The sequence below is a fragment of the Arachis ipaensis genome, chromosome B1 (assembly GCF_059453495.1).
Source record: "Arachis ipaensis isolate K30076 ecotype BB chromosome B1, ASM5945349v1, whole genome shotgun sequence".
Lineage (NCBI taxonomy): Eukaryota > Viridiplantae > Streptophyta > Magnoliopsida > Fabales > Fabaceae > Arachis > Arachis ipaensis.
In genome coordinates this window covers 46,858,843-47,003,021 of record NC_142436.1, presented here as the reverse complement: position 1 = coordinate 47,003,021, position 144,179 = coordinate 46,858,843, and the positions used below count along the sequence as shown (strand labels likewise).

Below are 144,179 nucleotides of genomic sequence, written 5' to 3'. Positions count from 1 at the left end.
AGAGATAGTGAAAGAAGCCAGCAATTTAGTGCCTGAACTCGTGAGCCATACCTGATAGATGCTACTAATTTTCTTTACTCTTACTTTACTCTTCTTTAAGCTCTTAGTCTTTCAGTCACAGTTGGTGATAAATAGGAATATCCAATTCTTTTGTACTTCCTTATGAAAACACTTTTATTTTATATTAATAAAATAATATTTATCTTTGAAAAAAAATATTTATAATTATATATTTATTATATTTAATATTTAAGGAATTTTTAAAAAAAATTGTCTTCCAAATATGTTTCATGTAACATCAAGATCCAGTGTAGTTAATTGGTCAAATGATTAAAAATAGCATTAAATAATTCATAATAAAATTAATAAATAAAACTTATACATAAAACTCTTATAAAAAGTTCCACCCTCTTATTACCTCTAATTAACCAAACACATTACAAAAATGAAATCTTTAAGGTTATTGACGATGTATCTCTATCACATTCCATTGGTAGATGAACTTGCCTTTTAGGAGTGCAGGAAAGTACTCAATTAGCCTTAAATTTGTTATTTGATAGAATAATCATGAATATCAATGCTAAAGTACTCCGCAGAACGATGAATTTGTCTTGAGGAGAATAATTTTGACCACTGTAATATAATTACATTATTTTTTCTCTTTTCTTATTTCAAGTATCTATATCTAGAAGAGACAATTTTGTAGAAATAAAAGCATTTGGAACCACAGATCTATTCAACTTAAAATGTTTCACAAATGAATTCTTATCTTTTAGCTCAGTTATCTAACACTGTTTAATTTGCTTATCAAGGTTGCACGAACTATTTCTATAGATATGATCAACAATTTCATCCCTCTTTATCATCATTCGATCCGATCCGATTTCATATTTAAATTCAATTTCACCTTCTCCATTCCTATCATTTCATAAACCAAGAGCATATTTCACATCAGATTCAACCAATCTTTATGTAAGTACTAGTACAGGTATTCCCATTTGAAACTATGGTTCATTCCATTAGGGGATAAATATATGTTTTTGATATTGTAATATCTAAGAATGTAAATTTGCCATGTACTCAGACTTGTTGTTCTAATTATGCTCTTAATTCTACGGATGTAATCAACCTAGTGCAAGTGCTGCTATACAACATTATACTTATACACATTAGAAATCAAATTGTAATTCTCATATGCATTCCAGTGTTAGCAATAATAATAATAATGACGATGACGACAACAATGCTCTTGTTATTTTCAATTTAACTCATAATTCAGTCTCTTGTTCCGATTCTTGTTCTATTAATGGTCATTTAAATTATAACTTGCAACAAAATGTCAAAACTACTTTTTTATAGATCACTCAAAATATTCAACATTAGAATTATGACACAAATATTTTGATCATACTGAAAGAATGTTATTTGAATTTTGCATGGTTGTGATGTTAGTGTACTATCTGAATCCACATTTTTCTCTGTGTGTAAAATTTGTACAAAGGTTAAGATGCATGCTTTCCCTTCCACTAATTCAGATTCTATCTACCCTACTCCTATGAGACTTGTTTTTGTAGACATATGGGAACTAACCTGATTTTTTTTTAGGACATGCTATCTGTTTCGAGAGTTACTTAAAATTGGGTTATTTTTGGACCTAACCGTGAGGTCCAGACTTCTCTTAGGACAGCATCTGACTTCTACTAGTGTCGAGATACCGCTGTCTGAGTTTTTCGTGAAGAGGTAGAGAGTGGTATCTGCAAGAGACTCCGATACTTAAGTTAGCAAGGGTTTTAAGTAGGTTTTTAGTAGATTGAGTCCTGAATATACCTGAGGCTGTCAGTGTATTTATAGTAGAATAGATAAGCATCTTTTAGAGTGGTTTCACTTTTGATGGTGGATGACCGTTCTCTTTTTTTTAGGGAAGTTGAGATCTCCCTTCTAGATGAGTGAGAGATATCTTAAAAGTTGGTTACTTATTTAGATAAGTAGGGTCGGACTCTTGTCGCGGTGTCCGATCTCTATAAGGTCGAGTATGGGTGGATTAAGTTGGATCTCTTTAATTGGGCTTGATTTATTTTGGGCCTGGTTAGGAATCTTGGGTCAGGATATGAATAGTTCCCCTACTTGAGTCTGAGCTTCGTGAGGTCAGACTTGAACATTTGTAGGTTAGCTTGATTTCTTGTGTGTTAGCACATCACGTCAGGCACGCCGCCTTCCTAGGGGCTAGGTCGGGTACTCGACGTTGTTTTTGCGAACTTGTAACGTCACGTCTTTTTGTAGTCCTGCGCACGTTATTGAACGGTTACCTTGGTAATCGTGCGTCATAAATGAGAGGTTACAACATTACTCTTTTGCCCTTAGTACCTTATAAATACCCCAACATTTTTCTCTTTCTTCTTTTTCGCTTCTTCTAAAACGTTTTTGAGTAACCATTCTCCTTTCTTCAAGCTTTTCATCTTCTTTACTACAACCTATTCTCATTTTCAAGACTTTTCTATCTTGAATTTCTGCTTTCGTTCGCACTTTCTCAAGGGTTTAGAACGTACATGCATTTGTTGTTTTTCACGCATTCTTTCGCTTTGAATTTCATTAAGGTTGGTTTTTTGCCTATTGAATTTTATTTTTTGTATCTGTATTCTTTGGTCATATGCTTCTGGTACCACCTTTTTAATGTAAATGGTAACAATTTCTTGTGGGTATGTGGTTCGTGACTGCTTTTTCCTTTTTTTGAATATTTTATTTTGTTTACTGTTCACCTGAGTATGGGGTTTTGCCTTGTCGTGTCCTCAAATGATGTCATTTTTTCCTTTCAGAGATGGTGCCATTTCAATCTTGTAGTGTAGTTGTTTGCTGTTTTAGTTCATGAAAAGGCTTTAAGAGCTTTTGAAGTTCTTTTGTGACTGTCGAAACTAGTCCGACCTCTTGTAGCTTTATAAGTATGTTTTTATTTGCCTTGCCTGGCTTGCCGACTTGTAGTGATTATTTTATTTTGTTGTATTTGCAGGTATAGCTTTTATGTCTTGTTCAGTAATTCTCAACATATCGTCTAAAGTCCGTCTAACCTGACATGGGTAGATATATCCCTTCTTTCTGCCATTCTTGTCATTGATAACGAGTATGCCAAGACCTTTCGTAGGCATCATAGGCTGTGTGCAAGTCGGGAGGATGAGAGAAAGTATGAAATTGTAGTTGCCGATCCTGAAGAGAGGGTTTGTTTCCCTGACTTGACAAGTCGGAGCGTCATTTCATATACATGTATGAGTGCTTTTTCACAAGGTTGGGTGTTAGCCTTCCTTTTGCCGACATTGAATTTGAGGTCCTTAGGCTCTGTAAAGTTGCCCCTTCCTAACTTCACCCCAACTCTTGGGGTTTTCTGAAAATTTATCAACTCATCTACCGTAAACTCGATGTCCCTCCTGCTCTAAAAGTGTTCTTTTACCCTTTTGTACTTACCAAACCTTTTAGTTCTAAGAAGCAGGGCTGAGTCTCTTTTCGAGCTGTTCAAGGAGGAAGGTCTTTGCTATTTTTTATGATTCTTTCCATAACTTCAAAATTTACTTCTTTAAAACTTGATCTGTTAAGGGTGTCTGACCTTTCTTTCTAGATGAGAGAGATGAGCCCCTTTTTAGCTTGTATTGGGAGGAGAATCCTATAGTTATAAAATATAGATTTGGATGAGGTTGAAGAGTGTGTAACCGCTTTATTCCAAGAGTGTTGGGGCCGAGCTCCTAATCTGGACACCAAGAAATATTTAGGATACCCAAGCCAAATCCAATCTGAGTTAGGTAGCCTTATTTTTTATTTTGTAGATATAATTGTATTGATTGTTTTATTGGCTAATGTGATCCGACTTTGATGTCATGCAGAAAAGATGACTGAGAAGTCGGCCACCATGAAAACTCTTTGTACAGCGAAGAAGAATGTCGTTGCTCGAAATATACAATTGAAAGAGGTCAGCAAAATAGGCGACCTCCGTCCTCCTTCCAAGTCAGATTCATGTGCTTCGGTCTCCCTTAAGGTTACTCCTGATCCAACTCCTCCTTCTCTCACTCCTCCTTTTAACTTTAGAAATCAAGTAATTCCCCTTGTGCCTTCTTTTCCCGAGCCTAAGTCTAAAAAATGTAAGACTTATGAGTCTGGAAGTGTTTATGAATTGGGTTTTGATTAGAGTTTTGTGAGTAAAATATCCTTCCACATAGATTTATTACTATGGATGATGTTTTCGTAAAGAACCATCTTCAAGTATTTTTCCGATGTGGAATTCGGACGACTAGGGTGTGCTCTGCTTTGCTGAGGGAACTGGAGAAGAATCCCCTTGGTGCCACTTGGCACTCTTTGGCTGACGTGCAAGTTGAAATGGCATCTTTGAGGGAGTTCTGAAAGGAGTTGGAGGGGGAAAAGGAGACCCTTATTTTTGACCTTGCCAAGGCTCGGGAGAGGGTGAAGCAATCTGAAGCCACCTGTGCCATGGCGGAGGACATAAAAAAGAAGGCTGAAGAGAGCTATACCAAAGTCTTTGGGAAAAAGTTGGATTTAGTGGATAAGATTGCCAAGGCAAATGAAAGATACACCGAGTTAAAGGAGACTATTGCTCAAGGGATGGACTGTAACATCCTTACTATCATAATGTTACGCTTCTGACTGTACCACTCTGATAGCGAGGATGTTACAACGACTTTTATATGCTTACTAATAAAATAGGAGTCTTTAACTCGAAACCGTATCATTGTTTCATTTGAAAAACCGAAAGTTCTTTTTCTTTTTATAAATATGCATATATATACACACACACACACACATATATATACGTATAAACATATGAGACTTCTCATATAAGTAACTTACAAATATTATATACATACATATCATTACAATCACTACTCCTATCCCTCTCACAAGAATATAATAATAAAGGTGGGGGAAGAACTACAACTAATACATAAATATACAACACAACCAAAGGTGCAAAAGAAATTCCAAAAAAAATCCTTGTCTGTCCTGAAAAGAGAAATCTGTAGGGGGTGAGAAACTTACCACACTGTCTCACCATAGGAGTTCAGAATTGTTATAAGAGGATACGTATAAAAAAGAGTATGGATTTCAACCAGAGCGATTATCATTCATCTTATGAATCTGTTCAAACATCAACATACAAATAATCCAAAAATCCAACTTCATATATTTATTTAGAAAAAGTTTCAATCTCGACAAATCACATAACATTTCAATACATACCAAATGATCAATCAATCCAAACTTACCAATCACGGCCACCGGCCAAACATAATCAATCACGGCCTCTGTCCTAACATATAATCAAATCTTGGCCTCTGGCACAACATATAATTAAATCTCGGCCTCTGGCCTAACATATAACCAAATCTCAACCTCCAGCCCAACACAACCAACCAACACTTGGTCTCAAACAGAATCAATCACAGGCAGAAACAATGCAAGGCAAACATAATTAGGGAGCAGTTAGAACAAGTACCACAAATTAGTAGTTAGACAAAATTTACTATATAGGCAAACCAAAAACACTTAAGCACACCCAAACAATAGCAAACAAATGCAGTATGATGCATTCTTGTCTTACTGGCCATGAGCTCATGCATCGATTAAACTGGCGAAACCCGACACATCCAGTAGCTAATTCGGATAACCTCTCTCAACACAAAGGGAATCCTCAACCTTCCAGAAGGAAATCCTTAACTTTCTAATCAGCGAGAGACTGTGATATAACGATAGAGAATCCTCGACCTATCTCGTTCATACCACAACTAGAAGTTGAATCGAAGAGAATCCTCAACCTTCTCCATTCAATTCTCCAATGTAACAAGAGAAGGAATCCCCAACCCCGCTTTCCCACCACAACAAAGAGGAAATCATCAACCTCAACTTGTCTATCGCAGTAAGAGAGAGAATCCTCAATCTCAACTTGCCTATTCGTGAGCAGGACAAAGCCACCGGCTTCACCATATCAATCCAAATCTCATTTCAATCAAACATAATCAAACAAAACCAAAAATGGATTTAATAATACTGAATTGAACCGAAGGAAATCCTCAATCTTCTATCCAACTTTTCGATGCGACAAGAGAGGGAATCCTCAACCTCTTGTCCACTGCAACAAGAGAGAAAATCCTCAACCTCAACTTGTCTATTCCTAAAATCCTTAGATTAATAATGAATTAACTTTTTGAATCTTTAACTAAATAAATAAATCTCTTTTTCTTGTTATTCTAAACTAAATAAGTAAATCATAAACCCATTTCTCAAATCAACCAAAATCATAGAACTCATTTTCATTACTTTACTTTTCATTAAAAATCCTTAAAACCTCATCTTTAATTTGAATCAATTCAATAAAACTTGTTTCCATTCAATCAAGTACCCAAAACATATTTTTTTTCATAATTACACAAACCAAAATAAGTTAAATATTCAATTCACTTTTATTACTTTAGTTTCCTCTAAAACTCCTCAAAACATAGTCCTTAAACCAAAATTAGTCAAACAAAACCTATTTTCATTCAATCAAATACTCAAAACATATTTTCAACTTTATTTCTTTAGTTCAACACTTTCCCAAAAAGACCTAAAAATCATTTCATTTCACCAACTAAATTGAATAATCCAGTTTATTACTTTAAATTCATTTAAATACTTATCAAAATTATGGCAGCATTTCTTCTAAAACTCGGACTTTGTCACTCTTTATGGGTCCCAATCAAACCATTTCTCAACCCTTTTCAACATTTTAAAACCAAATCATTCCTCAATAAAATATACAATTCAGATTTCCAAATACAAAATCATTTTTCAATATAAACATACAAATCAGATTCCAAATCAAGCTTTCATTAACTACCACAATGCCAACTCAATCAATCAATAATTCAATCAAATAAATAGTCATATTCATCCAAAACAAACCAATCAATCCATAAGACTTATGAAATCATAAAAATGTATTTTTCGCACTAATATTGACTTGTAACAATTTTTGAAAGTAAATGAGTTTAAGAAAAAGCCCCTACCTAGAATAGTCGAAATTCGGAAGCTATAAAATGCGCCAAAACTCCTCTTTCTCTCGGCCTGCAATAGCGACAGCCACAACCTCAGCTCTATTCTACTTTTGCAGCAATCGTAGTAACTTTAATTGCACATGCAAGAACTGAAACTCAAACCTATTGCAATAACGCTACAAAAACCTCAGCAACATATAACAGAAGCTGATTCTCAAGGGTTCCAAAATGCAAACGCTTATCGTAACTCAGGAGGAACGACTAAACCGAATAGCAACAACTTAAGCAACGATTTTGTTGACCACAGTGCCATTCCCGGGAGGTGAGCTCAACGATGAGCTCCAATGAAGGTGAAAACCCCTTCTCTTCCTTCCCCACTATGTTCTTCCCCTCTCTGGCGTCACTCTCGCTTGCTCTCCCTTTTCTCAGTGATGGTGACGGCCTCTAACAACAACAGTGGCAGCGATGACAACCCAGCAATAGCGGTGATGAATTGGCAGCGATGGAGGCATAACAGCGATGAGCTCCATCCTCTTTCGCAACTCTCTCTCTCTCTCTCTCTCTCTCTCCCCGTGCATTTTGCTCTCTCTTCATGAACCTCCATGCCTCCAACCATGATGATGGCGATGACAGCGTGCAGCTCAACGATGGAGACGCAAGCTCATGACTCCATAGACGGGACGGCGAGGACGGTGCACGTAGTGGCAGCTTGTGAGGATGACGTCAACGGCGGCTCCTCGTGGTGATCGTGCTCCCCCTCTCGCAATGTCAACAATGACGGCGAGCCCTAGTGTCGTTGGCGTGGGCTCCCTCTCCCTCCTCTTTTTCCTTCTCTTATCTATTTTCTCACTCTCTCGAGCTCTCCTTCTCTTTTCTTTCTTTCTTCCACAGTGAAAGGAGTATGGGAAAAATGGTTGGTGGCAGCATGACAAAAGGGAGGGCGAGTGTGATTGAGGTATGTGGTGCACGAAATCGTGATCGTTCATTCCTTGGTAACGGTGCTAAAAACTTAATACGCACGTTCATAATCTTAGTTCTTTGTCACAACTTCGCACAACTAACCAGCAAGTGCACTGGGTCATCCAAGTAATAAACCTTACGTGAGTAAGGGACGATCCCACAGAGATTGTCGGCTTGAAGCAAGCTATGGTCATCTTGCAAATCTCAGTCAGGCAGATTCATATGGTTATGGATATTTGATAATTAAAATATAATTAAAATATAAAACAGGATAGAGATACTTATGTAATTCATTGGTGAGAATTTCAGAAAAGCGTATAGAGATGCTTTTGTTCCTTCTGAATCTCTGCTTTCCTGCTGTCTTCATCCAATCATTCCTACTCCTTTCCATGGCAAGCTTTATGTAAGGCATCACCATTGTCAATGGCTACATCCCGTCTTCTCAGTAAAAATAGTCCAAAATGTGCTGTCACCGCACGGCTAATCATCTGTCACTACGCCCAACACTCGCGAGTTTGAAGTTCGTCACATCCATTCCTTCCCAAATCCTACTCGGAATACCACATACAAGGTTTAGACTTTTCGGATCTCAAGAATGGCTGCTAATAATTCTAGCCTGTACCACGAAGACTCTGATTGTGAATCAGAAGGCTAAGAGATATGCATTCAAGCTTGTTTTCATGTAGAACGGAAGTGGTTGTCAGGCACGCATTCATAAGTGAGAATGGTGATGAGCGTCACATAATCATCACATTCATCATGTTCTTGTGTGCGAATGAATATCTTAGAGAAGAAATAGGCTTGAGTTGAATAGAAAAACAATAGTACTTTGCATTAATTCATGAGGAACAGCAGAGCTCCACACCTTAATCTATGGGGTGTAGAAACTCCACCGTTGAAAACACATAAGTGAAAATAGGATAGACATGGCCGAGTGGCCTGCCTCCCATGGAGGTCTAGAGATCTAAAATGATCAAAAGATCTTAAGGTCCGAAGATCTCAAGATGTAAAAACAATAGTAAAAAGTTCCATTTATACTAAACTAGTTACTAGGGTTTACAGAGACAAGTAAATGATGCAGAAGTCCACTTCCGGGTCTACTTGGTGTGTGTGCTTGGGCTGAGCATCGAAGCTTTCATGTGTAGAGGTCTTCCTTGGAGTTAAATGCCAGTTTGTAACCTGTTTCTGGCGTTTAACTTTGCTTTGCAACCTGTTTCAGGCATTTAACTCCAGAATGGGGCAAGAAGCTGGCGTTGAATGCCAGTTTGTGCCATCTAAACTCGGGCAAAGTATGGACTATTATATATTTCAAGAAAGCCCTGGATGTCTAATTTCCAATGGAATTGAGAGTGTGCCATTTAGACTCCTGTAGCTCCAGAAAATCCATTTTGAGTGCAGGGAGGTCAGAATCCAACAGCATCTGTAGTCCTTCTTCAGCCTCTGAATCTGATTTTTGCTCAAGTCCCTCAATTTCAGCCAGAAATTACCTGAAATCAAAGAAAAACACATAAACTCATAGTAAAGTCCAGAAATGTGATTTTTATTTAAAAACTAATAAAAATATATTAAAAACTAATCAAATCATACTAAAAACTATGTAAAAATAATGCCAAAAAGCGTATAAATTATCCGCTCATCACAACACCAAACTTAAATTGTTGCTTGTCCCCAAGCAACTGAAAATCAAATAGGATAAAAAGAAGAGAATATACTATAAACTCCAAAATATCAATGAAACTTAGCTCCAATCAAATGAGCGGGACTAGTAGCTTTTTGCCTCTGAACAGTTTTGGCATCTCACTTAATCCCTTGAAGTTCAGAATGATTGGCATCTAAAGGAACTCAGAATTCAGACAGTGTTATTGATTCTCCTAGTTCAGTATGTTGATTCTTGAACACAACTACTTTATGAGTCTTGGCCGTGGCCCTAAGCACTTTGTTTTCCAGTATTACCACCGGATACATAAATGCCACAGACACATAATTGGGTGAACCTTTTTAGATTGTGACTCAGCTTTGCTAGAGTCTCCAATTAGAGGTGTCCAGGATTCTTAAGCACACTCTTCTTTTTGCTTTGGACCTCGACTTTAACCGCTCAGTCTTAAGTTTTCACTTGACACCTTCACGCCACAAGCACATGGTTAGGGACAGCTTGGTTTAGCCGCTTAGGCCAGGATGTTATTCTTTTAGGCCCTCCTATCCACTGATGCTCAAAGCCTTGGATCCTTTTTACCCTTGTCTTTTGGTTTTAAGGACTATTGGATTTTTGCTCTTGTCTTTTGGTTTAAAGAGCTTTTGGCTTTTTCTGCTTGCTTTTTCTTTTTCTTTCTCTTCTTTTTTTTCGCCATTTTTCTTTTTTTTTTCGCAAGCTTTTGTATTCACTGCTTTTTCTTGCTTCAAGAATCAATTTTATGATTTTTCAGATTATCAATAACATTTCTCCTTTTCATCATTCTTTCAAGAGCCAACATATTTAACATTCATAAACAACAATATCAAAAGACATATGCACTGTTCAAGCATTCATTCAGAAAACAAAAAGTATTGTCACCACATCAAAATAATTAAACTAATTTCAAGGATGAATTCGAAATTCATGTACTTCTTGTTCTTTTTGTGATTAAAAACATTTTTTATTTAAGAAAGGTGATGGATTCATAGTACATTCATAGCTTTAAGACATAGACACTTAAACACTAATGATCATATAGTAAAGACACAAACATAAATAAAACATAAGGCTCAAAAATCGAAAAACAGGAAAATAAGAACAAGGAGATTAAGGAATAGGTCCACCTTAGTGAGGGTGGCGTCTTCCTCTTCTTGAAGAACCAATGGTGCTCTTGAGCTCCTCTATGTCTCTTCCTTGCCTTTGTTGCTTCATCCCTAGTGATTTTGGTGCTCCTATCCTTAGTTGCTCCCAATAGTTTTGTGGAGGAAAATGTATCCCTTGAGGTATCTCAAGGATTTCTTGGTGAGGGAATTCCTCATGCTCTTGTTAAGCTCCATGAGCGGGCTCTCTTGTTGTGCAGTCAAATGCTCTACTACTGAGCTATGGACCCTTGAGATGAATCTCTCCATCTCCCATGACTCGGAGGTGGAAGCTTTTGTCTTCCCTTTCCTCTTTCTTGAGGTTTCTCTGGCCTTAGGTGCCATTGATAGTTATGGAAAAACAAAAAGGAATGCTTTTACCACACCAAACTTAAAAGGTTTGCTCGTCCTCGAGCAAAAGAAGAAAGAAAGTAGTAGAAGAAGAAGAAAATGGAGGAGATGGAGGGAGAGAGTGTATTCGGCCAAGGGGGAGAAGTGGTGGTTGTAATGTGTGAAAATGGAGTAGTGTTGAGGGGTTGATATAGGGGTGGGGTGGAGGGTAGGTTTCGGCCATTAGGGTTGGGTTTGGGAGGGAAAAGAATTTGAATTTTGGAGGTAGGTGGGGTTTATGGGGAAGAGTGGATGGATGTGAGTGGTTAAGGGTATTTAGGGAAGAGGTATGGAGATGATTGGTGAAGGGTATTTGGAGAAGAGAGTTATGAAAAGGTGTGAAGAGGAGAGAAGAAGAGGTGGGGTAGGTGGGGATCCTGTGGGGTCCACAGATCCTGAAGGGTCAAGGATGTAGCATCCCTGCTCCAATTAGGCATGCAAAACGCCCTTTGTATGCAATACTGGTGTTTAACGCCAGATTGCTGCCTGTTTTTGGCGTTAAACGCCCAAATGTAGCCTGTTTCTGGCGTTTAACGCCAGGTTGATGCTTGTTTCTGGCGTTAAACGCCAGCTTGGTGCTTATTTCTGGCGTTAAACGCCAGACAGATGCTTGTTTCTGGCGTTTAAACGTTAGAGTGCTCTTCCTCCAGGGTGCGCTGTTTCTTCTGCTGTTTTTGATTCTATTTCTAATTTTTCAGTTGTTCTTGTGACTTCACATGATCATCAACCTAATAAAACACGAAATAACAATAAAAATAAAATAGATATAATTAAATAACATTGGGTTGCCTCCCAACAAGCGCTTCTTTAATGTCAATAGCTTGACAGTAAGCTCTCATGGAGCCTCACAGATGTTCAGAGCATTGTTGGAACCTCCCAACACCAAACTTAGAGTTTGGTTGTGCCCTCCCAACACCAAACTTAAAGTTTGACTGTGGGGGCTTTGGTTGACTCTGCAGTGAGAGAAGCTTTTCATGCTTCCTCTCCATGGTTACAGAAGGAGATCCGTGAGTCTTAAATACAAGGTAGTCCTCATTCAGTTGAAGGACCAACTTTCCTCTGTCCACGTCAATCACTGCTCTTGCTGTGGCTAGGAAGGGTCTTCCAAGGATGATGGATTCATCCTCATCCTTCCCAATGTCTAGGATTATGAAATCAGCAGGGATGTAAAGGCCTTCAACCTTTACTAACACGTCCTCTACTAGTCCATAAGCCTGTTTTCTTAAGTTGTCTGTCATCTCTAATGAGATTCTGGCAGCTTGCACCTCAAAGATTCCAAGTTTCTCCATTACAGAGAGTGGCATAAGGTTAATGCCTGACCCCAGGTCACACAAAGCCTTCTCAAAGGTCATGGTGCCTATGTTACAAGGAATTAGGAATTTACCAGGATCCTGTTTCTTTTGAGGTAATTTCTGCCTATCCAATGCATTCAGTTCATTGGTGAGCAAGGGAGGTTCATCTTCCCAAGTTTCATTACCAAATAATTTGGCATTCAGCTTCATGATTGCACCAAGGTACTTAGCAACTTTCTCTTCAGTAATGTCTTCATCCTCTTCAGAGGATGAATACTCATCAGAGCTCATGAAGGGCAGAGCAGGTTGAATGAAATCTCTATGGTCTCTGCATGAGCCTCATATTCATTTGGTTCCTCAAAGGAAAACTCCTTATTGGTCACTGAACATCCCAGGAGGTCTTCCTCACTAGGATTCACGTCCTCCTCCTCCTCTCTGGGTTCGGCCACACCAAGTAAGGTTATGGCCTTGCACTCTCTTTTTGGATTCTCTTCTGTATTGTTTGGGAGAGTACTAGGAGGAGTTTCAGTGATTCTTTTACTCAGCTGGCTCACTTGTACCTCCAAATTTCTGATGGAGGACCTTGTTTCATTCATGAAACTTAGAGTGTCCTTAGATAGATCAGAGACTATATTTGCTAAGCTAGATGGATTCTGCTCAGAATTCTCTGTCTGTTGCTGAGTGGATGATGGAAAAGGCTTTCTATTGCTAAACCTGTTTCTTCCACCATTATTAAAGCCTTGTTGAGGATTTTGTTGATCCTTCCATGAGAAATTTGGATGATTTCTCCATGAGGGATTATAGGTGTTTCCATAGGGTTCACCCATGTAATTCACTTCTGCTATTGCAGGGTTCTCAGGATCATAAGCTTCTTCTTCAGAAGATGCCTCTTTAGTACTGTTGGATGCAGCTTGCAATCCATTCAGACTCTGAGAAATCATATTGAATTGCTAAGTCAATATTTTGTTCTGAGCTAATATGGCATTCAGAGCATCAATTTCAAGAACTCCCTTCCTCTGAGGCGTCCTATTACTCACAGGATTCCTTTCAGAAGTGTACATGAAGTGGTTATTTGCAACCATGTCAATGAGTCCCTGAGCTTCTGCAGGCGTTTTCTTTAGGTGAATGGATCCACCTGTAGAATGGTCCAATGACATCTTTGATAATTCAGACAGACCATCATAGAATATATCCAGGATAGTCCATTCTGAAAGCATGTCAGAAGGACACTTTTTGGTCAGTTGCTTGTATCTCTCCCAAGCTTCATAGAGGGATTCACCTTCTTTTTATCTGAAGGTTTGAACATCCACTCTAAGCTTGCTAAGCTTTTGAGGAGGAAAGAACTTGGCTAAGAAAGTCGTGACCAGCTTATCCCAAGAGTTCAGGTTATCTTTAGGTTGAGAGTCCAACCGTATTCTAGCTCTGTCTCTTACAGCAAACGGGAAAAGCATAAGCCTGTAGACCTCGGGATCAAACCCATTGGTCTTAATAGTATCACAGATCTGCAAGAATTCAGTTAAGAACTGAAAAGGATCTTCTGATGGAAGTCCATGAAACTTGCAGTTCTGTTGCATCAGAGAAACTAATTGAGGCTTTAGCTTAAAATTGTTTGCTCCAATTGCAGGGATTGAGATGCTTCTTCCATGTAAGTTGAAATTTGGTGCAGTAAAGTCACCAAGCATCTTCCTTGCACCTCCACCATTGTTATTGGTTTCGGCCATCTCAACTTCTTTTTCGAAAATTTCAGTAAAGTCCTCTTCAGAGTGGTGTATTTTAGCTTCTCTTAGCTTCCTCTTCAGAGTCCTTTCAGGTTCTGGATCAGCTTCAACAAGAATGTTCTTATCCTTGCTCCTGCTCATGTGAAAAAGAAGAGAACAGAAAAGAAGAGGAATCCTCTATGTCACAGTATAGAGAATCCTTTATGTGAGTAGAAGAAGAAAAGAACAGAAGAAGAGAAATTCGAACACCAAGACGAAGAGATGGTTCAAATTTTGAGATGAAGAGAAGTGTTAGTAAATAATAAATAATTAGAAGGAGATGAGAGAGGGAAGAATTTGAAAATTAAATAAAAATATTTTTGTTTTTTTTAATTTAAAATTAGTTAGAATTCAAAAATTTTAAAAAGAAAAATGAAATTAAATTAAATTAAAATTTAAAACAATTAGTTAATTAAAAAGGAATTTTGAAAAAGAAGAAGGTGATTTTCGAAAATTAGAGAGAGATAATTAGTTAGGTGGTTTTGAAAAAGATAAGAATTTTAAAACAAACAAAAAGTCAATTAGTGAGTTGAAAAAGATTTGAAAATCAATTTTGAAAGGATAGGAAGTTAGAAAAGGTTTTGAAATTGATTTTGAAAAAGAAATTTAAAAAGATTTTATTTTAAAAATTTAAAGTTGATTACTTGACTAACAAGAAACAAAAAGATATTATTTTAAATTTTAAAGATTGAACCTTTCTTACTAGGCAAGTAACAAACTTAAAATTTTTGAATCAATCACATTAATTGTTAGTAAAGATTTTGAAATTATGAAACAAAATAAGAAAAAGATTTTTGAAAATCAATTTGAAATTTTCAAAAATTATGAAAGAAAAATGAAAAAGATTTGATTTTTGAAAAAGATAAGTTTTTAAATTGAAAATTTGACTTGACTCATAAGAAACAATTAAATTTTAAAAAGTTTTGAAAAAGTCAACTCAAATTTTCGAAAATTTATGAGTGAATAAGGAAAAGATATTTTTTATTTTTGAATTTTAATGATGAGAGAGAAAAACATCAAAAAGACTCAATGCATAAAAATTTTGGATCAAAACAAATGATGCATGCAAGAACACTATGAATATCAAGATGAACACCAAGAACACTTTGAAGATCATGATGAACATCAAGAACTTATTTTTGAAAAATTTTCAAGAAAAGAAGAACATGTAAGACACCAAACTTAGAAATTTTCAAACTTTAGACACTAACAATTTGAAAATGCACATGAAAAACAAGAAAAGACACCAACAAAAAAAATTTAAAGATCAAACAAAGAAATTCATCAAGAACAACTTGAAGATCATGAAGAACACATGCATGAATTTTCGAAAAATGCAAGAAAGTTTGAAAATTATGCAATTGACACCAAACTTACAATTTGACACAAGACTCAAACAAGAAACACAAAATTATTTTTAGTTTTATGATTTTATTAAAAAAAATTTTTGGTATTTTTCGAAAATTAATTTGGAAAAAGAAAAATAAGGATTTCAAGATTTTTAATAAGAATTCCAGGAATCATGCAATATTAGTCTAAAGCTTCGGTCCAGGAATTAGACATGGCTTACTAGCCAGCCAAGCTTTCAGTGAAAGCTCCGGTCCAAAACACTAGACATGGCCAATGGCCAGCCAAGCTTCAGCATACATAGTTCAAGCATGTGAAGAGGAAGCCTCAGTCCAAAAGAATTTAGACATGTCTTTACAGCCAGCCAGGCTTCAACATGTTATCTTGAAACTCTAGAATTCATTCTTAAAAATTCTGAAGCCATAGAATATTTAATTTTTAAAAAATTTTTTGAAAATTTTTCGAAAATAAAAAGAATAAAAACAAAAACTTAAAATTAAAATAAAATTATCTAATCTGAGCAACAAGATGAACCGTCAGTTGTCCAAACTCGAACAATCCCCGGCAACGGCGCCAAAAACTTGGTGCACGAAATGGTGATCGTTCATTCCTTGGTAACGGCGTTAAAAACTTAATACGCACGTTCATAATCTTAGTTCTTTGTCACAACTTCGCACAACTAACCAGCAAGTGAACTGGGTCGTCCAAGTAATAAACCTTACGTGAGTAAGGGTCGATCCCATGGAGATTGTCGGCTTGAAGCAAGCTATGGCCATCTTGCAAATCTCAGTCAGGCAGATTCATATGGTTATGGATATTTGATAATTAAAATATAATTAAAATATAAAACAGGATAGAGATACTTATGTAATTCATTGGTGAGAATTTCAGATAAGCGTATAGAGATGCTTTTGTTCCTTCTGAATCTCTGCTTTCCTGCTATCTTCATCCAATCATTCCTACTCCTTTCCATGGCAAGCTTTATGTAGGGCATCACCGTTGTCAATGGCTACATCCCATCCTCTCAGTGAAAATGGTCCAAAATGTGCTGTCACCGCACGGCTAATCATCTGTCGGTTCTCGATCATACTGGAATAGGATTCAGTAATCCTTTTGCATCTGTCACTACGCCCAGCACTCACGAGTTTGAAGCTTATCACAGCCATCCCTTCCCAGATCCTACTCGAAATACCACAAACAAGGTTTATACTTTTCGGATCTCAAGAATGGCCGCCAATAATTCTAGCCTATACCACGAAGACTCTGATCATGAATCAGAAGGCTAAGAGATATGCATTCAAGCTTGTTTTCATGTAGAACAGAAGTAGTTGTCAGGCACGCATTCATAAGTGAGAATGGTGATGAGCGTTACATAATCATCACATTCATCATGTTCTTGTGTGCGAATGAATATCTTAGAGAAGAAATAGGCTTGAGTTGAATAGAAAAACAATAGTACTTTGCATTAATTCATGAGGAACAGCAGAGCTCCACACCTTAATCTATGGGGTGTAGAAACTCCACCGTTGAAAATACATAAGTGAAAATAGGGTAGACGTGGCTGAGTGGCCAGCCTCCCATGGAGGTCTAGAGATCTAAAATGATCAAAAGATCTTAAGGTCCGAAGATCCCAAGATGTAAAAACAATAGTAAAAAGTTCTATTTATACTAAACTAGTTACTAGGATTTACATAGACAAGTAAATGATGCATAAATCCAATTCCGGGCCCACTTGGTGTGTGTGCTTGGGCTGAGCAATGAAGTTTTCACGTGTAGAGGTCTTCCTTGGAGTTAAACTCCATTTGTAACCTGTTTCTGGCGTTTAACTCTGCTTTGCAACCTGTTTTTGGCGTTTAACTCCAGAATAGGGCAGGAAGCTGGCGTTGAACGCCAGTTTGTGTCATCTAAACTCGGACAAAGTATGGACTATTATATATTTCTGGAAAGCCCTGGATGTCTACTTTCCAACCAACTTGAGAGCGCGCCATTTGGACTCCTGTAGCTCCAGAAAATCCACTTTGAGTGCAGAGAGGTCAGAATCCAACAGCATAAATTATCCGCTCATCACAACACCAAACTTAAATTGTTCCTTGTCCCCAAGCAACTGAAAATCAAATAGGATAAAAAGAAGAGAATATACTATAAACTCCAAAATATCAATGAAACTTAGCTCCAATCAAATGAGCGGGACTAGTAGCTTTTTGCCTCTGAACAGTTTTGGCATCTCACTTAATCCCTTGAAGTTCAGAATGATTGGCATCTATAGGAACTCAGAATTCAGACAGTGTTATTGATTCTCCTAGTTCAGTATGTTGATTCTTGAACACAACTACTTTATGAGTCTTGGCCGTGGCCCTAAGCACTTTGTTTTCCAGTATTACCACCGGATACATAAATGCCACAGACACATAATTGGGTGAACCTTTTTAGATTGTGACTCAGATTTGCTAGAGTCTCCAATTAGAGGTGTCCAGGATTCTTAAGCACACTCTTCTTTTTGCTTTGGACCTCGACTTTAACCGCTCAGTCTTAAGTTTTCACTTGACACCTTCACGCCACAAGCACATGGTTAGGGACAGCTTGATTTAGCCGCTTAGGCCAGGATGTTATTCTTTTAGGCCCTCCTATCCACTGATGCTCAAAGCCTTGGATCCTTTTTACCCTTGTCTTTTGGTTTTAAGGACTATTGGATTTTTGCTCTTGTCTTTTGGTTTAAAGAGCTTTTGGCTTTTTCTGCTTGCTTTTTCTTTTTCTTTCTCTTCTTTTTTTTCGCCATTTTTCTTTTTTTTTTTTTCGCAAGATTTTGTATTCACTGTTTTTTCTTGCTTCAAGAATCAATTTTATGATTTTTCAGATTATCAATAACATTTCTCCTTTTCATCATTCTTTCAAGAGCCAACATATTTAACATTCATAAACAACAATATCAAAAGACATATGCACTGTTCAAGCATTCATTCAGAAAACAAAAAGTATTGTCACCACATCAAAATAATTAAACTAATTTCAAGGATGAATTCGAAATTCATGTACTTCTTGTTCTTTTTGTGATTAAAAACATTTTTTGTTTAAGAAAGGTGATGGATTCATAGTACATTCATAGCTTTAAGACATAGACACTTAAACACTAATGATCATATAGTAAAGACACAAACATAAATAAAACATAAGGCTCAAAAATCGAAAAACAGGAAAATAAGAACAAGGAGATTAAGGAATGGGTCCACCTTAGTGAGGGTGGCGTCTTCCTCTTCTTGAAGAACCAATGGTGCTCTTGAGCTCCTCTATGTCTCTTCCTTGCCTTTGTTGCTTCATCCCTAGTGATTTTGGTGCTCCTATCCTTAGTTGCTCCCAATAGTTTTGTGGAGGAAAATGTATCCCTTGAGGTATCTCAAGGATTTCTTGGTGAGGGAATTCCTCATGCTCTTGTTAAGCTCCATGAGCGGGCTCTCTTGTTGTGCAGTCAAATGCTCTACTACTGAGCTATGGACCCTTGAGATGAATCTCTCCATCTCCCATGACTCGGAGGTGGAAGCTTTTGTCTTCCCTTTCCTCTTTCTTGAGGTTTCTCTGGCCTTAGGTGCCATTGATAGTTATGGAAAAACAAAAATGAATGCTTTTACCACACCAAACTTAAAAGGTTTGCTCGTCCTCGAGCAAAAGAAGAAAGAAAGTAGTAGAAGAAGAAGAAAATGGAGGAGATGGAGGGAGAGAGTGTATTCGGCCAAGGGGGAGAAGTGGTGGTTGTAATGTGTGAAAATGGAGTAGTGTTGAGGGGTTGATATAGGGGTGGGGTGGAGGGTAGGTTTCGGCCATTAGGATTGGGTTTGGGAGGGAAAAGAATTTGAATTTTGGAGGTAGGTGGGGTTTATGGGGAAGAGTGGATGGATGTGAGTGGTTAAGGGTATTTAGGGAAGAGGTATGGAGATGATTGGTGAAGGGTATTTGGAAAAGAGAGTTATGAAATGTGTGAAGAGGAGAGAAGAAGAGGTGGGGTAGGTGGGGATCCTGTGGGGTCCACAGATCCTGAGGGGTCAAGGATGTAGCATCCCTGCTCCAATTAGGCGTGCAAAACGCCCTTTGTATGCAATACTGGCGTTTAACACCAGACTGCTGCCTGTTTTGGCGTTAAACACCCAAATGTAGCATGTTTCTAGCGTTTAACGCCAGGTTGATGCTTGTTTCTGGCGTTAAATGCCAGCTTGGTGCTTGTTTCTGGCGTTTATACGCCAGACAGATGCTTGTTTCTGGCGTTTAAATGCCAGAGTGCTCTTCCTCCAGGGTGTGCTGTTTCTTCTACTATTTTTGATTCTGTTTTTAATTTTTCAGTTGTTCTTGTGACTTCACATGATCATCAACCTAATAAAATACGAAATAATAATAAAAATAAAATAGCTATAATTAAATAACATTGGGTTGCCTCCCAACAAGCGCTTTTTTAATGTCAATAGAAATTAGGGATAATCAAATTAATTTTTCTTTATTCATAAAATAAGGTTCAAAGTCTAAATATTCAACGTATAGTATATAAAATTCTCATTATTTTTTAATTACTAAAGTTTTAAATTATAAATAAAAAATTGTTAATAGTCAAAATTGTCCCTAAAAGATACCCCAATCTCTATTTTGGTCCTCGAAAGATAAAACTAATCAAAATCGTCCCCGAAAGATACACGACTTGGTCACGTTAGTCCTTCCGTCAGTTGGATGATGACGTATCACGTTAAGTGCCACGTGGCATATGATGACGTGGTGGGTTAATGTCACGTGTCATAAGATGATTGGTTGACGTATTAGATCAGTGACACCTGGCACACCACGTGTCAGATCAGTGACACATGGCATAACACGTGCCACTTGACATGTAAAAAAGTTATTTATAATCAAAATAGTCTTTAAAAGTTCAGACGTAAGTCATTTTCATCCCTAAAATTTTAAAAATTAATTAAATTAGTCCTTATATATATATATATATATTTTCTTGATAATATTAAATTTTAAATATTTTTTGATACTACTAATTTTAAAAGAAATGTAATTGACAAACAAAAAATTAGTAATTGTATCTTTTCTTCTTAAAAATTTTTCAATAAAATTATCTCTCTGCTTTAATTCTTCTCAAAATCTCTCTTATTCTTTTCTATTCTAAAACTTTTTTCTTACATTATTACTTTTTGCTAGAATATATATATATATATATATATATATATGCTCAAAATCAAAATTTATGTATGTTAACCTAAATAAAGTTATATGCTCAAAATCAAAATTTATGTATGTTAACCTAAACAAAGTTATATATATCACTATTTTTTTTCTACTACATCTTTTTTTTTCATTACAGTATTACTTACATATAGGATGTAATGGTAGTGATATTAAAAGTCAAAATTCAAGAAGATCCACAAATTTTACTTCAATTTCAAACTTTACAAAATATTGAAAATTTGTTGCTTAATTATTATTATTATTATTATTATTATTATTATTATTATTATTATTATTATTATTATTATTATTATTATTATTATATATGCTAAACGAATTACTTTTTAAGCGTACTACATGCAAAGATCATAATAAATTTTTGTGTGTTTCATATGTTTGAGATAGATTATATAATTTTTCTTTTAATATCACTACCATTACATCCTATATGTAAGTAATACTGTAATGAAAAAAAAGATGTAGTAAAAAAATAGTGGTATAACTTTGTTTAGGTTAACATACATAAATTTTGATTTTAAGCATATTACTTTGTTTAGGTTAACAAATACATACATTTCAATTTTGAGTATATATATATTCCAGCAAAATGTAATAATGTAAAAAATAGGTTTTAGAATAGAAAATAATAAGAGAGATTTTGAGAAGAATTAAAGGAGAGAGATAATTTTGTTGAAAAATTTTTTAAGAAGAAAAGATACAATTACTAATTTTTTGTTTGTGAATTACATTTCTATTAAAATTAGTAGTATCAAAAAATTATATAAGGACTAATTTGATTAATTTTTAAAATTTTAGGGATGAAAATGATTTATGTCTGAACTTTCAAGAACTATTTTGATTATAAAAATCTTTTTTACATGTCAAGTGACATGTGGCATGCCATGTGTCACTGATATGACATGTGGTGAGCCAGGTATCACTGATCTGACACGTTAACCAATCATCTTGTGACACGTGGCATTAACCCACCATGTCATCATATGCCACGTGGCACTTAACGTGATACGTCATCATCCAACTGATGGAAGGACTAATGTAACTAAGTCGTGTATATTTCGGGGACGATTTCGATTAATTTTATCTCTTGAGGACTAAAATGGAGATCGGGTATCTTTCAGGGACGATTTTGACTATTAACTTGTCAGATTTATATATATAAATCTCTGAAAATACAATCTTAAATAAATATAACAAATTATAAATAACTTATTATTTAATTTCTAAAAATTTGGGGTCTAATATGGACGAATTAGTCGAGAACTTGAAGGCTCAGTTCTGAGTTATAGCTCCCAAAGTGGATCTCTCCCTCATTAATCTCGACATGGTCGTGGTTGATGGAAAGATTGTCCCTGCCCCCGAAGAGGAGAAAGACACTCCCATGCCCGATCCAAACACTTCGGAGGTCCAAATTGAGGGAGCCTTTTAGAGCTTTTCGACTCGGATGGAAGACGAGTTTATCCCTTCTCAACCTGAAACTCTCTTGACCTCCTCCACGTTGTCCGAAGACACCTCCAACATGACTTTCAATGAGCAAATCCCTCCTCCTTGATTTCAATTTCAAAATTTTAGATGGTCTGACTTGTGGATCTTTATGAACAATTGACTTTGTAATAGCTATAGGTTGAAAAATTTTTTTCTTTTAATTTTGCTACCTTAAAAACTCCTCCCTACTATTTTGATATGTGGTAGTTTTATGTATGAATGAATGTTTTTTTAATCATCCTTTCTTGGATTGCTTTTAGTTAGCACAACTGTTTCCATATTTTTTTTATGCCATAGTAAAAATTTTTGTTAAGTCACTTGATAACTTTTGGCGCTAATTTCGTTAAGTTGCTGAAGATGTCAGTCAGAGTAGGTCGGTCAAAGTATTGATCCTTTTAGTAATGGAGACTATATGTTTCCCTTAATCAGTTTTGCCCCGATTTTAAGTCGTCGGTTTTAATAAGTTACTTTTGCGATTCGTTTTGGGCTCATCTTTTTTTAAGTTTTAATGAGGTGTAACCATGATCTGCTTATATAACTTTTTACACTAATTTGTACCTCGTCGCTTCATCTTGCCGATTACTTAGGTTGGACAATATTTTTGCGGTTTTTTTTAGCTTAAATTAGAAAAAACTAGTGGACAAATCAACTATCAATAATGAGAAAATGATTTGCATAATTTACTTTGCTACTAAGAGTTTTCTTTATGATTAACTCTTAGCCCTTGCTATGGTGCCTCGCCAAAAACCCTCCAGGAAAATCCTTCTCGAGAAAAACCATGAAGTCGGCAAAAAGAGTACAGTAGGGAGCAAGGTGCACTTCTAATTGTAGTATCTCTTCAAGTCATGCATGCCATGACCTCGGAAGCTCGTTCCCCTTTAGGCCAGACACTTTGTAGTATCCTTTTCCTAAGACTTCGGTGATCTTGTAAGATCTTTTTCAGTTTACAGCCAACTTTTTCTCGCCCTACTTTTGTGCTCCAATGTCATTTTGGATTAGTATGAGATTGTTTATGACGAAGCTTCTTTTGATGACTCTCTTGTTATACCTTAAAGCCATTCTTTGTTTTAATGCCTCTTCTTTTATCCGAGCCTGTTCTCGGACTTCTGGGAGAAGATCAAGCTCTTTCTTTTGAGCTCAGATGTTTCCTACTTTGTCATAAAATCTAATCCTTGGAGATTCTTCATTAACTTCTATGGGATCATGGCTTCTATGCCATAAACAAGTCAAAAAGGAGATTCCCCAGTTGTTGAGTGGGGGGTTGTCCGATATGCCCACAAGACATGAGGGAGCTCGTCAGCCCATGCTCCCATTGCATCTTGTAGTCGGCGCTTCAGTCCGTCCAGTGCAACTTTATTTGCAGTTTTTATTTGTCCATTGGTTTGGGTGTGTTCTAACAACGTGAACTAGTGCTTAACTTTGAGGTTTACCACCAAACTTCTGGATGCTGAATCAGTGAACTGAGTTCAGTTCCATTGTAATGATATAGATAATTAAGATCGAGCCTTAATTGTGCTTCTTGAGAGTTGTAATTAGCTTTAAGTATGGCTTGTATTAGAGGAAATTAGACAAAAAGCCCAAAATTCACTTCCACGATGTGTATATACAACAGGCACAGGGGCTAGGCCGTTAGGCGTGGAGAAGACATGGCTGGGAGTCTGCCAAGCGTGGAATGAAAGCCCCCGAGCATGAGGGTCTTCCACCGGGCGTGGAGCTGGTCCGCTAGGCATGCTCTATTTCTTTGATCCTTTAAGGCACGCTTCCTCTTCCTTACGCCACACTTTTGCTGTCTTTATGTTTTACTTACGAAAAAGCTTTAATTCTTGCTTGTTTTTAATAAAAAAAAACTCCTGAAAACATAAAAATACTATTCCAACTCCAAATATTTTATTATTTATTAAATTCTCTTAGAAAACATAACAAATTTGATTAAAATCTAAGAAAGAAAATGAAAAATAATCCTATAAACGCTTAAGATGATGTGTCATCATGGCTCTTAAACATGTTAATTGTCCGTGTCAAATTTAACTGAGATAACATTGAACCTATTTGAAATTTTTTTAGACAAAAATAGAATATTTAAAATTGGGAACCAAACTAAGATTTAACCTAAACATTAAGGACCAAAATAATACTTTATCTGAATGTTTTATATTTACTTAAGTTGTGTGTAGAAGGAAGACTGGAACTAAAAGACAAAGACTAGGAGATTGAGACTCAGAGATAGAGACTAAAATAAATAAATATACTTAAATATCTTTATTAATTAAATAAATAATATTTCTGGTGAGACAAATCAAACTCCATCTACAACCAAATTTCAACTTCCACCATTCTCAACTACCATAACCCACGTGCCCAAGATGCCATAGATAAACATTATCATAATACTGTTCACTGCAAAACATAATTCCAAATTCACAAATTTTTTCCTTTAGCATCTTTCTTAGAACAACCAGAATCAATAATAACTAACTCAATATTCTCCAAAAGATTGAACTTAAAGAACACCCTATCATGTCCAACCAAGAAAAGAAGCTTTTGAAACTTTCTCTTCTGAGGAAGAGGACCCCTCAATTTGTTGATCCCATCTATGTTCAATTCCCAAGTGACCATAATATGGATTCTTCTTTTTCACATATAATAATCCTTTTTTTAATCAAGTGCTAACATTGCTGGTAATGGTGGTGGTGATGGCTATGTTGATGAAGAAGAGGAGGAGATGATAATATGTGCTGCCGAAATTCGTAGGAAGGTGATGATGGTTGTGAGGCAAAATAGAAGGCAAAGAAAAATCAAACGATGGTTGTGGCTCATTTCAACGGTAGCGGTGGCAACTATAGCGGCAATGACAGCGAGTCGATGACTGCAGCGGTGGCGATGGCAATGTTGACTGCAGCAATTGTGATGGAAAAGAGAGACTATAGGCAAAAGCAACACAAGAAGGTAGCAGCGTTTTTAGTGTATGTGGTGAGGGTAGATTTGGAACAAAATGTTATTATAATTTCAGTCTTCTTTCTAAAAAATTTCATTCTCCCTATTTTCCCACTTTTTAGAGATACTGAAAGGACTAAAATTTTAGTTTCAGTCTCTGGCCATTAAACACAATACTAAATTTTAATCTCCTGTTCTCAGTCCTAGTATCTCATACCAAATGCAGCCTTAGTAATGGCTTCCAAAATTCATAATAAAATAAATATAAAAATATTATGTTAGATAATTGTTAAAAATAAATTTCCTTAAAACAATGTTAATTTCAAAATAATGAATCAGTCAATTTTAGTTTCTAAGATGTTTTCCATAATATAATATATATTTATCTATTATCTATTATACTTTACTAATTTTATATAACTAAAATATATCACATTTCATTCTTTTATTATAATTAAAATCAAATCTTTTCCTTTAAAATTAAAGAGTTCTCTCCTTCTCTCTCTCTTTCTCTCTCTCTCTATCTCTCTCTCTCTCATTTCTTCACTCATAATATCTCTCTTATACATCATTATCAATGACAAATTATAAATTTTACAATCAAAATGTACAACACAATATTTTCTAATTGCAATTAAAATAAAATTAAAATATTAAAATTAAAATTGAAACATAGCTATATTATATTATTGATTTAACAACAGAAATGTGTCATGTAAAGCTCTCTTATTAAAATTGAGATGAAACATTTTTCTCTAAATTAATAAATTTTATTCTTTCATCCTCTTATCTACCTCTCTTTTCTTTTCTATTTCTCTCTACCCTTCCCAATTCTCACTCTATATATAATTTATAATTTATATTTTAATTACTAATTTGACAAACTAAAATGTGTCACGAGATATTTTTATTCTAATTAAAATAATTTTTTCCAAAATTAACAAACTCCCTCTTTCCTTCTCTTTCTTTATTTTTCTTTCTCTTTTCTCTCTCATTTTCTATATCTCTTTATTATCTCCCTACTCCACAAAAAATAAAATTAATAAAATACAAATAAATTCATAAAATTATAAAGAATATATTAAATTTATAATTTAATATAATTAAAAAATAATTTTGTAATATTAGTCACATAAAAATATATTATTATATACATACTTTTTAGATTTTTTATTTAGTTTTAAATTTTTACCACTTATCCTTTTATATTTTCATTTCTCTTTCTTCAAATATTTATTACATATAATTTGAAAAAATATTAATGTTGTGGTTAATAATTAGGATCAAGATTCAATTATTTTAAAAAAAATAGTTTTGATTTAATTTTATAACTATCAATATATATTTTTTATACTAATATTTAATTATATTTTTATATCGATGGAGAGAAAATATTAATTTTAAATAATGAACATAAAAATTATTTATTTTTATTTGCGCAACAAACTTAATACCAAATTAAATATAAAAGTGTACACATTAAATTCTTTTATGTTTTAGATAATGAATGTTAAAATTAATTATTAGTAAAAAATTAAAATCTTTCACATAAAAATAATAACTTAAAAGTTATTTATTTTTTTATCTTTAGAGGCTCTAATTTCCTTAGACGACAGAGGCTTTGTTCCTTATAACTATTTTGTAAAAGTAGTTTGATTTTATAAGTTTTTTATACTGTAATTTATAATATCAAGACAAAATCAACATCATTTTAAAAAATTTATATTCCCATAATGTTATTACTAACAAAAATACTAATTTTAACTAAAATTCGTAAAAGTATATCACGATTTACGAACTTTTATTAGGCATGATGACAAACCGATTGCTAATATGTATAAATGAGTAAACACATCTAAATTGCTTTACGATAAAAAATCCTAGCAGAGAAAGAATACATACTCCGCACTCAGGGAGAATGAGAGAAGGAGAGAGTGGGAGCGAGCATTTGAGGGTGAAACATGGTGAGAAAGATGGCCATGCCATTGGAAGAGATAAGCAGGAGAGCGTGGGAGGGTGTGTATCCGGTGTCAAGGAGAGTTCTTCTCGAGAGAGTTTAGGAAAGCCACCCAAGGTCTCTTTTAGATATAAGATCATTGGTGCAGAGAAGTCTAAGGCCTTTGCATTAATAGGGTCTTTATCTGGGAATGGTATTGTGATAGTGACAGGTAAGCAGGGTGATTCTCGTCTACCAAGTATTGAAAGAGGCAAAGAACTGTCTAACTGAACCATATAAGAAAGCCATTGTGATCAAGGTGCTGGATAAGCATTATGGCTACACGGTTTTTATGCATAAACTTTGGATAGTATAGCGCATCAAAGGAGAGTTTGATTTGTTGGACGTGAAATTTGGGTATTTTTTAGTTAAATTCGATATTGCTACGCATCGTGAGAAAGTCATGCTTGGTGGCCCGTAGTTGATAGACGGTCACTATGTCGTAGTAAAGCCATGGGAAGTAGATTTTAGGCCATGCGAACACTCTTCGAATCAACATTATTATGGATTTGAGTCTCGAGACTTTTGATTTGGTGCTACTAGGAATAAGTAATGCTGGGAATTGCTTCGCAATAAGGGGTTCCGGTTAAAGTGGACTTGGCCACTAAGTTTACAGAGAGAGAAAAATATGCCCGAACTTGTGTTCAGACTAATCTTGAGTTGCTGGTAATAAAAAATATTATCGTGAAAAGCTTTACTCATGAAGTGGAGTACGAGAGTTTATAGTTGATTTGTTATACTTATGCACGGTATGGGCATGATAAATCGTTGTGCATGGGGAAGGGTGATTCTTTCAGTGATGGAAAGAATCATGAAGCCCCAACTCTAGTGCCACACAACGATCATGAAATTCAAAAAGAGGCTGAATCAGAAGCTCATGATTTGGATGAGGATTCTCATGATTTGGGCAAGAAATTAGGAGTTGTTAAAGGAAAGGATGCGGTTACAAAATCATTGGCTCCTCACATGCCTGATGGTCATGTTAATGAGGTATGCATGGATGATGGAGAGGGCTGGCAACAAGTGCTGCGTAAGGTAAAATTCACAATGGGCCATCTGTTAGGTTTGAAGGACCAAGATGGAAAGCAGCATAAGTATGGTTCGAGAAGTATCCCAAGACCCAATTTGCATGGTGATAGAGGCAAATCAATTGGCATTAGGATGGGGCAGTGAGGAAAGCATGAAATTGTGCCATCTCCATCGCACAGAACTCCTGCACGTCGTGGAATTTCTCTCCGGAAGCGTCCGTGGGCTTCCTCCCTGCAGAACTCGCCGGTTGATAAAAATGACGGCACAATGGAGGGAACCTTAGTAGATGAAAGCATGGTGGGTGCAGCGTTGGGGGCTCTGAGGGTGGCAATTATTGAGGATCAAAGTGCGCCAGTATCGTAGGACAAACCACCTATTAAGGTTGGTAATTTTATTTAGAGTATTATATTTTTATTTATTCTGTCTCTATTATTTATGGATAGTTTAAATATGAATATTTGGAATATTAGGGGTGCTTCTAATAAGTTAGTCCGGGTGCATTGTAAGGAACTTGTTAGAAAATTTAGACCTGTTTTCTTTATTGTGGCTGAAACTCACTCTCATTTTCAGCATTTAAAATTGTTTTGGGAAAGGTTAGGGTATCACTCTATTGGTATAATGGAAGCGGAAGGGGATAAGAGGGTTTTTGGTTTCTATCCTCTATGTAGGGTGTTTGTTGTAAGTTCATTGACACTTTTGATCAGGGTGTTACTATTAAGGTTTAATTTGATAATTTTATTTGGAGGTGTAGTGGTATTCATGGTAGCCCTCAATTTAATAAAAAGGTTCTCCTTTAGGATTATCTTAATGCACAATCTATGGTTTTCCAAGGACCTTGGATTGGTCTTGGTGATTTTAATGAACTCATAATTTCTCATTTATCCAAGGACTGTCAATTTTCTCATTAAAGAGTAGACAGGTTTGCTACTTCATTAGGGATAGTAGATTGTTTGATCTGAAGACTATTGAGAGATAGTTTTCGTGGTACAGAAGGGTGAAAATTATGTTGACATGACAAAAAAGCTTGATCGAGTCTGTATAAATAGTGGTTGGGTATCTGTCTTTCTAGATGATTATGCAGAAGTTTTAAATAGGTTTCAGTTTAATCATCACCCTATTCTGGTGCATTGTAAAGGTCGTCCTTAGCCTAAAGGGAATCGACCTTTCTGATTTGTTGCTGTTTGGCCTACTCATCCCTGGTATAAAGATATTGTGAATCAGTCATGGTGGTCTGGTAATAGAGGGATTCATGGCAAGCTTTCGGAAGTACAAAAGAATTCCTTAGAGTTTAACTCGAAGGTGTTTTGTAACATTTTTGTTAAGAAATGTAAATTAGAGCAGCAGATTAATTATTTGTAGAAGCATTTGGAAGTAGTGGATAGTATTTATTTGCGTCAGAAAGAGCAACAGTTGCTTGATGATTATAATAATACTCTAGTACAAGAAGAGCTCCTATGGTTCCAAAAGTCCAGAGAGCAGTGGATATGGTTCAAGGATAGGAATACAAGATTCTTTCATGTTCAAACTCTTGTGCGAAGGAAATATAATAAGATTTATGGCCTTTTCTCAAGGATAGAGTGTGGAAAACTGATATGGAGGTTTTGAGTTGGGAAGCAGAGTCTACGAAAGCTTATTCATCGTTTGGATGATGTTGATTTGGATTGCCTTGGTGATGTGCCTCTTCCTTCTCTAAATAAGGAAGCTTGCAATGATCTTACGGTACTAATTACTATAGAGAAAGTCAGAACATCTATTTTTCATATAAACTATTTTAAAGCTCTGGGTCCTGATGGGTTGCAAGCTTTCTTCTTCAAGGAATATTGGAAAATCATCGGTCTTGATATTTGGAAGATGGTTAAGCAAGCATTCTTTGGTGTTGCTCTTGATCTGAGAATGATGGAGACTTTACTGGTTCTTATTCCAGGTATCTATGAAAGATTTCAAGCTGATTAGTCTCTGCAACGTGGTTTACATGATCAATACGAAGGTCCTTGTTAATAGGCTCCGTCATCATCTTGCGGAGATTGTTGGCCCACTTCAAGGAGGATTTATTCCAGGACGAGAAACTCCTGACAACATCATTATTGCTCAAGAGGTTCTCTACTTTATGAAAAAGATTAATCAAAGAAAGGCACAATGACCTTTAAGATTGATCTGGAAAAAGCTTATGATAGAATTGACTGGAGGTTTTTGGCCCATACCCTTAAGAGCTTTGGTTTTTCCAGTCCTACAATTAATTTGATTATGAATTGTGTCACTACTTCCTCCTTATCTATTCTTTGGAATGGAAATCATCTAAATGGCTTTACTCCTAGTTCGATCTTAGACAAAGAAACCCTATGTCACCCTATCTTTTTGTGTTTTGTATGGAGAGATTGGCATGCTTTATTAATCATCAGGTTGATTTGGGGTTGTGGGAACCGGTTGCTGTTTCTAGAGGGGGATCAAGAATATTCCACTTATTGTTTGCGGATGACTTTCTTTTATTCTGTAAAGTTACAAAGAGACAAGTGAAAAATGTAATAGTGGTTTTAGAGACTTTTTGCAAAGCATCTGGGATGAAGATTAATGTGGAGAAGTCTAAAGCGCTTTGCTCCAAGAATGTCTCTATGACAAAGAAAGATATTTTTACTAGGATGTCCTCTATCAGATTTGTCCAAGACTTAGGCAAGTATCTTGGGGTTATCCTTAGCCATTCTAAGGTGACCCGTTCATCTTTCAATAGTGTGTTGGATAAGATGCAGGGTAGACTAGCAAGCTAAAAAGGGAGTTTACTCAATCGGACAGGTATACTCTGCTTAGTTAATTCTATTGCAGCCACTATTTTCACGTAGCAGATGCAGGTGTCTATTTTTTTCAAAGGGATCATTAGTAAACTAGAGTCTATGATGAGAATTTTTTTTTGGAAAGGACAAATTGATGGAAGAGGATTGAATCTTGTTAGTTGGAAGGTACTGGTTACTCCAAAAAAATGGAGGTTTGGGGATTAGAGATCCTTATTATGTGAGTATTGCTCTTCTTGGGAAGCTAGTTTGAACTATTTTCCGTCAGCCAAACAAGTTATGGTTCCAATTGTTGGATGCCAAATACTAATCATTTCAATATGACCGTTTTGGTTGTCCTAAGAACGAGGGCTCTCCCATTTGGAAGAGTCTTTGCAAGGCTTGGGAAGTGTTGAAGGATGGGTTTGCTTGGTGTATTAGGAATTTGAACAAGAATTTTTGGTTTTCTAGCTGGACGAGAGAAGGACAGTTATCTAATGAGATGGATTATGTTCATATTTCTGATTTAAACCTCTGGATACAGGATATCTGGTCGGTTGGTAGGTGGTATTTAGATACTCTTTATTCTCCATTATCTAAAAATCTGAAAGGTAATATTCTTTCTTACAATCCAGATGTGCAAGTAGGTCCGGAAGTGGATTGGTATTGGTCAGGATCTACTGCCAAAGTCTATGACTCACGCAACGGTTACTTATAGTTGTGTAAGTAGCTATTTGGTTGGAACGAGCGGGAGAATTGCCTTTGGCTTTGACGCTAGTTTGTTCTGAAAAAGCACACATATTTGGCTTGGCTATGTCTTAAGGAGGCTCTTCCGATTGCAAGTTTTTGCTTCAGAAGAAGGATGTCATCATTGGATAGGTGCCCAAGATGCCTTTCTAGCCAAGAATAGGTTGTACATTGTACTCGAGATTGTCCAAAAGCTCAGCTTGTATGGCATAGGTTGGATATTTCTTGTCATCCTCTGGATTTGAAGCACAGGTTCTTGTATTATAGCAAAGAGCATCCGTTCAGGTTCTTTTTGGGACTTTAGTGGATATGCGAGCAAGGAATAATGCACTACAAGAAAAAAGGCCTTTGTCCACGCTTTTTTCTTGCTAGACTTTAAAAGCATGGCCAAAAGGGATCAATGACCATCCTTTTATGAGGGTGGCGATTGATTAGAGATTTGACCACATTTTTTTTGCTACGCTTCAAAAGAGTGGCGAAAGGGGTCAATGGCCACACTTTTATGAGGGTGGCGATTGCTTCATGATTTGTCCACAATTCTTTTTTTGCCACGCTTCAGAAGCGTAGTAATAGAGAACAACAGGCACGGCGAAAAAGTTTCGTTATCGTGACCTTTTTAAAGGGTGCCCGTTTCCTCTAACTCTTTCGACACGCTTTAAAAGCGTAGCCACAAGGTTAAAAAATTTAGGTTTTTCATCTTCGAAACAATGAGATCAGAGTTACATCATACATACACACAAAAAGGAGCCCTACACTTTTTTTTTCTTCAAAACACACCCTCCTTCAAAACAATGGCCTTAAAATCTTCGAAGAACCCTAACAAACACTCTCATTGCCAGCGCTCGCCCTCTCTCCTCTGTCGCAATGCCTCCATCGGCGCTCCCTCTTCCAGCACTCCCACCGTCACTACTCATTTCGTCTCCCCTGTATGCATTAAACCCCTAACCCTCCTTAAGTGATGACTCCCTCTGGCAAACTTCCCTCCTCGACGTTCACTCTCTATTGCAAATCCTCTGTTGATGCTCCATTGCCGCCGTTCTCTTCTGTCATTGCAAACCCCTAACCTTCTGGCGCTGCAATTACAGAGTTGCGAGGGGAGCCGGAGCCAGACGATGCCATTTTGGAGGAGACGGAGTTGCGCTGTGCATGGTGCTAATGAACGCCATGGAAGTGTAGGATAAGGAAGGGCGCGCACTGGGAATCGCGCTTTATGGTTTGGCGTTCTCTCTAATCAACCACAACTGCTCCCCTAATGCTTGCTACCGCTTCATCTTCTCTCCTCCCCCTCCTTCTTCTTTGCTGGAATCCAAGCGTCAAATAGCTCCATCTTTCTTTTGAGATTCTCCTGATTCACAAGTACTTCATCTACTATCTCTATAATAAGTTTCTTCAATTCTGTCTTTTTGCGTCTATGCTTTGATGAGATAGGAATTGTGCTGTTTTTTAAGATAGATAGTGGATTTGTACTATCAGTAATTATTTTCAGAAAGATCTTCATAAATTTGTATTTTTATTTTAATTTTAAAAAAGAAATACAAAATCTAGCTTTATATTTATTACTAGTTGATTTTTTGTTGCCACTGTTTGATGAATACTATGGTAGTGAATTGGGGTTACTTTTTTGCATTAGAAGAAGAGAAGCAAAAGCAAGGCTATGGACCGAGATTGATTGTAAGGAATATCAAGAGAATCAAAATGGGACAAGAGATTACCATAGCATATACTGACCTCTTGCAATCTAAGGTATGCTTCATTTTTATTGATCTATGTATTGTATTGTTGAGTTCAAAGATCGTGATATGAATTCTCGTTATGAAGTTGAAGAATGTAATTCATGTAACTATCAGTTTGGTTGATGATGGTTTCGGCATTATAAAGCTTGTCTAAATTGTATTGATCATTTCAAAACTTTTGATTTTGCATGTTACATTTGTAGGCAATGCGGCAATTGGATCTATGGTCTAAGTACAGGTTTATCTACTGTTATGAGCGATGTAGTGTTGTGCCCTTCACATATGTTGATCATGCATTGCAAGTAAGTAGTCTTTGGAATTTATTTTTTTACTGTATTTAGCTCAGTCATGGTATCACCAAGATTAGTGATTTCTCTTCCTAGGATGTAGCCATCACAATCTGCAATTTTTCCAACATCTAAGAAAATTTCTATTTTCGGTTGTGATTTTAGCTCCAACTACAATCTTCTCAGAGACAGTAAGAAGAATACTGAATGATTCAGTTGACGATATTTTACTTGTTCATGTTATGTCTATCTTATCTCAAAGTCAGCTATGTATGTTTGTGCAAAAATATCATTCTATTGTCAATTTTTTTTTTTTGGAATTTAAAAGGAAGAAACCTTACCATTTATCCTGTGTGGAGTAAAAAATATTTGTCATAGAGAATTATGATTTTTGAGCTCCTTATTAAAGAAATCATTACACCAATTACAGATTGTTTTTACTGTCTGCATGCCTATCTATGACAAAAAAGAATTTCAAATATCTGCTTTATAATGGAGTTTTAGATAAGTATTTTCCTCATGTCTGAGTTTGTTTTAATATGTTTGGTATTGTTTCTTATTCTCAGCCAAGTACAATAAAAGACCAAGATTATTTTCTTCATATTGAATAAAAATAATATCATTAGAAAGAAGAGTTGAAAACTGGGTTTATACTTTATACCTTTTGGAAGTGATGTAAAGGAAGTTCACCCAGACCAGAGTAGCTTTCTGAAAGAACTAGTTTCCCTAATTCCAAGTATCACTTGTGATATTACATCATTATTAGCAGCATTTGTCTTAATTTTAGAAAAAGTTTGATTTTGGATTTCTTCTTATGCAAAGAAAAATATATAGTACTTTAAAGTAATATTTATCACCCTCTAAAGACAACAAAGGTTGGAACTTGGTTTTCCTTTAGTTTGTATAGAAAGAATCATATGTGGAATTCAAAAAAAAATTTGAAAGGGGAATGATTCTGCAATGGCAGGTACTACAATTTCTTAAGGATTCTGGTCATATTATCCATCTAAAGAATTGATAAGCCTGCATTTTCTGAAATAAATATATGGAGTTTGACTTCTTATCCAACTATATTAGTTTATGTAGCTTACTTGGGCAAACCATTTTCGTGATGATTATAAGATGACAATAAAAGCAAGGGTCTTTCAAAAAATTATGAGGTTTGTATTTCTTTTGCTATTTTCAATTCTTAATGTCTCATCATAAAAAAAATGACCTTTAGTTACTGTTTTAGCTTGTGGACAACAAGAGTATGTTGAGAAGGTAGATCCCACTTCTGCACCATTGTCATTCAAAGATGAACAGAAGCAATAGATGAAAGTCTCAATTGCTTTACATTATTTTTCTGCTTCCATTACTTTGCATCAGGGTGAGTCAGTTTCTAAGCAAGCAATTGCATAATGAACCACAGGTTTTAAAAACAATATATAAGATGCTAATGTCTGGATTAAGTGATTAAGGATATGACCCATGATTGTAAGTGTGCCATCTTACTGATTGTATCAAGCACAAAATGTCATGTCTTTGAATTGTTAATATATGGCTCTTCATACCCATTTGTAAGCTCAGTTTGATTTTTATGGTGAATCCTTCTTTCTCATTCCATATCATAAAATTCCAAACTTTGCACCGATATGATACAATTGTATCAAGGTGTTTATTGTAACCAAGCTTCTAGTATTTAACAGGTTATGGTGGTTGATGCTAAGGCATACACCTATGATGATGAGGTTATCAAGAAAGCTAAAGCAATAGGGAAGCCTGGCCTTGTAGAAATCAATGCAAAACAAGATAGCTTTTATATTCACTGTGAAAACTACTAGATCCATAAAAGCTTCTCAGTTGTTGTTAAATGCCATTGAAATCCTGAAGCAGAAGCTGGATGCTGTACGTCTATCTGAGGACATAGTGGAGGCTGATGATTAGTTTGGTGAGTTGGGTGCACATATGCGAGGAGGTTGATCAAAATTATTGTTAGATAGCATGGCAAAGTTGTTAGAATTGTAATTCATGTATTAGAAATACATGTGTAGTTGTTATGATTTTGATTTTCGGTATTTTTTTATACTGTCATGTGATCAAACACTTTTTTTGGTGACAAGTTTATGTATGTTGGATTGGTTAATTTAAAATTATTGGTCATTGTCAAAATTTTAAAATTATCTATGAATTTTGTAAGCTTTTATTACGAAGATTAAAAAAGAATAGGTTATTGAACAAACTTTTTGCCACGCTTTAAAAGTGTAGTCATATTGTACAACAATCATCAACAACGCCGCTTTAAAAGTGTAGCCATATCTTTCGTTATTGCCACGTTTTAAAAGTGTAGTTGTATCTCACGCTATTGGCACGCTTTAAAAGCATAGCCCTATGTCTCGCTATTGGCATGTTTTAAAAGCGTAGCCATATGTCTCTCTATTGGCATGCTTTTAAAGCGTAGCCATATCTTGCTACTGGTATGCTTTAAAAGCGTAGCCATATCTGATACATATTGCCGCGCTTTTAAAGCGTGACGATCTTTAAAAGTGTGGCAAAAAATAAAGCGTGACGATAGGTCATCAAAAGCGTAGCGATAGAGCAACCGACACCCTTGCAGATGTGACCCTTTCAAAAGCGTACCAGTAGCTCAAAAAGCATGGCGAAAAGCTATCGCTATGGTTTTTTTTTTACTTTTCGCCATGCTTTAAAAGCGTAGCAAAAAGCTTGTTTTCTTGTAGTGATGACATCTTTAATCCTCATGAGACCTGGCCTCTGGAAAAAGTGATTTGTCTGGCATTAGCTTTAGAAAAAAGTGCTTAGGAGTATTTTTGAATCACAACATATGTCCATCCCTTCTATTCTAAGTGGTTCTTGGAATTCTCTATCTATTGGTACTTTCAAAATTAATTGTGATGCTAGTTATCCTGGTTCTGGTAATAGTGTTGGTTTTGCTTGCATTATTAGAGATTGTAATGGGAGTTGGCAAAGGAGGTGTTTGGGAATGATTGGGAGTAATAGTATTCTTCAAGGAGAATTATTGTTTACTATTTGGAAATGATATCTCTTAGCCTGGGATGTGGGTCAACGAGATGTTATTTGTGAGACGGATTGTGTGGAAGCGTTTAATCTTGTTACTAATTACCAAGATGGTTTTGGGTTTATTGATCCGTTGGTACTCAAAATAAGGGATATCATACATTGAAATTAGCTAGCGTGTTGACTTCGTTTGATTATGAAAGATGCAAACATAGAGGCAGACACCATAGCAAAGGTGGCGATGAAGTTACAATTTCATCAAGTAGAGCTTCCTTTTCCTTGGGAAGAGTTTAAGAGTAGTCTTAAACGAGACTGTCTCTCTATTTAAACAGTTTCTTTGTTTTTCTTGTTTTTTTTTAGGTTATTTAAGTCATAAAAAAATGCTTTACGGTACTTTTGAACCCTAGCTAGTAAATTTTTATTATTTAAAAAATTTCAAAAAATATTTGACAATTGTTTGTTTTACTATTTTTAATAAAACTTTTAATAAACATACTTAATAAATAAATATTTAACAAATTTTATTATCAAACAATAAAATTCCAAAAAATGTTATTGTAAAAAGTTCATCTTATTATGAAGGAATTAATTCGTCCGGAAGACTTTTAAATTTATAAAAATTTGTTCAAGACAAAAATATCCGATTTAGAATTATTTATAAATCAATTTGAACTTTTATTATATATAAATCTATTTTTTTTTTTTAAGTAGTGATTGTTGGAACGCTAGTGAGCATGATGTGTCTATTGATTCTAACATATATGATAATTTAGTGAATACCAGCCTTAAAAGTTATCTGAAATACCAATATTTTATTTATGTCTGTGTTCCTTTTATTCGGATATTTCTGTGTTAGATATGATGAATACAATAATTCTGAAAACGTAATTTTAAAGTACAAGAAATATAATATAATTTATTTTTTTATTTGTAAGTGATTTTGAAAAGTTTGAAATTTGTATTTTGCAAGCATAACTAATATCTTGCACGACGAAACATAAAGTAAGAATAACATGTTATGTGATGTGTGAGCTGATGATGAGTGATTGAGTGGTTGATTTGAATAATTTACCACATATGTTATGTGAGGGTGATAAATGTGCCACCCTACTCTTTTTCCACACATTAATTAAGGGCTAACTTGGGATTCAAATCCCAACATATCGGTACTTCACAAATCATTCATGCCTTGTGCAAGAATAGTAAATAAGACAAATTAACAGCCTGCAATTAAAAATAAATAAATAAAGGGAATTCCAAATAGTAGTAAATATGATGCTGTCGCCAACAACAAACACAATGCAGTAAAACTTTTTCTTCTTTTCTAACCCTTTTCATCGTCTTTTGTCTGATTTGCACTTTTGGCAAACAGGGTGCCATTAACTGGCTACCGAACACAAGGTGTATTGACACGACACAAGCAATAAATTAAAGAGTAGATGGTCAAATTAATTTTTAAAAGATTAATTATTTTTTAAATTAATTTTTAAAATAATTTTTTATTAAATTTATTATTTAATAATTTTAAATTAGTCTTATTAATTTTTTCGTTACTTTTGTTATTAATAGCATTAGAGTTTGATGATGTGGTACATTAAGTAACATCATAACACATATATAATAGTTTTAATTTACTATTAACATGATTAATCTATAAAATTAGATCAAATCAAGTCTAAATTAAAGGATTTTAATACCTTAAGTTCTTATCTCAATTAAATTTTAATTTGATCTAGTTTTATAAACTTATTATGTTAATAATTAATTAAGATTCTTAGGTATATGTATTAAAGTGTCACTTAAATGTCACATTAGTAAATTTTGACATCATCAATAGAAAAAGTAACAAAAAAATTAACATAATTAATTTAAAATCTTTAAAAGATAAATTTGATTAAACAAATTTTTCTGAGACAAATTTAAAAAAAAATATTTTAGGAATTAATTTGATTAAAACTTTTCTTGCATTTTAAATGACTATGCGAATTTCAACTTACTTAACTAAGTCGTAGTTATTTGAGTTAGTTGTTTAAGTATTATATTCCAAATTCGATTCTTAGGAGGCAATATTAGGGGTGGCAATATGTACCCTATCCGCGGGTACCCAATTCGACCCATCCGATTGAGTAGGGTTGTCAACTCGATCCGCAGTGGGTAGGGTCGGGTGCGGTAGGGTTCTCGTGCGAGTCGGGTAGGGTGCGGATTGAGTCTCAACCCTATCCGACCAACCTGCATTCTATATATGTTTATATTATATACTTATATAAAAATATGTTTTAAGTGGATGTTGAATCAAAAACCTCTCACTAAATGCAAAAGATCCTTATCACTAAAAGAAAATCATTAATTGATAATTTAATATTTTTTTTTATATAAAAATCAGTTCTATTTTAAATTATCATCAAATTATATAATAATGTTGTATATTTTTTGTAACCCGCATGTAAAGTCGGGTACCCACGAGTTAAGAGCGAGTAGGGTTATGATTGGAATATTCTCAACCCGCAAGTAGAGTAGAGTTGAGTTTATATAAAAATCTCAACCCGCAGATAAGATTAGAGTTGGATCCAAACCCTACCCCTACCATACCCATTCCCACCCCTAGGCAACATCCATACATAGCAGGTTTTATAGCCAGCTTTTTATTTATCGAAAGGTGAACTTAGACGGACTACAAATTTGCAGTTAGTTTCTAATTTAGTATTTTTCATATATTCGAGGATTTACGTCTTTGACCTAAAGAAAATTATTTCATTTTTTTCCTTAATTCATTCATGACAATTTTGACTTCAGTTAAGAGATGGAATGAATTATAATTAAGAGGCGGCATTGAAAATTTATCCGAATATAATCAGGGACAGAGCTAGGTTTAGTTTTAGGAAAAGACTAAAAATTAATTTTACAATTTATAAAAGGCTAAAATAAAATTTATATACAATTTATAAAAGAAAATTGAAGTTTGGGAGGACTATTGCCCCTTTTAGCTCTTCCAGGCTCCGTCCCTGGCTATAATTGACCAACATGTTTTATAGTTACAAAAGTATTTTATGTATGTCATTATCGAATTTTTGAAAAGACGATTTCATAACATAATATCAAGTCAATTTTAATATTTATTAACTCCTATTGTTTTAAACGAAACTAAAATTTCGATAGCCACGACATAAGATGAAGAGTTAGCGCATTATGAGTGTGTCAGATAATGTAAGACAATTTGTGTAACCTTCTCTGTTAATAATTTAGAGATGATTTATTCATAATACTACTTTCATATTTTAATCTATAGTATTTTTTTAAAAAAAAAAGAAAAAAGAAAAGCACAAAATTACAAGCCTAGAAAGATTTTACGGTGGCTAAAAGAACACAAATAATAATGTTGAATAATTCAGTTGAATGAACTAAGCGATATCTACTTATCATGTTGGTGTTATATATATAAATGGTAGAATTACAGTAATGCCTGGTTCTTGGAAGTGAAGTATATAAGGTGATAGGCATGATCATGAGTTGATGAGACAATGCTTTTTGCTTTTGCATCTGAAGGAGAATGAAGAATCATGAGATGAGGGACTACTCTCCCTCTCTTTTTTAAATTTGATGCAATCGACCAAACTAGACTGACATGTGTCAAGTTGACATTGAAGTAGTCATATGGAATAGTCTACTATTCAACACTAGGGCTTTTCCCTTTTGCTCCCCCTTTTTCTGCCAAGTAACTTCATCAACTCTTCAACCAACCCAATATATTAGCTTGACACTATAATTTCCATTCGAATATTTTTGGTAGAAATTTTATCTAGAATATTACCAAAATTATAGGACAACATTGTGCAAAGACGGTGCAACAAATAGTTCGATCACCATTAATCCCACCATGATTTCCGCTTTTTTTTCCCCCTCACTTAACACCTTTTGAGAGAAATTGTAGCCGGTCAACTATCTCACTAAGTAGATGGATAGATGTTATTAAGGTGTTAGTAATTTAGCCTACATAACACTAAAGTCCCACATTGTGTTGATGACGATAATTTCAAAGGCCTTAACATTGTTCGAAACATTGTAGACTAAAAGGAACTGCACGACGAAAAAGCTGATGATGACGTTAATGAAGAAGTTGGAGACATTTCTTCAAGTTATAAAACTAAATGAATTAAAAGCTATGATGGTGGTTCTCATGACATGATAAAGAGGAGATGGTACCCTAAATAGAACGAGACAAAGATGAATAGGACTATTAAGGAGTTTACATTGTTGAATGGAAGGAACATTCGATAAAGTGAGGTGTAGGGTGAGATGTAAGGGAACAGGTAGAAAGTGCATGTAGACGACATTTGCAAGTAAAGTTGTTGGTGGGTTTGACTGTTTTGGGCTCAAGACTTTGAAGGAGAGGCACACTTATGGAAGGAATTATGGTGGAAGACTTGTAGCAAGCATTTGGATTTCAAAACAGATTGCCAACAAAATTAGTAAGGGAAAGAAATGAAGCTAAGAATGGTTATCCACACTATCCAAGATAAATGCATGGCTAATATCTATGCTGTGAAGGTTTGTTGGACAAGGAGGAAAACGATAGAAGAAGTACATGCAAAAATAATTTTGAAGTATGCCAAGATTAGAGAATACTGTGCAAAAATTAGGATAGATAAAAAAATTCATGATCTACTATGATCGTTAAGGTTAATGGGTCTTCTTTGACACAGCAGTCAAGGTTTATGAAAATGTATATATATGTCTAGATACAGCGAATTAATGATTTATGATAGGTTGCAGGCCAATTATAAGTGTGTATTGGCATCACTTGAAGGATGACCATGGACAATAATTGGTAGTTATAGTTGGGAGAGACTAGAATGACAACTACTTTCTTATTGTTGTTGTAGTAGAAGTTGATGAGCCAAAAACTTGATACATTTGAATCTTGTGGTAAGTGCACCAAATTGCTTTTAAATAATACCACCGGTGAGTAGATATTATTCTTGTGAGGGTTAAAAGGATTGAGCAAGCAACTCTTGATTGAATCTTTTCAATTAGATTAATGGAATCTTGGAAAGAGAAAGAATGTGAATCTTAAACTAACAAAGGACAGTAATAAAGAAGAGTGTTTGGCGTAAATGAATGAATACTTGTGAATTTGAGAAAAGAAACAATAAATAAAAAATGTTAAAGGCTTCGAGATGTTTACTTTTAAAAAAGAGAATCTTCATGCTTTTTTACTTTGATTCATGCAAGATATTTTCATGACAAATTATATATAATCAAATTTTAATTCCTTGTCAATTTAGTTTTTCTTTAACTTATTTAATCGCCAATTCTTTGGCCAACTAATTAAGAAAAGAGTTTAAGCACAATCCCGATTTAACGCCGCACAACTTTCAAAATATTATTCTTAATCAGGTTGAAAAATTATGAGAAAGTGCTTCAAGCTAATTCTGCTATTAAATTTTTCAAAGTAATAACAAAATCCAAGACAGAATTAGAATATTTTTCAATACTTCTAACGATTAAAGATGAAGAACAAGACTCAATCTTGAATAAGTATCAATGCATAAATCAAAACAAAAGAAACAATCACATTACCAATTCATGAAAATTCAAACAGAGCTCCTAACCTTTGACAAAGGAGGTTTAGTTACTCATGATAAAGAAGAAAGATAAACTAATGAATGAGATACAGGATGAATTCCAATTAATGATCAGGATCCAGGGATCCTAGATGCCCTCTTCTGTGAACCATCGTTCACTTATTTATATCCTAAATTCTATCCTAAAATTTAATTTCAAAAACCAAATCTAATCTTATCTTTGGAAGGATAAGATAACTAAAACAACAATTTAAATCTAAACTAAAACTAAATCTTATCTTTCTAGAAGAAGTTAATCATCAACAAATCATTCTTAAATCTTTAGGCTAATTTAGAGCTTTCTAGAAGAGAGTCATGGGCTTGGCGCTGGGCTTGAGTCATTGGCGCCTAACTTGGATGAAATTTGGATCCCTGAAAAGTGAAAATCACTTGAAGTTAGGCACCGGGTTTGGGCGCTGGGCATCCATGAAAGGGACTCCACTTGGCGCTGGGCGCCAACTTTGGAAGTTGTGTAACACCCTGTCTTTTCACGGAATTATTTCTCAAAAATTCTATGACAAGCACTCGCAAAGTTCGAGGATTACCTTTTGATATAAACACAACAAGGCTAATATAGATAAATAGATAACGCTAACATAGAAAAGTAGATAGAGAGTGCGGTAAAGAACTTGTACGAACCCATTATTTGCATTGTAATCTCCAAAATTTTGTAATAAGAACTTGAAGGTTGTAGAAGGCTTAGAGAAAGGGGGGTTGAATCTATGACCTTCTTTTACTTTAAGGATGTAACCCTTTTAAAATAAACTTTTAGTCTGAATCTGTTTGAACTCAGCAGCGGAACATTTATGAGACAATTTCATTTTGTCTCATGAATATCAGAAAACAGAACAGAGAAGGGAAGAGAGAAGCTGATACCATCATGTATCCTGGTTCAGTTGCCTTGTGCAATGCAACCTACATTCAGTCTCCACCACAACAGTGGTGGAATTTCCGCTATTGTTAAAGTATTACATACACCAATTCCACAGGATTGACACAATCCTTTCACTCTCAAGTTCTAACCTAACTTGACTTGGTTATGCTAATACCTAACTCTTCACTCTTAGTGCTCACCCAACTAAGAAAGGAGTACCTTACTGGTACAAGATACAAGACACAACACCAACCTAAAGAAATCTGAAATCACTCTAGACTTTTCATTCAAGTGTTTCTCTCTGCCTCTTTCCACTCTTAGGCTCTTTCAAGAACTCTCTCATTCAGCCTTTTACCTCAAGAAATTACAGAAAGATAAACATTAAAAAGAAATTACAATTTGTAAAACATGAAGGAGATTAATGCTTCAACAGCCTCTTAGCTATGTGATTGAACTAGATTTGCTTGCCTCTAATTTAGTTTCTCATTCTGGCAGAATGCTCCTTTGATTAGGAAACACTGTCCAAGTTGATGAACTTCTTCAGAGAGCTCTTCTCAGAACATAAACCTCAAAACCTGGTTCTATCTCCTTAGCTTCAGAATAATGAAAAATTGTCTTTTGTATCTCCTTGCATGTTGTTAAGATGCTCTCTTCCAAGTCAACTCCTTGAGTTGTGTGCTACCAACTTGCCATATCACTTTTTTCAGTTAATCCCCAAATTAGAAATTTGAATCTGACTTTCTCTTACTTGATCAAAAGCTTCAGGGCAGCAAAGAAGAAAAAAGTTTTCAATGACGATCCCACATCTGAACCCTTGAGATACTACTTGGTCTCCAAGAAACAATCTTAGCCTTTGATTCACAGCAGTGTGTCTCAGAAATCACTCTTTTCATATCTCAAAATGAAGTAGCAGAGAGTTGGAGAAGGAGGAAAGAAAGTAAGATGCATGTAAAAGAAAATGAATCACCTTTAGCCTCTTACTTAGCTTGATGTGGTTTGATGTGAGTGATTAGACTTCAACCTTTCTTGCTTAATCCTTCTCTTTCTTTCTTCTTTGGTGAATATTTGAAGAACGAAGATTTCTCTCTCTTTCCTCTAAGTTCTGACTGAAAATGAAAAAAGGAACGTTGCTTTTGGTGGAAGCACTTTGGAGGGATTGGCATGAGGGATTAATTCGGACTTGGGTTGGCTTTGTCTATTTGGCCCGTTTGCTTTCTTTGTTATAATTTGATTGGGCTTTGTTTATAAGTGTAACACACTATGAAAGCTTCAGATTTCTGTTCCATTTAATTGGGCTGCTGCATTATTGAATATTAGCCTGCATCACTTAAAACACAAATCATCAAAACTAATTAGGTAGTTGGCCCAATAAATTTAATGTTTGTCATTATCAATTATGTTAGTTAATTTCTTAACTCAACAATCTCCCCCTTGATGACAAACATAGTTGAAACAATGATCAAAAGGAATTGAAATTTAATAAAGTTAAATGACTTTCCTTTGATCTTGTGTTGCTCCTCCTTTCCTTTAAAAAGGTTGCTCCCCCTAGATTTGTGCTCTTCTCTTCCTTCCTGTTTATTATTCTTAAAGAGAACCCAATAAAGTGCAATACACAATTCAACTTGACTAAGGAATTTTACACAGCCAGCGAAAAAAATCAGCCCAATACTGAACAAACATATCTCAAATATTCATTTCATAAACTGTAACTAACAGAGACATGACAAAGTAACAATACTTGTAAAGTAAAGTCAAGTTAGATGAGCACAGCCTGATCACAGCAACGTCAAGCTTTCAAGATCAATTCACAAAACAAACAATTATCACAGTAGCATATATACATGACAGTAGCAAATATCAGATTTAATTCACAAAAAATTGTCACCGGAACCATTTTAGAAATCACATGACAGCAGCAAATATGTCATATTAAATTCATCAATTTCCAATATCATAGCTACTACTACTCCCCCTTTTGTCATCAAGGGTGGAAAATACTCGAGACCAAGTAAAAAACTGCACCTTAAAACCTGCAAGAAAGTTTTAATGCAAAGTTCAAACATCAAATTAATTGAAAATAAATGCAGTAGTAGTTAGAAGTTTACAGTCATTCGAAACACAACATAGAGTAGTTCAAAATAAACAATAGCAGTTTCATGACACAAAAGTAGATAGAAGGCAGCAGCAACATGAGACCAATCTACGCATCTGAACTATCCTCCTCAGAATCAGCTTTTTCTTCAGCATCAGTGGCAGCATTTTCATCCTCTTGGAGATTATCAATAAACTTCATGAAGACAGCCACTCTATTTCTTGATTTTCTAAGGAAGTTCTCATGCTTGCTTACTAGCTTCCTTTGTTCTTTGCTCATAGAAATCATATGGTTTGACTGTGAGACAAATTCTTGGATCACGTCCTTGACAACCCCAAACAAAGTAGATTTTTGTCCAGTTGAGACTGAGGTACCCTCAGTAGAAGGTGGGGGAGAATTCTCAGGAGCGGATTCATCATCATCATCATCTAGAACCACCCTTTCAGAGTGAGTGGGTCTCTTTTTCTGCTATTTCACTGAACCACCTCCTTTTAGAAATGAGTATCTATTTTCATATGACTCATTGGACAAATCAACACTAAAATGTTCAAAAATACAAGTTAAGAACATGCCATAAGGAAGGGCTTTATCTTTCTCACTTCGAATAGAATCAAACATATATCTAACCATTAAATAAGCAAAAGATATTTCTGTTTTTGTGAGAAGAGCATACAAAACAAGAGTGTTAGTGTAAGATACCCTTTAATATGAACCACTCTGAGGAAGGATGACATGATTTACTATACAGTGCAACTGAGCACGTTCATAACCCAAGGCTCTGTGAGTAGGGGTGATGCCATCAATCAAAGAAACATGTTCACAAATATGAGCCAGAGCATTATTGAAAGAGATACCAACTCCTTCATCCCACTTACCCGAAGTATACGCACAAGCCCCAACATCAGTGTATTTCAAGGAATCACGAATAGTTTCATTGTTTAGCACAATGTCTTTGCCCTTGACATAGGAATGAACACTGCCCTCATGATAAGTCATATTAGCATAAAACTTTTTGACCAAAAGTGGGTACACAGGCTTTTTGATGTTAAAAAGATGATTCCGTGCCATAGGGTTAGTACGAAGAGGAGAGGTAGAAGGAGAAGGTGATGGAATGAATGTCTAGTCTCGTGAACGAGTGGAAGGCTTGGAGGATTCAGGGAGTTTGAGAAGCTTTTCACGAGGAGGTTTGTTTTGAACAACCTTCTTTCTCATTTTGATTTTAACCCTGGTTTTGAAGGAAGAGATGCACTAATGGTAGTGGGAAGGAACTGAAGGGTTAGTGGTATGATTTATAAGGAGAGAGGCTTAGTAACTGCCATAAAGGAAGTTTCTTGGACCCATGCAACTGCATCCCTATGACTGGACATTGAAAAGACTTGACCTCACAAAAAATAATTTGATTTTATTAAAAAATAAAACAAAAATTATTTTTAAGTTTGAAAACTTTTGACTAAAGGACAAAAGGCATAAAATAAAATAAAATAAAATAAAACACATAGATGATGTAACACTCATTTGGGCCAGAGGTGGTTTATTTTAAGGAAACATGTTAGACCACCCAGAATCTGAATTTTAAGGTTGGCCCAGATGATTCAGCATGTGCAGTAAAGCCCAGAGAGAGCCGTTCAGAGATGGTTCTTCATATGCCCAGAATTGTCTCATACCTGTTTATGAGACAAAAACTTTAACAAACACATCAGCAAATTTCAAACAATGAAACATGACTTAAAATCCCTAGACTAGTTCTAAGCATGCAAAATCTGTCTTCAGCTAATGGTTTAGTGAAAATATCTGCCAATTGCTATTCTGATTTAACAAATTGAATGCTAATATTCCCTTTTTGAACATGTTCTCTTATTGAGTGAAATCTCAATTCAATATGTTTAGTTCTAGAGTGCAAAACTAGATTCTTTAAAATATTAATGGCACTCATATTGTCACACAACAAAAAAATATTTTCAGCATTTAATTTATAATTAGCAAGCTGTGTTTTTAACCACATAAGGTGAGAACAATAAGAAGAAGCAGCTATATACTCATCCTCTGCAGTGGATAAAGCCACTGTGGACTGCTTCTTACTTGGCCAAACATTTAGAGACTTTCCAATGAAACAACATATGCCTGATGTGCTCCTTCTATCAACTCTATCACCAGCAAAATCTGCATCACAATAACCAACTGCAGAAAAATCATCAATCTTAGGATACCATAAACCAAAATTGGATGTGCCATGAGTATATCTAATGATCCTCTTAACTACAGAAAGATGTGACTCTTTTGGTTTTGAGTGGAATCTTGAACACATTCTAACACTTTGCACAATATAAGGTCTAGAGGAAGTTAAGTACATAAGAGAGCCAATCATTCCTCTATACCTAGTCTCATCTACATCTTTCTCAGTTTCTCCCTTTTCTAATTTTGAATTAGGGTGCATGGGAGTTCCCATGGGTTTGGCATTTTTCATACCAAATTTCTTAACTAGTTCCTTGGCATACTTCTCTTGATGAATAAAAATACCATTTTCAGTTTGCTTAATTTGAAGTCCAAGAAAAAAATTAAGTTCACCCATCATGCTCATGTCAAATTCACTTGTCATGAGTTTTCCAAATTCAGTACAAAGGGATTCATTGGCTGATCCAAAAATAATGTCATCAACATAGATTTGGACTAGAATAAAAGAATCATTAGATTTTTTGATAAATAGAGTAGTGTCTGTGGTGCCTCTTTGAAAATCATTTTTCAAAAGAAATGAGCTAAGTCTCTCATACCAAGCTCTAGGAGCTTGCCTTAAACCATAGAGAGTTTTTGATAGTTTGAAAATATGGTTGGGAAATTCCTTATTTTTAAGACCAGGTGGCTGTGTCACATACACTTCTCTATCTATCACACCATTCAAGAATGCACATTTCACATCTATTTGATATAATTTGAAACCACAATAAGCAGCATAAGTTAGAAGAAGTCTTATGGCTTCCATTCGAGCAACAGGGGCAAAAGTTTCATCAAAATCTATTCCCTCTTCTTAGTCATATCCTTGTGCCACTAGTCTTGCTTTGTTTCTAGCAGTGCTACCATCCTCTCCTAACTTGTTACTAAATATGGCTTGGGAACCAATGTCCAAACTTAGTTCTTTTCAAACTTATGAAACTCTTTCTCCATTGCCTTTACCCAAGATGGGTCATCAAGGGCTTCCTTGACGTTTTGAGGCTCCATTTGAGAGAGAAAACAATGTTTGTTTCTTCATTTGCTTTTCTAGTAGAGGAACGAGTTTTGACACCTTGTGACACATCCCCAATGACAAAATCTTGTGGATAATTCTTTAAGAATCTCTATTCTCAAGGTCTAGTGAACTTGGAGGCAGATTCAGTCACCAAGGGATTCAGAGAACTGGTGATTTCAGGATTTTCTCCAGATTCATGAGACAAAACAGAATTATCTTTTGTTGAATCTACAGCAGCTGCAGTTTCTGGTTCAGTTTGCCCAGAATTTTCATTTTCATAATTTTGTGCTTTTTCATCATCCTTTTGAACCTGATTTCCTGCATCACAACCTTCCAAAATACTTTGAACCAAGTTAGTGTCACAAAATGTAACATGTATGGACTCTTTAATTATTCTAGCATCTTGATGATAAACTCTAAATGCTTTACTAGTTGTGGAATATCCTACAAATAAACACTCATATGCCTTTGGATCAAATTTTTCCAAATTATCTTTGTTATTTAGAACAAAATATTTGCATCCAAAGATATGCAAGTAGTTTAAATTTGGTGGGTGACCTTTCCAAAGTTCATAAGGTGTTTTCTTCAAAAATTTCTTTATGATAGTTCTATTCAAAATGTGGCAAGCTATGTTAACTGCTTCAGCCCAAAGGAATTTTGGAACATTAGTCTCATAAAGCATGGCTCTTGTCATTTCTTGAATACTTCTATTTCTTCTTTCCACGACACCATTTTGTTGTGGTGTCCTTGGACAAGAGAAATTGTGAGATATTCCAAATTTCTCACAAAAGGATTCAAATAATTGGTTTTCAAATTCAGTTCCATGATCACTTCTTATAGAAGAGATCTTTAAATCCTTTTCATTTTGAACTTTCTTGCTAAAAATTTCAAAGCCGAAAAGGCTTCATTTTTGTGTGCAAGAAATAAAACCCAACCAAACCTAGAGTAGTCATCCACAATTACTAAACCATAATATTTACCACCTAAGCTTTGAGTTCTTGTTGGACCAAATAAATCAATATGTAGCAATTCAAGAAGTCTTTTAGTAGAGATGTCTTCCTTTGATTTAAATGAACTCTTTGTTTGTTTTTCCATTTGGCAAGCATCACAAGTGATGTCTTTGTCAAACCTTATCAAAGGAAGACCTCTTACTAATCCTTTCTTGACAAGTTTGTTTATTTGAAACATACTTGCATGACCCAATCTCTTATGCCATAGCCATCTTTTAGATTCTTTAGAATGAAAACAAGCTACATTTTGATCCTTTAGTTCATCAAGGGTAAGTCCATACACATTATTACAACGCTTAGCAATAAACAATACTTCATTAGTCTTTTCATTTACAAGACAGCATTCCAATTTTTTTAAAAATCACTAAATAACCCAAATCACACAATTGACTTATGCTCAACAAGTTATGCCTTAAACCATTAACCAAAAAGACATCATCAATGAAAGTAGAGTGATTATTACCTACTTTTCCAACAACAACTATTTTATCTTTTCCATCATCTCCAAAGGTCACAAAACCTCCATCATACTTGTTTAGTTTGATTAAGAAGGTTGACCTTCCAATCATGTGTCTTGAGCATCCACTGTCCAAGTACCACATATCCTTTTTGTTCTTGGATGCTAGGCAAATCTGCATTAAAACTTCAAATAATCTTAGGTATCCAAATTAATTTGGATTCTTTGAAGTTAATCCATCTTAGTTTCCCAAGTGCATTGAAATCACAAACAATATTGTAAGTTTGGTTTCCTACTATTCTTTTTTCAATGAAGCATTGTAAGTATGAGTGACCAAATTTCTTACAATTAAAACAATGATTTCCTGATTCTTGTTGCTGAACTTGATGTGAGTTATGATGTTGGAAATGATTAATGGATTGAAATTTTCTAGTTTTTGGAAGATGTGCATTTCTTTTGACAAAATAATTTTTGTTATGATTGTTCCTTTTTGCAAAAGCATTCCAACCATAATTTTTGAATGAGTTTTAGCTTTTTGAAGATGAGGTTCTATTGTTAAATGTTGATTTTTTTATTGTAACCTCATTGGTTGGAATATAGCCTAGACCCGACTTGTTAGAAACAGTTTCGATTCTTGAAGATAAAGCATTTTCATTTGAAAAGGAACTTCCAAATTTTTCTTCATGTATGGGAACATGTCCCAAAACAAATTTGTCCAAGTTGGACTTAGTTTTTGATGAAGATGCCAGAAATATTGTAGGAGATCTATTAAAAACAGCATCATCATTTGCCACATATCCTAAACCAGATTTTTCAAACAATGGTTTTTGACTTGCAAGTAATTTTGTCCAAGTTACTAGAACGTTGAGCAAATTTTGCTAAGTCACCATTCAATCTTTGAATCATTTCATTTAGTCTTTCATTTTCAGCAATAAGCTCTTGAAAAGGATCAACAATGTGCTTTCCTTTTAGTTTTTCAAGTTCAGATTTTAGAAATCTGTTTTCTTCAATAATATCCAAAGCATATTCAGTTTCCTTCACCTTTTCTCTCAAAAAATCATTTTCAGCTTTCAACGTACATTTCTTTTTCAAATTTACGTTTAGTGTATTTTTCCAGCAGTTTTGAAGAATTTTTTGTGAGATCATCAATTATAACGTATAAATCATCTATGGACAAGTCATAGTAATTTACCTCATCAAGTTGATCATCACTAGCCATGAAGCAGATTTTATCTTCACTTTCGGAGTCTTCTTCCTCATCCGAATCATTCTCAAGATCCTCCTAAGATGCCATGAGCACTCTCTTCTTTTCTTTCTTCTCTTTGTCCTCCCTCTTGAGCTTCTGACAGTTGAACTTAAAATGTCCAGCCTCCTTGCAATGATGTCTCGGCTAGGACAATGGCTGTTGTTTCCCATTCCTTTGTGAGGCTTCTAAGTAGTTTTCTCACTAGGGTTTGTTCTGAGTAGGTTGTTCCCATAGCATCGAGGTTGTTGATTATGATTGAGAATCTCTCAAACACTTCATCAATACTTTCTCCATCCTTCATATTGAACATCTCGTATTCTTTTCACAACATATCAGTCCTCATTTCTTTGACCTGTTTGGTGCCTTCGTGTGTAACCTAGAGTTTCTCCCAGATTTCTTTGGCTGTCTTGCATCTAGACACCTTTTGGTACTCTTCAAATCTGATAGCACAGTGAAGAAGGTTGATGGCTTTAGCATTCATCTCTACTTTCTTCTTGTCATCGTCATTCCATTCAGTTTCTTCTTTTGGAGTCACCACTCCATCATCACTTGTTTTTATTGGAATTTTAGGGCCGCTTACAACAAGTTGTTCTTCCCGTTGAAGAAGGGAGGCTTGCTGTTTGACTGGCCTTCAGTTAGTGTGTAGGCAACTGTGGTTGTGCCCAAGTTGTTCGCTATTGGACCTTTGCTCCAAGCGGTGAAGCTTGATTCTTGAGACCTTGGCTCTGATTACCAATTGAAGGTTGTAGAAGTCTTAGAGAAGAGAGGGTTGAATCTATGACCTTCTTTTACTTTAATGATGTAACCCTTTTAAAACAAACTTTCAGTATGAATCTATTTGAACTCAGTAGCGGAACATTTATGAGACAATTTCATTTTGCCTCATGAATATCAGAAAATAGAATAGAGAAGGGAAGAGAGAAGCTGACACCATCATGTATCCTAGTTCAGTTGCCTTGTGCAATACAACCTACATCCAGTCCCCACCACAACAGTGGTGAAATTTCTGCTATAGTTAAAGTATTACACACACCAATTCCATTGGATTGACACAATTCTTTCACTCTCAAGTTCTAACCTAACTTGACTTGGTTATGCTAATACCTAACTCTTCACTCTTAGTGCTCACCCAACTAAGAAAGGGATACCTCACTGGTACAAGATACAAGACATAACACCAACCTAAAGAAATCTGAAATCACTCTAGGCTTTTCACTCAAGTGTTTCTCTTTGCCTCTTTCCACTCTTAGGCTCTTTCAAGAACTCTCTCATTCAGCCTTTTACCTCAAGAAATTACAGAAAGATAAACATTAAAAAGAAATTACAATCTGTAAAATATGAAGGAGATTAATGCTTCAACAGCCTCTTTGCTATGTGATTGAACCAGATTTGCTTGCCTCTAATTTAGTTCCTCATTCTGGCGGAATGCTCCTTTGATTAGGAAACACTGTCCAAGTTGATGAACTTCTTCAGAGAGCTGTTCTCAGAACATAAACCTCAAAACCTGGTTCTATCTCCTTAGCTTCAGAATAATGAAACATTGTCTTTTGTATCTCCTTGCATGTTGCTGAGATGCTCTCTTCCAAGTCAACTCCTTGAGCTGTGTGCTACCAACTTGTCAAATCACTTTTTTCAGTTAATCCCCAAATTAGAAATTTGAATATGACTTTCTCTTACTTGACCAAAAGCTTCAGGGAAGCAAAGAAGAAAAAAGTTTTCAATGACAATCCCACATCTGAACCCTTGAGATACTACTTGGTCTCTAAGAAACAATCTTGGCCTTTGATTCATAGTAGTGTATCTCAGAAATCACACTTTCCATATCTCAAAATGAAGTAACAGAGAGTTGGAGAAGGAGGGAAGAAAGTAAGATGCATGTAAAAGGAAATGAATCACCTTTAGCCTCTGACTTAGCTTGATGTGGTTTGATGTGGGTGATTAGACCTCAACCTTTCTTGCTTAATCCTTCTCTTTCTTTCTTCTTTAGTGAATAGTTGAAGAACGAAGCTTTCTCTCTCTTTCCTTTGAGTTCTGACCAAAATGAAAAAAGGAACGTTGCTTTTAGTGGAAGCACTTTGGAGGGATTGGCATGAGGGATCAATTCGGGCTTTGTTATAATTTAATTGGCCTTTGTTTGTAAGTGTAGCACACTATGAAAACTTTAGATTTTTGTTCCATTTAATTGGGCTGCTGCATTATTGAATATTAGCCTACATCACTTAAAACACAAATCATCAAAACTAATTGGGTAGTTGGCCCAATAAATTTAATGTTTGTCATCATTAATTATGTTAGTTAATTTCTTAACTCAACAGAACTCAAAAAGTTCTAAAACCACGATACATCAAGACATATTAAACAAACATATATAAATATATGTATATATCAGTTGGATTTGTTTAAATACGAAGGATTTTGCGATGATATTTTCACTGCGTCAATAATTGTCTTTGTTTCAAATTCTAACAGCGAGAACCGATAGTTAAAATTTTAACCATGGTTGGTTTATCTCTTTCTAGATTAATCTCATTACAAGTTTGATCATTTGTTTAGATTAATCATCACAAAATTAATTTATTAAGCGATAAATTAATTAAAAATTTTCTGCATACATCATCAAAACAAGTTAACATATGACCACACTTTTTAATTACTCTTTATCTCTTCTTTAGTGGGAATGGATTTTCTCAATTTTTTTTAATAATTGAGAGAGTAAAGTGTGATCTCTTACTATTAATTTTATAAGTGGGACCAAGAATAAATATGAGAGAGAGCAATGAAGAATTAAAGATCACACTTTACACTCTCAATTTTTTTTTAACAATGGAGAGGATCCATTCCCTTCCTTCAACCTAATCACTCTCTAGATTAACCCACTTAATCACAACTAAATCACTCACTCTCTCTCTCTTCTCTTCTTTCTGGCATCTTAGCCAAATGATAGTCAAGGATAATGAGTCATTAGTGAGCAATTAAATGAAGAGAATCATGCAAACTAACAAGTGTTATTTTTCTTGGTCTGTTGGCACCAAAAAATGCATTCAATTCTCTTTAAATTCATACAATCTGATCATTCTCAATAGAAGAATGCTAAGAGAAGAGCAGGAAAGGGAGAGAACCATCAAAAGAGTGAGTGAGTAAGAAAGCCGAGAGTGAGAGCAAGAACACATTCTCTTCCATTTCATCACTTTCTCTTCATCTCATCACCACCATTCTTGAGTTAGTAAGTAAAGCAAAGAGAGAGTGAAGAGCCATCCATTCCTGAAAATAGAAGGAGGAAGAATCAGTTGCACAAGCCTTCTTGGTCATGAAAAGACCAACAAGCAAACTAGGTGAGAACCTCATAACTTCCCTCTCATTGCTTCGGTATAAGCCTTCTTCTTGATGTCTCATTTGATTCTTCTTCTAGCTCAACTAACCGAGACTTACAGCTTGAGAGGATGAGAACCTCCTTCTTGTGATGATCATGAATTCGGCCTTATGGCCTTGTTGATGGAAAACTGATTGATGATGGACTAGGAGCTCAAGCCAAAAAGGGAGTAAAGAAAAAGTATTAGAAAGAGTGAACTTCAAAGAGGTAAGGGTTAGGAACATTAGATTCTTAGTTGTTGTGTTAAATGATGATGTGTGACTGACTTTGATGATGAATCATGTTTGTGAATTGATGAGTGATTGATAGTAGTAATGTATATATGATTCTATTTTGAGATAATGTGAATTGCCATGTTATTGTTTTTTAGTTTAAGTGATAAACTATTTAGGTGAGAAAGTGATTTAATGAGATAATAATTATCTTGGCTCTTTGGGGCTTATAAACAAGTTTATGTACACAATATACAAGTGTTAGAGTGATTAATTAGGTAAAAGAAAGGCTAGAAGCTTAAAGTGAACCAAAAGGTGAGTTAGGAGAATAAATCAGATTCTATAGAATTGCCTCCAGCATAGGCAATTACTTCCCGGAGCTGCTTCTCTCTCTAGACCTCCAAAATTTGTGAAAATAAATTCTACAAATCTTTGAGATGTCTATTTCCTTGCATCCAAATTTTATGATTTTTGGAATTCTGGATTAAAAGTTATAAAGATTTAGATTTTGTTCCTCAAAGCTGTCAAACCAGATTTTCAGTTTTAAAACATAAACTTTCACTTTGGATAACTTTAATTCCAAAATTATTTTTGAGTTACTTCCAAAGGATAATAGAAGATAGAGATGTCTATAGTGATGAGTTAAATTTTTAGAGTCATATAGTTTGTAGATCAAAAGTTATGAGGTTTGCAAACTAATGAGCTCTCTCACTTGTGTTGTATATATCTTAGTTATAGTTTTTCTCTTGCTTTGTTATATATTTTTGTAAAAAGGATAGGAGCCGTAATTTGGTAATGATATGTATGTTTAGAATATTTGTAAGTTATTTGTATATATATATATATATATATATATATATAAAAGTTGGTTTATTTCTTACTTAAATAGACTAGTAAGCTAACTACTAAGTTGGTTTATTTCTTTTTTTTTATTTATTTAATGTATATTTATCCCTTTTTATTTATATATTTTTTGTTACTATCTATTCTAACAAGAGTTTTTTTTTTTATTGTCCACGGTATTCACTTGTAAATCTGAATTTTTATTTAAAAATTTATTGTTGGCCAATAAATTATTGTATAGACAAACCAAAGTTTAAACCTCCAACATTTATTTAAGTGGATGAGTGAATTGATTACTCGGCCAACGCAAATTAATTTTGACAAAAAAAAAAAAAGAAAAGAACTAATCTATATTTTGGATCACTATTCAAAAACTCCATGAAACTCATTAAGGTAAAGCTCTATCATGCCCATTAAAGATTAAGGGTTTTTATAAGTATACGATCACAGATTCCTAGATGACTATATTTCCCTTTGGTCTCACTTGATTTTTTTTTTTTTCTTGTTTCCCTGAGGAATGTAACACCTACAATACATTATTCTTTCTGTTTTTTTACAGTATACTTTATTAATTAGATATGCAGGCCGAACCTAGTACAGTACATCATTCTAAGAGAGGCTTCTCAATATCATATTCACCTTGTTTGCCACTGCCTTCAATGTCTTCTTCTTTCCCTTTAGCCCAAAGGAAAAAGTAAAGCCCAGTGAACATTATAAACATTCCCCCATAGCTGCAAATATAGCAGAATTGTACTCAATAAGTATTAGATATTCTTGTTAGCACATTAGAATTACTTGCAATCATATTACGAGTGCTAAAAATTAGTTACTAAATTAAAATACAAAATATAAATAAAAAATAATTAAATACATATAGTTATATAAATATATGGTGACTAATTTAATAATTATTTTTTATATATAGATAATATTTTTGTATTATTTAAAAATAAATAGAAGTAATAATAGAAAAAAAATTCAACTAGCAGAATTTATTATATTTTGCCAGCATTTTTAACCTTCATTCCAATTCTTTTAATCTAACAATCTAACAACATACTTTTAGTTCATATTTTTAAACAATAAATTCTACTCATTTTTTAGTATTTTTGATAATAATAATAATGTATGTGATGAAGGTACCTTCCAACACTGATGGTAACTCCTATGGTAACAACAGAGAAAATGGCAGAGCATACGGTGCCAATGGGGCTGAACATGGACACCAAAACTGGCCCTTTCTTCTTTATTGCCCAACTACTGAAGCTTATGCACACTCCATTTACTGCACCTTCCTGTGCCATGTAGCATTTCTCATCACTTTAATAACCCAATTGCAATGTCAAATACATGATCCGAAAGAAAGTGCATTGGAAATTACCAGAAGAAAATACATGATGAGGTTTCGGGCACTAAGAACATCCGAACCAGTTTTGATTTCGTGATCTTCAAGGAATTGAAATGCTGCTGTTATGAACGTGCCCAAAAAGGATGTGATCACGCACATCGATATGGGTGCCGGAAAATCTCTAAAAATAAAAGCCTGCAAGAAATGTTTTATATACTTATGCTACATATATATAGTGTAATGAAAGCACTACATGGTTATTTTTGAGAGCACTAATTAAATAACACATTTCTTTTGAATTTGACTAAAAGTTGCTGTTCTCTCCTATAAATATGTTGATTTTTTATTAGTTAAAATATTATTTTAATTTTTAAAATTTTAATTTTGTTTTTAACGTTTAAAACATCTTATTTTTATTTTAAATTTTTTATTTTGTTCTTTTTTTTTTTCTATGGTGAAATTAAACTTTTTTTTCTAAATATATCATTTTCATCTATTATTATCTTGTTATATCTTTTTTTTTTTTTATCACTTTTACTATCAATTAACTAGAATCACGACTATGACCATTGTAAGATTTTTACCGTTATCTAAAAAAATATTAAGAAGAAAAAAGAATAATTAAAAAAAATTGACTAAAAAATTAAAATAAGACGAAATAAGAGTTTGAAATAAAAATAAAACGTTTCAAAATATTAGTAACAAAATTAGAACTTAACCTAAAGATTACGGACTAAACGAGTACTTTATCTTTTATTCTTTTTATATAAATAAAAGCCTGCAAAATTAAGAAATAACTAATTTAAAATATATTTAGATTATTTAGACTAATTTAATGTTAAAAGCAATGCGTAGACTTCAATTGTACTATGGGTAATGAGGAATTGAGGATGACGCGAGGGGAGTGGTATAAATTTTAAAAAATGATTTAAATTATATTTAAAAAGAGAAAGAATGGTATGTACCTGCAAGACTAGGGAACTTGACAATAAAGAAATTGCGAGTAGAAGATAGATGCAACCCAATATCTTCTGTTTGTCAAAGACAACATCAACTGATGTTGGATCTGATATATAATGAACTAATGTTGCATCTCCTTTGGCTGCGTTGGTGGACATGCTTTGCATTATGCTCATTGCAAAAGCCCCTACCACACAAAGCATTGTCCCCATGATTTTTACTCTACTATATGTCGATTTTATGTTCACTTTTTCCAACCTGCCTCACATCAAAATTCTCTCAATTAGCAAATGGGAATATATACTACTTCCTTTTTCATATAATCATAGGAATAATTTTTTTTAGGGAAAAGATAACAATATTTTGATTTTTGATAATTGATTTGATTATTATCTAAGCTTTTTCTATACTGATTTCATTTTGCCATTTATTTTCTTTGGGTAAACCACCAAAAATGCATTCAAATCATTTTAGTGCCGACAAAAATGCTTCAAAATTTTGTTATCGAAAAAAAAATCCTTAAATTATTTTAAAACACACAAAAATGCTAAAAAAAATTATTTTTTTAATAAAGTGACAAACAACTTTTATATTTGACAAATCAATTATGCATTTGATCCAAATTTTTATAAGACTATTTAGATAACTATTTAGAAAATACACACAAAAAACCAGATAAAAATTTTATCTCTAGAATTTTTGTATTTTTGAAAAATATTATTGGTTGTTGACAAAAAAATTCACAAAAACATATATACTTAGCAAACAAAATCACCAAAATTTTAAAGATAAAAATATTTCATTTTTCTAATCGTGTTTGCAAAAAACTGTATCGAAATTCAATCTCTAAAATATTTTTTGAAAATACATATTTAATATTGGACATTTTTATCACATTTTTAGATAATTTTAAAATATTTTATCAATAACAAAAGTCGAAAGTATTTTTATTAGCACCAAAATAATTTTAGTGCATTTTTTGTGATTTATCCTGCTCTTTTTAACAAAGATATTAGTGTGCAAAATATCTAAATTTCAGATCATATATTTTTGTTTCTAACCAATTTTTATACTCTAAAAATCTCTGAGATTGGTCCCAGTGGCGGAACTTAAAACAAAATTTTGGGGGGTCAGATAGAAAATAATTGTCAAAATATTTTTGATGGACCCCATTTAAGATAAGTTCGTCTAATCTCATCTCTCTGGTTTGGGAGATATTGCCAAATTTAAAGCCGTTTTTCAAGATCTCGTTCCAAAAAATTAAGGTTAAAGTCATCAGATATAACTTTTTGAACTTTTGAAGGTTATATCTCACTTTCTTCGTGATTCATTAAAGTAGAAGAACTATCTACAGGTGTTGATATTGTAAAAGTTATATGTTCTCCTTCTTAAATATTAGCCTTCCTCTTAAAAAATGTATCAATTCTTTGATTTTTCATTATTATTTTATATAAAAATTTAAATATATATCCTGTAAAATATGTAAAGAAGAAGTTAGAAGAACAAATATTAAAATTTATAATATTTATTGAATTTTTTTTATCACTTTATACAAATACAATAATATTAATACTTATTGAATATTCTATTATTTTTTATCATATAAAAAATTAAATTAAATAAATAGTAAAATATAAAATAATATTAAATTAAATAAATAAAAAATATCTAATTTTTTATATTTGAACTTAAAGATAGAGAGAGTGTTGTTTATTGAACTTATTAGATACTTTAAGTCATAGTAAAGTATTTAAGTTAATTGAACTACTTTTTATTTTTTGAAAAAGTACTATTAAGTTTTTTATAAAAAGTTTGGGGGAGTCATGGCCTCCCTTGTCTGAACTAAGTTCCGCCACTGGTTGGCCCTTACTCACTTTCAAAAAATACCACTATAAAACAAATTATTTTTCATTTAAAATAATGAAGACACTAAGATGTCCGACAAAATTAATTTTCGAAAAATTTTAAAAATAAAATAAGTTGGAGACCAAAGCTTTTTATCTAAAACTCGTTAAGAACTAATTTAAGTATTTATTCAAGCCTATATGATGATGTGAAATTCAATTGTCGAGATTAATTCGACGCATGCAAGTATAATACAGTCTTATATTATAAGACATCAAAATTAAGCTTATTATTTAATTATGTATAACTTTTTTAGTATAAAAAATTTAAAAATAACAAGTAATCCAAATGAAATCCCCGTTTTCTCTGTTTGTTTTGTTTTTTTTTTTAAATGACTATAGAAACGGAGCCTCATACAAAATAAGGGGACAATGACTTTTTTTAACCATCAAATTTTTTTATAAGTTATACATAAATTTTAATTTAATTCTTTTTATAATTTTTATTTTATTTTTTGTTAATTGTAAAAAAATTTTTAGTCCCTCCCTGCAAGTTAATCTGGCTCCGCCCCAAATGACTATAAAATGATTTTGCAGAGTGTGCATATTAGCAAAACTAAATATTACTACCGAAAGATCCAAGCAATGATGAAGATAAGTCCAGGGGCAACGTTTGGCATGGCAGTCCCCATTGCTGGTGAGGTTAGATTCATTCCTTTCAGCATCAAAACCTGGAATGTTGTCCTGCATACCATCAAATAACTCTCAATTTATTTATACAGATTACAGAGTGATATATTAAGAGAGTTAAACTGAAAAAATGTAAAAGAATCTCCATGATCCTCGTCGACGAGCCATCCAGCAACGACGAAATAATTCGCAAACATACCATACACATTAGGTTCTAAAATCACCAATTAGGACCAACGACGTAAAAAATGACTCTAACAGTATTCTAATTTTTTAAATTTCATTGTTTGGAACAAGTCCCGTATCCTTCTCGTAACAGATCTATTTAGGTGAAAAAAATGTATCTTGAGAATAGTTACTACTTGCATGACTATTGGGGTAAGTTTTTGTGGATCGTTTATGAAAAGATGATTGAGAATTATCACCCATTCACCTTGGTTTTGGTGATTATAGGTGGTCCCTTGTGACACATTTTGTTGAATGCAACCTTCGTGGACTACTTGTGGTAAGTTTAGAGATTACTCTGTTGAGAGGTGTTTGAAGTAGATGGACCGTGCATACAATTTTAGTGATAATCAGATTCTGCATATATATGATAGAATGACTATTCAAGTATTCATACATGAAATTAGAATAAGAGTTTATTAATTAGGACTAATTTAATCTAATTTTATAAGTAATAATTTCGTCGGTTATAAAAGTGATGAAAATACTAACGTAATTAATTTTAAATTTTTGAAGGATAAATTTGATTAAAAAATATTCAAATATTAATTTAAAAATTTTATGATTTTTAAAAGACTAATTTAACTATTTATTCTATATATTAACATTTGAAATTATATATTTATTATATTTAATATTATATATTTATTTTAAAATTAATTAATAAATATAAAATAAAATAACTTTAAATTGAGCTAGTTTTTATTCTTTTCTAAATATTTCTGTTTGATTAATTAGGTGACTGCCAACGTGTTAATTTTCACCGAGGTAGCTTTTTCTGTCCGACGTAACTTTTTCCGTTGAAAAAGGTGGAAATTTATGATGGTAGACAAAAATAATAATGTCTATTTATGGGCAAAAAACGCAATTGAGCCAAGGGGACGTTAAAATTACGTGAATCAACCAAAACGAAATTTGATTCACTAATCCACCAAAACATAAATATATGTAGTTCGAATCAAGCCATTTCGAACTTGGATTTAATGTAATTCAAAAATGTCTTAACTCGAATTACATGCAAACGTCAAACATACATAATTCGAAGAGTTTTACTTCGAATTGCTATGAAAAGTAAACTCAGCATAATTCGAACAGAATAAATTTGAATTATTAAGAAATTTTAATGAATCCTAATTCGAACTAAGATGGTTCGAATTATATTAAAAATAAGATATAAAAATTTACTCATATATATTAAATTTTAATAACATATAAAAATTTAACAACTTTTTAAATATTTTTTTTATAGTAAAAATTAATATTTATTTATTAAATTAAAAATAACATATGTTAATATTCTTCAATAAGTTTAAGTTAACTAATGTGACATTAATAATGAGATTTTTTAATAATTTATTTAAAAATAATAGATTATTTTTTCTAGTATCCTATTTTAGTATGTTATTATTTTTAGAATTATAATAGTAAAAAATTATAACATACTAAAATAGTATACTAAAAAATATTATATAATATTAAAAAATATACTAAAAAATATATAAAAAAATTATAACAAATTTAAAAAATAATATTATAATTTATTATTGTATGTACTCTTGATTGTATTCATTATGGGTATTATTAAATGTCTTTATTAAATATCCATACGGAATACAATAAAGAGCACAATAAAAATTATATTTAATAATACTTATAATGAATATTAAAAAATAATAAATATTTTCTAAAAATAATTATAAATATTTTTTATAAATTATTAAAAAATCTCATTATTAATGTCACATTACGTTAACTTAAACTTATTGAAGAATATTAACATATGTTATTTTTAATTTAATAAATAAATATTAATTTTTATTATAAAAAAATATTTAAAAAGTTGTTAAATTTTTATATGTTATTAAAATTTAATATATATGAGTAAATTTGTATATCTTATTTTTAATATAATTCGAACCATCTTAGTTCGAATTAGGATTCATTAAGATTTCTTAGTAATTCGAATTTATTCGGTTCGAATTATGCTGAGTTTACTTTTCATAGCAATTCGAAGTAACACTCTTCGAATTATGTATGTTTGACGTTTGCATATAATTCGAGTTAATACAATTCGAATTACATTAAATCCAAGTTCGAAATGGCTTGATTCGAACTATATATATTTGTGTTTTGGTGAATTAGTGAATCAGATTTCGTTTTGGCTGATTCACGTAATTTCAACGTCCCCTTGGCTCAATTGCGTTTTTTGTCCTCTATTTATATATATATATATATTTTTTTTTTTGTCTCATTCTAATCTGTATCGGTGTTAAATAAAACACAATAGTTATTGTTGTGTCTCCACTTTTTCTTCACCACATTTTTTGTCTTCGCCTATCTAATCGGACACTATGTAAAGGATCCACCAGTTTTACATAATCAATATGATGAGTATTATTGTTATCCTAAACCCAAAGCGACAAGGTAAGCCGTACTCTAAATCAATAGTGGATACGCACAAATTAAGGATGTAATACCCAAATATTTAATTTGTAGAGATTCTAGGGATCAAATATTCCCCTAAAACCCTATCATAATCTATCCACCTTCAGCAACTTCCTAAAATTAGTTTCTTAATTAATTCTTATCCCCCACACAGAAAAACCCCCTTTTTCAACTTTCTTTCCATACCCCAAAACTCAGATCTGGCTTGTTTAGTTAAATTCCTTACTTATTTCACTGGTAAGACATAAATATTCTACAAATTCAACAACTATTATCACGCCCAAATCCCTTATGAAAAAGGAAGAAAAAAAAAAGGTAGGGAATCAAGAATAATTAATAAAGTATGACAATAAAACATGAAACTGATGACGTATCTTTGATCATAAAATTTTCATATGGATAAAATAATAAAACTAAATGAAAAAAGAAGTAGAAGATCAAAATGAGTAACGCATGAATCATAATTAAAGGATTAAAAATCTTTTTACTAACCCTCCCAAGGAAAGCAAGATCAACCGCAAAATCAACTTGAAACTGAATTTCTTGGGCCACAGGCTCCTGTAGCAGTTAATAACAATAATAAATCTCCAAAATGATAACAATAATTTGAGAAAATTAAAAGAGAGAGAAAAAAAGGAAGAACCTTTCAGAGTAGAAGGCAAGAGGGGAGAGCAAAAGAGATGTAGCAGGGGACATGAATGTAACAATGGTGAGAGATTTGAGTCCCAAAGACATAACAAAGCTCATCAAAACAGCGTTCCCTGCCGCCATAAACTGCACACCGATCAACCCTCCAATGATTGCTACTTCTTCCATCAATCTTTCACCCTGCATCATCATCGTCATCATCTCTCTTTTTCTTTAATTTCTTCCAAAAAACAAACAAATATATATAAAACTACTCTTTGTATCAAAGGATACTATATGGTTATTTGTTCTTGACTTTAAGTCAAACCATGTTCAAGAAGATACTTATTATGAATCCTTAACCATATCCTATGATTCTTGGTAATAGGATTCAAATATAAATGAGAAAAAAAAAAAAAAGAAAATTCTCTCTACACTCTTAATTTTCTGTTGATGATCAAAGAGAGGATATGTATATATTACCAACCCTATTACCCTCTCTGCACCAATTTCTTTTTGCTTTCTGCTTTTATGTGTACGTATGTCCCTTTCTCGCAGATTCTCGTGGACAACAACTATTTTTACACTTTGTTAGGTTCATGCAAACTTAAAAATGTAAAAAAAAAAAAAAAAAAAGAACTTTTTCGTGGTATTTTTTATAATTTATAATCTATTATCTATTAATACATGCATAAACAATTTTTTGGTTCAGATTTTTGTTTATAAATTTTAAAGTTACTACTCCTTTCGTAAAAATGATTTTCTACGTATAAAATTATTAACTTTTTCTGTCCTATGATCTATTGAAGGATTTAAATTTATTGAGAAATTAGTTATTAAGTGTGGTCAAAGAAATAAATAATTATATTCAATTAATATTAAAATTATTCATTAATTTGTCATCACGTAAAAATATATATTTAGTATCTACGAAAAAATTTAATTATGTCACTGTAAACAACTTTGACTATTCTAATATGATTTATTTTTTTAGAAAAAATTGTAAAATAATGTATATAAATATATACAAATATATGATAGTGGCTATTTTTTGTGTTTATGGAGTATTTTTTATAAAACGATAACTATCTATATTTATAAAAATTACCACTATATTACATAAATATTAAAAATCAGCTACCGTATAAGAATACATAATTGATGTTGATAAAAAAACTTTGATTATTATGCTATAAAAATATTTAATTATTAAATTGATTATTTCAATAACTTATTATTTTGTAAAAAAAAATTAAAATTATATGTATAAATATACAGTGGTGTTAAAACTTAGTGTTTATGGATCATTTTTTTATAAACAAATGACTACCTAGACTTACAAAAATTACAATACTATGCTACATAGATATAAAAAATCAACCACTAACTAACTATCGATATAGATACATATTTGATATTTATAAAAACTTTAATTTTCCGTTATAATTTTTTGTTATTCCATTATAAAAATTTAATTATTTTATCAAAGAGTTATGTAACACATATGTATAAAGGAGTCACTTAGATAAAGATGTCAAAAATATTTTTTTTAAAGATATTTTTTAATAATTAAAATTTAACACATATAATTAATTAAACTGTATTATTTTTATTAAAATTAGACCGGACAAATCAGTTTAGCCAAAAAATTAAATTAAAATTTAAACCGGTCTAAATTAATATTTTTTATAAAAAATAACTAAAATATTCCTATATATATATATATATATATATTTCAAAAAATATAAATCCTAACTCTACGACGACAGAGAAGAAAAGGGTTAGAATTTAAGATTCTCAAAATTAATATATATAATAAGAGTATTTTAGTTATTTTCTATAATAAGGGTATTGTAGTTATTTTTTATAAAAAATAATATTAATTTAGATTGGTTCAAAATTTTATTCATTATTTTTTGGTCAAATTAATTTATCTGACCTAATTTTGACAAAAATAATATAATTTAATCGATTATATGTATTAAAGTTTAATTATTAAAAAACATATTTAAAAAAATGATATTTTAGACATCTTTATCGGAGTAGTTCCCTGTATAATTTACAAAGATGTAGTAACTAATTTTTTGTCATCGTTGAGCATTTTTATAAAAAATATATCTTCTTTTTTCTAAATTTTTTTAAAGCAGATGAAATTTGCCAGTATGATTAATTACGGTAGTGTGATTAATTGATTACCTGCATGCGTTTTACATTGGAGAGAGTGCGTTTAATAAGAAACGAGGCAAGTTTCAGAATCTGCCTCCCACTCTTCTTCATAGGCTTCTTCGTTTCAGAGAGCATCGCTGAATTTCACACTCAACCCCTTTCTTTGTAATTTCTTCTCTTATTTAATTTGAATCTTGTTTTGTCTCCCTTTATTACTTCTTCGCATACAACAAATACATGCATATATGTACATATATAGCTGTACAGTGAACTTGGGTAATGTTTCTTTTTTTTTTTTTTTTTGTCTTTTTGTTTAAAATTAATTACTGGAAAATTAGTCAAAGGTTAGTTGAAAATTAAATTGAGTCAATGAACATTTATTTAAGGTGACTGACTGACTATGGTTTGGATAAAGTAACGTGCATGGGAAAAATTTTAACAGCATTATTATATTCATAATATATTATTATATTGACGGTTTTTTATAAAAAAAATTCATTAATTTTCAATTTGTGTAAAAATTAGATTTTATTTAATGTTTTTGTGTATTGTCGGTTAATTTTGCAGGTAGGGCTATTTTGTAGGAACAAAAGGCAAAATTAAGGGGAAAAGAATATTTCGAAGATAGTGATAGATAATCGTAATAAAAAATATGAAGCGAATAAACAAATATATACAATATATAACTTAAAAAATAATTAAAATATTATATTAAAAAATAATTAAAATATTATATCAATCATATTATTATTTAACTTTGTGAAATAAATAATGTATAACAATCGTCCTGATCGTATTATTAGTACATCAAATTTTGGAAAAATCTAACTAAATTTCTATACCACTCTAGAGGCCAGGGCTACATGTTATATTCACACTTTCAATATCAAAAGTTCTTATAATAATTCTTTATATATCAATAAATCAAATGATGATGTTTAATAAATTTAAAAAAATGTCGATTATTTTTTTTAAATTTATAAGTTTATAAAAATAAATATATTTTAAAATTTGAATTAAAATCAAATATTTTTTATTTATATTAGTTTTATCTTTTATACATATTTTATTTGAGTTCAAATGAGAATATTGTTTTATTAACATTTATACTTTAAAGTTTTTTTATTAACTGAAAATGTAGAAAATAAGTTATGAACGAACACTTTGTTGAGTTGCCGTATTTACGTGTCGAGCACATTTTAGATATGACACTCATTGACACTTGTCTAATACATATGTCTGCTATGTCTAACTGTGTCTTAATAAAAAATAAAAAAATTTTCTTCAGATACACTTAGATACATCTAAATACTATCATGTGTCAGCGTGTCCAATCTTATTTTTAACATATATTTTTTAAATGAATTTAGATATAGTATATATTATTATTTATTAAAATAAAAAATATTTTAAATATTTAATATAATTAAAATAAAATATTAAAATTAATTTATATTTTAATATTAATAAAATATTAAAATATAATTACAATTTATCCAAAAAATATTTTATATATTTTATATGTATGCGTATTTTCGTATCTTATAAGATTTTAAAATTTGTGTATAAAAGCGTGTGTGCTGTGTCCGTGCAAGTGTCGTACATAAAAAAAAAGTAATTGAAGAGAAGAGACTCTATAATTGATTTATTCATGTTTTGCAAGCATTGCCGATATGACTACAATTTATTATTAGTTACTTGTTTCATAGGGACAGCCTGTGAACTATGTTTTTTTTTTCTTAATTTTACAATTCTTATGAAGTAATTTGATAAGAAAAAAACAACTTACAGAAAATAAAAGATGCACCCAAAACAAAAAGATAAAGATAAAAGGAATAAGAAAATAATTGGATAGTGGTTTTTCTATCAAATTTTTAGTAATTTAGATTATCAAAAGAGTTTTTTTTATTAGATTTTCAAAGAATTTATTCTTGGCAACATAGAATAAAGGGATAAAACTAAAAGAATTAACAATAAAAATTACCTTAGATTTCATTCTTCAATTTCTTCAAGCAATAAACAAAACAAATCATTCACTTTTACTGGATACTTCTACTGGATATGCATAGAAAATTTATATATAAAACATCCATACAATTTGTTCATCAAAACTGCATAATATCATACAAATTTACTTAAATAGACTTCTAATAATCAATCTAAAAGTGGATCAAATCTTCTTAAAATAAAACTATAAAATCTAAAATTAATATTAATTATATAATTTAAATCAGATTTAATCGTATTAGATTAGATTAGATTTATTTTAAATATTAAACACTTAAAAATATAATAATTAATTTAAATCAAATGTGATTTTATCAGATTATATAAGATTTGATTTAAATTTTAAATTTTTAAAAATATTATCAAACAAATAAAAATAAAATCAACTTTTTTAGACAAATTCTAACAACATATGAAATTTAATTCTAATTAAATAAATTTAAATTTTATGCCTTTCAATAAACTTAAAAAAAAAATTTGGACTTTTTATTGTCCTCCTTTAACCTAGCTAATAGGTCTTATCTTCTCTTTTTGGACTAATAATTAGTGCATTTCTTTATGAGTATTGTCAAGTTTGAGACAAATTCTTGAGTTTTTAATATCTAAGACTGACGTAACATAGTTTTTTTTAATATTTAAATCCTTAAATATAATAAAATTATCATTCTATATATATCGTCTCTAAAATAATAAAAATGCATTCTTACACACGTATTATACTTTTTAGGAAATTAATAGTATAAAACATAAATAATAATCTGCTCTTTATACAAATTGAAAATTAATAAATTATTTATGCATATTTTGACCCAAGCAATAATGATGGTCTATATGTAATCACTTTATATTCAGGCTTTGACTTTTATTTGAAATTATTAATTATATATGTTTGTTTTCATGAGAATTTCTATCTTAATTGTTATATAAGAGTAAATAATTAAAATTAGGATAAAATACGCATATAAATCAAGTTGAAATAGATTTTACACAATTTTATCAAAAGAGAAAAATATGATAAGGATCTACTAGGAAGACGTTTTTATATAGTTCGAATTAGACCCAATTAAATTACACCAATTAATAGTAATTCGAATCAGATTATTTCAAATTACATATGCATATAGTAATTTAAATTGATACAATTCGAATTAGACCTAGATAAAACTATTATAGTAATTCGAATAATCCTGATTCGAATTACACACACCAACCCACACTAGTTCGAATTGGAGTGATTCAAACTAGCACCCGGTTTCAACGCCCATAGTAATTCGAAGCATACTGATTCGAATTACCAACGAACTAGCTATCCATGGTATTTCGAAATGTTCCAATTCGAATTACAATAGTTTTGCCTATAAATAGAGTTCGAAATAACTTCATTTGAACTACTATTCCAAACTCCTACCCTACCAAATCCCAGAGAAAAATCTTTCCAAACGACTCAAACAAAGGGTTGAACAGAATATTCAGCCGATGGGGAATAACTCGAACCGACTTTATCATTTGGATGGAGTTATTCATATAGCCAGTGTCATCAATTAGAACGTTAGTGCGAACGTTTTCCTTTAATTTAGGATTTAATGTGTTTTTTTTTTTCATATTCTTACTTTTTATACGTTAGAATGGTAGTCATTATTTAGCGTTGTTAAGTTAGATAGAATTGTTATATAAGTGATTTTTGCTAGTGGTTTATTAGTGATCACAAATAAATTGGATAGTGTGAAAAGTAAAGGCAAAATCAAGTGTAACTTTATAGAAGTTAAGTTTTTTTAACATGAATAGTAATCCAAATTTTTATATCGTAATATTGTTTTTTTTTTTAAAATATGATTTAAAGATATTTGCTGTTTGATGGATATATGGTGTTATTTTCTATGTTAAGGCGTTATATTATTTAGTAGTGTACATTATTGAATGATGTTGTATGAATATATATATTTTGAACTGAGAGACATTCTAGTACATTTTTTATGCAGCCCCACCGATGTATTGCGAGTATGCGATGGCAGCAGGGTATGCGTCTGGAGGAGAGGTACGTTTCGTACTTGTAGATGGTCGGATTGTATCATTTTGCCCGGCTGAACGAGAGATGATTTAGGTTGAATGAGCCCCTGGTTAGAGCGTTCGTGGAGCACTGGCATCCGAAGACGCACACGTTTCATATGCCATTCGGGAAGTGCACCATTAAGAGAATAAAATGTGATCTCTCACTATTAATTTTATAAATAGAATTAAGAATAAATATAAAAAATAAAATAAAAAAAATTAAAAATTACATTCTCAATTTTTTTGAATATCCATTCCAAAAATTACACCACTAAACCCACTCCATTTAAATTAGTCTATGACACTATTAAGGGTATAGTATTTAAATAAATTAAATGAATATTTTATTTGTTAAAATAAATAATTATAAAAATTATTACAAAAATACATTTTTTAGTTTTATCTCATTTACAATGTAAATAAGATATATGGAATTTGAAAAAATACATATATCTTGTTTATAGTGTAAACGAGATACATTCATAATTATCTTATTTACAGTATAAACGAGATATGTGTATTTATAAATATAAAAATATAATTTTTGAAAATAATAAAAAAATATTAATAATTTAAATTGAATCAAACTCTTAAAAATAAAAAATATCAAATAATAAGGAAGATAGACAATTTTAAATAATAAAAAAGATGAACGGTTTCAAAATAATATATTTAGTTTTAACTAACTGATTAATAAACGCATCATGTCATTTAAAACTGTTCATTTAAAATCAGCACATTATTTTCTTAGAAAACAATTTAAATTTAAACTTTTTATTGTTAATACTAGTAACACGTTTACTGAGTAAATACCTATAGTAGTCCCTGAGATTCACGTAATTACTCATAGTAATCCCTAAGATTTCGAATTCCCTATTGTAGTCCTCCAGATAGAGCTCCGAGCACTCAAACTAGTCCCTGGCCATATTTCAGGTGATGACTCATCATCGGAACGCTGACGTGGCATAGGATTGCCACGTGGGACATGTTCAAAACGACGTCGTTTTGGGTTTGGTGCCCTTGAAAGCCAAAAACGACGCCGTATAGTTGTTACTTAATATGAAAAACAGTTTTCTCCACCAACACAAACACTTCGTCTCTTCTTCTTCCACCCTCTGAGTTCTTCTTCATCTCCCCAACAATGACGTAGCCGTAGGGTTGTTTGTGCTGGGTTAACAAAAATTTGAGAGAAGAAGTCATCTGATCAGAAGTTGTTGTTGCTCTTCCCTTCCCTTCGTTCACCACAAAGACGAGGTTCTGACGTTGTGATCGGATTCAAGGTAACCTTTTTTTTTTTTAAGTTTGCATTTTGAATACAGTGTTGTTTGATGATAGCATTGGTCAGTGTTGTTGAGGTTCTGGAGTTTTGGTGTCATTGTAGTGTCTAGGGTTTGAATGTTGGTTGGGGTTTGTGGGGTTGCTGTAATACCAATGAAACAGGTAAGAAACAGGGATTAGTATGGAGGTTTGGAAAAAAAAGTTTTCTTGTGGTGATTATTTTTCCTTTTTAATGCATGATTAGGCTTTCAAATTCTCCCTATGTATTGTAAAAATTTTAAATTTCTTGCAGATGGAGGAGAAGTTGGACATCATGTTTCATCATGGGGGTGACTTCAAAAAAAATGCAGAAGGAATTATGATATATTCTCTGGACAATAAGGCCTGTTTAGGTGATTTAGACACTGATACTCTGGATGTGTTCTACATACGGAACTACCATAGGGAGCTTGGGTACAATGACATTAAACAGTGCTGGTGGCATGTTCCTGGAAAATGTTTGGAGAAGGGGTTGAGAAATGTAAACAGTGACAAAGAGATAAGAGAGATGGTGAATTGTGCTAGGACAAATGAGGGATTGATTGATATATATTTCGAGCATACAGTGTCAGTACCGGAGGTGTTAGAGGGAGATAACAAAGTTGTGTACTTGGATGATCATGGTGGAGAGGGATGTAATGCAGGTACAGATACTGATGTGAGTCCCCCAGTTACAGAGACTCATGCAATCATAGTTGCTCCTCCTATCCCTAAGGTTGTACCCAACACTTCTTGCAAATCCAGTCCCAAAAAAAAACAGAACATCTCCACGGCAATCACAACCATCACACTCCAAAACTGCCAATCCTTCCAAGACAACCAAACCTGTGAAGAAGAACAACTCCCCAAAAGTCACCAAGCCCACTAAACCCACCAAGCCCACCAAGCTCACGAAGCCCACCCAGCTCACCAAGCCCACCAAAATCAGCCAGCCCACGAAATCCAGTCAGAACACCAAATCAGATAGGAGCAAGAAGCAGAAACTGTCCAAGAGACCAAGTATTTCCAGGAGACCCTGCACACGGTCTGCTGCTAGAGGATTTACTAGCAAAGTGTTTAACAATGAAGTTCCCTTTGATGTGTCTTCTGATTCCTCTGATAGTGAAGAAGATAGCATGTTCAAGCCAGGTCCGGATGAGGGTAGTTCCTCTGAATCTGAGGCTACAGGGAATGATCCTAAAACTGGGAGTAGGATTAGGAGAAACATGATACATGCTACGGTGGGTAAGAGAAATATTAGTCCACTAGGTAAAGGGAAGGAGAAGATATTACATGAAGACGATGGTTTGGTGGAGGAGGTGAGCGACGCTGAGGTTGACCTTGGGTTTGTGGGTTGTGTTCATGAAGGGGTAGAGGATGGCCTAGACCCAGGTGTTGACTCAGATGGCACCAATTCTTGGCACTCGGAGGAGATGAAGACGCCTCCAAACTCAGAAGATGAGCTGGAGGAAGGAAATGAATCTGAAGAGGCAAGTCCGCTGTTTAGGGAGGGTGCAAGGTTTGGAGAGCTGCACCTTGAGGTAGGCATGAAGTTCGGAACTAAATGGGAATTTAGAGAAGCTGTGAGAGAATATACAATCCAAGAGGGAAGGAGCATAAAGATAGTGAAAAATGATAACATTAGGTGCAGGGCGGTGTGTAAGGTGAAAGAGTGCCCATGGGTGGCTTATGCATCAAGAGACCATGAAGACACATGTTGGCAAATTAAGACATTCAATGATGACCACACTTGCCCAAGAGAGGACAAGAATAGGGCTGCCAACAGGAATTGGGTATGCAGCAAGCTTGTGAAGAAGGTGAGAAAGTATCCAAATTTTAGACACTGCGAGGCTACAACTTACTTCAAGACACGGTTTGACTTGACTCTGAATAAAAACTCAATATCCAGGGCATTAATGGATGCAAGAAGTGTAGTGTATGGGGATGAGAAAGAACAATATAGGATGGTTAGGGATTATGGTATGACGCTGTTGAAGACTAATCCCGGTTCCACTATACAAATATGCACCACCCCCCAACCAGATGGTGAAGTTACCTTTGATAGAATGTATATATGCTTAAGTGGCTGCAAAAACGGGTTCAAGGCTGGTTGCCGTCCTTTGATAGGTTTGGATGGTGCTTTCCTGAAGACCCGGTTTGGTGGACAGATTTTGTCAGCCGTGGGATTAGATGCTAATCATCATATCTATGTCATAGCCTGGGCTATTGTCAGAGTGGAGAATACAGAGACATGAAAATGGTTTCTCGAGCTACTTCATCAGGACTTGGGTCATTATAAAGAGCATGACTGGTGCTTTATATCGGATATGCAAAAGGTGTGACTTAATTTGAATGTCTCTATTTGATTTTATGTGATCTTATATTAAGAATTGTTTCCTTATGCTTACTGTGAATGATTGTGCTTTCATTAGATTTGCTGGTTAGCTTTTAGTGTAAGACCTTTGATCATTGGATTATTGGATTTTGGTGGTTAGTTATAAGGGAATTCAGATTTCTACTGTTATGCTTACTTGAATAATTGTAGCTTCCATTCGAGTATGATGGTTATTTATTTTGTTAAGAATTTTGCTGTTTTGCTTATCTGCATAGACTGTGAGATGATTGGATCTTCATGGTTACTTATCAGGTGTGCTGTTATGCTTGCTTGAAGAATTGTGCTTTCATTATGCTTGTAGTGCATCTTATAGAGAACTTGTAATTACTGGTTTTGTCATTAATCGAGCTGTTCTATTAAACGTTAGGGACCTTTATGGGTCACGACCCTAAATTAAAGGGACTATTATGGGGATGTTAATCAAATGTAAGGGACTATTATGTGTAACGATTATAATGTCAGGGACGATTATGTGTCTAACATTTACTGAATCTGGCAGGGACTGATATCAGCAGTGAAAGCGGTGATGCCTGATGTGCATCACCGTTTCTGCGTCTGGCATTTATGGAAAAATTTCAACAAGAACTGGAAGGACTTACAACTAAGGGGACTTCTGTGGGAATGTGCAAGGGCAACAACATACCAAGAATTCAGGGATGGAATGGAGAAGATCAAAAGGTTAAATGAGGATGCTTGGGCATACTTAGAGAGAAGTGGCCTATGGATGCTTGGACCAGAAGCTTATTCAGCCATAAGCCAAAATTGGATAGCATCTGTAACAACGCCTGCGAAGTGTTCAATGCTAAGATCAAGGATGCACGAGCCAAACCCATCATAACATTGCTGGAGGAGGTAAGGATGTTTGTTATGCGAACCATAGCAAAAAACAAGGTGAAGCTGCAGAATCACACTGGGAAGCTCACACCTGTTATAAAGAGCAGGCTGGAGAAGGTGAGGAAAGAATCCAAGCATTAGAAGCCTATATGGACTGGGGATAACAGATACGAAAAATTTGAGGTGCACGGACATCCAACCAACCATGTTGTGGACATAGGAAAGAGACTGTGCACATGCCAATTTTGGATGCTAACGGGTAAGTTAATTGTGTTTATGCATTTTACTTTCTTCAGCCATAACTATTATCATGGTTCCTCTCACTGTTTGGCACCTGCAGGTATTCCGTGTGTGCACGCTTGTGCTGCCCTGTCTCGTGTGAACAAACAGCCAGAAGACTTCTGTCACAGATGGCTGACCATGGACTCATACAAGAAAACTTATAACCACCACATTAATCCAATTCCGGGTCAACCACTGTGGGAAAAAGCAGAGGACTGTAACAGGCCACATGCCCCTAAAATCAAGACAAAACCTGAAAAACTAAAGATGAAGCGGAGGATGGATGCGGACGAGAAGAGTGCTTCTGGAACTAAGAAGCCTAAAGTTGACCCAAAACTCTCAGGCAACACTGCAGATGGTGTACACCTAAAGAGACAGTTGGGTGCATTTACATGCAGTTACTGTGGTGATAAGGGGCATACAAAGAGAGGCTGCAAAAAGAAAAAAGATGCTGATGCTGCTACTGCTGCTGCTGCAGCAGCAGCCGCTGCCGCTGCCGCCGAGGCAGCTGAGAAGAAGAAAAATGATGAAGTTCATACTGTGCATGAGAAGCCAGTTCATCAGCCCCAAGACGTGTCTGGCCAAGCAGATTTGAGAAGCAATCCCCAGGAGATCGAATTAACTCAGCCTTCTGCTTCTGAGCAAGAGGATTCTGAAAAGGTAACTAAAATTTTACATTTGAGTATGTTGTTATTTCCATGCATAAATAGTAGTTAATGCCACTTATTTCTCCTATAAGATCCTGCACCGAAAAGACCTTTCAAGCTGTCACCACGAAGACGATCCTCTAATCAGCCAACCGCACCAACAGTGAATCACTTGCAGGGTGCATCTTCAGCAACATCTTCAAAGTTTGCCAACTTGATGCAGTTCATCCCAACGCCAGGATTTAGGCCTCCAAGAAAGAAGAATTGAATACTAGATATATGTACTTAGGAGTTTCTGTTTTGTGTTTTGTTATTAGTATTTTCCATCGTATAATGATTAGATGGTGAACTGTGATGCAAAGGCCTTTTTGGTATGCCTTGGTCTTGCTTTTGATGAAACTACTGATAGCAGCAACATGGTTTCTAGGCTGCCTTTTACAGTCAACTTTTGTTGTTTCTTGATAGACAATGGAATTTATGTTAATATGCTATGCTATGTGCTTTACCATTCAAGAAGCAGTTTTTTTATTTTTTTTCATACACAATGGAATTTAAATTAACAACAATTTCATAGTTAATAACACTTTTCATTCCATCAAGAAGCAGATTTTTACAAATGTTGATAACAAGGAACCCAAAACCACCAATTCATTAATCATTTACAATACAGGATCACCAACAACACTGTCAATACACACACACCTAACACTAAGAACTGGGTCATCACTTTTTGCATCTGGACATCCTCCTCCAACCTTCGAAGCCTCCAATCAACGTTGATCTTCACTTCATCACCACACGATTCTGACTTTTCAACCTGTTCCTCATTCACAGAATCTGCCCACACAAAAAGCCCGCACCATCTCTTCCCACTTGTCTGCTACCAATAAAGGATCAAAGTTTGGAGAGGAACAGCACAAGAACAGTCAGGGGAGGCATAACAACACAAGAACAGTCAGGGGAGGAGAATAACAGCAACAAAAGTGATTACTCTAACCTACATTATAATTGGGGCAGCCATAGAACGGTTTGTTCGGATTCGAATCTGTGCCAGACCATCTGAGAACTGGCCTACAGCCACAGCCGCACCATTCTGGCGGCGCCGATCTTCTGTTCTTCGTTTGCGTTCTACTCCGATTCCAGCTAGATGGGGAACGAACAGAGCTTCCACCTCCAGTGCTACCTCCACCAATCATTGACATCAGTAGCAGCTCCGGATGAGAGTGCAAGAACAGGAACAAGTGTATGGAAGAGGAAGAAGAAGAGGTGAACAAGACGAAGAGGGGAGGTGTATGAGAATTTGGGGATTTAGGGTTAATTATACTACGAGGGACCAATCTGGGTAAAAATTGGAACTTGGCCAGCTCAGCTAGCCGTTGGCAGCAGTCCAGCGTGGCAATCCTAGGCCAAGTCAGCATTCCGGTGATGAGTCATCACCTGAAATATGGCCAGGGACTAGTTTGAGTGCTCGGAGCTCTATCTAGAGGATATCAATAGGAAATTCGAAATCTTAGGGATTACTATGAGTAATTACGTGAATCTCAGGGACTACTATGGGTATTTACTCCACGTTTACTTCTTCTAACTGTTAAAATAAGTAAAAACACATAAATAGTATCGTTAAACTGTCCACTATTAATACGTTCTCTTTTTTTCTAACTATCCACTGTTAATATTATTGCTTCTTTTATTCATTGACTTTTATCTACTCACGATTTTTTATTAGTATTTATACTAAATTAATTTAAATAATATTTCAAAATTTTAATTGAGATATAATTTTAACCAATAAAATTTTAAAATTTTTAATATATTCTCTTAAAATAAGACTGAAAGACGTATTTTCGTAATAACTTTTAGAGAAATTATTTATTTCAATAACTAAATATTTATTTAATTTCTTTAAATAAAAAATCCCACATATTAGCTATGCCTTACCATCAAAGTAAGTGAAAGCGGTTGTTCTATCATATTGATGGATTGAATGCTCATTTACTTCGGTCTTTACAAAAACGTTGGCAAATGGCAACTGAAATAATTTGACAAATGTAAATCATGCATGCACTTTTACTCTTTTTTGCCACCACAACAATTCCACCACTAATGCCGGAACACTTTCGTCATAGGAGTTGTTGGTAATAGACTTGACGTATAAATAAATACAGGTGTAATGTCTGGGTTTTAGATACACAAGAAATAGAATAAAATAAAAACTTATAATAGCCGAAGGTATGATCTTTAACAAAGACAAAGCCCACTATTTTTGTTGTTATGTACACCACCAAAACAAAAACCAGTAATTTTAAGAGTCACTATTGTTTTAAAAGAATGTATTTATTTTCTTTATAAATTAATATTATGCAAGAAATTTTGTACATATTTTTTTCACAACTACTTAATTATTAAACATACAAAGTATTGATTACTGATGACTAATTGTGCCAATAATTGTCAAAAAAATGTTCAAAAGTATCTTTGACAGCCATTTGATTGTTTAAAAAGCTTTATTGACAATATTTTTATTGACATTTATTTTTTACCACCAAAAATTAACAAAAGTCAGTTAAAGTAAGTTTTTTTTAACAGTTAAACAGAATTTTAATATTAGAATTTTTATAATAAACTAATTTAATTCCTTAAATACACAGAATACAAAAATGTTACCAAAATAAGTATAGTTAATTCACATAAAGCATCTGCGAAATGGATTTTATCACCATTTCAGTCGCAGCACCCATGAAATGGAACTAGGCGTATCAGAGCTATTTTTTATACCAATTTTGCTATACATACAAGCTTTTTTGCTAAACAAGTCCAACTAAGTTGCCTCAAACCCAACAAAAACCATCTTTAGATTAGAGTGCGTGTAAATATGCGCTTCCCCTAACTATTGAAGACTTAACCTTGAGTTCTAGCGAGATTTTGACTCATGAACACGTGGTACAAGGTAAGGGAACTCTTTTTCTTTGATTTTTTTCTAATTATGTATGAAACCCTAACTTGAAAAATATGTAATATTGGTTTAATTAGATTTGGGTAGAGTTGCTCGATGATTTTTGATGCAAGTTGGGTTTGTTCGGATTGAGTTGATGCAGAGGAATTGTTTTGTTTGATTGGTGAAGCTTTTGTTTGGAGAGGATTGATCAAGTAACACTATGTGAAACTTAGGTTAATTATCCTAAGATAGCATTGAATGTTGTGTGTTGAAAATGAATTGTGATTTAGTATGATTATGTGAATTGGGTGTTTGGTGAATGTTATATGACGATAAGATTGAAATTGGATATGAATGTTGTGGTATAGTTGTTATTATAATGATTAGTGTGAAAATTTGGGTCGGTGATTGTGATAGGGTGAGGTATCTTATATGAGGTAAGCTATGCTAAGTTGCATAATTGTCATGTTTTGATATGGTTATGGAACGATGTGATTTGGTTGGGTGATTTACGTAGTATGATTGATTTGTTGATGGAAGTTTGGGAAGATGGATTGTTATGTTAGAATTGTTGATTTGGTATTGAATAAGGAGGAGATGATAAATGAGTATTGAGAATGTATAGGAATGGTTTTTGGAGTAGCTTGAAATTGAATTGGATTGAGTTTAGTGAAAATTGGCAATTTGGAAAATTGGTAAAAACGAAATTTTGACCAACTTTGACGGGTCATAACTTGGCGCTTGAAGCTTGGATTTGTATGAAATTTATCTTAAATTAAGAGAAAAGGACAAATAGGTCCCTGACCTTTTGTTCCGCGGACATTTTCGTCCTTGACCATTGAAAAATACTTTTAAATCCCTGACCTTCACAAAACTTGGACGGATTAGTCTTTCCATCCAAATGCCTCCGTCAGACCAAACGGAAAAGTCTGACATGGCTCCCGTAATGCTTGTCATGCATACGCGTAGGTCACGCGCACACGTCGCCTGGCAGACTTCTCTCTCACGCGTACGCGTCGCCATGAATTTAACAAATCCTCATTTCTTCATGAATTCTTCACTTTGCATGATTTTTTTCCATTTCTTTCAAGCCATTCTTGCCTTCAAAACTTTAAATCACTCAAGCAAACATATCAAGGCATCGAATGGGAGAAAAGTATAAATTTAGCAATTTAATAGCCTAGAAAACATGTTTTCAATCATTAAGAACACTTAGGAGAAATTCACAAAACCATGCTATTTTAGTAAATAAATGTGAAAAAAATTGATAAAATCCACCAAATTCAATACAATATAAACTATAAAATTGTGGTTCATCAACTTTCCCACACTTAAATATTAGCATGTCCTCATGCTAAACTCTTGTGGTTCATCAACTAATATGCAAAATGCGTCTACCTACTTGGTTAAAATGAATCAATCTCCAAGAACATATATGAACAAGTAGGGCTAAGATAGCATGATGATTTATGAATTCCACTAATTCAAATCTCAAAATGAAGTATAAATATACTTGCAAAAAGAAAGCTCGTGAAAGCAAGGAACAAGGGATTGAGCATCGAACCCTCACTAGAAGTGTTTGTATTCTAATCTCTCTAGTGTTTGAGGGTCGATTCTCTCAATTCTCTACTAATCTTGCTTTCTAAGGCTTGCTCTTCTTCTACCAATCAACATATATTCAATACATGGATACACATATCAAGAGGTCTTTTCAAGGGTTATAATGGGGTTAGAGCTAAATTTAATTTACTTTTCTCCCATTTGATGCCTTGATATGTTTGTTTAAGTGATTTAAAGTTTTGAAGGTAAGAATGGCTTGAAAGAAATAGAAAAAAGCATGCAAAGTGGAGAATTCATGAAATTATGAGGATTTGTTGAATTATGGTGACGCGTACGCGTGACCCACGCGTAGTGTGAGAGGAAAGTCTGCCAGGCGATGCGTACGCGTGACCTACGCATATGTGTGACAAGCATTACGGGAGCCACATCAGACTTTTCCGTTGGGTCTTGGACGGAGGGACTGATCCGTCCAAGTTTTGTGAAGGTCAGGGACTTAAAAGTATTTTTCAATGGTCAGGGACAAAAATGTTCGCGGGACAAAAGGTCAAGGACTTATGTGTCCTTTTCTCTTAAATTAAAGTTAGTGAAAAGATCTTTAAAACAGTCTAAGAAAGGATAGAAATTGATAAATTTAGCAAAAGTTATTAATGTTTGAATTTAGGGATAAAAAATTGAATTATGCAGAGTTGCAGAAATTGGACTTGTGCATACGCATGGGTCATGCGTACGCATGAATGGTAAAACAAAAATGAATGAAAACGACTTGCGCATATGCACAAGGCGTGCGTATGTATGAAGTGGAAACAAAATTGAAATTGTGTGTATGCATAGGTCATGCGTACACATGATTCCCCAACCCGAATTGAAAATTATGCGTATGCAAGTCCCGTGCACACGACTGTGTTAATTTTTTCAAAAACTCTGTTTTTGTCTGTTTAGCCTCCTCAGTCTATTTATAAACCCCTCTAACCTTCGTATGGAGTTGAATAACCGATAATTAAACTTTGAATACATTGGAAAGTGATATAATTAGACGAACTAATTGATTCCCGAATAAACACTTGGTAAACTGGATGAAATTGTTGCGGGGATGGTAGTTTTGTTCTGCCCACGGTGAGGACGGAGGTTCCATCCTGTTCACATGTTAAAGAAACTGAGAAAACTGATACATGATTGGGGTTTACGAAATTCAAATTGATGACATGGATAACTAATTGGGGTTAATGAGTTAAATAACTTATGAAATTACTTAAGAACACTAATAATGATTGATTATGGCCTGAATGGCTGGATTGGCAAGGTCTAGATGTTATCCCGCTTGCAAACTTATTTGTTATTGCTTTGGCACCTGCACTGGACAAGGACGGAGATCTCATCCCGCTTGTTCCGTGGTTGTGGTGTTGTTGTGGAGACGGAGGTTTTATCCCGTCCGTGGTAAGGACGGTGGTTTCATCCCACTCACGAGTTAATAGAATTGAAATAATTGGTAAAGACTTGGAGCTAATAAATCTAATAGCTTGTGAATTTAATTAAATACTATGAATATGATTAATTACCTAGGTAAGATGCAAGGGTTGTTGCTTTGTTCCACTTACTCCGGGTTAATATTTGAGGCACTTGGGTAAGATGCAAGAGTTGTGGCTTTATCCTACTTGCTCCGGGTTAAGTGGTTAAACACCTGTCTAGGTAAGACGCAAGGGTAGTACTTTGTCCCACTTGCTCTGGGTAAAGGTTTGAGACACTTGGGTAAGACTCAAGGGTTGAGGTTTGTTCCACTTGCTCTGGGTTAAGACTTGAGACACCTGGATAAGATACAGGGTTGAGGTTTGTCCCACTTGTTACGGGTTAAGCGAGTAAGAGGCAAGTGTTACAATTTAGTCCCACTTGTTATGTATTGTGGTGTTCCATATCCGGGTAAGCTACCGGATGTGTTGGGTTCTGGTAATTTAACCAACACGTGAGCTCATGACCAGTAGGACAGGCATGCATCATTTGTATTTGTGTGTATTGATTAGGTGTGCATCTTGTATTTGGTTTGCCTTGTTGAATAATTGTATCTATATGCTATTCGAGCTACTTGCTTTATCTGTTCTCTCTAATATTCTTTGTATTGTTTTATTTGTATTTGAACAATTGATAGATCCCTTATGCTAGTGATGATGCTGTTGAGGGTTATTGATGACGGATATTTTATACGCTTTTTGACATCATTTTCATATAGTTTTTAGTAATTTTATTTAGTTTTTATTAAGTTTTTATAGGTTTTAGTGTTAAATTCATATTTTTTTATTCTACTGAGTTTTTGTATTTTTGGGCAATTTCAGATATTTTCTGGCTGAAATTGAGGAGTTGGAGCAGAAGTCTGATTCAGAGACAGAGAAAGCACTGTAGATGCTGTTCGGATCTGACCTACCTACATCCAGAAGAGATTTTCTAGAGCTACAGAAGTCCAAATAGAGCTCTCTTAACGGCTATGGAAAGCTGACTTCCAGAGCTTTCCAGCAATATATAATATTCTATACTTTGCTTAGGATTAGAAGGCCCAAAAATGGCGTCCAACGTTAGCTTCCTGCCCCCTTCCAGGCGTCCAGCGCCCAAAGAGCAAAGGCCAGTGTCCAACAGCAAAACTCACACTATTTCGTACAACAGCAGCAGTACCAGCAATTGCACTGGGTTGTCCAAGTAATACTTGAGCGAGTCAGGGTCGATCCCATGAGGATTGTGACTTGAAGCAAGGTTATGGTTGTCTTGCAGGTCTTAGTCAGGCAGAATCAAAAGTTGTTGGATTAAGAAGTTAGCTATTAGGAATTATATGCTGGGAATAGAGTTGAGAGTTGGAGTTGCTTTGTCTTTCTAAAGTAACTTTGGTACTACTATCTTCTTTGCTTGTGAATGATCTTCTTCTATGGCAGGCTGTAAGTGATCAAAGCCATTGCCCGTGGTCATTGATCTCCTCTACTACAGGTTGAACACTGCCGTGGCCATTGGCCGTGGTTACTCAATCTGACAAAGGGTGAAGCGCATAGCAGTCCATTCTCTTGGCGATCCTACTCAAAATGCCATAGACAAGGTCAAATCTTCCGGATCAGAGAATGTTGTTTCTTTGGATTCTAGCCTATACCACGGAGACCCTAATCTCCTCAGAGATCGGCTGAACTGGTGTCTCGAGAAGTCCTCAACGAAATTGTGGATTAATCGTCTAAGAGATGTATAAACATAGCTGTTGGCTCGTGCCTTTCTTCCAGGTACTCACACGAACCCAAGTAGACGTGGGTTTTGTCAGACACGTTCGTCTTAATGTGATGAACAGAGCTGATTTCTTAGATCATCCTGCTCACCACGATGAAGATTGGAATATACATCTTAGAGATAGATCAAACACGGATCGAAGAAGAAACAATAGTACTTTTGTTAATTCATGGGACTCAGCAGGGCTCCTCCCCTCAACCTAGGAGGTTTAGAAACTCATACTGAAAGTAAAAAACAAAATAAAAACAAAAACAGAGCTGAATGATGTATGATGTCTGATCAAAGGTGTGAATTACATAAATTTAATCCCTTAAATACTAAACAGATGACTAGTAAGGGTAAAACTATCTATTTAGTGCTAAAGTCCACTTCTGGGGCCCACTTGGTGAGTGTTTGGGCTGAGCTTTGATGAGATCCATGTGCTATGAGGCTCCTTGGGCTTGGAACGCCAGCTAAGGGTCCTCTTTGGGTCTTTGGACGCTGGGCTCTGCTCTTTAGGACTTAGTAGCTTTTTGCTTCTGAATAGTTTTGGCATCTCACTATCCATTGAAACTCAGAGATGTTGGCATCTTTAGGAATTTAGAATCTAGATGATATTATTGACTCTCCTAGTTAAGCTTATTTTTATTCTTGAACATAGCTTTCTGAGTCTTGGCCGTGACCCTAAGCACCTTGTTTTTCCAATATTACCATCGGATACAATAATGCCACAGACACTTTAACTGGGTGAACCTTTTTAGATTGTGACTCAGCTTTGCTAGAGTCCCCAGATAGAGGTGTCCAGAGTTCTTAAGCACACTCTGTTTGCTTTGGACCACGACTTTAACCGTTCAGTCTCAAGTTTTTCACTTGACACCTTCATGCCACAAGCACATGGTTAGGGACAGCTTGGTTTAGCCGCTTAGGCTAGGATTTTATTCTTTTGGGTCCTCCTATCCATTAATGCTCAAAGCCTTGGATCCTTTTACCCTTGCCTTTTGGTTTAAAGGGTTACTAGCTTTTTCAATCTACCCTCCTTTTCCTGCATTTTTGGGCAGTAATGGATTTTTCTGCTTTTTATTTTTTTCTTTTCACCATTTTTCCTTTCTTTTTTCTCATGCACAATAATTTTTTTTCTTTTGCAACATACTTTTTCTTGCTTCAAGAATCAATTTTTAGATTTTTCAGATTATCAATACTATTTTTTCTTTTTCCTTATTCTTTCAAGAGCCAACATTCTAAAGTTTCAACTTCAAATATGCACTATTTATTTCATATATTCAGAAAATAAAAGCAAATGACACCACATCAAACTAATTAAATTAATCTTATTTTAAACTTGAAATTCATGCATCTCTCAATTCTTTTTAGATAATTTTTTTTTATTTAAGCAAGGTGAGAAATATATGGAACATTTTATAACTTAAAGACATCAAATGCAAATGATCATGAAACTAGAGCAAGAAAACAGAAAATAAAATAGACAGAAAATAGAAAAATAACAGACAAAGAGATAAAGAGACGAATCCACCTGAATGATGGTGGCTAGTGCTCCTCCTTGAGGATCCAATGTAATGCTTGATCTCTTCTATGTCACTCATTTGTCTATGTTGAGGTGGCTGTACAAGTTTATGTGCATCCTCTCTAGTTTGCTCCATCCTCTTCTTCTATACTTAAGAGTGGTAGAAGTCACAAAGCAAAGCTTTTACAACACCAAACTTAAGAGTTTTGCTCGTCCTCGAGCAAATATGATCAATTGGGAAGGTGGGGTAGGTGGAGCTTCTGTGGGACCTCTTGGTCCTGAGAGGCTAGGGACTTTCAGATTCCTTGCTTCTCTACACTGGCGTTTGAACGCCCAGGGACTGCTCCCTGGCTGGCGTTCAATGCCAGCAATGCTCCCCTCTTGGGGCATTGAATGCCCAGGAAGGCTTCCTCGCTGGTGTTCAACTTTAACACTCCACTTGGAGTGTTCTGTTTTTACTGCTGTGAAATCTGTCTCTTGACTGATGCACATGATCATGACTCTAAGACTGAAAGAAAAACAAAATGAAAATAAAATAAATAAGGTTGAGTAAAAGTTGGGTTGCCTCCTAACAAGCGCTCTTTTAAAGTCACTAGCTTGACCTTCAGCTCCTTAAGGAGGTGAATATGGGCTCAAATTGTCGCCCCTAATAGTGAATCTTCTTCCTGTCCTCTCATGAATGAGCTCCACATACTCTAGAGATAGGACACAGCTCACTGTGTGTGGTAAGACTGGCTTCTTAGTGAAGACAACTCTCATGCCAGGTGAGAGGCCTTCAGTTGGGACTTTTTTGTCCTTTCAGCCTTTAGGTACTCTCTTCTTAGTATGTTTGTGCTTAGAGCTTGTTGAGAGATACCCAATACTAAACTTAGAATTAATGTCTGGGGGCTCTGTAGAGCTTTGCACAGAAAGAGAGGGTTGGCACACTAGGTGTTGCACTGTTATCTCTCTTTTAGAGGGAGAGCTAGGATGAGGCATCTTGAATAAGATGTGATCCTCCCTAACTTTAGGGTTAGTTCTCCCTTAGCCACATCAATGATAGCATTAGCTGTGGCTAGGAAAGGCGTTCCAAGGATGACACAGTCATCCTCATCCTCTCCTATATCCAAAACTATGAAGTTTGCTGGGATGTAGTAGTTTTCAACTTTAACCAAGACATCCTCCACTAAGACATATGGCTTCTTCATGGTCTTGTCTGCCATCTCTAAAGAGACGTGTATAGCTTGTACCTCAAGGATTTTCAACTTCTCCATTACAGAGAGTGGCATGAGGTTGATGCTTGACCTTAGGTCACATAGAGCCTTTTCAACGATCATAGAGCCTATGGTGCAAGGAATCAGAAAGTTTCCAGGGTCTGGAAGCTTCTGAGGTAGCTCTTGCTAAACCAAAGCATGAAATTCTTTGGTAAGCAGTGGAGGTTCTTCCTCCAGAGGATTTGTACCAAATATTTTGGTGTTCAGCTTCATTAGAGCTCCTAGGAAACGGCAACTTGTTCTTCTCTAGTGTCTTCATCCTCACTTGAGGATGAGTAGTCATCAGAACTTATGCACTGCAGAAGTGCATTCAAAGGAACCTCAATGGTTTTTATGGTTTCCTTTAGTTCTGGGCTAGAAGGTTCTTGAGTGGGATTTAGGCACTCAAAGGGTGTGCTTTGATTGGCGTTCAACGCCAGCTTTGTCAGCTTATTGGAAGTTGGACGTCCTTGCTGGCATTCAACGCCCAGTAAGGGGTTCCTCACTAGCGTTCAACGCCAGCATGGCTGCCTGGTTGGGCATTGAATGCCCAGTGAGGGTTTCCTCACTGGTGTTCAACACCAGGAAGCCTTCCTGTTTGGGCATTGAACGCCCAGCCAATGCTCCCTAGCTTGCATTCAACGCCAGCTTCTCTGCCAGGATGGGCGTTAAACGCCCAGTGAAGACTTCCTCACTGGCGTTTAATGCCAGGCTTGCTGTCATTGTGGGCGTTAAACGCCCAGTGAAGGCTTCTTTACTGGCGTTCAACGCCTTCCCATTCTCCCCTAATTCAGCCTCAACCTCCATGGTTATGGCCTTGCACTCTTCTCTAGGATTAACCTCAGTATTACTGGAATGAGTGTCAGGAGGGATCTCAGGGATCCTCTTGCTCAGTTGACCAACTTGTACCTCTAAGTTTCTAATGGAGGACCTTATTTCATTAATGAAACTATGGTTGGTCTTAGTGAGACTGGAGACTAGAATGGCTAAGTCAGAAAGGCTCTATTTAGAAGTCTCCATATTCCCTTGAGAAGATGGGAATGGTGGTCTGTTGTTGAACCTATTCTAGTTCCTACCACCTTGGTTGTTATTGAAACCTTGCTGAGGTTTCTGTTGATCCTTCCATGAAAGGTTAGGATGATTCTTCCATGAAGGGTTGTAAGTGTTTCCACAAGCTTCTCCCATGTAATTCACCTCCTCCATGGTGGGTTGATCAGGATCATAAGCTTCATCTTCAAGAGAAGCTTCCTGATTATTGCCAGGTGCAATTTTCATCCCAGTGAGATGTTGAGAGATCTTGTTGACCTATTAGGTTAAGATCTTATTCTGAGCCAGGATGGCATTCAGAGTCTCAACTTCATGAACTCCTTTCTTCTGAGAGATTCCATGATTTACAAGATTTCTGTTAGAAGTGTACATGAATTGGTTGTTTACAACCATCTCAATGAGCTCTCTTGTTTCTGCAGGCATTTTCTTTAGGTGAAGAGATCCACCTGCAGAGCTATCCAGGGAGATCTTAGATATCTCAGACAAGCCATCATAGAACACGCCTATGAGGGACTATTCTGAGAGCATGTTAGGAGGACATCTCCTGATCAGCTGCTTGTATCTTTCCCAAGCTTCATAGAGGGATTCATCTTCTCTTTGTCTGAAGGTTTGAACTTCTACTCTAATCTTTCTCATCCTTTGAGGAGAAAAGAACTTAGCCAGAAAAGCATTTACAAGCTTTTTCCAAGAGTCAAGACTCTCTCTAGGCTGGGCATCCAGCCAGAACTTAGCTCTGTCTCTTAAAGCAAAAGGGAAAAGCATCAGCTTATAGACTTCAGGATCAATTCTATTAGTCTTTACAGTATCACAGATCTATATAAACTCTGCTAAGAACTGATGTGGATCTTCCAGTTGAAGTCCATGAAATTTGCAGTTCTGTTGTAGAAGAGAGACTAACTGAGGCTTAAGCTCAAAATTGTTAGCTCTAATAGTAGGTACAACAATGCTTCTGCCATAAAAGTCAGAGGTAGGCATGGTGAAGTTACCAAAGACCTTTCTAGACTCCTCTTGTGGTTCAGCCATATCCTCCAGTCCTTGTTCAAAACTTTCTGAAAGGTCTCTTTCGAAGTGCTATGCTTTAGCTTGCTGTAAACGCCTCCTTAGAGTCTTCTCAGGTTAGGATCAGGAGTCAAGAGGGGTTCTTTATCCCTGTTCCTGATCATAAACAAGAAGAAAAGAAAAGAAGAAGAAGAGAGACTATGCCAATAGACAAGAATCTCTTCCTTAAAGTCAGAAGTAGAGAAAGAAGAAGAAGATAAAAAATAAAAATAAAAATAAATAAAATAGGTAAAGGAAAAATACCTTGGATATAGTAGCTAAGAGTAAATAGAGAAGATAGAAGAAAAAAAGAAGAAAAGAAATTACAAGAAAGCTTTTTGTACCACTTGGATCAAAGAAATTCAAGTGAAATGTGAAGAAGAAAGGAAAGAAGATAAAGAAGTTGAGGTAGAAGAAGAGATAGGTATAGGAGAGTTTTGAGTAATAGAGATGTGAGAAGAGAAGAAGTATAAATAGAAGAATTAAATAAGATTTAAAATATTTTTATTTTTATTTAATTAATTAATTAATTTATTTTTTTTGAAAATTAAGTTAAATTAATTTAAAAAGATTTGAATTTGAATTATTAAATTTTCGAAAATAGAGGAGAGAAGAGAAGAAGAAATTTTCAAAAATTTAAGAGAAAAGAGAATTAGTTAGGTAGTTTTGAAAAAGAAGAGAGAGAGAGAAGAAGATATTATTTTCGAAAATTAAGGAGGGAAGAGTTAGTTAGGAGGTTTTGAAAAAGATGAGAGAGAAGATAAGATATTAATTAAGAAAAGATTTTAATTTAAAATAAAATAGAGGATAAGATAAGAAAAGATTTGAAACTGAAATTTAAAATTTAGAAAAAGATAAGATTTTGAAATTTAATTTTGAAAAAGATATACTTTTAAAAATTTGAATTTTGAAAAAGATAAGATAAGATTTTTGAATTTTGAAAAAGATAAGATTTTTAATTTTTGAAAAGATTTGATTTTTGAAAATTTTTTTTGGTGACTAAACAAGGAAAGAAACAAAGCAAAAACTATTCTAAATCCGAGCGGATGATTCGTTGGAGATCAACACTAGGCTCAGACCAAATAACATGATTAGAGTTACTCTTGGCACCATATTTAGCCATCCAATCCGCAGCTCTATTTGCTTCTCGGGACACCCATTCAACGTGAACAAGCCAAGGACGAGATAAAAGCTCCTGAATCTTGTGAACCAAATCTGTTACTTCAGATGGATACCCACTTGTAAGCTCATGCATGATGGGCAGAATGTCAAGGCAATCTGTTTCACATATAATATCCCTCAAACCGCAATCCCAAGCTAAAACCAGCCCCCTCCAAGCAGCAAATAATTCACATCTGATTATAGACCAAGGGGGAATGCTTCCAGAGCAGCCCGAGATCCAATCTCCCTTAGAATCTCTAATAATACACCCAAATCCCGCTAAATTTGAATCCATATACAAGCTTGCATCACAATTAACTTTAAAACTATTGCCTACCGGTGGTTCCCAACACAGGCAATTTCGGAGAGACCTAAAGGCATTGCTTCGATTCCTGTAAACCTGTAAGTCCTTGGCGGTAATTCTGGCCAAGGCAACAACCTTATGGTCTGTCCAAGGGTTGTTAGTGTTGAATATGTCATTGCACTTATGTCTCCATACCCACCAAAGCCCTGCACCAAAGGACGCCTCATTGTTAGCCAAGGCCTTCCGAAACCACTCTTCAAGAGCAGTACCAGCCGTCGAGTCCAGGATACTAGGATCCAACATATACCAGATTGCCTTTGATCGTTCACAGTCTCTAAGGCAATGCTCCATAGTCTCCTGCGCCTTGTTACATCTCTTACACATATCTGAAGAAGCTAAATGCCGCTTGAATCGAAAGGTCTCAGTTGGTAGAGCATCATGTAAGATAAGCCACATAGTAAATTTGAACTTCTCTGGAATGTTTGTGTTCCACAACCAGTTCCAATTACTGTTAGCATTCCAATTTAATGTTTTCTTTAATAACCATCTGTAACCCTCCCTTGCACTATACTTTTTTGTTGCTGCAGGCCACCACTCCCACTGTGGCTCCAACTCAGTCAAACTAGGATATCTCAGACCACAAATAAACTGCTTAATCTCATGCGGAATAGGCGTGGTAAGACTATCAACCTCCCAAGACACCCCTTTCCACAAGTCAGCCACCATGAAATCTGATTCAGAAATATGTACATAAGGAACAAGGTTGCAAAGCTTACCAAAAGGAGTCCACTCATCATACCAAACTGATTTGTGGACATCTCCAATATTCCAATGAAGCCCTTCCTTGAGATGCTCATAGGCACTAACAATGTTCTTCCAGGTAGCCGATGAAGAATTTCTACTGTTTCCGTTCATACCAGATTGATTCTTGAGATATTTATGCTTCAGAACCTGCACCCATAACTTCTCACTATTATTTAGACAATCCCATACTAACTTTCCCAGAAGCGCCATGTTAGCACAGGAAGTATCCCTAATACCCAATCCTCCTGCCTTTTTAGGAGTTATGGCGACCTCCCACCTGACCAGAGGCAGCCCTTTTCCAGTCGCTTGACCTTTCCACAAGAATTGTCTCATCAAGGAATCAATTTTATTACATGCATACTTCGGGAGAAGAGAAATTTGCATTTCATAAACTGGGATAGAGGCCATAACCGATTTAACAAGACAAAGCCTCCCTGCCTTATTCAGTAGGCGTCCTTTCCAACTGGAGAGCTTTCTCGAAATTTTTTCAATAATCTCCTGAGCCGTCTTCCTGGAAGCTCTGGCATGACCGATGTTAATTCCCAGGTATTTACCCAAATCATTGCAGAACCGGATGTTAGAGACCCCTGAGAGAACCTCTTTTCTCCTCTCCGACACCCTCTTGGAACACTGGGCCTTTGACTTATGAAGATTTACCTTTAAACCTGACGCTCTAGAAAACAAGTCCAAACAATGCATGACCTCTATTACTTGAGCTTTTGATGCCTTACAGAAAAGCAAAAGATCATCTGCAAACATCAAATGAGAGAGTCGTGGTCCATTCCTAGAAACCGCAACTGGGTTCCACAAACCTTGGGAAACTCTGTGAGAGATAAAGCAGGCAAGCATTTCCATACAGAGTACAAATAGATAAGGAGACATAGGATCTCCTTGCCTCAACCCTCTCTTCGGATTGAAATTTTGGAGCCTGTTCCCATTCCACAAAACTGCCAACGAAGAGGAAGTCACACAATTCAATATAAGATTAATGGTAGCCTTTGGAAACCCAAACCGGACCAAAGTAGCTTCCAGAAAACGCCAGTCTACCCTGTCATAAGCTTTTTCCAAATCAATCTTGAATGCCATGGTCCCTTTTCGAGACTTGGTGTTCCTCATGAAGTGCATAATCTCTTGAACAATGATAATATTCTCTGTGGTTCCTCTTCCTGGAATGAACCCTCCTTGCAAAGGACCAATGATCTCCGACAGGAAAGGTCTGAACCTGTTAACTAGAACCTTTGTGACAATTTTATAAATTACATTACATAAGCTAATAGGCCAAAACTCCCGTAAGGAAGAGGGAACTTCCACTTTAGGAATTAGAACAATGAGAGTATCGAAAATAGTCGCATTCAATGGCTCACCCTCAAAGGCTCGCTTGACCAGTCTACACACATCGTTGCTAAGAGAGTCCCAGAACTCTTTGTAGAAAATTGCTTGAAATCCATCTGGCCCTGGGGCTTTAAATGAACTCATGGTCATCACAGCTCTTTTAACCTCTTCAGACGTCACCGGTTCCACTAACTTTTGACAAGCCTCAGTACTAAGAGACGGGCAAGGAAAAGGCCCCATGGCGTCCAGGTCAATATCCTCCCTTGTAGAAAAGAGCTTTTGAAAGAAAGAATTTGCCGCCAGTTCTAGAGTCGTAGTCTCCGTGGTCCAAGACCCATCCTCCAAAAATAACCCATGAATTTTGTTCCTCTTTCTCCTGATAACTGTCTGCAGATGAAAAAATTTTGTATTTCTGTCTCCACATCTCACCCATTGTTCTCTAGATTTTTGATACCACAACAACTCTTCTTGAAGAAGGACAGCATTCAGTTCCTGATGCAAAACTTGCTCTTTGATCCTAAGCTGTTGATCCTCCCGACTTTCCAGAGTAATCTGAACGTCATTCAAAAGCCTCTCCAACTCCCTTTTCTTAACAAAAATATTGCCAAAAACCTTTTTATTGAAGCTAGTTGCATCTTTTTGAACCTCCAACAAACATTTAACTACATCCGGAGCTCCTCTATTCCAAGCTGTATCAACAACATTCCTAAAAAGAGGATGAGTCATCCACGCAGCCTGGAATCTGAACGGACGATGGCCCTTGGTAGCCCTCTTTGCCATCTTGCACCTAGTGAATAATGGGCAATGATCAGAGTGAAGGCGCGCCAGCACCTCAGTATAAGCCTCTGGAAACATTAGTCGCCAGTCCTGGTTGATGACTGCTCTATCAAGCTTCTTGGCCACCTGCACCCCACCTTTCACCTTCCTGTACCAAGTGAATCTTCTCCCAATAGCCCCCATATCAAACAGCCCACAATCCTCCAATGTTTCCGCAAATTGTTCTGCTCTGGCAAGTCTAAATTGCCCCCCTCTAACTTCACTCTGCAACAAAACATCATTAAAGTCCCCTAACACAATCCAAGGTCCGTGGATCATATTAGCAATCCTTGTTAAGTCACCCCACAGTTCTTTACGCCGATGTATATGCGGATTAGCATACACCGCACTGCAGTAACTAGATGTATTGCCCATAGTGATTTCAAAACTGATACATTGATCAACTACATCCAATACTCTCACAGAAATATTTGAATTAGAACATAGAACCCAGATACCCCCACTATGACCATTAGCCTCAACAATACCAACACCCTGGTAACCTAGATTATTCCAAAAAGATTTCATCCTCTTGAAAGCAATATGGGTTTCAAACAGAATGAAAAAAGTAGGATGAAATTTATTCGCTAACTCCTTACTATGAACCCGGGCCAATTTATTAGAGGCACCTCTAATATTCCAAAATAGAAAGCTTAAATCTAAATAATCCATAAAACAATTTGTATTGTAAAAAGGACCAACCTCAGCTGAAGTCCCTAACGAGATGATGAAGATCCACCATCATATCCCCCTGAGCCTTGCTTGTCCTTGTCCGGTTGTTGCCCGGTCTGTCTGTGTCCCTCCACTGACAACCCTTCCAATTTGCCGATTTGCTGCTTGCTGGTGTCGCCAAGGCAGTCCGGAGTCGACGGCGAATTCTGCAAAGAAGAAGGGCGCAACCTCTTATGTCCGTTTTTGATAATGGCAGTGAAAGTCGGCACCACAACGGAGACAGATTTGCCCTTCACCCCTTGCTGTTTGGAAGATGCCATGCGTGCCTTAGATCCGCTAACCGACCCGGTCTTCACCCCTGATTCGGCTCCTCTCATACGTAGCCCAAATTCACGGTTCTGGTCCAATTTCTGATTTGGGCGCACCGGCATTTTATCTTTAGATGTTTGTTGGGCTTTGTTTGATTGACTCAATTTTCCTCTCCTTTTGCCGCTGACTTTGGTCCAGCCAGTCTCATTTTCCAAATGTTGGGACCCCACTTCCTTCCCATGCAACGTATCATCTAATTCCTCCCCAATTTCTGCAACTATCACTGACTCTTTGGGATTGCATCCAAATTCAAAAATTTTCTCTTTTGAAGCTTCCTGTGGCTGCACCACCCGGGCCGCCGTCTCGGTCACTGATGTTTCCTTTCGATCCACCCTTTCCGAATCTATTGGGGTCATTCTGCAGTCAGTTGCTCTATGCCCGAAACAATTGCACTTGTCACAAATAAGGTGTAAGCATTCATACTCCACCTTATATTCAAACTCATCGACAATCACACTCTGGACCACCGGCAAACCAAGATTAATTTGCACGCAAGCCCGAGCAAATTTTCCCCTTTCCGCCAACTTAGTAGCCAGATCCACCTTGACTGGTCTTCCCACAGCAGAAGCGATTCTCATCATGGCTTTATCCTGATAGTACCATATGCTCAACCCAGAGATTCGAATCCAAACCATAGTCTCCCCGAAAGTGTCCTCACAAGGTTTAAAATCCGGTGTCCATGGCTTGACCGCAATATAGTGACCGAAGATCATCCATGGCCCCCCTAGTAAAACCTTCTCTCGATCGTCCATGCGATCAAATTTAACAAGGAAGTACCCAAAACCCACATCCAAGATTTCATATCCACCGGTGATCCTCCATACCCCTTTCAATTTGTGAAACATGGCCGTGTAACTAAGGTTTTTTCCAAGAACCTTAATCACAATTGCTTCCTTGTATGGTTCAGAAAGGATGTTCCTAGCCTCTTCGGAGAAGCAAACTCTTGGAGGCATAGGATCTCCTTGTTTTCCAGTGACCACTGCCATGGAATCCTCATCTAGAGCTTCAGCCCGATTTATCCCTGTGGCTACCGTAGAACCAATAACCTTGTCACGGAACGAAATCTTGGAAGTCACCCTGGAACTAAGGTCGCCCTTACTTGATCCCTCCTTCACACCTGATGCAAACCCTCCCACACTCTCCCCCTTATCTCTTTCGATGGCATGGCCATCTTCTTCACCGTGTTTCACCCTCAAACGCTCTCTCCCGCTCTCTCCTTCTCTCATTCTCTCTGAGTACGGAGTACGTACTCTTTCTCTGCTAGGGTTTTTTTTTTAAAAAAAAAAAGAAAAAAAGAAAAAGTGATTTTTGGAAGCACAAGTGGGCCAGCTGAGTAAAAGGATCACTGAAATCCCTCCTAGTACTCTCCCAAGCAATACAGAAGAGAACCCAAAAGGAGAGTGCAAGGCCATTGACATAAGCGCCATGGCCGAACCTGTGAGGAGAGGAGAGGACGTGAATCCCAAGGAGGAAGACCTCCTGGGACGTCCAGTGATCAATAAGGAGCTTCCCTCTGGGGAACCAAAGGACTCTGAGGCTCATCTAGAGACCATAGAGATCCCATTGAACCTCCTTATGCCCTTCATGAGCTCTGATGAGTATTCCTCTTCTGAAGAGAATGAGGATGTTACTGAAGAGCAAACTGCCAAGTTTCTTGGTGCAATCATGAAGCTAAATGCCAAATTGTTTGGCATTGATGCTTGGGAAGTTGAACCTCCCTTGTTCATCAATGAACTAAGTGATCTGGATCAACTGACATTACCTCAGAAGAGACAGGATCCTGGAAAGTTCATACTACCTTGTACCATAGGCACCATGATCTTCAAAGCTCTGTGTGACCTTGGTTCAGGTATAAACCTCATGCCCCTCTCTGTAATAGAGAAAATGGGAATCTATGGGGTGCAAGCTGCTAAAATCTCACTAGAGATGGCAGACAGCTCAAGAAGACAGGCTTATGGACACGTAGAAGATGTATTGGTAAAAGTTGAGGGCCTTTACATCCCTGCTGATTTCATAGTCCTGGATACTGGAAAGAAAGAGGATGAATCCATCATCCTAGGAAGACCTTTCCTGGCCACAGCAAGAGCTGTGATTGATGTTGACAGAGGTGAAATAGTCCTTCAATGGAATGAGGACTCCCTTGTGTTTAAAACTCAAGGATCTCCCTCTGCAACCATGGAGAGGAAGCAGAAAAAGCTTCTCTCCAAGCAGAGTCAACCAGAGCCCCCACAGTCAAACTCTAAGTATGGTGTTGGGAGGCCACAACCAAACTCTAAGTTTGGTGTTGAACTCCCATATCCAAACTCTAAGTTTGGTGTTGGAGAGTTTCAACAAAGCTCTGCACATCTGTGAGGCTCCATGAGAGCCCACTGTCAAGCTATTGACATTAAAGAAGCGCTTGTTGGGAGGCAACCCAATGTTTATCTAATTCTTATTTTTATTGTTTTTCATGTTTTCTTAGGTTCATGATCATGTGGAGTCACAAAATAAACAAAAAATTCAAAAACAGAATCAAAAACAGCAGAAGAAAAATCACACCCTGGAGGAGCATCTGTCTGGCGTTCAAACGCCAGAACAGAGCATAGTTCTGGCGCTGAACGCCCAGAATGGGAGCATCCTGGCGCTGAACGCCCAGAACAAGCATGGTTCTGGCGTTCAACGCCAGAAATGGCAGCAAAGGGGCGTTGAACGCCCAAAATGGGCACCAACCTGGCGCTGAACGCCCAGAGTTGTGTGCAAGGGCATTTTGCATGCCTAAATTGGTGCAAGGATGTAAATGCCTTGACACCTCAGGATCTGTGGACCCCACAGGATCCCCACCTACCTCATCATCTCTCTTTCCATTCATGATCATCCCTTCTACTTTCCATTTACCACTCACATCTATACACCCACTACCTTCAAAATTCAACATCTCTCTCCCACCCAATCCCACCCATATGGCCAAACACACACTCCCATCCATCTCCTCCATATCTTCTTCTTATTCTTCAGTCTTTCTTCTTTTGCTCGAGGGCGAGCAACATTCTAAGTTTGGTGTGGTAAAAGCATAGCCTTTTTTGTTTTTTTCCATAACCATTGATGGCACCTAAGGCCAGAGAAACCTCTAGAAAGAGGAAAGGGAAGACAAAAGCTTCCATCAAGGGTCTATAGCTCAGTGGTAGAACATTTGACTGCAAATCAAGAGACCCCTGAGATACCTCAAGGGATACATTTTCTTCCACACAATTATTGGAAGCAACTAAGGGTGGAACAAGAGCACTCCATAATCCTTCATGAAATCAGAGAAGATCTAAAAGCAATGAAGGAGGAGCAGCAAAGACAAGGAAGAGACATAGAAGAGCTCAAGGACATCACTAAGGTGGACTCATTCCTTGTTCTTACTCTCTTTGTTTTTTGTTTTCTATGTTATGTGCTTATCTATGTTTGTGCCTTCATCACATGATCATTAGTAGTTAGTAACTTTGTCTTAAAGATATGAATGTCCTATGAATCCATCACCTCTCTTAAATGAAAAATGTTTTTAATTCAAAAGAACAAGAAGTACATGAGTTTCGAATTTATCCTTGAACTTAGCTTAATTATATTGATGTGGTGACAATGCTTCTTGTTTTCTGAATTTATGCTTGAACAGTGCATATGTCTTTTGAAGTTGTTGTTTAAGAATGTTAAATATGTTGGCTCTTGAAAGAATGATGACTAGGAGACATGTTATTTGATAATCTGAAAAATCATAAAAATGATTCTTGAAGCAAGAAAAAGCAGCAAAGAACAAAGCTTGCAGAAAAAAAAAAAATAGGCGAAAAAAAATAGAAAGAAAAAGAAAAAGCAAGCAGAAAAAGCAAGCAGAAAAAGCCAATAACCCTTAAAACCAAAAGGCAAGGGCAAATAAAAAGGATCCCAAGGCTTTGAGCATCAGTGGATAGGAGGGCCTAAAGGAATAAAATCCTGGTCTAAGCGGCTAAACCAAGCTGTCCCTAACCATGTGCTTGTGGCGTGTAGGTGTCAAGTGAAAACTTGAGACTGAGCGGTTAAAGTCAAGGTCCAAAGCAAAAAAAGAGTGTTCTTAAGAACCCTGGACACCTCTAATTGGGGACTTTAGCAAAGCTGAGTCACAATCTGAAAAGGTTCACCCAATTATGTGTCTGTGGCATTTATGTATCCGGTGGTAATACTGGAAAACAAAGTGCTTAGGGCCACGACCAAGACTCATAAAGAAGCTGTGTTCAAGAATCATCATACTGAACTAGGAGAGTCAATGACACTATTCGAACTCTGAGTTCCTATAGATGCCAATCATTCTGAACCCCAATGGATAAAGTGAGATGCCAAAACTATTCAAGAGGCAAAAAGCTATAAGTCCCGCTCATATGATTGAAGCTATGTTTCATTGATAGTTTGGAATTTATAGTATATTCTATTCTTTTTATCCTATTTTGATTTTCAGTTGCTTGGGGACAAGCAACAATTTAAGTTTGGTGTTGTGATGAGCGGATAATTTATACGCTTTTTGACGTTGTTTTTAGTGTGTTTTTAGTAGGATCTAGTTACTTTTAGGGATGTTTTTAACAGATTTTATGTTAAATTCACATTTCTGGACTTTACTATGAGTTTGTGTGTTTTTCTGTGATTTCAGGTATTTTCTGGCTGAAATTGAGGGACTTGAGCAGAAATCAGATTCAGAGGTTGAAAAGGGACTGCTGATGCTGTTGGATTCTGACCTCCCTGCACTCAAAGTGGATTTTCTGGAGCTACAGAACTCGAAATGGCGCGCTTCCAATTGCGTTGGAAAGTAGACATCCAGGGCTTTCCAGCAATGTATAATAGGCCATACTTTGGCCAAGAATTGACGATGTAAACTGGCATTCAACGCCAGCCTTCTGCCCAAATCTGGCGTCCAGCGCCAGAAAAGGATCCAAAACCAGAGTTGAACGCCCAAACTGGCACAGAAACTGGCGTTCAACTCCACAAATGGCCTCTGCACGTGCTACACTTAAGCTCAGCCCAAACACACACCAAGTGGGCCCCGGAAGTGGATTTATACATCAATTACTTACTCATGTAAACCCTAGTGACTAGTTTATTATAAATAGGACCTCTTACTATTGTATTAGACATCTTTGATCAGTGTAAACAATCTTTGGATTACCTTATGATCCTTTGATCACATTTTAGGGGGCTGGCCATCTCGGCCATGCCTGGACCTTCACTTATGTATTTTCATACGGTAGAGTTTCTACACTCCATAGATTAAGGTGTGGAGCTCTGCTGTTCCTCAAAGATTAATGCAAAGTACTACTGTTTTCTATTCAATTCTTCTTATTTCGCTTCTAAGATATCCATTCGCACCCAAGAACGTGATGAAGATGATGATTATGTGTGACGCTCATCATCCTTCCCCCTTATGAACGCGTGTCTGACAAACACTTCTGTTCTACATGAATTAAGCTAGAATGAGTATCTCTTAGATCTCCTAACCAGAATCTTCGTGGCGTACGCTAGAATGATGGCGGCATTCAAGAGAATCCGGAAGGTCTAAACCTTGTCTGTGGTATTCTGAGTAGGATTCAATGATTGAATGACTGTGACGAGCTTCAAACTCGCGATTGTTGGGCGTTAGTGACAGACGCAAAAGGAGGGTGAATCCTATTCCAGCATGATCGAGAACCGACAGATGAATAGCCGTGCCGTGACAGGGTGCGTGAGCATAAGATTCACTGAGAGGAGGGGATGTAGCCACTGACAACGGTGATGCCCTTGCATACAGCCAGCCATGGAAAGGAGTAAGACTGATTGGATGAAGATAGCAGGAAAGCAGAGGTTCAGAGGAACGAAAAGCATCTCCATTCGCTTATCTGAAATCCCTGCCAATGAATCTACATAAGTATCTCTATCCCTTTTATTGTTTATTTTAATCTAATAAAATATCATGTTTAAATCCGCCTGACTGAGATTTGCAAGGTGACCATAGCTTGCTTCAAGCCAACAATCTCTGTGGGATCGACCCTTACTCACGTAAGGTTTATTACTTGGACGACCCAGTACACTTGCTGGTTAGTTGAACGGAGTTGTGTCCACACATAGTAAAGAGCCATAATAATGATTCCATACAATAACAAAGAGTACTACATTAATGTGATCACAATTTCGTCCACCAAGTTTTTGGCGCCGTTGCCGGGGATTGTTCGAGTTTGGACAACTGACGGTTCATCTTGTTGCTCAGATTAGGTAATTTTCTTTTTATTTTATTTTCAAAAAATTTTTCAAAAATATTTTCAAAAATATCTCATCTGTTTTCGAAAAAAAAAAATAAATAAAAATGTTTTCAAAAATATATTTTTCTTCAAGATTTTTGAAAATTTGACAACTAAGATATGATAAGATAAAATTTTAAAATTGAAATCTGAATTTTATTTAAAATTCTCGAAAAATTAGTTAAAATTAAGTTAGAAAATATATTTTTTATTTTTTTAAATTTTATGATGAAAGAGACAAACACAAAAAAGACACAAGACTTAAAATTTTTAGATCTAGTGTACCCAAATTTTCGAAAATTTGGAGGGAAACACAAGCGAACACCAAACTAAAAAAATTTAAGATAAAAACAAGTGCAAGTCTTAAGAACACCTTGAAGACTCACAAGAACACGAAGAACAAAATTTAAAGACTCAAAGAACTCAAGAACATAAAAAAGAACACCAAACTTAAAATTTTTTAGAAAACCAAAATAAAATTTTCGAAAATTGAAAGAAAATAAACAAGAAAACACCAAAATTAAAGACTTGACACAAGATTAAACAAAGAAAAATTATTTTTAAAAAGTTTTAGAAAGAAAGTCTCAAAGAACACGAAATTACCAAGAACATAGACACATTCAAAGAACAAAGATTTCAAAGAAAATAAAAAATAATTTTGGAAAACTCTTTGTGATTTTTGAAAATTTGAAGAAGAGTAAAATAAAAATAAAAGACTCAAAGACTCAAACGAAGAACAAAAACAAAGACTCAAATAGAGAAAAGACAAATAGATTAAAAAAGAGTAGGAAGAAGTTTTAAAATTTTTGGAATTGAAAAACAAAAAACAAGAACGTTGAAGACTCAATACCAAGAATAAAAATTGAACAAAGAAAAGAAAAATATTTTTGAAAAAGATTTTTAAAATTTTTGAAAATTAAGAAAAAGAAAACAAAAACAAAAGACTTAAACAAAAATAAAAATTACCTGATCTTGGGAGCAAGACAATCCAGCAGTTTGTCCAAACTCAACAATTCCCCGCAACGACGCCAAAAACTTGGTACGCGTGTACGCAAAATCCACACTATTTCGTACAACAGCAACAATACCAGCAAATGCATTGGGTCGTCCAAGTAATACCTGAGCGAGTCAGGGTCGATCCCACGAGGATTATGGCTTGAAGCAAGCTTATGGTTTTCTTGCAGGTCTTAGTCATGCGGAATCAGAAGTTGTTGGATTAAGAAGTTAGCTATTAGGAATTATATGCTGGAAATAGAGTTGACAGTTGGAGTTGCTTTGTCTTTCTGAAGTAACTCTGGTACTACTGTCTTCTTTGCTTGTGAATGATCTTCTTCTATGGCAGGCTGTAATTGATCAAAGCCATTGCCCGTGGTCATTGATCACCTCTGCTACAGGTTGAACACGGCCGTGGCCATTGGCCGTGGTTACTCAATCTGATGAAGGGTGAAGCGCATAGCAGTCCATTCTCTTGGCGATCCTACTCAAAACGCCACAGACAAGGTCGAATCTTCCGGAACAGAGAACGCTGCTTCTTTGGATTCTAGCCTATACCACGGAGACCTTAATCTCCCCAGAGATCGGCTGAACTGGTGTCTCGAGAAGTCCTCAACAAAATTGTGGATTAACCGTCTGAGAGATATATAAACATAGCTGTTTGCTCATGCTTTTCTTCTAGGTACTCACATGAACCCAAGTAGATGTGGGTGTTTGTCAGGCACGTTCGTCTTAATGTGATGAACAGATCTGATTTCTCAGATCATTCTGCTCACCACGATGAAGATCGGAATATACATCTTAGAGGTAGATCAAACACGGATCGAAGAAGAAACAATAGTACTTTTATTAATTCATGGGACTCAGCATGGCTCCTCCCCTCAACCTAGGAGGTTTAGAAACTCATACTGAAAGTAAAAAAAACAAAATAAAAATGAAAACAGAGCTGAATGATGTATGATGTCAGATCAAAGGTGTGAATTACATAAATTTAATCCCTTTAATACTAAACAGATGACTATTAAGGGTAAAACTGTCTATTTAGTGATAAAATCTACTTCTGGGGCCCACTTGGTGAGTGTTTGGGCTGAGCTTTGATGAGATCCACGTGCTATGAGGCTCCTTGGGTGTGGAACGCCAGCTAGGGGGTCCTCTTTGGGCCTTTGGACGCTGGGCTCTGCTCTTTCGGCGCTGGACGCCTGGAAGGGGGCAGGAAGCTGACGTTGGACGCCAATTTTGGGCCTTCTAATCCAAAGCAAAGTATAGACTATTTTATATTGCTGAAAATCTCTAGAAGTCAGCTTTCAATAGCTGTTGAGAGCGCTCCATTTGGACTTCTATAGCTCCAGAAAAGCTATTCCGAATGCAGGTAGGTCAGATCTAGACAGCATCTGTAGTGCTTTCTCTCTCTCTAAATCTGACTTCTGCTCCAGCTTCTCAATTTCAGCCAGAAAATACCTAAAATTGTACAAAAATATAAAAACTCATAGTAGAATCCAAAAATGTGAATTTAACACTAAAAACTATAAAAAATTAATAAAAACTAAATAAAATTACTAAAAACTATATGAAATTGATGTCAAAAAGCGTATAAAATATCCACTCATCAGTTGTTCTTGATGCGATGTTAATGATTGAGTGATTGAATGATGAAAATGAGTTTGATTGATATTTGAGTTTCTTGGGTAGATGTAAGGGTTGTGGCCTTGTCCCACTTGTTCCGGGTTGAGAATTCATATCACTAGTATGAGATGATTTGTATTTAGTAGAGTTTAAGAGTCTAAAATCACTAATTTAGATGAGATTTAGTCTGATCACCCTGTTGGGATTAGTGGAACCCTAGGCTTGAACGTTGTATTGATTGGAGTTTAGGATTGCCTAGTGGGTTCATATCTTTTTACATAGTCACTATTTGGAATTATTATCCCACTGGAAACCTTCGGGTTCTCACCCGTTGTCGGATTTCGTTATTTTCAGATATAGGACATGATGCACCTCTTTGATTGTGCCAGACTCTATGTGGAAAGCAAAGAATTTTATTTTCTTTCCTTTTGTATGCTTGTGTGAACACTTTTTCTTTAATGCACACATTTTGATTTTGCAGAAAGGAGGATATTGTAGCAAGAATAGCAGAATAAACATTGTTGTTATTTTTTTAAGGCTAAAATGGAAAGAAGCCAAATTTTCTTTTCCTATACTTACTTTTTCATAAGAGCTCTCGATAAGAAGGAAAGTGGACACCCTTTTTAGAAATATTCTGCAATGCAAAATTTCTAGGATGCATCATTTATAACATTTGAATAAATGATTGCAGATGCAGTTTTTCCATGCATGGCATTATGCATGGAAAGAACGAGATTTATCAATTTAACTTTTATTTTTCTTTTTTTATTATGTACCTTTGTGAATTTTCTTCTAGCTGAATTTAATTAATTAAAACATACTTTTTAGGTCTTTAAAATTGTCAAATTAATTCTATTTTTATTCTATTTGATGTCAAAAAGTGAAGATTTCATGAATAAATGAAGGAGTAGAAGTTTATGGCTACGACACAGCTCCACCTGTGTATGCACTCTGAGCTGCATAAGCAGCCCAACTTGCGTGCGCAGGTCCCTGTTCACATAACTCATTAAAAAGAGAATGTGCAGTCGTATTTTGAGATCATTTTTTGCCCATTTTAGCTTCTCCTCTCTCATATACGAAGCCAATACTTGAAGAAATCATACATATACTTCATAACACTCATTGTTTTACGAATATGATGTTTCATGTCCTATTGTTGCCTATTTGAGTTGTTATTGTTGATTTCTTGAAGTGAGCAAGTGTATTTTTTACTCTTATTTCAATTTATGATGTTTATATGTTCTATATATTTGATAAAATATTTGAACTAAGTATGGCGTATATTTTCATTCTTGGTTTGGATTGAGAACTTGGGTGATTTTAAATCATTAATGTTCAAATGAATTGGTAATTGAGAATTATTAATTAATCTTATTTTTAGTAATGTTAATCTTTTATTAAATTCAATTAATAAGTTGATTAGGACTTGTAAATTAAGATTAATTAAGCTTAATTCATTTTTCTCAATTTGTAGAGTTTAATTAATTGGCTTGACCCCTAAAAATTATGTTTGTGGTTAATGACAAGGATAGTGATCATTAACTCTCAATCCTAATCAAAGCTTTTTAGAACTTGAATTCGCTCTCTTTTTTTAGTTGATTGTCTTAATTACTTTTAGTTTAATTTAGTTATTTCTTAGTGTAATTGTTATCTTAATTGTTGTAATTTACTACTTGTTTGATATTTAGTTTTCTTAATTGCCTTTAGCCTCTTGCCATTTAGTTCTTTAATTGTAATTTTAATCTCTTGCAATTCAATATTTCAATTGCTTGCCCTCTTAATTTAATTGCTAGCAAAAATTCTGACTTTTCATAACCAATATCGATGCATTACATTGTGATTTCACAGACGATAACCCGGGATCAAAACTCCTGGTCATAGTTATAAAAACCGAACTAGACTAGCCGGTTTCGACCAAAAAATCAGTGAACCGATGATCTGATCGGTTCGGTTAAAAGTTTGGACTATTTGCACGATCAAACCGTCGAGAACCGGCCAAAACTGACTGGTTCACTACAAACCGTGAACTGGGTGACCCTACGGTAGGGTGTTCTCAGTATTCTACAGGTCTTCAGTGCTCCAGCGCCTTTTGTAGCTTCCCAAGCATTTGAATATTGAAAAATATTCAAAAGTTGGGCAATGCCATTAGGCTAATTGCTTTCACATACACACCAACATGCGATGCCATTAGGCTAATTGCTTTCTAAACCAATATTAATGCATTACATTGTAATTTCACAAACGATGACCCGAGATCAAAACTCCTAGTCATAGTTGTAAAAATCGAACTAGAATGACCAGTTCGACCAAAAAATCAGTGAAATGATGATTTGGATGGTTTGGTTGAAAGTTTGGACCATTTGTGCAATTAAACCATCGAGAACCGACAAAAAAAGACCGGTTCACTAAAACCTGTGAACCGGCGGCCTTACGGTGGGGTTAGTATTCTGTAGGTCTTTGGTGCTCCAGCACTTTTTGTAGCTTCCCTACCACTCTCAGTATTCTGCAGGTCTTCGGTGCTCTAGCGCCTTTTGTAACTTCCCTTACAATCGAACTACACTAGTCGGTTCAACTAAAAAATCAGTGAACCAATAATCTGGTCAATTCGGTTGAAAGTTTGGACCATTTGCGCGATCAAACCGTCAAGGACCAGAAAAAACTGATCGGTTCACTACAAACCATGAACCGGGTGGCCCTACGATAGGGTGCTCTCAGTATTTTGCAAGTCTTCGGTGCTCCAGCGCCTTTTGTAACTTCCCTAGCATTTGAATATTGAAAAATATTCAAAAATGCATAAGTATAGATTGGAACTCATGTCCTCCACCTACACACCAACATGGGATGCCACTAGGCTAATTACTTTCTTATCATTTTATGTGCCAATTATTTTATATTTATTTAATTTAATTTTAGTTTTATAATCACTTTTTTTAATTTAATATTCTTTAGTATTTATATAATTTTAAAAATAAGTATTAAATATTTATAATATTTATATTTACATATTAAAATGTTAGTGAATATATTTATTTTAAATTTTAATTTTAATTTTTTAACTATTTTATCATTTTAGAGAAAAGAATAAATTGACTCCTAATTTTTTGGTCTATGGATATTTAAGTTCTTGAGGATTTAAAAATATATTTAAGTTTATGACCTCTTCAAAATTCGGACACATCAATCGCTGGGTCTAATTTGTCCCATTTTAAAAACTCTCCTACGTGTGCATCTGTATCAACCAGGTCAGTACAACGGGAGTCACGTTTGATTTTTCTGTTGAGTCTGACAGACATAAGTGAACATGAGAGATTGATATGTCTAGATTTTGAAAATGTTAAGGACTTAAATATATTTTTAAATTCTCGATAACTTAAATGTCCATGGATCAAAAGGTCAAGGACCTATTTGTCTTTTTTCACATATTTTTATTTATGTAGGACCGGTTCTATCGGTTCAACCAATAATTTATCGATTAAACCAATAAACTAATAAACCAATAGCTTGATCGGTTTGATCACGGTTCGGTTTTGACAACTAAGGTATTGTTTTTAATTGCGACGTTTTATTATCAAACTTTGATAAGGTTAAATTTTGGTTTAGGAACTATAGCAAAATTGAGCTTTCAACACTTAAAAATTTTTAAACCGATTTTTAACACAAGTCAATGCCCCTCAAAATTATATAGTATAAACATTGGCTTTGGTAAAGAAGCCTTCTAAGAATTAAAAGGTAGAATAGTAATGAAGGACTTTTGGTAAATTCAATAAAATTAATTAAATAGCGTATAATTTTACTCGTTGGCTTGCACAAGCTCAAATAATTGTTCCCCTTTTACAATCCAAATAATTTGATTTATTTCATTTAATTTATAAAATTGAGTGTAAGTCTCCAAACATTTAAATTTAAATTCTTAACTCTCCTTATTTTCCAATAATTTGAATTTATTTAGATTTAAACCTTAAGTTATCAAATTTAATTAACTTTAACTATTCTTGAATTTTTAAAATTAATTCCAATCAAGTTAAAACTAAATACCCAAAAGTTCACGGTCTTACATATATGGTACTAGGATGGTTGTTGTTCCGAGGGTTACCTGAAACGTGATTTGGACTTGAACGTGAGATCCAGATCCCTTTGTATGGCACGTCCAACTTGTTGATGCCGAGGTGCCGCCTGACCGAGTTCCTCGTGAGGATGTGGGGGGGGGGGTGGTACCTGCAAGAGACTCCAATGCTTAAGTTAGAAAGGACTTTAGGCAAGTATTTTGTAGATTGAAATGTAAATTATACTTGAGGGGTTTCAGTGTATTTATAGTAGAGTTGATAACCACCTTTGTTGGAGTAGTTCCATCTTTATTTGATGGAGAACCGTTCTCTTTATCTTGAAAGTTCGTTGACACTTATCTTTTAGGAAAGATAAAGATAGTAGGAGAGATTCGCATAGGTAGTTCTCTTGTTTAGGCAAGTAGAACTTGAACTCCTTTACAGGGTCCGACCTCTTTAAAAAGGTCGGGTACGTTTGCGGAGGCTACCTTTCTTGGTGGGCCTTTTTTCTTATTAGGTCTGGCTTTGCTTATTGGGCCAGGATATGAACAGTGCATCTGCTTGAGTCTTGAGCCTTCTATAGGTTAGGCTCAAGCATTTTGTGGCTTCTGCTTAGACATCGAGTGCCCCGTCTTTCTGGAGGTTGGGTAATCGACATGTTTGAAAATTTGAACGTTGCTTCCCTTTAAATGAGAGGCTAAATTGGCATGGCTGTTTCCTCAAAGTATGCATATGTGTTTATGAGGAGTTAAGGAGTCATAATGCCCATTGTCTCTTATAAAAAGGTTTCGACTCTTCTTCTTTATTTTTCCTCATTTCTGAAAAAGTCTTTGTTTGCTTTTTGCTTTCTTTTTCGCAAAAGATTCTCTCTTTTCTTTCCTCTGTTTTTCAGTCAGTTTCGTCCCCAAGATTTCTCCTTCTTGGATTCTCTGAAGGCCTTGCCTTGCAAACGAGGAGAGGAACGTTCGTGGTTTTTCCGCTTGACGTGCCCTTTCTTTCTTTGCATTTCCATCAAGGTTGGCGCTTCTATTTATGTTACCAGTAACTTTATGTTTCTGTCCACCTTGTCGTTTATTCTGAATGGTTTTAGAAATGTTGTTTGATTGGCTGTTGTCGATACTTGGATTTGATGTGATCTTTGCTGTTTCTTTTTTGAAAAATTCTTCGTTTGTTGGAATGCTGTTAAAAGCTTCGTTTTGTTGACTTAGATTGATTTTCTGAAATTGCTGAAAACTGTAATCGTTTTAGTTTATCAATTATGTTTATATTGCCTCTAATGGTGTCCCTGCTATGTGATGTTGTAATTACTCATAGAATAAGAAGGGCACCATTTCGAGGATTTTTGTGTGTAGAAGAGTTGAAAAATTGTGTTGATTGGTTTGTTTGTTTTTACCCGACTTGTATTGGATGATGCCTGAGCTCTATTAGTAACGACTTCTTCACTTTGTATTTGTAGATATAACTTTTATGTTGTGCTCTGTTGTCCTCAATATGTCGACTAAGGTTCCACCTAGTCTCCTTAATTGGGTAGATACCTCTGTTCTTTCTTGTGTCCCCATAGTTGATAAACAGTATTGTGAAAAATTTTGTAGACACCATAAAATATGTGAGAATAGAGAGGACGAGAGGAACTATGAGCTAGTTGTGCCTAATCCTGAAAAGAAGGTGTGCTTTTCCCCTTAGATATCTTGGAATGTCCTTACTTTTTTGAGTCGAACGTTCTTTGAGTTTGCAGCATTGCCCCTACTCAGCTTCACCCAAATTCTTAGGCCTTTTTAAAGATTTTCTATCTCCTCTGCTGAGAACTTGATGTCCGACCTTCTACCAAGGTCTTCCTTCACCTGTTCTTCTTGACCAAACCTGGAACGACAAAAGGAAAAGCTTCTTGATTTTCCTTTCACGCTGTCCAAGAAAGAAAGGTTTTCTCTATTTTTGATGAATCTTTTCATGACTTCAAAAATTATTTCTTCAAAATTTGGTCTGTAGAGGGTGTTCAACCTTTCTATTTATATGAGAACGATGAGCCTTCCTTTTCCTTGTATTGGCAAGAGGAGCCTGTGATATTTAAATATACTATAGATAAGCTAGATGAAGTCAAGAAGTGTTTTGTGGACGTGTTGCAAGCGTGTTGGGGCCAAGCTCCTCACTTAGATACAAAAAGGTTCTTAGGTGATCCCGGTCAACTTCAGTCCGAGCTAGATAGTCTTCTAACCTCTAGCCATTATGACTTCTTAAGTTGTATTTTGTTGTTCTAATATTTCTCTTGTTTTTGCAAAGACCATGGCTTCCAAGATTTCGTCCATGAAATATCTGTGCCAAACTCGAAAAATGGTTGTGGCTCGGGGCCTTCAGGATAACGAGGCTGGAAGTGCTTCCTCCTGACCTTTCCTTAAAAAGTCGGATCCTGGCCCCACGGCTTAGAGAAAGGTCATCCCAACCCCTTCCATTCGTTGAATTCCTTCTGACCCACCTTCAGAGAGCTCGGGTGCCACGCCTTTCCCATCGCCTTCAGGGCCTCCTCCCAAAAAACAAAAGATTACTAGGGAGTTGAGCATTAACGATAAAGAATTTGACGGGTTAACTTGGAGTGAGAATATCTTGCCACATAGCCACATAAACATGGATGATGAGGCTATTCAAAATCATTTCAGCCATATAGCCTGTAACGGTATTTGGATGGCAGGAGTGTGCATTGCTCTTGCTACGGAGCTGAGAAAAACCCTTATTGGTGCCACTTAAAGCTTCCTTTATTCTGCAGCAGCTATGGCTAAGTGGGTGAAACAGAGGGCCGGGGAGAGTTACACCTGGGTCTATGGTAAGAAATTCGATCTTCAAGAGGAGTTAAAGGGTGCCCGGGAGGATTATGCTGTTTTTCAAGAGCACGTGGTCATAGGGATGGACGAGATGTTTAATAATTTAAAGGCTCAAGTCCAAGTCCTTACTCTCGACCTTGATCTTTCCTTGTTTAGTCAAGACAATATCATTGTGGACGGGAAGATTGTGCCAGCTCCTGATGATCGTGAAGAGCCTTAGCCTGATTCGAAGTCCCAGCGTAGCCGACTTCCCCAAAATCCCAAGGTCCATGCTGAGGTTGATAATGCTGAAATTCCTTCCTCGCCTCCTGGTCCTATCCCGGCGGTCCCGATCTATGTGCATCCCCCGACTACTCTTGTTAGAGGTAAAGACGTTTAGACCGGTGAGGACCTCAGCCCGCTCTTTGGCGAGAAATCTTAGAATTTTTATTGGTTTTATTTGAGATGCTTGAAATGACCCGGCTTATGGGTCTTATGATACTTTCATTTTGCGATAGTTTAGTGGCTTTTTTGAACACTTTACTTTTGTTATAGCTGCTTTCTCATAACTTTATGAAGTAGTATTCAGTTTTATCTCCTTTTGAAGAACCTTTCTGCTTTTTAAGTGAGTGCTAAGTCCTTGATGCTGAATATAGTTTGCTTGATTACGGATCTTAGAAACTTTAATAAACTATGAGTTTCCTTTCATAGTTCCGATTTTGGTAGTCGGCATTTACTAAATTACTTCTATAGCTCATTTTTTGCTCGACCTAGTAACTGAGGTCATTTTGCACTAGTTGTTTATATAACTTCTTACATTAACTTGTACCTCGTCGCTTCATCTTGCCGACTATTTTAGGTCGGGCAATGATTTTTGCGGTTTGTCAAGCTTAAATTAATGCGTTTTTAATAGGAAACCTTTGAAGTAAGAAGTAAGAATCGTTATTAATAGTCAAGAAATTCCTTTGTACAAACCTACGTACTAAGGTCTTGAGTATCCCTAGCCCTTACATTGGTGCCTCGTTAAAAAACCCTAAAAGTGGGGAAAAAGAGTACACCAGTGCACAAGGTTTGCTATCTAGCTATAATACTTTCTTAGGTGACATGCATGCCAAGACCTCGGAAGTGCCCGCCCTTGGAGATCGGACACTTTGTAGTAACCTTTGCCTAAGACCTCAACTATTTTGTAAGGTCCTTTCCAGTTTGCAGCTAGCTTTTCTTCGCCTGATTTTTGCACTCCGATGTCATTTTAGATCAGAATGAGGTTGTTGGGGGCGAAGCTCCTTTTGATCCCCTTCTGGTTATATCTTAGAGCCATCCTTTGCTTTAGAGCTTCCTCCTTAATCCAAACTCTTTCTTGGACTTCGGAGAGAAGGTCGAGCTCTTCTCTTTGTGCCTGGGTGTTGACCCCTTCATTGTAGAATATAACTCTCGGTGATTCTTCAGAAATTTCTATGGGAATCATAGCTTCTATACCATAGGCTAGTCAGAAGGGTGACTCCCCCGTTGTGGAATGGGGGGTAGTCCGATATGCCTACAAGACTTGAGGGAGCTTGTCAACCCAGGCTCCTTTCGTATCTTACAGTTGGTGCCTTAACCGGCTAGTACGACTTTGTTGGAAGCGTCAGCCTGTCTATTGGCCTGAGGGTGCTTTACCGGTGTGAAGTGATGTCTTATTTTTAGGTCGACCACCAGATTTCTGAAGGTTGAGTCAGTGAATTGAGTTCTATTGTCCGTGGTGATGGAGTGGGAAACTTCAAACCTTGTGATAATATTTTTATATAAGAATTTCTGACTTCTCTGGGCAGTAATAGTTGCTAAGGGCTCATCTTCGATCCATTTAGTGAAGTAGTCAATCCCTAGTATGAGGTATTTGACTTGCCCTGGTGCTTGTGAAAATGGTCCGAGCAGATCAAGACCCTATTTTGCAAATAGTCATGGTGAGGTAATGCTGATAAGCTCTTTAGGAGGTGCAACGTGAAAATTGGCATGTTTCTAGCAAGGTGGGCACTTCTTAACAAACTCGGCCGCTTTCCTTTGTAAGGTTGGCCAAAAGAAGCTGGCTCATATCACCTTTGGCCAGTGACCAAGCTCCCAAGTGATTTCCATATATGCCATTGTGTATGTCTTCTAAGACTTTCTTTGTGTTGGAAGTCGGGACGCACTTTAAGAGCGGTGTCGAGATCCTTCTTTCATATAGGACATTGTGGACTAGTGTGTAGTTTTGTGCTTCTTTTATGAGCCTTCGTGCCTCTTTTTCATTTTCTGGAAGGATATCGAATTTAAGATAGTTGACTATAGGGGCCATCTTTTGATTTGACACAGTCATCGCTTCTAAATTTCCTCCTTTTGATATTGATGGTGGTTATAGAGTCTCCTAAATAAGGCTTCTATTGTTACCCCTTGACTTGGTGCTGGCTAATTTGGAGAGGGCATCAGCTCGGACATTGGATTCCCAGGCTATATGTTGGACCTCTCCTTCTGAAAAGTGTGTTAATTGTTCCCAGGTTTCATCCAAGTACTTCTTCATAGTGAGGTCTTTGACTTGATAGGTGTCGTTAATTTGCAAAGTTATAACTTGCGAGTCACTAAACACCATCAACTTCTCAGCCCTCACTTTTTTTGCCAGCTTCAAGCCAGTAAGTAAGGCTTCATACTCTGCTTGGTTGTTAGAAGTAGGGAACTCAACTCTTAGTGAGAGTTCTATCCGAGTTCTTTGGTCACTTTCTAGAATGACACCTGCTCCACTTCCGACTTTGTTGGATGACCCATGTAACTGGATCTCCTTGGCTTTCAATGTATTCAGTGACAAAGTCAGCAAGGTATTGTGGCTTAATTACTGTTCGAGCTTCATACCTTAGGTTGAACTCAGACAGTTCCATGGCCCATTGTAGCATTCACCCTGCCAAGTCCATCTTTTGCAAAATGTGTTTCACTGGTTGGTTAGTATGAACTTTGATGGTATTGGCCTGAAAGTAAGATTGGAGTCTTCGAGATGTGAGAATAAGGGCATAAGCAAATTTTTCTATCTTTTGATAGTTCAACTCTGTCCCATGTAAGGCTTTACTGATGAAGTAGATAAGTTGCTGCCACTTTTCATCTTCTCAGATCAGGGATGAAGCTATAGCTCGGGTTCCCACCGCTAAGTACAGTACGAGCCCCTCCCCTTCGATAGGTCGGGTAAGTATGAAGGGTTGCCCCAGAAATGCTTTGAAGTACTGAAAAGCTTGCTCGCATTCTGGGGTCCACTCAAATTGCTTCCCCGTTCTTAGGATTGAGTATAAGGGAAGTGATTTCAGAGTTGATCCGGCTAAGAATTTGGATAGAGCTGCCAACCTTCCATTTAATTGCTGGACCTCTTTAACACAAGCCGGGCTCTTCATGTTGAGTATAGTCTGACATTTGTCTGAGTTTGCCTCTATACCTCTCTGGGTTAACATGAAGCCCAGGAACTTTTCTGCTTCTACTGTGAAGGTGCATTTCGAAGGTTCAACCTTATCTCATGCTTCCTTATTGTAGAGAACACTTCAGAGAGATCAGACAATAATGTTGTGTTCTCTTTAGTTTTCACGAGCATGTCGTCTATGTACACCTCCATGAGTTTTTCCAAGTGAGAGGAAAATACATTGTTCATCAGTCATTGATATGTAGCCCCCGTGTTCTTTAATCCAAAAGGCATTACTATATAGCAATAGTTAGCTTTTGGAGTTATGAACGAGGTCTTTTCCTGATCTGGCTTGTACATCGGGATTTGGTTATATCCCGAGTAATCGTCCATAAAGGACAGATATCGGTAGCCTGAGGCTGAGTCGACCAGAGCATCAATGCTAGGAAGAGGATATGGATCTTTGGGACAAGCTTTATTGAGGTCGGTGTAATCAACACGCATCCTCCACTTTCCATTTTGTTTTTTCACCAAAACAACGTTAGCTAGCCATAATGGATATTTTACATCCCTTATGAACCTTGCTTCCAGCAAGGCTTGTACTTGCTCCTCTATGACCTGTGTCTTTTTTGGCTCGAGCATCCGACGCTTTTGTTGAATAGGTGGGGAGCCCGGGTACACTGCGAGTTCGTAGGACATCAGGTCGGGATCTAAGCCAGGTATATCGGAGGCTTTCCAGGCGAAGAGGTCGGAAATTTTTCTTAGTAGATCAATGAGTTGTTCCTTTAGATTTTCCTCCAGACTAGCCCTTATATTCATTGTTTTGTTAAGGTGATCTCCGATTTGTACTTCCTCTACTTGGCCTCCAGGTTGGGGGTGTAGTGATGCGTGAGTATCTTTCCTATCTTTTCCTAGTGAATTTGCATTTGAATTGTTAAGTTTAATCAAGATTTAAATACTTTTTAGCGACTATGAATGCTACTTTGAGTTGTGTGCAATTCTGTTTATTTCAAGTAGTGTTCGGATGATTTGACAGAGTTTTATAGAAGAAGAGGAAGAAAGTGGATGATGCTGTCAACTCTGACCTCCCTGCACTCTAATGGACATAACTTGAACTACAAATGTCTAATTGACACGGTTTTAGTGGCATTGGAAAGAAAACTTCCAGAGCTTTCCAATGATATATAATAGTATACCCTTTCTCTCCATTCTGTACAGTCAAGATGGCGCCTAACTTGGGATTTCCCAAGTTAGGCGCTAGGATCACAAAGCTTTCCACAATGCATGCTGCCAAGGTGGCACCTAACGTGGAATATCCCAAGTTAGGTGCCATATGAAAGAAGAAGCTAGAAGTCCCATTAGGCCAAGGCAGCGCCTAACTTCATTTTCCTGAAGTTAGGTGCCAGTTCAAATAAAAACCATGGTCCCCACGCAAGATAAGAAGTATTCGAAGATTATTTTAGATTTTGATTAAAATTTTTATTTTAATTACAAATAGGAAAAGATATTATTTAGATTTAGAAAATACATTTTACATTAATTAGGATTAGATATAAAAGGAAAAAGATTCAGCCCTTCGGGCTTCTCTCTTCTCTCTTACCTCATTCCGCACTTTACAGTTTTTCTGAATCCTTGTTTTCTCTCTGAACTATGAGCAACTAAACCTCCACTATTAAGGATAGGAGCTCTGTTTATTGTATGGATTGATACTATTACTCTGCTATTTTAATTCATGTATTCATTTTAATTTCAAGAATTTGTTTTCGTTCTTCATCTTATGAATCTGGATAGAACAGAAGTATGACCCTTATTCTAATTGAGTTCTTGTAAACCTTGGAAAAGCAATTTACCTGAACAACATCTTGAAAACAAATTCTCCTAAATCACTAATTATCTCGACTTAACGGGATATGTGACATATAATCCTCTTATATTTGGATAATTAGGGTTTTTGTGGCACATAAACTAGTTTTGAACTTAACCCTCTAATCGGAGTCAAGTGACCAAGGAATTGGTAGTCGATGAAGGTTAGAGGAGACTAAAAATGTCTAAGGAATTAGGGTTTAGTCACATATAGTTTTTCATGAATTGAATCTTGCATGATTAAAGTAGTTGGTAAGAAAAGTTAATCCGGAAAACAAACATCTCTGAAACCTTAATTGTTTTACTCATATATTTCACAACCCTTTTACTGCTAACTTTCTGATTTTCTGAATTTACTGTTTAATGCAATTGAGACCCAAACACTCTTTTCTGCTTGTCTAACTAAGTAAATCATTCAATCATTGTTTCTTAGTCCATCAATCCTCGTGGGATCGACCCTCATTCACTTGAGGTACTACTTGGTACGACCCAGTGCACTTGCCGATTAGTTTGTGGACTTTAAATTATGCACCAAGTTTTTGGCGCCGTTGCCGGCGATTGACTGTGATTAACAACTATTAGTTGTTTGATTGCTTATATTAGGCTTTTTTAGCTTTAATTTTATTTAATTTTGCCCTTTTATTTCGAAATTTATTGCTATTATTTTTCCTTAATTTCTGAAATTAGGTTTGGTGTTACCTAGTTATTTTTATTTTAAATTCCCTGTCCATTTTTTTTTTATTAAATTTTGAAATTTTTTATTTAATTTTATTTATAATTTTCAAAATTTTTTCTTTAATTATTTAGTTTTTCTATTTTATTTCTTTTACACAGGTTACCTCACTGGGAATTCTCTGCACTCTGAAGTAGAGCTTCACATCTTTTCTTGTTTTCTGTTTTTTATGAGCAGGAACAGAAACAAAGAACCTCTTATAGATTTTGATCTTGAACCTGAGAGGACCTTGAGATGGCGGTTACAACAAGCTGGACTGTATAAATCTGGTGAAAATCTCAGTGATACTCTTGCAAAAGAAGTTAAGGAGCTCCCAATGGATCCTAAACACAACAATGCTGTCAACACCAATGTGGTAAATCGGAATGATAATGAACAATCTAGAAGGATCCTTGGCTCATACACTGCTCCCAATCCTAATTTCTATGGAAACAGTATTGTGGTACCTCCTATAGCTGTGAACAACTTTGAGCTGAAGCCTCAGTTAGTCACTTTGGTGCAGCAAAACTGTCAGAATCATGGACTCCCATAGGAAGATCTAAACCAATTCATCTCTAACTTCCTACAGATTTGTGACACTGTGAAAACAAATGGAGTGAATCCTAAGGTCTACAAGCTCATGCTCTTTCCATTTGCTGTGAGAGATAGAGCAAAGCAGTGGCTTGATTCTCAGCCCAAGGAGAGGCTGGACACTTGGGATAATGTAGTTAATGGATTTTTGCCCAAATTCTTTCCACCACAGAAGCTGACTAAGCTAAGGGTGGATGTTCAGACCTTCAGGCAGAGAGATGGTGAGACCCACTATGAAGCCTAGGAGAGGTACAAGTTGATGACCAGGCAATGTGCTCTTGACATGTTTTCTGAATGGACCAAGCTGGACATCTTTGATGATGGCCTCTGTGAAATGGCCAAAATGTGTTTAGACAACTCTGCAGGTGGTTCATTGCACATGAAGAAGACACCTAAAGAGGCTGCTGAGCTTATTGAGTTAGTTGCTAACAACCAATATCTTTACTCCTCTAATAGGAATCTTATGAACTCTGGGGCTTTTCAGAAGAAAGGAGTCTTGGAGGTGGATACCTGGGATGCTATTCTTACTCAGAATAAGGTTATGTCCCAACAAATTAATATGCTTACTCAACACTTGAGTGGAATGCATCTTTCAGCTGTTAGTGCTCAGAATGCCCCTCAAGAGGCTCCATATGACATGAATGGTGACTTCATTCAAGGTGAGAATTATGAATATACTCAATTTCCTCCTGAACAGGTCAACTATATGGGGAATGCTCCAAGAAACCCCAATAATGATCCATATGCCAAGACCTTTAATCAGGGATAGAGAAATCACCCAAATTTAGGGTGGAGAGAGCAACCTTAGAGGCCATAGAATTTTAATAATCATCCTCAGGGCGGTTTTTAACAGAATAATTTTAATAACCGCCAGTTTCAGTCATCTCAACAACAACAACAACCTCAGCAAGTAACTTCTCAACCACAGAAAAACACTGATCTGGAATCACTAGTTGCAAGTTTTGTACAGGAAACCAGAGCATTACTCAAGAACTTGGAGGTTCAGATGGGCCAAATAGCCACAAAAGTTGCTGAAATTGATTAGAGGACCACTAATAGCCTTCCTGGTAACACAATTCCAAATCTAAGAGAGAAGTGGAAGGCTATCACCGTGATAAGTGGACAAATGGCAAGTATGGAAGCACAAGTTACTGAGGAGCCAGTTGAAAAAGAAGTTCTGGAGAAAAAACAGAGGAGGTTGAACATGCCCAGCCTAAGCGTTCAGACAATCCTTTTCCAGTCACTCTTGATACACATCCGACATTACCTAAAGCTCCTGAATACAAGCCTAGGATGTCATATCCTCAAATGCTTCAAAAGGAGACCAAGGACAAGTAATTTTCAAAGTTCTTGGAAGTCTTCAGAAAGTTGCAAATTAATATTCTTTTTGCTGAGGTTTTGGAGCAAATGCCTCTCTATGTCAAGTTTATGAAGGAGTTGTTGTCAAAGAAGAAGCCTTTAATGGGAGATGAGACAGTGGTCCTGACCAAGGAATGTAGTGTCATAATCCAAAGTAATCTGCCAAGGAAAATGCCTAATCCAAGGAGCTTCCAAATACCATGTACCATTGAAAATACAACCTTTGAGAAAGTCTTATGTGATCTGGGAGCAAGCATCAATTTAATGCCCTTGTTTGTGATGAAAAAGCTAAAAATCAAAGAGGAACAACCAACAAGGATAGCATTACAAATGACAAACAAATCTTTGAAGCATGTACATGGAATAGTGGAGAACATTTTGGTCAAGGTGGGTAAGTTCTTCCTCCTTGCAAATTTTGTGATTCTTGACATGGGGGGGGATGAAAATGCCTCTATAATCTTAGGAAGACCATTCTTAGCCACTGGAAGAGCTCTGATTGATATGGAAGAAGGTGAATTAGTGTTTAGAGTGCATAATGAGCAACTAGTCTTTCATGTCTTCAAAAATATGCACTCATCAGGTGAAGAAGAGAGGTGCATACAAATTGAACTTATTTTTCCAAACCTTCAAGAACCCCCTGATGATACACCACAGAATCTGTAGCTCAAACCTCCTTTGGTGACAAGCAATAAAATTTCTCCTGAGATCAAATCTAAATTTGGTGTCGGGAATGCATCATCCACCAAGGAGGAGGTTCCCAAAAAGAAGAAAGTACCAAGAGGATGGAGAAAAAAAAGATTCCTACTGAAGACTTTTCTCCAGGAATGAAGGTGGTGTTCACTGCAAGTCTAATCCTGCCTCATGCAACGAATAGGATCTTGTCTCTTGAGCATATAGAATTGATCCATGAGAGCACAGGAAAGAAGTTCACAGTAACGGGTGAAGATCTGAGCCCCTATGATCCTCCTCCTTAGAGGAGCTGACTGTCAAGCTAGTGACGGTAAAGAAGCGCTTGTCGGGAGGTAACCTGATGTCTCGTATCCTTAATTTTGATTTATGCTTTGGTTTTATTTAGTTTTATATGAGTTTCTATAGTTTTTCCTTTTGTTTTATGTGTATTTTGATCATGCAGAGCATTTAAAACAGAAATAGGTGCATTCAGACAGAGTTCCGGACACCCTGGAAGAGTTTGATGCGGACAGGGTGGCGCCTAACTTCACTTTCTGAAGTTAGGCGCCACATGAAGACCAAAACTGAAGGCATAAGTCTGGAGGGGTGGCGCCTAACTTCACACTTATGAAGTTAGGCGCCATTTGTGCGTGCAAGTAGACATTCTCCACTGGGTGGGTGGCGCCTAACTTGGCTCCATGAAGTTAGGCACCACCAAGAAGGCTACACACTCAATTTTCCACTGCCACCCCAGCGCCTAACTTCACAAAAACTTCACATTTGTGAAGTTAGGGGCCAAAAAAAATTTGTCTTCACGCCTAACTTGGAGTAACTAAGTTAGGCGCCAGTGAGGAATGTTGCTTCGGGGGATACGGCGCCTAACTCCAAGTTTCTCAAGTTAGGCGCCAGCTTTGTACTACACGAATCATTAAAATCCTGAACCATATCTTGTTGATTCATTCCCCATACCATGCTATATTCCCTTTCCTTTTTCTTTGCCTTCTCAATCCCATCAAAATCCCTTTGCCTAAATCCGAACCCCCTACCACCCGTGACTCATTCTCATTCCGTACCCCACCCTCCCATTCCATACCCACATAATAACCATAACATACATTCCCCGCCTCTTATATATATATATATATATATATATATATATATATATATATATAAATAAAATAAAATAAAATAAAATAAATAAATAACTATATACCTATAAAAAAAACAAAACAAGTTTTAAGTGTTATTTTTCTTACCCTTTTATTATTTCCGGCTTCTTCTGCATTAATAATTGTTTTTACTCCTCCATACGTTTTTTTATATCCCCTTTTTTCAGTTTTTCTTTGCTTCAGGACAAGCAACTTTTAAGTTTGGTATTGTAGAGCGCGCTCTACATTTACCTTATCATTAGTGACACCAAAGGGAGGTGGATCATCTTCATGGAGGAGGACAACCTGAGGAATGAGATGGTCACCAGAATAACTGAGGTGGTTGAGTTCTTTTCATTCTATCTCTTTCCGTCCTTACTATGTTATATTCTTATTTTCTGTTGCTTTGATTGCCTGCATAATCTTTAGTATTTTCAATTCTTAGGTTTAGTTTCATGTTATTATTTGCTTTTAGTTTTTTTTTTTTAAAAAAAGGTTGCCTCATGTACCGCTCACTGATCTTGAATCTAAAAATTAAAAAAAAAATGTGATGTATTGCATGAGAAAGTGAGTTATATTTAAGAGTAGTCTTATTTACTTGAATGTGGTGGTATTATCTGTAATTCTGAATGAATAATATGAACAGTACATATTTGAATTTGAATCAAAGGATGTTGATGCACAAAGAATAGGAATTTAGAGAACTATTATGAATTCTCTAAATTAAACAAAAGCTTAATCCTTGAAGAAAAATAAACAGCAAAAAGAAAATAAAGAAAATCAAGGCCAAGGCTCTTAGCATCAATGGCTAGGAAGGTCAAATATGATTAAAAGCTCAAAGAGTTATTTTTCTACTCATATGCTTGTGGTGTGAATGTGTCAAGTAACCTTTGAGACAGAACACTAAGAGTCGAGGCCAACCGCAAATACAGAGTATGCCAAAGGCTTTGAGCACCACCATTTGGGAGTAATTGAAAGAAAAATCAGAATTCAAAGAAAATTCCCCAGTTAAGTGCTTGTGGTGTTTTTGTGTCAAGTAAAGCTTGAGACAAAGCATTTAAAGTCACGGCTAAGCTCAAGGTGCAAAGCACCAAAGAAAAGAGAATGAAACAAAATTTGCTGTGTTCAAGGATTAATCCGAAGTAAAAAGATTAGAGAATTCATAATATTATCCGGATTCTAATTCCAAATGACAGTAACATTCCTCATATTCAAAGGATAATGAGATGCCTAAACTATTTATAGCTTCAGTGTATAAGCCCCACTTTGAGACAGACAGGAGCTTAATTGAGTACTCACTTCTCATGCAAATTCACATCCTAAGTTTACATTAATTTTGGTTTCTTGAGGACAAGCAACGATTCAAGTTTGGTGTTGTGATGCGTGAGCATCTTTCCTATCTTTTCCTAGTGAATTTGCATTTGAATTGTTAAGTTTAATCAAGATTTAAATACTTTCTAGCGACTATGAATGCTACTTTGAGTTGTGTACAATTTTGTTTATTTCAGATAGCATTCGGGTGGATTTGACGGAGTTTTATAGAAGAAGAGGAAGAAAGTGGATGATGCTGTCAACCCTAACCTCCCTGCACTCTAATGGACATAACTTGAACTACAGAAGTCCAATTAACACGGTTCTAGTGGAATTGGAAAGCTAACTTCTGAAGCTTTCCAACGATATATAATAGTATACCCTTTCTCTCCATTCTGTACGATCAAGATGGCGCCTAACATGGAAATTCTCAAGTTAGGCACCAGGATCACAAAGCCTTCCACAATGCATGCTGCCAAGGTTGTGCCTAACTTGGAATTTCCCAAGTTAGGCATGACGTGGCAGAAATTGGCGAGTTAAAAAATTATTATAAGAGATACGTTGCAAGTACAGTTCTTAACCAACAAAAATCTGCTTATCAATTTAGAAGGGTTGTCACAAAATTAGAATTAAAATACTGGGAGTATGAATCCCAGGTCGTCTCCCAACGAGTTGTAGAAAGATGTACTATTTTATTAATCAGATGTTTTCTAAAATGGTTTGAGTTGATAAACAGGAAATTAAATCAGATGTTTTCTAAAATGGTTTGAGTTGATAAACAGGAGTAGATTAGTCGGAAGTCCTATCCTTGTTGGAGTTCTCCCAAGATCAATTGATAATTGAAGGTTGTTCTACTCAGTTATCCCTTACCAGATAAAGGAAAGTTAAGCAAGTTAGAAGTCAGTTTCTATTCACAAGTTCTAATCCTTTCCCTTGGGAAGGACTAGTGTCAGTGACTAGAGGGTGACCCAACGATAAACCCAATTATAATTTTACTCTTGAGCATTCCAACTCAAGGTCCTCCTTTCAATCAACTCTCAATCAAGTTATGGAACTACTCGCTCATTATGATTGTAAACTTCACAAAATAAGAAAGGGAAATAAAGAAAGACATGATCAATAATAATAATCAAAGAGACCAATTAAAAATAAAAATAGTTCTTGTATTAATAAATTCTAAAAATAATCCAATAGTAATTCTGAACAAATTAAGGATATGAAAGAGTAAGTGACAAGTAAGGAAACAAACTAGAATGATGAAGTCTTGGCGGAGGTAATAACTCTTCTCAATATCCCAATCCAAAAAGCAATAAAAACAAAATCCTAAGAACTATGAATGTGTAGAGAGAAAACCTCGAGGAGGAGTAAAATCAGATCTCAAAAACTAAAAATTATGCGGAATGAATGTCCTTCTGGTCTCTGCATGTTCCCTGGCTCTAATCTGCTTTTTTGGGCCAAAAACTGGGTCAAAATAGGGCCCAAAATCGCCCCCAGCAAATTTTGCAGATTCTGCAGATCGCGCACGTCACGCGATCGCGTCGTCCATGCGTTCGCGTCATCCAGCGTTTTGCCTTTCCACGCGTGCGCGTCGTCCACGCATTCGCGTCACTTGTGCAGTTTCCAATCCATGCGTTCGCGTCAGGCACGCGATCGCGTCACTGCAATTTCCTCTATTTCGCGCGGTCGCGTGAGCCATGCGCCCGCGTCACTTCTCGCTGGTCATCTCCTTAATTTCTTGTGTTCCTTCTATTTTTGCAAGCCTCCTTTCCAATCCCCAAGTCATTCATGCCCTATAAAGCATGAAACACTTAACACACGGATCACGGCATCGAATGGAGTAAATGAGAATTAAAATACATAATTAAAAGTCTCTAGGAAGCAAGTTTTCAACCATGGAATAATTTTGGGAAGGAATTGTAAATACATGCTAATTTATATGAATCGACGCGGTCGCGTCGGTCACGCGAACGCGTGACTCGTTCGGTGCTATTGGCGCAAGGGTAGCCTCGCGCTCGCACAACTCTCTGTTCGAAACTCATTGTTGCCAAATTCCAGGGTGACGCGTTCGCGTGGTGGACGCGATCGCGTGGGTGGCCAATATTGGAAGACGATGCAGACGCATGGGGCACGCATTCGCGTGGTAAGGCTTGTGCGTCTAGCGCCATTCCAGCCCCACTCCAGCACAACTTTCAGCCATGCACCCTTTCTTACGTCGATTTTCAGGTCACGCGTCCGCGTGGGTGACGCGGACGCGTGGGAGGCATTTTTCCCACATGACGCGGACGCATCAGCGACGCGGTCGCGTGGATCAATTTGTGCCTAAGGCATGCCTCCAGCCACGCTCTCGCGTGACTTTCTGTTAAGTTTGCGTTTGCTTCCCAGGGCCAATACGACGCGGACGCGTCGGTGACGCTGTCGCGTCGCATGCCGCTTTCCTCCTTTCGCTTTTTTTTATATGCAATTGTGCAAATGAAGATGAAAACTAAATGTGCTAATAATGAGAAGAGTTATTGAACAATAAAACTAAGAAGAAAGAAAGGAACGATCATACCATGGTGGGTTGTCTCCCACCCAGCACTTTGCTTTAACGTCCTTAAGTTGGACGCTCCACTAGCTTAGTTTTCTGCTGTGGGTGGATCCTCCAAGAGGAAGATCTCTAGCTCCTTGGTTTTCGTCGCCTTCTCACCATGATATAGCTTTAAGCGATGTCCATTAACTTTGATGAATTCAGAGCTTGAAGGATGACTCAGGTGGAAAACTTTGTATGGCTCAGCCTTCTTTACTCTATATGGACCTTCCCATCTTGATCTCAACTTGCCTGGAATGAGCCTCAGTCTAGAGTTGTAAAGGAGGACAAAGTCCCTAGGTTGGAACTCTCTCCTCTTGATGTGCTTATCATGCACAGTCTTCATCTTTTCCTTGTATAGCCTTGAGTTCTCATAAGCTTCTAGGCAAAGGCTTTCTAATTCTTGCAGTTGCAACTTCCTTTCAGCTCCGGCCTTCTCAAATTCAATATTGCACTCCTTTACTGCCCAAAAGGCTTTGTGCTCTACCTCAACTGAGAAGTGACAGGCTTTTCCATAAACTAAGCGGAAGGGACTCATCCCAATGGGTGTCTTGTATGCTGTTCTGTATGCCCAGAGTGCATTTTGTAGCTTGGTGCTCCAGTCTCTTCTATGAGGTTTGACTATCTTCTGCAATATACTCTTTATCTCTCTGTTAGACACCTCAGCTTGCCCATTAGTCTGGGATGGTAGGCTGTTGCCACTTTATGAACTATCCCATGCTTCTTCAGTAATCCTGTTAGTCACCTGTTACAGAAATGGGTGCCTGATCGCTCACGATTGCTCGTGGTGATCCAAAGCGACAAATAATATGGGTTCTAAGAAAGGAAACAACAGTTTTAGCATCAGTGCGGGTAGGAATTGCTTCCACCCATTTAGAAACGTAATCTACAGCTAACAATATATAAAAATAACTATTAGAATGTGGAAATGGACCCATGAAGTCAATGTCCCAAACATTAAAAATTTCACAGAAAAGCATAGTCTGTTGAGGCATCTCATCCATCTTGGATATATTACCAAACCTTTGGCATGGGGAACAAGATTTACAAAATTCAGCAGCGTCTTTAAAAAGAGTAGGCCACCAAAATCCACAGTCTAAAATTTTTGTAGCTGTTCTTTAAGGGCCAAAATGTCCTCCACTCTCAGATGAGTGGCAGGCCTCTAAAATGGATTGGAATTCTGATTGAGGCACACACCGTCTAATTACCTGGTCAGCACCACATCTCCATAAATATGGGTCATCTCATATATAATATTTGGACTCACTTTTCAGCTTGTCTCTTTGATGCTTAGTAAAGTTTGGAGAAAAAGTGTGGCTAACTAGATAATTAGCTACATGTGCATACTAAGGGACTACTTCAGATACTGCTTGCAGGTTATCAAATGGAAAATTATCATCTATAGGGGTGGAGTCATCCCTAATGTGCTCAAGGTGACTCAAGTGGTCTGCCACTAGATTCTGGTTACCACTCCTATCCTTAATTTCTAAATCAAATTCTTGTAGTAGCAGTATCCAACGTATAAGCCTTGATTTGGACTCCTTCTTAGCTAATAAATACTTTAGAGCTGCGTGGTCTGAGTACACTACTAATTTAGCACCAAGTAAATAGGCTCGGAATTTATCCAGAGCAAAAACAATAGCAAGAAGCTCTTTCTCAGTAGTAGTGTAATTAGACTGAACGGCGTCTAAAGTCTTAGAGGCATAAGCAATTACAAAAGGAATTATTATAAGAGATACGTTGCAAGTACAGTTCTTAACCAACAAAAATCCGCTTATCAATTTAGAAGGGTTGTCACAAAATTAGAATTAAAATACTGGGAGTATGAATCCCAGGTCGTCTCCCAACGAGTTGTAGAAAGATGTGCTATTTTATTAATCAGATATTTTCTAAAATGGTTTGAGTTGATAAACAGGAAATTAAATCAGAGAATTTATGTAATTTAAATAAAAACCTTGACCGGGAGTAGATTAGTCAGAAGTCCTATCCTTGTTGGAGTTCTCCCAATATCAATTGATAATTGAAGGTTGTTCTGCTCAGTTATCCCTTATCAGATAAAAGAAAGTTAAGCAAGTTGGAAGTCAGTTTCTATTCACAAGTTCTAATCCTCTCCCTTGGGAAGGACTAGTGTCAGTGACTAGAGGGCGACCCAACGATAAACCCAATTATAATTTTACTCTTGAGCATTCCAACTCAAGGTCCTCCTTTCAATCAACTCCCAATCAAGTTATGGAACTACTCGCTCATTATGATTGTAAAATTCACAAAATAAGAAAGGAAAATAAAGAAAGACATGATAAATAATAATAATCAAAGAGACCAATTAAAAATAAAAATAGTTCTTGTATTAATAAATTCTAAAAATAATCCAATAGTAATTCTGAACAAATTAAGGATATGAAAGAGTAAGTGACAAGTAAGGAAACAAACTAGAATGATGAAGTCTTGGCGGAGGTAATAACTCTTCTCAATATCCCAATCCAAAGCAATAAAAACAAAATCCTAAGAACTATGAATGTGTAGAGAGAAAACCTCGAGGAGGAGTAAAATCAGATCTCAAAAACTAAAAATTATGCGGAATGAATGTCCTTCTGGTCTCTGCATGTTCCTTGGATCTAATATGCTTTTCTGGGCCAAAAACTGGGTCAAAACAGGGCCCAAAATCGCGGCATCGAATGGAATAAAGGAGAATTAAAATACATAATTAAAAGTCTTTAGGAAGCAAGTTTTCAACCATGGAGTAATTTTAGGAAGGAATTGTAAATACATGCTAATTTAATGAATAAGTCCACACAATTAAACACAATATAAACCATAAAATAATGGTTTATCAAGGCACTATATGAAAGAAGAAGCTGGGAGTCCCATTAGGTCAAGGCAGCGCCTAACTTCATTTTCCTGAAGTTAACCAGTTCAAATAGAAACCATGGTCCCCATGCAAGATAAGAAGTATTCGAAGATTATTTTAGAATTTGATTAAAACTTTTATTTTAATTACAAATAGGAAAAGATATTATTTAGTTTTAGAAAATATATTCTACATTAATTAGGATTAGATATAAAAGGGAAAAGATTCAGCCCTTCGGGCTTCTCTCTTCTCTCTTACCTCATTCCGCACTTTACAGTTTTTCTGAATCCTTGTTTTCGCTCTGATCCATGAGCAACTAAACCTCCACTGTTAAGGTTAGGAGCTCTGTTTAGTATATGGATTGATATTATTACTCTGCTATTTTAATTCATGTATTGATTTGAATTTTTTAAGAATTTGTTTTCGTTCTTCATCTTATGAATCTAGTTGGAACGGAAGTATGACCCTTATTCTAATTGAGTTCTTGTAAACCTTGGAAAAGCAATTTACCTGAACAATAGCTTGAAAACAAATTCTCCTAGATAACTAATTATCTAGACTTAACGGGATACGTGACATATAATCCTCTTATATTTGGATAATTAGTGTTTTTGTGGCACATAAACTAGTTTTGAACTTAACCCTCTAATCGGAGTCAAGTGACCAAAGAATTGGCAGTTGATGAAGGTTAGAGGAGACTAAAAAGGTCTAAGGAGTTAGGGTTTAGTCACATATAGTTTGTCATGAGTTGAATCTTGCATGATTAAATTAGTTGGTAAGAAAAGTTAATCCGGAAAATAAACATCTCTGAAACCTTAACTGTTTTACTCATATATTTCACAACCCGTTTACTGCTTGCTTTCTGATTTTCTGAATTTACTGTTTAATGCAATTGAGACCCAAACACTCTTTTCTGCTTGTCTAACTAAGTAAATCATTCAATCATTGTTGCTTAGTCCCTCAATCCTCGTGGGGTCGACCCTCATTCACTTGAGGTACTACTTGGTACGACCTGGTACACTTGCCAGTTAGTTTGTGGACTTTAAATTACGCACCATGTAGCTTGTCCCTGAGTTCGGGCACCCCCAAGTTCGATAGTGTTAACTTCCTTTCCCCTGGGGCTACCTTACAGGTTGAGGTTTTCATTATAGCATTTGCACTCTAGTTTCTGATCTCCCTTGATGGTGGCGATTCCTTCAGTTGTGGAAAATTTCATACAGAGGTGTGGCGTGGACACGACGGCTACTAGTCGGTTCAGAGCTGTCCGACCTACCAAAAAATTGTATGCCAAGATAACGTCGACCACAATGTAATCAATATTCAATGTTTTTGACTTTGTGCCTTTTCCAAAAGTCGTGTAGAGAGAGATGTACCCCAGAGGACATATCGGTGTATTTCCCAGCCCGAAGAGGTTGTTTATGTATGCCTTTAGATCCATTTCTTCCAACCCAAACTTATCGAAGGTGATGCGTAAACATTTTATACACTTTTTCATAGCATTTTCTAGTTGTTTTTAGTTAGATTTTAGTAATATTTAGTATGTTTTAGTGCAAAATTCATCTTTTGGAAGCTACTTTGAGTTTTTGTGTTATTTTTATGATTTTAGGTAATTTTGGATGAATTTGGCATAATCTTGTTCAGAAACGAAGAAAGGATAGCAGATGCTGTCAATCCTGACCTCCGTGCATTCCAACAAGAATATATTGAGATATAGAGGTCCAATTGACGCAGTCTTAACGGCATTGAAAACCTAACTTCCAGAGCTTTCCAGCAATATATGATAGTTTATACTTATCTTCCAGAAACTCTGCCAAAACTCGTGTTAAACGTCTACATCTAGCGTTTAACGCCCAAGAAGGACTAATCTCCCAAGTTCAATGCCTGAAACTGGCGTTCAACGCCAGTCAGGGAGCAGAAGACAGCGAGCTCACCCCCCTAATGGGCATTCAACGCCCATATCCTAAGTTGAACGCCAGGCTTGACCGACGCACATGACCAAAGTGGGCCCAAAGTGGATTTTAGCACTCCTTAGCTTATCTAGTCTTATCTTTGTAACTTTTAAATTTAAATTAACATCTTTTAGGGTTAGTATTTTACTATTTAAAGAGGAGATCACCTAGGTCTACAAACACCAATCATTCACAGATAGATCTTCTTTTACGTTTTCTTTTGTAAAGTATGAGTAACTAAACCTCCTGGTTAAGGTTAGGAGCTCTGCTTATTTCAATGGCTTAATATTATTTCTCTTCTATCTTAATAAATGTTTGATTCAATTCTAAGGTGTTGCTTTCGTTCTTATCTTATGAATCTGGGGTGGAACGACAGTATGACCCCTTATTCTATATGAGCACTTGTAATTCTCAACAGAGTTATCTCGCTTGGGCTATAGCTTGAAAACACTCCTCCTAAATCGCAATTTATCTGGGTTAATTAGATATGTGACATATAATCCGATTAGCTTTGGGTAATTGAGATTTTTGTGGTGCTAAACTAGATTTCTGAGCTTCACCCTCTGATCTGAAAGAATTGACCTTGTCTGTGGCGTTTTAGTAAGGTCGGGGGAGATTAACTCGCTAAGGCATTAGGTTTTAATTACTAATGGTTTGCGATGGAATGAATCGTTCATTGTTAAGATCGTGAGTAAGAAGTATTAATCCGGAGAGATGAGCATCTCCAAGGCCATAACTGCTTCCGTATATTATCTCTTTACTGATCTTTAATTGCCTTTCTTTATTTTCTTGTTTATGCGCATTTAATAACAACAACTCTTTTTCTGTTTGTATGACTAAGTCTAGCAAGATAACTATTGCTTGCTCAATCCAACAAATCTCGTGGGATCGACCCTCACTTGCCTGAGGTATTACTTGGACGACCCGGTGCACTTGCCGGTTAAGTTGTGCAAGTTCAAATTTCGCGCACCAAGTTTTTGGCGCTGTTGCCGGGGATTGTTCATGATTGACAACTACTGGTTGTCTTGTTGTTTAGATTAGGTATTTTTATTACTTTTTGTTTAATTATTATTCTTCAAGTTTTTCGAAAATTAATCTTGTTTGCTTTCTTTTTATTCGAAATTTTTTTTGTTATCTCTTATGTGATTTCAAAATTTTTAAGTTTGGTGTTCTTTTAATATTTTTCCGTTAAATTTTTAAAATCACTATTTTTTATCTTTTCCTTTTTAATTTTTGAATTTTCTTGTTATCTTATTTTGATTTAATTTCAAATTTTAAGTTTGGTGTCTTTTTAGTGTCTTTTCGAAAATTCTTGAAATCTTTTTCTTATCTTGGTTTAAATTTAAGTTTGGTGTTCTATTAGTAATCTTTTTGTTTAATTTAATTATCTTTAATCTTATCTTGCTTATCTTTCTTTATCTTTTAATTTTTTTCCTTGATTTTAAAAGTTTGCTATCTAATCTTAACTTTATTTTGAATTCAAAATTTAAAAGTTTAGTATTTTGTTAGTTTTTCTTTCTTTCAAATTTGAATTTCAAAATATCTATTTGACTTTCTCTTTTTAATTTTCAAAAATTTTCAAAATCAAATCTTCTATCTTTATATTCAAATCTTGTTAGTTAATTTTTGTTTTATCTTATTCTAATTTTAAAAGTTTAGTGTCTCTTTAATGTTTTTTCTCTTTCTTCTTTTTCGAAAACTTTTCAACCTCTTTATTTCTCCTTATTTCCGAAACTTCTTTAAATCAACCCCCACATCCTTATTTTCAATTTTTCTTTTCATTACTTTATCTCATTTGATTTCTTTACTAGAGTTTTTCACGGGGAGCTCTCTACACTCTGGCATAGAGACTCCCATCTTTCCCTTTTCTTGTTTTGCTTCTTCTTGTTTATGAGCAGGAATAGGGATAGAGAAGCCCTTCTTGATCCTGATCCTGAACTTGATAGGACCTTAAGGTGACGTTTGCAACAAGCTCACGCCAGCAGAGCCAAAGGGAATCTCACGGAATCTCTTGAGCAAGAAGCTGAAGATACAACCATGGCAGCTAATCCAAACGATGGAGGAGACGCAAGGAAGGTCCTTGGCACCAATACTGCACCCACATCTGACTTCTATGGGTGCAACATTTCCATACCTGCCATTGTTGCCAACAACTTTGAGCTTAAGCCTCAATTGGTCACTCTGGTACAACAGAATTGCCGGTTTCATGGACTCCCGCAGGAGGACCACAACAAGTTTATTTCTGATTTTCTGCAGATCTGTGATACTGTTAAGACTAATGGAGTGAACCCACAGGTTTAGAAGCTCATGCTCTTTCCCTTTGCTATAAGGGATAGCAAAGCTCTGGCTGGATTCTCAACCTAAGGAGAGCCTGGACATATGGAAGAAGGTGGTTGATAAATGGATATCTTATACGCTTTTTATAGTATTTTCATAGTGTTTTTAGTTAGCTTTTCTTAAGTTTTATTAAGTTTTAGTGTGTCTTAGTGCAAAATTCACCTTTTGGATGCTACTTTGAGTTTTTGTGTTTTTCCTATGATTTTAGGTGATTTTTGGGCAAAAATGGCACAATTAGCAAAGTCTTGTTCAGAGAAGAAGAAAGGATAGCAGATGTTCTCAAATCCTGACCTCCATGCACTCCAACGAGCATATCTTGAGCTACAGAGGTCCAATTGACGCTCTCTCAATGGCGTTAGAAAGCTAACTTCCAGAGCTTTCCAGCAATATATGATAGTTTATACTTCTTTTCCAGATCATTGCCCAAAACTGCCATTGAACGCCCACATCTGGAGTTCAACGCCCAAGAAGGATCAAAGCCCAGCGTTGAACGCCCAAGACTGGCGTTCAACGCTACTAAGGGACCAAGGGAGCACGAGTTCACGCCCCTAACTGGTGTTCAACGCCCATTCTCCAAGTTGAATGCCAGGCTTGGACGAGCACAAGACCAAAGTGGGCCTAAAGTGGATTTTCGCACTCTTTAGCTTAGTTTAGTTTATCTTTCTACTTTTTAATTTAAATTTAACATTTCTTAGGGTTAACATCACTTATATAGAGAGGAGATCACAAATCAACTTGTATCATACTTTTCAGACCTTAGATCTCTCTGTAAATTATGAGCAACTAAACCTCCTAGGTTAAGGTTAGGAGCTCTGCTGATTCCTATGGATTAATATGATTACTTCTCTACTTTAATATATATTTGATTCTATTCTATGATGTATTGCCGTTCTTCATCTAATTAATCTGGGATGGAACGAGAGTATGACCCCTTATTCTACATGAATTCTTGCGAGTCCTGACTCGAATAGTATTGAGCTATAAGCTTGAGAATACATCACCTAGATCAATAATTCATTTGGGCTAATTGGGATATATGACATATAATCTTGTTAGTTATGGGTGATGAGGTTTCTGTGGCGCTAAGGCTAGAACGTTGAGCTTCATTCTCCGATCCGGAAGATCTGACCTTGTCTGTGGCGTTTTGAGTAGGATCAAGTGAGAATGAATTGCGTGAGCTTCACCCTCGTTCATATGGAGTGACCACGATCCATGGCATTTGATATGGATTAGAGGTGATTAATTGACCATGATCCATGGCGTTAATCACTTACAGCTTTGCCATAGAATGAATCATTCACTATTAAAGTAGTCGGTAAGAAGTATTAATCCAGAAAGATAAAGCATCTCCAAAGCCTTAACTAATTTCTCATTACTGTTTCTATATCAGTTCTTTATTACTTTCTTTATTGTTTTGTTTTATGTGCCTACAACAACAACAATTATCTTTCTATTCGTCTGACTAAGATCTACAAGATAACCATTGTTTGCTCAATCCAACAATCCTCGTGGGATTGACCCTCACTCACCTGAGGTATTACTTGGATGACCCGGTGCACTTGCCAGTGAAGTTGTGCGAGTTCTAATTTCGCACACCAAGTTTTTGGCGCCATTGCCGGGGATTGTTCGAGATTGACAACTACCGGTTGCCTTGCTCTTTAGATCAGGTACTTTTTACTAGTTTTTCTTTTAGTTATTTTTCTTTTTAATTTTCGAACTTTCTTTTAAATCTTTTACAAAAATTTCATCTTTAGTCATCTTTTCCTTTTATTTGAGTCTTGTGTCAAGTCTTAAGTTTGGTGTCCTTTTGGTTTTTGTTGATTTTTTTTCTTGACTTTTCGAAAATTGTTCTTGATTTCTTTCCTTCTTGTTCAAAATTTTTTGTGTTATTCTCTTTTATTCGATTTCAAAATTTGTAAGTTTGGTGTCTTTTAGTGTTTTTCCTTTTTAATTTTTTGAATTTAGTGTCAATTTTTAAGTTTGGTGTTTTGATTCTTATTGCGTTATATTCATCTGTGGATATCTCACCAGGAAGCTCTCTAGAGTGTGACATAGAACTTCCCAATTTTCGTGGTTTCTTATCTATACAGAAGCACCAAGAAATGCCCTGTTCCGAAATGCCCTGGGGGAGATACAAGTCAATGCTCCAGAAATGCCCTGTTCAGCTATCCACCCACTGGGTCGAGCTAGACATCTTTTATGATGGAATCCTTGCTGTAGCCCAATTGTCCCTGGATCATTCTGCAGGCGGCTCTTTACACATGTTGAAAACACCCAAGAAAGCTCAGGAGCTCATAGAAACGGTGGCTAATAATCAACACCTACACAGAGCAGAAAGGCCCAAGGAAGGAGGGGAACCCAAGAAGGAATCTGCCACAGACATACTCTTAGCTCAAAATAAAGCTATGGCTGAGCAATTAGACCTCTTGACAAGGCAGTTGGAGAGCGTGCATGCAGTCGCAATAAGCCAGCACAGCATAGCACAGGAGACTCAAGCGATCCTTCAGAGTGTGCAAATAAGCTACACCATCTGGAGATCAAGCAAGAAGCTGAAGAATGCCAAGCAATTAAACTACGTAGTGGCAGACATTAACCACCCAGCCTCAATAATAAGGCACTAGACGAAGAATGCACAGCACCCCAGATTACTGCTCCTGGCGTGCAACGCCCAACAGGGAGCAACATAGGTGTTCAATGCCCAGAAGAGGGCAATAGTGGCGTCCAACTCCCAGAAAGGAGTGACATGGGCGTTCATCGCCAAAAAGAGCCAACATTGGCGTCCAACGCCCAGAAGGGGAAGGCAAAATACAAGCCACCTCAGGAGATGTTCCACCAAGACAAGCTGATAACCCTTCCTCATTCACTATGGATAATCACTCTGCATCACTCAGGACCCCTAAATACAAAGCCAGGCTGCCATATCCTCAGAAACTCCATAAGACAGAGAAGGATGAGCAATTTACCAAATTTCGGGATATCCTCAAGACGCTCGAGATCAAGATCCCATTTGATGAAGCTCTTGAGCAGATACCTTCCTGTGCTAAGTTCATGAAGGACATAATGAGCCACAAACGGGAATGGAAGGAGGCAGGGACAATTTTTCTCACTAAGGAATGCAGTGCGGTAATCCAGAGAAACTTACCAGAGAAACTACAGGACCCTGGGAGTTTTGTGATACCCTACACCCTTGGAGAAACATACATCAGGACTGCCCTATGTGATCTTGGAGCAAGGATCAACCTGATGCCGTCATCATTAATGAACAAGCTCGGGATCCAAGAACCCATGCCTACCCGCATCTGTCTTCAACTTGCTGATGGCTCCATCAAGATCCCATCAGGGGTGGTTGAGGATATGATTGTTAGGGTTGGACCCTTTGCATATCTCATAGACTTTGTGATCCTAGATATGAAAGAGAACAGGAACGCCTCCATTATTTTATGTAGACCTTTTCTGGCCACAGGGGGAACCATCATTGACGTTCGGAAGGGGGAAGTAACACTGAGAGTCGATAAGGATGAGTTCACATTCAATGCTGTCAAGGCCATCCAACATCCTGACCCCCCCAGAGGAATGCATAAAAATCAATGTTATAGAACCCCTGGTTGAAGAGGTACGTGAGATTGAAAGACTTGAGGAAGAGCTGGACAAAATTCTTGAAGATGCCATGCCTGATGTGCGTGCACCAGAAGAAAAGGAGGAGACACTGACCATCCCTAAGGTGGAAGATGGACCTCCTAAACTGGAGCTTAAGCCTCTGCCCCCATCCTTGAAATACGTGTTCTTAGGAGAGAGTGACACATTTTCAGTTATCATAAGCTCTGCCCTAGAACAACAGGAAGAAAAGGCACTGGTTCAGGTGCTCAAAGCTCACAAAACTGCTATAAGATGGACTATAACTGACCTAAAGGGAATCAGTCCAACTCGATGTATGCACAAAATTAGACTGAAAGATGATGCTAAACCCGTGGTACAACCACAGAGGAAACTGAATCCAGCTATGAAGGAAGTTGTCCAAAAAGAGGTTACAAAGTTGTGGGAGGCTGGGATCATATATCCCATTTCTGATAGCCCTTGGGTGAGCCCTGTACAAGTGGTCCCCAAGAAGGGCGGGATGACAATAATCCACAATGAAAGGAATGAGCCGATTCCCACAAGAACTGTCACAGGGTGGTGTATGTGTATCGACTATAGGAGACTCAATAATGCCACCAAAAAGGATCATTTTTCATTACCTTTCATAGACCAGATGCTTGAACAGCTGGCTGGCCATGCATTCTACTACTTCTTGGACGGCTACTCGGGCTACAATCAAATTGCAGTAGATCCTCAGAACCAAGAAAAAGACAGCGTTCACATGCCCATATAGAGTGTTCGCATATAGGAGGATGTCTTTTGGCCTCTGCAACGCACCCACAACCTTTCAAAGGTGTATGCTATCCATTTTCTCAGATATGGTGGAAAACTTTCTGGAGGTGTTCATGGATGACTTCTCTGTTTTTGGCTATTCTTTTGAATCTTGTCTCAACTATCTGGCCCTGGTGCAGAAGCGGTGCCAAGAAACAAACCTGGTTTTAAACTGGGAGAAATGCCATTTTATGGTTATTGAAGGAATTGTTCTTAGACATAGGATCTCAAACAAGGGAATAGAAGTCGATCAGGATAAGGTGGAAATAATTGAAAAATTACCACCACCTACGAATGCTAAGGCCATCAGGAGCTTCTTAGGCCATGCAGGTTTTTACAGGAGGTTTATCAAGGACTTCTCCAAAATTATAAAATCCCTGTGCAATCTTCTGGTTGCAGACACACCTTTTTTTTTTGTGAAGACTGCCTACTTGCCTTCAAAACTTTAAAGGCAAAGCTTGTCACGACACCCGTCATTTCTGCACCCAACTAAGCCCTACCATTCGAGCTGATGTGCAATGCCAGTGACTATGCCATAGGCGCAGTTCTGGGGCAGCGACATGATAAGCTTTTACACGTCATTTATTATGCTAGTCGTGTTTTAAATGATGCTCAGAGGAACTATACCACCACCGAGAAGGAACTGCTAGCAGTTGTCTACGCAATGGATAAGTTCAAATCTTATTTGATCGGTTCAAAGGTCATTATTTACACTGATTGATGCACCACTATTTCATGGTACATCTTGTGCTTAATTGAGTGGATTTTTATCCACTATTCTCACACTTATTCATGTAAATTGCATGTTTTACATTTTCCTTCCTGATTTTGTGCTGTGATTGAAAACATGCTTCTTTGGCCTTAAATCTGGTATGTTTAATCCCCTCTTATTACCATTCGATGTCGTGATATGAGTGTTAAGTATTTTCAAGGTTTATAGGGTAGGAATGGCTTAGAGGATGGAAAGAAAGCATGCAAAAGTGGAAGGAATACAAGAAATTGAAGGAATTGCTAAAACTGTCCAGCCTGACCTCTTCGTACTTAACTGACCATAACTTGAGCTACAGAAGTCCAAATGAGGCGGTTTCATTTGCGTTCGAAAGCTAACATCCGGGGCTTCGCAATGATATATAATTTGCCATAGCTGCCTGGCTGTTGGGTGATGCGCACGTGTGGATCACGCGTACGCGTGACCTTGCAAAAATTCAATCCACGCGTACGCATGGACGACGCGTACGCATGACTTTGCCGCGTGCTGGACATATCAGAAATCACTGAGGGCAATTTTTGGACTGTTTTTGACCCAATTTTTGGTCCAGAAAACACATAATAGAGGCTATAAAGTGGGGGAATCGAATCATTCGTTCATACAATTCATAAATCACAATTTTAGGTTTTAGATGTAGTTTCTAGAGAGAGGCTCTCTCCTCTCTCTAGGTTTTAGGATTTATGATTTAAAATAGTTTTGGATTCATTCCTTCTTCATTCCAGGTTCAATGTTCCTTTAAATTAGTTTCTCTTATGCTTTTATTTATTCTATTACTTTGGTTTATCTATTTCTCTTGTTAATTACTTATGTTGCTAAATTGGTTTATGAATCCTTATGTTAGATTTGAATTTCTATTTAATGCAATTTGAGGTATTTCAGATTTATGATTTTAATTTAGCTTTTTACATTCTTAGCTTTGATTGAGTAATTGGTGACACTTAAGTTATCAAACTCCTTTGTTGATTGATAATTGGAATTTACTGCTTGATTTGGATCCCTCTAAAGCTAGTCTTTCCTTAGGAGTTGACTAGGACTTGAGGAATCAAATTAATTAGTCCACTTGACTTTCCTTTATTTAGTAAGGGTTAACTAAGTGGGAGTAATGAACAATTCTTATCACAATTGATAAGGCTAACTAGGATAGGATTTTCAGTTTTCATACCTTGTTAAGAGCTTTATTAGTTATTAAATTAATTCATACAAATTACTTTTCCTTATTCGAAAATCCCAAAAAGGTAATCTTCCATAACCAATAATAAATACACCTCCCTGCAATTCCTTGAGAGACGACCCAAGGTTTAAATACTTCGGTTATTATTTTTATTGGGTTTGCTAAAGTAACAACCAAATTTTTGTATGAAAGGATTCTTTGTTGGTTTAGAAACTATACTTGCAACGAGAATCTATTGTGAAATTCTTTACTGACAGAAAATTCGTTCGTCAAAATGGCGTCGTTGCCCGGGATCGAACCCGGGTCACCCGCGTGACAGGGCGGGAATACCCTTTTTTTATAGTATTCCACAAATTTAAATTGAAAATTTGTTGTTAAAATTGTTGGAAGACTGTAAATTGGAACATGAATTATAGCTAAGAACACACAACCTATGAGATTTTGAGCTTAATTACATGGTTACATTATTTAACCATAATATTTTATTCTTGTGTGTTTTCTTCTCTATGACTGCAATCTTTGCTTTGTTCTATTCTATATGTCCATTGTTTAGTGTATTTACATGCTTGCATATGATTGAGGCCATCAATTGTTATTTGCCCACTCATCCTAAATAGCCTACCCTTTTAATCACCTTTGTTAGCCACCTTGAGCCTTTTAATCCCCATTTATTCGGTATTTTACCACATCACTAGCCTTAAGCAGAAAAACAATTAATTACCCCAAGTGAATCTTTGGTTAGCTTAAGATAGAGATTGTGTATTAATTAAGTGTGGAAAACTGTGGGAACTTGGGTTGATGAAAGTGTGCTGTGTTTTATTCACAAAAGTATTGGAAATTTGGGTGCATACTCATGTGAGACCAAAAAAATTAAAAACCCATGTGCATTGATATATTATGTTTGCTTTTATCAGTCAAAAAAATTAAAATAAGAAAACCATAAAAAAAATAAAATAAAATAATAAAAATTTAAAAATTAAAAAAAATATATATTATTACAATATAAAATAAATAAATAAATAAGGGGACAAAATTACCCCAATGTCAAGTTTAATAAAAGATCAATGCATATCGGGTGAGATTAAGGAAAATTCGGTATATGAGTATGTGAAATATACAAAAGTGGAAATTTTGGATAGCCAGGCATGATTTTAGAGTTATATAGAGTATGTGTGTATGTTAGGTAAAATCTTAGGTTAATTAAAGATTCATATTATAGCTCACTTGGCCATACATGTATCCTCACCCTTACCTTAGCCCCATTACAACCTTGAAAAGACCTCGTGATGTTTGCATTGGTATACTAAATATTTGTTGATTGGTTAGATGAAGAACAAAGTTTAGAAAGCATGATTAGAGAAGAGTAGAGTGAATTACCCTATACACTTGAGAGATTAGAGTGCACATACACTACCAGTAAGGGTTCAATACTTGATTCTATGTTCCCTCCTTTCATGAGCTGTCTTCTTACAAGTTTACTTGTCTTTACTTTATAATTTTAATTAGTGGAATTTGATTTATGTCTGTCTTGGAGAACTTATTTACTTTTAACCAAGTAGGCAGAATCATTTTAGCATATAGTTGCATTCATACATAGGTTGCATTTCATGAGTCTTACTTTCCCTCATTTAGTCTTTTGATCTCCTTGAGCTAAGCATGAGGACATGCTACTGTTTAAGTGTGGGGAGATTTGATGCACCACTATTTCGTGGTACATCTTGTACTTAATTGAGTGGATTTTTATCCACTATTCTCACACTTATTCATGTAAATTGCATGTTTTACATTTTTCTTCCTGATTTTGTGCTGTGATAGAAAACATGCTTCTTTGGCCTTAAATCTAGTATGTTTAATCCCCTCTTATTACCATTCGATGCCATGATATGTGTAAGTGTTTTCAAGGTTTATAGGGTAGGAATGGCTTAGAGGATGGAAAGAAAGCATGCAAAAGTGGAAGGAATACAAGAAATTGAAGGAATTGCTAAAGCTGTCCAGCCTGACCTCTTCGTACTTAACTGACCATAACTTGAGCTACAGAGGTCCAAATGAGGCGGTACCAGTTGCGTTGGAAAGCTAACATCCGGGGCTTCGCATTTGCCACAGCTGCCTGGCTGTTGGGCGACGCACACGCGTGGATCACGCGTACGCGTGACCTGGCAAAAATTCAATCCACGCGTACGCGTGGACGACGCGTACCCGTGACTTTGCCGCGTGCTGCACATATCAGAAATCACTAGGGGCAATTTCTGGGCTGTTTTTTACCCATTTTTCGGCCCAGAAAACACATATTAGAGGCTATAAAGTGGGGGAATTGAATCATTCAATCCTACAATTCATAATTCACAATTTTAGGTTTTAGATGTAGTTTCTAAAGAGAGAGGCTCTCTCCTCTCTCTAGGTTTTAGGATTTAGGATTTAAAATAGTTTTAGATTCATTCCTTCTTCATTCCAGGTTCTATATCCCTTTAAATTAGTTTATCTTCTGCTTTTGTTTATTCTAGTACTTTGGTTTATCTATTTCTCTTGTTAATTACTTATGTTACCAAATTAGTTTATGAATCCTTATGTTAGTTTTGAATTTAATGCAATTTGAGGTATTTCAGATTTATGATTTTAATTTAGCTTTTTATATTCTTAGCTTTAGTTGAGTAATTGGTGACACTTGAGTTTTCAAACTCCTTTGTTGATTGATAATTCGAATTTGCTGGTTGATTTGGATTCCTCTAAAGCTAGTCTTTCCTTAGGAGTTGACTAAGACTTGAGGAATCAAATTAATTAGTCCACTTGACTTTTCTTTATTTAGTAAGGGTTAACTAAGTGGGAGTAATGAACAATTCTTATCACAATTGATAAGGATAACTAGGATATGATTTCCAGTTTTCATACCTTGCTAAGAGCTTTATTAGTTATTAATTTAATTCTTACAAATTACTTTTCCTTATTCAAAAATCCCAAAAAGATAATCTTCCATAACCAATAATAAATACACCTCCCTGCAATTCCTTGAGAGACGACCCGAGGTTTAAATACTTCGGTTATTATTTTTATTGGGTTTGCTTAAATGACAACCAAATTTTTGTACGAAAGGATTCTTTGTTGGTTTAGAAACTATACTTGCAACGAGAATCTATTGTGAAATTCTTTACTGACAGAAAATCCGTTCGTCAAAATGGCGCCGTTGCCAGGGATCGAATCCGGGTCACTCGCGTGACAGGCGGGAATACCCTTTTTTTTTATAGTATTTCACTAATTTAAATTGAAAATTTTTTGTTAAACTTGTTGGAAGACTGTAAATTGGAACATGAATTATAGCTAAGAACACACAACCTGTGAGATTTTGAGCTTAATTACATGGTTACATTATTTAACCATAATATTTAATTCCTGTGTGTTTTCTTCTCTTTGACTGCAATCTTTACTTTGTTCCATTCTATATGTCCATTGTTTAGTGTATTTACATGCTTGCATATGATTGAGGCCATCAATTGTTATTTGCCAACTCATCCTAAATAGCCTACCCTTTTAATCACCTTTCTTAGCCACCTTGAGCCTTTTAATCCCCATTTATTTGGTATTTTACCACATCACTAGCCTTAAGCAGAAAAACAATTAATTATCCCAAGTGAATCTTTGGTTAGTTTAAGATAGAGATTGTGTATTAATTAAGTGTGGGGAACTGTGGGAACTTGGGTTGATGAAAGTGTGCTGTGTTTTATTGACAAAAGTATTGGAAACTTAGGTGCATACTCATGTGAGACCAGAAAAATTAAAAATCCATGTGCATTGATATATTATGTTTGCTTTTATCATTCAAAAAAATTAAAATAAAAAAATCATAAAAAATAAAAAAATATAAAAATAAAAAAAAAAAGAGAAAAGAAAAAAATATATATATTATTACAATATAAAATAAATAAATAAATATGGAGACAAAATTACCCCAATGTCAAGTTTAATAAAAGATCAATGCATATGGGGTGACATTAAGAAAAATTCGGTATATGAGTATGTGAAATTTACAAAAGTAGAAATTTTGGATAGCCAGGCATGATTTTAGAGTTATATAGAGTATGTGTGTATGTTAGGTAAAATCTTAGGTTAATTAAAGATTCATATTATAGCTCACTTGGCCATACTTGTATCCTCACCCTTACCTTAGCCCCATTACAACCTTGAAAAGACCTCATGATGTTTGCATTGGTATACTAAATATTTGTTGATTGGTTAGATGAAGAACAAAGTTTAGAAAGCATGATTAGAGAAGAGTAGAGTGAATTACCCTATACACTTGAGAGATTAGAGTGCACATACACTACCAGTAAGGGTTCAATGCTTGATTATATGTTCCCTGCTTTCATGAGCTGTCTTATTACAAGTTTACTTGTCTTTACTTTATAATTTTAATTAGTGAAATTTGATTTATGTTTGTTTTGGAGAACTTATTTACTTTTAACCAAGTAGGCAGAATCATTTTAGCATATAGTTGCATTCATACATAGGTTGCATTTCATGAGTCTTACTTTCCCTCATTTAGTCTTTTGATCTCCTTGAGCTAAGCATGAGGACATGCTACTGTTTAAGTGTGGGGAGATTTGATGCACCACTATTTCGTGGTACATCTTATGCTTAATTGAGTGGATTTTTATCCACTATTCTCACACTTATTCATGTAAATTGCATGTTTTACATTTTTCTTCCTGATTTTGTGCTGTGATTGAAAACATGCTTCTTTGGCCTTAAATCTAGTATGTTTAATCCCCTCTTATTACCATTCGATTCCATGATATGTGTGTTAAGTGTTTTCAAGGTTTATAGGGCAGGAATGGCTTAGAGGATGGAAAGAAAGCATGCAAAAGTGGAAGGAATACAAGAAATTGAAGGAATTGCTAAAGCTGTCCAACCTGACCTCTTCGTACTTAACTGACCATAACTTGAGCTACAAAGGTCCAAATGAGGCGGTACCAGTTGCGTTGGAAAGCTAACATCCGGGGTTTCGCAACGATATATAATTTGCCATAGCTTCCTGGCTGTTGGGTGACGCGCACGCGTGGATCACGCGTATGCGTGACCTGGCAAAAATTCAATCCACGCGTATGCATGGACGATGCGTACGCGTGACTTTGCCGCGTGCTGGACGTATCAGTAATCGCTGGGGGCAATTTCTGAGCTATCTTTGACCCAATTTTTGGGCCAGAAAACACATATTAGAGGCTATAAAGTGGGGAATCGAATCATACAATCATACAATTCATAATTCACAATTTTAGGTTTTAGATGTAGTTTCTAGAGAGAGAGAGAGGCTTTCTCCTCTCTCTAGGTTTTAGGATTTAGGATTTAAAATAGTTTTAGATTCATTCCTTCTTCATTCCAGGTTCAATGTTCCTTTAAATTATTTTCTCTTCTGCTTTTATTTATTCTAGTACTTTGGTTTATCTATTTCTCTTGTTAATAATTATGTTGCCAAATTGGTTTATGAATCCTTATGTTAGATTTGAATTTCTATTTAATGCAATTTGAGGTATTTCAGATTTATGATTTTAATTTAGCTTTTTACATTCTTAGCTTTGGTTGAGTAATTGGTGACACTTGAGTTATCAAACTCCTTTGTTGATTGATAATTGGAATTTGCTGGTTGATTTGGATCCCTCTAAAGCTAGTCTTTCCTTAGGAGTTGACTAGGACTTGAGGAATCAAATTAATTAGTCCACTTTACTTTCCTTTATTTAGTAAGGGTTAACTAAGTGGGAGTAATGAACAATTCTTATCACAATTGATAAGGGTAACTAGGATAGGATTTCCAGTTTTCATACCTTGCTAAGAGCTTTATTAGTTATTAATTTAATTCTTACAAATTACTTTTCCTTATTCAAAAACCCCAAAAAGATAATCTTCCATAACCAATAATAAATACACCTCCCTGCAATTCCTTGAGAGACGACCCGAGGTTTAAATACTTCGGTTATTATTTTTATTGGGTTTGCTTAAGTGACAACCAAATTTTTGTACGAAAGGATTCTTTGTTGGTTTAGAAATTATACTTGCAACGAAAATCTATTGTGAAATTCTTTACTGACAAAAAATCTGTTCGTCACTGATCATGCGGCTCTCAAGTACCTCCTGACCAAGCAGGACTCTAAACCAAGGTTAATCAAATGGGTGCTGCTTCTCCAAGAATTTGATATTGAGATTAGGGACAGAAAAGGATTAGAAAATCAGGTGGCAGATCATTTATCTCAAATTGAGCCTGAAGCAAGGACGGCCATGCCCACCACTGAGGTGTTTGAGACTTTCCCTGATGAGTAGCTTTTTGCAATCCAAAAAGCACCATGGTTTGCAGACATTGCAAACTATAAAGCGATGAAGTTCATTCCGAAAGAGTATAGCAGACAGCAAGTGCGCAAACTTCTGCATGATGCTAAATACTACATGTGGGATGAACCCTACCTCTTTAAGAGGTACTCGGATGGTATAATCTGACGTTGTGTCTCCGAGGAAGAAACCCAGCAGATTCTTTGGCATTGTCATGGCTCCGAATACGGAGGACATTTTGGAGGAGAAAGAACAGCTACCAAGGCCCTTCAAAGTGGATTCTACTGGCCAACACTCTTTAAGGACTCCCAAGAGTTCGTTCGCAATTGTGACAAATGTCAACGAGCTGAAAATATCCCTCATAGTCACGAAATGCCACAACAAGGAATCTTAGAAATTAAGTTGTTTGATGTATTGGGCATAGATTTCATGGGACCATTTCCACCCTCATATTCAAACACATATATCCTGGTGGTAGTGGACTATGTGTCTAAGTGGGTTGAGGCAATCGCGTCACCCACTAATGACAACCGAGTGGTGCTAAAATTCCTCCAAAAGTACATCTTCAGAAGGTTTGGTGTCCCATGGACACTGATCAGTGACGGAGGCACCCACTTCTGTAATAGACAACTTGACTCCATCTTACAGAGATATGATGTTCGTCACAAGGTATCAACCCTACAATCCACAGACAAATGGACAAGCTGAGGTCTCCAACAGAGAACTCAAGAGAATCCTTGAGAGAACAATGGGCACCTCTAGGAGGGATTGGGCACGGAAGCTTGATGACGCTCTCTGGGCATACCAGATTGAATTCAAAACCCCATCGGGATGTCCCCCTATCAATTGGTCTACGGCAAGGCCTGCCACCTACCCATGGAGTTGGAACACAAAGCCTACTAGGCAACAAGGTTCCTTAACTTTGATGTCAAGGCTGCAAGAGAAAAGAGGCTACTCCAACTGAATGAGTTGGATGAATTCTGGCATACTGCATTTGAGAATACTAGAATCTACAAGGGAAGATCCAAGAAATGGCATGACCAGAAGATTTCGTCCAGAGTCTTCCAGCCTGGCCAGCAGATTCTACTTTTTAATTCCAAGCTCATGCTCTTTCTTGGGAAACTCAAGTCACGATGGACTGGACCCTTTGTGGTTACTAAAGTGTCACCCTATGGCTACATAGAACTCCAGAGCAAGCATTCTAACGAAAGATTCACCGTCAATGGCCACAGAGTCAAACACTATCTAGGGGACCCAATTGAGCAAGAAGATCCCCCCTCCTGCTGACATGACAACAGCATTGTCCAGCTATTGACAATAAAGAAGCGCTTGCTGGGAGGCAACCCAGTCATATGTATAGTATTTTTTCTTTCCTACGTTGATTTTAGTTTAAGTTCATATTTTTCTAATTCTCATTAATTGCCATATTTTTCCCTTGCTTCTTAACTTTTGTGATCATGTGCAGCACTTAGAACAGGAACGGGTACGCATAGGATGGAAA

At 35.9% G+C, this 144,179-nt stretch overlaps 6 protein-coding genes and 1 pseudogene across 10 annotated transcripts; 4 read left to right on the top strand and 3 right to left on the bottom strand.

The window, feature by feature from the left end:
• Window positions 1-32,546: 32,546 nt before the first annotated feature.
• On the top strand, window positions 32,547-35,916 carry LOC107629636 (protein SET DOMAIN GROUP 41-like). Of its 5 annotated transcripts, XR_015902341.1 has the most exons (6): window positions 32,547-33,120; window positions 33,395-33,507; window positions 33,701-33,799; window positions 34,871-34,944; window positions 35,019-35,153; window positions 35,473-35,916. XR_015902341.1 is itself a non-coding variant. In XM_016332479.3 (5 exons), exons 2-5 carry the CDS (start codon window positions 33,460-33,462, stop codon window positions 35,537-35,539), a joined length of 288 nt encoding a protein of 95 aa, XP_016187965.1. In that variant the 5' UTR covers window positions 32,547-33,120; window positions 33,398-33,459; the 3' UTR covers window positions 35,540-35,916. The 5 variants fall into 5 exon arrangements, 4 of the variants coding, with proteins under 4 accessions (XP_016187965.1, XP_016187958.1, XP_016187981.1 ...); XM_016332479.3 differs by lacking the exon at window positions 35,019-35,153 and having other exon boundaries at window positions 33,398-33,507; XM_016332472.3 differs by lacking the exon at window positions 35,019-35,153.
• Window positions 35,917-56,110: 20,194 nt separating this feature from the next.
• LOC107629669 (WAT1-related protein At5g47470-like) lies at window positions 56,111-66,259 on the bottom strand. The gene is made up of 8 exons (XM_016332512.3): window positions 66,080-66,259; window positions 63,900-64,084; window positions 63,749-63,814; window positions 60,527-60,640; window positions 58,058-58,310; window positions 57,126-57,287; window positions 56,888-57,039; window positions 56,111-56,475 (listed from the first exon to the last, which is right to left on the bottom strand). Exons 1-8 carry the CDS (start codon window positions 66,182-66,184, stop codon window positions 56,349-56,351), a joined length of 1,164 nt encoding a protein of 387 aa, XP_016187998.1. The 5' UTR covers window positions 66,185-66,259; the 3' UTR covers window positions 56,111-56,348.
• A 5,416-nt stretch (window positions 66,260-71,675) lies between these two features.
• On the top strand, window positions 71,676-74,771 carry LOC148576454 (uncharacterized; annotated as a pseudogene).
• A 108-nt stretch (window positions 74,772-74,879) lies between these two features.
• Window positions 74,880-75,827, top strand: LOC148576453 (uncharacterized). Its single transcript, XM_088501149.1, has 3 exons — window positions 74,880-74,889; window positions 74,971-75,570; window positions 75,649-75,827. The coding sequence occupies exons 1-3, from the start codon at window positions 74,880-74,882 to the stop codon at window positions 75,825-75,827; spliced, it is 789 nt and encodes a 262-aa protein (XP_088357275.1).
• A 15,459-nt stretch (window positions 75,828-91,286) lies between these two features.
• On the bottom strand, window positions 91,287-93,066 carry LOC148576452 (uncharacterized). The gene is made up of 2 exons (XM_088502723.1): window positions 92,152-93,066; window positions 91,287-91,337 (listed from the first exon to the last, which is right to left on the bottom strand). The coding sequence occupies exons 1-2, from the start codon at window positions 93,064-93,066 to the stop codon at window positions 91,287-91,289; spliced, it is 966 nt and encodes a 321-aa protein (XP_088358849.1).
• Window positions 93,067-93,254: 188 nt separating this feature from the next.
• Window positions 93,255-94,805, bottom strand: LOC148576451 (uncharacterized). Its single transcript, XM_088501342.1, has one exon. The coding sequence runs from the start codon at window positions 94,803-94,805 to the stop codon at window positions 93,255-93,257; it is 1,551 nt and encodes a 516-aa protein (XP_088357468.1).
• A 38,082-nt stretch (window positions 94,806-132,887) lies between these two features.
• LOC107606194 (uncharacterized) lies at window positions 132,888-133,631 on the top strand. The gene has a single exon (XM_016308203.1). It carries the CDS (start codon window positions 132,888-132,890, stop codon window positions 133,629-133,631), a length of 744 nt encoding a protein of 247 aa, XP_016163689.1.
• Window positions 133,632-144,179: the final 10,548 nt, after the last annotated feature.

What these genes read in the sequence shown, in the direction of transcription:
- LOC107629636 (XM_016332479.3), top strand. Translation starts at nt 33,460, where the DNA reads ATGGGACAAGAGATTACCATAGCATATACTGACCTCTTGCAATCTAAG. An exon ending in CTGACCTCTTGCAATCTAAG is followed by an intron (nt 33,508 to 33,700) that starts GTATGCTTCATT and finishes TTACATTTGTAG; the next exon opens with GCAATGCGGCAATTGGATCT. An exon ending in ATGTTGATCATGCATTGCAA is followed by an intron (nt 33,800 to 34,870) that starts GTAAGTAGTCTT and finishes TAGTTTATGTAG; the next exon opens with CTTACTTGGGCAAACCATTT.
- LOC107629669 (XM_016332512.3), bottom strand. Translation starts at nt 66,184, where the DNA reads ATGCTCTCTGAAACGAAGAAGCCTATGAAGAAGAGTGGGAGGCAGATT. An exon ending in CCAATGTAAAACGCATGCAG is followed by an intron (nt 64,085 to 66,079) that starts GTAATCAATTAA and finishes ATGATGATGCAG; the next exon opens with GGTGAAAGATTGATGGAAGA. An exon ending in ATCATTGCTTGGATCTTTCG is followed by an intron (nt 58,311 to 60,526) that starts GTAGTAATATTT and finishes GATGTGAGGCAG; the next exon opens with GTTGGAAAAAGTGAACATAA.
- LOC148576453 (XM_088501149.1), top strand. An exon ending in TGAGCAAGAGGATTCTGAAA is followed by an intron (nt 75,571 to 75,648) that starts AGGTAACTAAAA and finishes TATTTCTCCTAT; the next exon opens with AAGATCCTGCACCGAAAAGA.
- LOC148576452 (XM_088502723.1), bottom strand. Translation starts at nt 93,066, where the DNA reads ATGAAATCTTTTTGGAATAATCTAGGTTACCAGGGTGTTGGTATTGTT. An exon ending in AAAAATCTAGAGAACAATGG is followed by an intron (nt 91,338 to 92,151) that starts GTGAGATGTGGA and finishes CTTCGTTGGCAG; the next exon opens with TTTTGTGGAATGGGAACAGG.
- LOC148576451 (XM_088501342.1), bottom strand. Translation starts at nt 94,805, where the DNA reads ATGAGAGAAGGAGAGAGCGGGAGAGAGCGTTTGAGGGTGAAACACGGT.
- LOC107606194 (XM_016308203.1), top strand. Translation starts at nt 132,888, where the DNA reads ATGGATAATCACTCTGCATCACTCAGGACCCCTAAATACAAAGCCAGG.